Here is a 123,691-nt window from a genome sequence, read left to right as displayed (position 1 = left end):
TCATGCTATTCTTGAGCGTAAATGCAACTAACTAATAAAGATATTCAGAAATTCATGTTATGCTTTAGATTCGGCATTAAAATACTTTTTTTACTTTTTGGTTATCAGACTTTTGGCCTCTACTGGGAAAAGAAAAGTGATTAATAAAAGTAAAACCATGAGATCACACTTGCGTGTCTGTAACACAACATGCCATTGGACCAATTGTGCTTTTATGCCTCGTTTTTGTTTGTGCCGCATAAGATATTGCATCTATCCTGACTATTACACTACACGTTTGGTACATGTAAACATTGACAGGATTACTTCACAGTGCAGTGGACGTCTATGAGGTTTACAGTGTGGTGCATATTTAATGTCAGGAATGTTCAAATGAACATTATGTTCTGTTTGTGTTCTGTCTGATAAGAATCAGTTCACACGATAGATTATGATGTCTTCAGATAAGATTCGGGTGGGAATTGGGCATTTCAGTATATGGGTGATAATATAATCTTTCCTTCGTTCCAAAAAACAGGACAGAAGATGAACATGATCTGTTAATAATTGCATATATGCAACCAGCAAATGTCCAGACTTCATGCGATTTTAAACAATGACCAAGATTTTCAAACAAACTCTGTTATTGACCATTTTAGTCAGTGAGTCGACATGCCAGATACAACTTTTGTGACAAGGCCTGTTGAGGTCAGGGTGGGTTATAGCTTATCTTCATGGTTTAACTACAGTGAGCAGGTTTGGCCTTGTTTAGCAGGATAAATAAGGAAAAGTCCAGAGGAGGAGGAAAACACGATGACAGAGCATGAGAATGCCGATTCACTCTCCCGTCATCCTGGAGTGGGAAAATACACAGGGAGGGACGTGGAGTTATTTAGCAGGAAGACTGTCTCTCCTGTACACCAGAGTGACCGGCCCTGAGACAATGGAAATGGACAGTTTAGAAAGGGAAGTGTCAGCAACAAACCTCTAAATAAAAGAGAGTTCAGTTAAAAAATACAGGACAGAAAGATTCATTTTACTGTAAGGTACATCCTGGTGTTATTTCTAATTTATTTTTAAATTGTGTATATTTAGATATACATACACACATATAATGTTACACTACATTTTTCATAATGTTTGTTTATATATAGCTTTACTATTTTACTATTTATAAATTAAGATATTGTATACTTTATGTTTAAACATTGAAACTTATTATTACGAACAACAAACTGAACAAAAGTGAGATGGGTAGAGCATTATGTTAAAAATGATGTCCTAATAAAATATTGATCAGTTAATTTTAAATGCATCATTTTCAAAGGTACATAGACAATAATAATATATTTTTTCATGTCAGGCGGTGGGATGAATTAGCAGATGAATCATGCTGAATATTATAACTGATGCAATATCTGCTGAACATGTCAAGTCTGTTCTAGATTGGCTGTGCGAGTCCTTTTGTCACTAAGTTTTTATAGGTGAGAAAGTGGGTTGTTTAGACCAGGCCAAGATTCTCAAATACATTCATCTGAGTTGAGGTGAGGGGGCGGAGTGCTTTGTTCCCAAAATCTGGTGACCTACATCCTCAATAGGGAAGATTTCACTCTTTTGTTCTAGACATTTTACCCAGAAAGGCCAAAAAATGTACCTTTACATCAAGATGGCAGTCCAATGCATTCAGCAGCTAAACATAAATATTTTTATTACACAGCAGCGCTCCGGAATACTTCAGTATCAGCATAATGCTGTATAATATTACGGTGTCTTCTTAACTGTTTAATTTCCTACTAACCCAAGCAATCGATTCCCTTCAGGGCTACTTTTATGACTCTTAAATGCCTTTCTTTATAAATATATTTAAATATATTTCATGTTCCATTTTTATTGTTTAAATAAAATAAAAGAATTAAATTTGCTTGTCACGTTTTGTCAGGGTTCAGATCACCCATTCTAGCTAGCTATATTAATTCATTTTTTTAAAGAAATGTTTTGTAGAAATGTAAAAACTTCGTAAATATTAAACTCCTTAACATGAAGCGCTATGCCCGGTCTTGCCTTTCCCGGGACGATGTCACGTGCGTTGGTGACAGTCAGTCACAGTCAGGGGCTTCGTTTCATTGGCTGAGAGGGTCCCCCCAAGCCCCGCCCATGGACCGTCCTCTTCTGCGTAACGCCCGATCAGCTGTTAATTTTCCACAACAATAACAAAGGGAGCAGTTGAGTTGAGACCTCGGAGAAGAAACGCAACACAACCGACAACGAAACTCCGAAATAAGGGTCCACCAACTTTTAGTGTCTCCCGAGAAGAATTGTATTTATATATTTTTATACTTCCTACGACAAACACTCTACCTCAAACACTTGAAGTGATCCGTTTTTTTCTTGAAGCCAACCTTCTTCCTGTTTACATCACTTTCTTTGCCGCAGGTGAGTTAAAAGCTCTTTGTTGTTGATCGATTGACACCTCGTTTAATTACGTTATGGAAATGCTCGCAGGCCCAGCGAAACCAAACACACTTTAACAAAAGAATCAACGGAGGTTGTGCAAATAAACTGTGTTTCGAACAAAGGTTTAATGTTTAGAAATATGCTTAAAAATGCCTCCTTCGTGAAATGTGCCGTTTCTGCATATGGCGCTTGTGCATGCATGGCGATCTGATAAGTGTTCGTTGTTTCTGAAATTTGAGCATGTTTGGATTTTACGGATTAAGCTTTGTTCAGCAGTGCCAGTTTAAAGCGTTTGGTTTTACAGTCCGCCCTGTCGGTGGGTGTAGGGTTTCACCACTCATCCGTCCGTCGGCCAGTCTGTGTGTGTACAGGTCTAGAAACCATTATATGACTATACAAATACAGCTTTAATGTATTTCCACACCTGTGCAATTATGTTAATAACCGAATGATGCGTTTTCCCAGCATGCATTACTCCTTGTGATTGTATTATTGATGCATTATTTTATATATACAAATATTAAAATCATTTAATTTATAGTCATTCGGGGTTTATTGGTTTTTATGAAAAGTAGGTTTTATGTTTTCCGTGAAGAAGTATGTGCTTTGTGTCTTTAGTGTGCAATAAAGTATCTTGTTTTGCTGCATTCCATTAAAGGGACAGTGTGTCATTTTTGGGACGATCTATTGGAAGAAATGCAATACAATATACATAACTATGTCTTACACAAGGAAGCGTTATGTTTGTATTACCTGCGCTATTTCTATTAGGGCTGTGCAATTAATCGAAAATTAATCGTAATCATCAATTTGAGCCTTCATCGATTACGAAAACATAATAATCGAGGTAAATGTTAGTGAGTGCAAATGAAGACTTGCTATGGTCTCCTGCCTCTTATATTTTTCGTTTTAGGAAAAAAGCTCATCCAAGAACCCAAGTAATTCTCATGCATCTCGTTTGAATTTCAGTGCAGTCTCAATATATAATCTCGATATAAACTCAAACATTTTATGATCAATTACTTCTTATATCAGATTTATGATGCGATCAATATATATTTAACAGCTGTAAACTCTTTCCCTCTGGGATTATAATGCTGGCATTATCTTTAACACAAAGGACTCCTTAATTGTGCTTATCTGTGAATGTCTGCTTAATCCTTTTTGGGGTTTTGTTTGTGACCCCATAATTTGAGCCCAACCCCCTAAATAGAGAATGCTGTCGTGACAATATGAGCAGGTGGAAGAAAGAATAAATTGGTAGTTTTGTCTTAGTGAAGCATAGAGATGAAAACAGCTTGCAGTTCTTCATTTCACAGCTGTCTGTCTTTGTTGTCACAAACAACAGATAAGTGTACCCTTATGTGTCATGGTGCTGAATGAGGTCAGGTGTATCTGTTCAAAGATCAGTTTCATAGGCATCAGCTTTGGGGGTTGAGAAACACAGACAGTATAGCTGTGATAGCTGAGACATATTAGACTGATTTGTTTTGCCTGATCTGTGGTCCAAAACTAATGTAAAGGTATGATTCTTGATTTAAAACATTTCAAGCCCTGATTTTTTTTCTGTTGGGTCTTTGGGTGTAATTGAATGCATTTTCTTGATGGCTCATTATTAGAAACCCTGCCTTGGTCATCACTGGAAAATAATTTTGTCAAAATGTATAATGTCTATGATGTATAATATCACAAAATTGATTTACTTAACAACACCTTTAATATGTGATATTTTCTCTCTCCTCCTCCAGGGCCTTTGTTTTTGCACAATCACCAAGAGCTATGGCTGCACATCATCAGGTGTTTCTCAACTGAACATTAGTAACTAATGCACTTCAGCGCCTTTACCAAGATCTCAGTGAACGGCTCTTGCAGCTGATGACCAAACAGCCTCTCCCCGGGACGTCATCATGTTCCAGAGGTTCACCAGCGTTTTTTTTGGAGACTCCCTGGAGGGCAGCGGATGTTCTAAAGATCCAGACTTTAATGAAAAGGAGGAGGATGATGAATGGATCCTGGTTGATTATCTAGGTGAGACATCTTTTTCGTACCTGTTTACTTATCGATCAGTAAAATGAAATATGGATTTTGTGTCCAGGGTTGCTCCTCACACAAAAAGCAAAATCTGTATCGCGTAACTGTGAGTAATGAGCAGGTTTATTTCGCATTAAGCTTGAGCTTTTCATTGAACTGATAAGAATTATCGATGACCTTATACATACGATGCATCTTCATCTAAAGGCCTGCATATTGTACATGTGTGAATATTTCAGGTGCAGGTAAATCTGTTTGGCCCAGTTCATCTTTAGGTGATAGACATACACATTTATGGGCGAGAAGGCCTGTCAGACAAAAGTGTTTGCGACGAGGTCTGCTGTAAAAATAGGACAGATTAAATTACCGTAGCATGAGTAGGTCTTGGACAAGCACCAATTACAAACATTAAAAAAATTATAATCAGCTAATTAAAAAAACAATATTGATCAACAACTTTTCTGAATATTTAAAGGCCCAAAGTCCACCTAAATATTCTGGTTATGGCTCTGACTTCATGTATGGGTGGAAGGAATGTTCAGTCATACTGCCCTCTAGTGGCCGCTGAATATGCCACAATTAAATGCTCTGCCCAAAATGTTTGGTAACCTGACAGAAGCCATGGAGTGAACTGTGGAAAAAATATTTGCTCTTTGGGTTCGTCTGTCTAAACACGTGACTCCTTTTCAATAGAACCAGTGGCACATTTTTCTTTTATGCAACGTTTTCTAATCCAATATATCTGTTTCTTCTAAGAATTTTGTGCTTAGATGGTTTCCACATCAAACAGTGACTATTTTAATGACTGATGGTTGTTTTTTAACCCTTCTAATCATCTGCCAACCAAAATCGGTTAGAAATGCAATAGCTCATTTCACCTCTGCAAATCACGTGATTTGTGTCAATTATTTCAATAGATACAAACAGTGAAGGTTTGGTTACATATCGCAGCTGTCCTTTCAAACTCTCGCATGTCCAAATTCAATGTTTATCAGGAAATGAAAAAGAACAGTTTGACATAAAGATTGACTAATAATAATGATTTATGGGGAAAAAAAATGTAAATCACAAAATATGTAGATACAAGGTTTTAGAAGGAAAGCAGTGATATAAAAGTGTAATACCAGTAATTCATCTTGACTTCTTGACCTACATTGATATATCTCATTATCTTTATTCTGTCCCTGTAGCGAAGGCCTGCTCCAGCGCATGCGATGACGATCTAGCGGAGGTGTGCACAGATGATGTTGCTCCTCCCGACACTCCTGTGCGCTGCTCCTCCTGCTCATCTCTGGACTCGGGAGACAATGACGCGGAGGACAACAGCTTTATGCGACTAGAGGCAGCGTGTGGGTTGGAAGAGAGCTGGTTTATTACTCCTCCACCATGCTTCATGGCTGGGGGCAGAGCTCCGGTTCTATTGGAGACCAGTCCGCTGGAGAACCTGCTGATCGAACACCCCAGCATGTCTGTGTACGCCGTCCACAGCCCACGCCAACGGCCCGTTAAGGACGGCACTCGTGAGCAATCGATTTTTAGGTAGAGCAAGGCATATTCTCTTAATAGTATAGTAGACTAAAAATAATCTTAGAGTTTTCATTTATTCTTTAAAAATACAATTATTGTTGAATAGTGATTAAGAGATTTGTTTAACTTTGCAGGCCTGAAGTTCAGCGCAGACCAAATCGCCCCTCTGGCTGCTACGCAGCCGCCCTGGTTGCTGCCCATGCAGGCTTCCTGGAGCAGGCCAAGAACGTTCGCCTGGCCCAACGCATTAGAGACAACGTTGAGCGTCAGCAACTGTCCCGCAACGCCCTCCGTCGGCTCAACCTGCTGCGTGATGGTGGTGGCAGACAGGCTAAAGCCACCGGAGGCATCGTTCACCAGCCAGGACAGAGGCAGTACAACTACTGAAATGGTCCCCTCCGCACTCCCCCCTCCCCTTCACGCTGGGAGAATCAGTCTTTCGCCAGAAGGAATGGAGTCCTTTAGAATCAATGCCATAGGTCACTTTACTTCACGGCAGGTTCCGCTCAACCTAAATGTGTCTATGTGTTGCGTCTGTTCTGAACATCTTTTATGTTCTGTCTGGTGTGTAATGAGGGTTAAATTGTGTTACCGTCACAGGAGCTTCTCTTAGTTGTAAGACTGAACGTGGTGTTTTAGTACAGGCAGCTTGACACGTTGTTTCTGCCTTTCACTATGTCCTCCCGAGCTGCTTTAGAGACACAGTGCGTTACTTTAAAGCCATACTCAGTTCACATAAGTGTTAGCAGCACTTTCTGGTTGGGAAGGAACCTGCTTGTGACTTTCTTCCTTCTTATTTTTTTTTCACTCTATCACTAAAAGCCTTGTTTCTGTAGTAGATTTTAAAATATGTTAAATATATTTAAAAAAAAAAAAACTTCCAAAATATTTTCAAACGAATATAGAATATATTACATATCAGTATGAAGTTGATAAGAGTGTATGTTATCTGCATTGATATGTATGTAAGCAGCAGTTTTCCCTATTTTAGTGACTGATTCGATGTATGACTGTGTAGTGCTAGTTTTCCAACAGGCGAAAAACAAACGGGAAAAAAAATCAAGTGTTGTAATGTTATTTTCCATATTTGCATATCTGCAGCACATGTCTCAGGGTCATCACTGTTCACCTTTGCTAAAATGCAGATTCAAATTGCAGATGGTAAATAGTCTTTGTACATACTGGAGAACCTCTAACTTTGTTTATGTGTATGTCACCTTGTGAAAACATTTGAAATTCACGTAAATCTTTAACAAAAACACGTGTGTCACAATTTGAAGAAACTCGAAATGTTGCTCATCCTATGAGGACTGTGAAAATGAACTCTCTCTCTCTTAAAAGACTGTTAAAATGCCGGAGTGAAACTGTTAAAAATGTATTTTACTCAGTGAAGAGACACTTTGTGTTATATGCATATGTTTTATCTGACTAGTAAGAAGTTGTATTTGAATGAAATATTTAAAGTAGCAACAAACTTAAAAAAAAGTTGTATGTTATGTTTGTCTTTATTCTTAATTTCTGGTGACGCTGCCAAGGTAAATGTTTTCCCTAAAGGAATGAAATTCAGTAACGCGGACATTCAGAAGAAAGCATATAACATGCGTGTGCAACTCAAGGAAGACATATGACTCAGTTAACACGATCAGTGTGTCATGTGTACCTGTGTATGGGAGGTATGAGGACATTCAAAGACTTCAGGGTTACTAACCCTCTTCTCTTTTTCTGCTTCTGTATTCTGTGTTGGCTAGTACATCCTGACATGTACTCTGTGGATGAAGGGAATGAAAGGGATTTAACGTTCTATTCATTTTCCATGGGTAATACAAGACAGGCCCTCTTTCCCTATGTCAGTAGGTGCCTGATGTTTGGTATTCATAACAGGGATTTATTTTGCCTTGAATTGCATTTGGGGATCATGTGCCTTCCAGGTGAACAGTATGACAATGCATCCGTGAAGAACTTGAAATTTGTCCAAAGGGACACAAACAAATGTAATTGACTATGCACAGAGGATTATCTCGTCTCTGTGAGCCACTTGCTCTGTCAACTCTTTACACAAAATGTAGCAAAAAGTTTTCTTTGTTTAATGTGTGAAGATTTTTTTTCTGTGGCATTGCTATGTTTTAGAATGTGCTTCGGTTGATTTTAAGTTTACTGGAATAATACAGCACTTTGCCAAAAGTGTAAGGTTAGCATTGTCTATTTATCTGTTTCTTGAACTGAAATGTTTTGGATACATCTCACATACAAACTGTTTTATATGCATAGTATAATTTGCAAATAAATTGTCCAATTCATATGTCTTCAAAACCAACTATTTGTCGGTATGTATACTCTCAATAAATGTTTTAATACATGCTCATGTGTTTTTTTTGTTATTAAAAAGCTATGTATTTTGTGGAATGTATAGACTAGCAGGGCCTTATCAAAATATAATAAATATTTCCCTTGAACGAATACCTAATGGCAACTCAATCAAGCTAATCTCGAATGTTCCTATGGGACATGGATATCAGAAGCCTAATAATTATAGCAATATTAATTTTTATCATGTAGACTTTTTATTCCCACCTTGTCCCTCTGTTAAACTGTTAAAATGCTGACAGGTAGTAGGCTAGTTGACATTTTTTGTCCAAGCAAAAATTAAAATGATGGAATACGAAACATCTTTGTGGTGATCTTTAAAATTATGGGGGATATTTTAAATACTTAAAGTAAATTTTAAATTATTTTATGGTAAATCTATAAGAAGTTGAACGTAACATCTATACTCTGGTAACGTTTTAGCAGACAATCCCGGATGTGACGTAATCCAGCATACAAAGAAAGCAGACTAGTTTGCAAATGACTGAACTTGCTTTACTTTCACGTCACGTTCACAGTTTTACTTTAAATCATTCAAATACATCTCTCTTGGATGGACGGTGCCTGCTGTTATCATGCTTCGTTCGTATTTTTTTTAATACTTAGAATTAAATGTATTTTAGCCGTATTGTATTTTTATGTTCAAACGGTTTTAGAAACACTAATAAACGTTCGCATGTTTATGTATTAAACACAAATTAATCGAACAAACTGTGACATTGTCTCTTTCGTCTTGTTTTGGCGCTGTCAGAATTGGGTCTCTCCTCTCTCGTGGGTTTGTTTACAAGACCACGTTGTTTCTCTTCATATAACGCTGATTGGCCAGGCACCACCAAAGCTCCGCCCACTAAAGGCTGTCAAACTAGCAACTGTATCCGAAGAGTCAAAAATCTCCTTTTAAATACAACAAATGTAAAATCTAACATAGAAGCATAACCGCGTGTGTTGCATAAGGTCCTCAAGCCCCGGATTTGTTTAACCGGGAAATCAGGAAAGCGCTCTTTTTTAAATATTTAAAACAAAGGTCGACGCGGCAATCAGCCGGTCTGAAACCCTAACACTTTCCTTCAAGTTTGGTGGAAGCCATTACGATAGTCGTTTCGAAATCCATGCGGCTGAATGTAGACAATCTACACACAGAGCCCTTGTATTGTTTTGAGTCTAAAAGCTCAGTGTAATATCAAAGTTTGGGGTCATTTTTAAGGCTGAAAGAGGCGCGACGCATGCGCAGTGGCCGCAGGCGGCTGGACTTTATATAGCTTGGCGCCAGCTATTCATTCATTCGCACTCAACACTGCGGTAAGGACACGTTCTTCTCACTTTACCAAACTTTAATTTTAAGATATTCGTTTCAATTGATGCATACTTTTGTCACCAACTTGTTTAATCGATATGTTGTTGTGGTCTCGTGTTGCTTTTCGGCTTGAAAAGCAACTGTTGCCATTTTAGCCAGCCAGCTACGACTAAGGAAGACACCCTTAAAACCTCTTAAAACGGCTTTTTCGAAATCTTTAATGGCATGAAAACCACATTTAATATTTCTTGTATGTGGGAAAAGTCTAATATTGTATGTCATTTTGACCGTAACGGCTGAGATGTGGCTGAAAACTAGCCAGTTTTGCTAGGCGCCAGATTAGATCTTTGTATGTAGGTTACGCGGACGTCTCCCGGCAAACTATGAGAAATGAAGACAATAAGCGATTCTGAGAAAAGTGTTGTTGGATTGATACACTTAAGCAATGTCTCCCAAGCCGTATTTTTGCCAAGCTGGTGTTAAATGAGCTTTTTACGTGTTTAAATGTGGGGGTTTTGTGGGGGCAGCTGTAGTCTCCCGCTTCATGTAAATTGGCGCGGACTGTCCTTTCATGTACCTACAGAACTGGATCGTGTATTTCTGGTTTTACTAAAATAACACTGGATAATTCTACACGTCAGTACAATTAGCATTTACGTTAATGCCTCTAGATTTGTCATTATAAGCATTTGTTTTATTATCTGATGTGTAGATTTATTTCTGGTCATACACTTCCCCCAGCTAAAGTTAGATGGATCCAAGCATAAGCCTTTAGCTTTATTGCAAGCGTTTCTCAAGTATTGTGTTTATATCAATGCATTTTTTTCTTAATAATGCTTTTGTTTGATAGCATACGTTGTAGTCTATTCACATTTGTTTATCCTAAATATAAACGATCTGCAATGTACCTTTAACCATACGTGCTTCTTCTTTACAGGCGAAAAGATCCAAGAATTGTTTAGAAAATGTCAAAACGCAGGTAAGAATCTAGAAAGAGAAACTCTATGTTTATTATGCGATCGCCTTAAAGCAAGATTATATATTCATTATTTGTTTCTGTAACTTAGTGGTCGTAACACATTACAAGAAAGTAATCAAAACAAACCAGAACAGAACAACAAAGTTCAACGGAAAAGAAAGGGCGAGGTGAGTCATCATTTTACTCAAATAAAACCGTAAAATATTTACAACAGTTTGCGCTATTGATATTTAACCTCGAATCCTAATTTTCAACAGTGCAATAAAAGAATCCCTACAGCCAAGAAACAGCATTATGAAATCCAGGTGAGTTGATGTGTGTATGCCACGTAAAGATCAATTTTCGGTCAGTATTACAGAGCCAGGTTGTTTATTGTGTTTTTAAAGTAGTTAAGTTTATTTTTAGCAGTAGTGTGTTTGTTAGCAGTAGTTCGGGCATGCGCAGTAATTGTGTCAGCGGGTTAATCAGAGCGCGCGGCGCGCCACGAACCTCCCGCGTTTATGGCCTTTATCCATCAGCCCGCGAAAACCTCTTAGTCTTCGCTTAATTGACTGGAAAATAGTAGACTGTGTTTTGTCTGTGAACATTACCTTTCATTTTATTGACTGTTTCATGCCCAATTCACCATAAATATGCATAAAATATGTATTTAATGTGTAGTCTGTCATAGCTGCACATGAGTCTCTATTAGTGACCATTGTGTACACTATGAATAAGATACTATAATATATATAAATACCGATAGAACATTGAGTGAAGTTGACAAAGAATCGTAAAAAAACGTACTGTATGTTGTACGATATTTGTATTTGCATAGGTTACACCTGGTGCGATGCGACATGACAAAATACATTAGAAACGCATTAGAAGCCATTGACATTTGAAAGCAGGTTGTCATGTAAATTTCCTTCTTTTAAAATCGAATTAAACTGAAATGTTACTTATCGGACCAAAGCCACGTAGACCGAATATTTTGGATTTTAACCTGCAAGTTGAAGGATGTTACTCCAACAAAATACAGTAAAAGATGTAGGCGTTATATTAGACAGCAACCTGTCATTTCGAAATGTCACAAAAACAGCCTTTTTCCACCTTAGAAATGTTGCCAAATGAAATATTCTGTGTTTGGCTGACACAGACAATCTTATTCATGCATTTGTGGAACAATGCACATTGTGAAAAGCGCTACATAACTAAAATTGAATTGAATGTCACATCACGCCTGCCGTGTTCGGTGGCGACACAATGTTAGACTCTTAGTGATGTTTTTGTTACATTTTTCTTTCATGAGTTATCCTTTAGTAACAGAATTTTTCCTTTTTCTAGGACCGGTGTTCTGACGGTGACATTAGCCCCAGTGTCTTAATCGAAACGCCTCAGAAGGAGCTTCAAGAGACCAATAATCCTTCTGGTTTTAAACGCTTCCAGTTCAAAAACCTCTTTGTTAAACCGTCTCCACTGCCAAACCTCAGGTAGGAACTGATGACGTCACATGCAATGTTAGTAATGTGTAGATTGTAGGAATTCTGCGTTATTCCCATAAAATGCTTTTGCCAACATCTTTCAATGGTAATTCGTATTTGACCTTTTTTTAATGGCTCACGTATGGTTTATCCTGACAGCTGGGCCAGTTCAGATGATGTGTGGATAAAGATGCTGAACAAGGAGCTGAAGTATGTACACGACAAGGGCTTCATCCAGCAACATCCATCCCTGCAGCCCAAAATGAGGTCCATTCTTCTGGATTGGCTCATAGAGGTTAGTGTGCCATAATTTGCTTTTCTTTTATGATGATATACTTCATAAACCATCAACATTGTCTATACACAGCTGATTTTATGGTGTGTAAATCTGCTTTGCTCAGGTCAGTGAGGTTTACACGCTCCACCGGGAGACGTTTTACTTGGCTCAGGACATTTTTGATCGCTACATGCTGACTCAGAATGACATTGGCAAGGATCAGCTGCAGCTCATTGGCATAACGTCACTCTTCATCGCATCTAAGATGGAGGTAGTTAAAGTCTTCGTTTTGACTTTAGATCTGCTATAAAAATCCAAGCCTAATAAAGTAAAAGTTTGTAAATGACAAGACCAGTGCACTATGCATAAAATTGAACTGGAAAAGTTTACAATGCATGTTTGTATCTCATAAATGTTTTTCTTATTCAGGAAATTTATCCTCCAAAGCTTCAAGAGTTTGCTTATGTGACTGACGGGGCGTGCAATGAGGAGGAGATCCTGGCAAAAGAGCTTGTGATGTTGAAGGCATTAAAATGGGAGCTCTGTCCAGAGACGGTCATCTCGTGGTTGAAGCTATACACTCAAGTTTACTCTCTACAGGATGACGCCAATTTCCTTGTTCCTCAGTTCTCTCAGGAAACTTTCATTCAGATCACACAGGTGAATCTTCTTTAGATGGTTTTTAATAGGATTTGTTAGCTCTTAACGTTTTCTAACTGTTGAATTTTTTCATCAGTTGTTGGATCTTTGCATTTTGGATATTAATTGTTTGGAGTACCAGTATGGAGTTTTAGCTGCTGCAGCGTTTTGTCACTTTACCTCATTTGAAACTGTCTATAAGGTGTCAGGTAAGTGATCTGAGGTGTATTTTACACTTTATTCTTTGCATCTGTATGATCTTTAAAGAATCAAACCTGATAAATAACTTAATTTCTCACCAGGGTTGACATGGGAAAGTATATCAAGCTGCGTTCGGTGGATGAATCCATTTGTGCGGACGGCACGCGAGTGGCCCGGACCGCAGTTGAAGGACTTCAAGAAGGTGACGACAGAGGACCGTCATAATATACAGACCCATGTGGACTACCTGTCCATGCTGGTGAGTATTCTGTCATGTGTTCATCAACTCCACAGTAGCCTTATATAAAGACAAAAAAAGTGTAATGCCCTTTTTATTGGCTTTGCAGAGTGACGCACATGACCGGCAACAGGACAGTTTGGATCGAATGTCTCCATTGGCTATAGGGGGATTATTGACCCCACCTAAAAGCACAGAAAAGCCTCCTAATGTGTGATCGGTATGATGAAAACATATTTGAGCCTGTCCTGATTTAAATACTGTTTCCTCACAAAGACCTCCTAGTCCATGACACCCAGAGAGACTAACAGCTGTGTGCGGTACCTCAATTCATTCCACAGCAGGGTGTTGTACAGTTGTTTTTGGGAGGTGTGTGTGAAAAAGTGACAAACGACTGAGAAGCTGTCACAGACTTTCCAGACCTGTAAACTTCAGCTTAAAGGGAGAGTCCTTTGACATGGTTTCTCAAAGCAGTATTTGAAGTACTGAAAGTGCCTGCCATCAAAGAATGGATAGTAATCCATGTATTGTAGAATAAGGAAAGCGCAACGTTCTTACACTTAAAAACGTGCATTGGGCCACGTTGCCAGTTAAAGGGTTGTCTACACAAATGCTGCTCCTTCATACAACAAATGTTACAGTTTATGTTTTGTTTAATATGATTTAATTGTATTATGAATGTGTTGTGAAACTGTTCTGAATCTGCTTTGCCAATAACTTGGTGCTTAGTCAAACATGCTTGCTTGACATACAGGGTTTTCCTGTACAACCGAGTCGGTTATGGCAAATGTTTGGTTTTTTAAAACATTGTTTGTCATTCCCATGCAACTTTGTTTTCATAGAAATTCCTGAAAGACTTGACTGTTTTCACCCCCTCGGAAGTTTAACCAAACTAAACATTTTCAATTAAATATGCCTATTTATTTTTACTATTGGTAGCTTTTTAGACTGTAATATTTGAATTGCAATTTCTAAATTCCTCAATGCCAAAGGCATATTTAAGAATTTGAGGTGCTTATTTATGAATTTAATGCTGTATGTTTTTTGTGTAGCATAGCTTGATTTGTTTTTTTTTTACTTTTGGATTTAAGAGCCAGTGTTTGTAAACTACACTGAACACATAAGAACACTGTAAAATAATGAATTGTACATAAGATGTATATGCTTATAAATAGCAACGTCATAAGTGTTGTAATGTGAAAATATTAAAAAGCAAAATTAGAATTTTTCTTTGGCAGTTAACATGTTCAAACTTGTGTTCACCGATAATGAGTATTTTTTTTCTAGGCTGTCAAAACCATTTTATGAAGCCTGGTTCCACAGCAGACACTGTTTAAATCTAATCCAGGACTGTACCTTAGTTGAATTTAGATATTTATATTGCTTTTACAAAAATGCATTGGATGAAAACATTAATGGTTTGCATCTCGAAACCAAACAATGGCATAGACATATTTTTAGACATTTCTGGGCAAATTCTATTCAGTTAAGACCGGTCACACATTCATTTTAGTCTGGGACTAGCCTTAAGCCTTGTCTGTAAAATCGGCCAAATGTCATGGCATTAGTTGATAAAATAACCTCAAATAAGTATCTTCTCACATACAGTGTCCCGAGTATGTACTGTACCGACAGATTTTCACCCACTATAATGGTAGGCCATTTTAGGCCACATGAGCCATGCAAGTAGTCTATGAAGGGGAGGAGGTGAGCTGTGCCTTTTGGTCTAGTGATAGGAACAGCACTTAGACTAAAGCGCAATAAATCACATCTTTGAGCATGAATTGCAAAATGGACTAATGATATCGTTGAGGTGTCGGTCTAACAACTAAAACTGCCAGAAAGAGCAAGTGGAGTTGTTTCTCTGCAAACCTCCATGTAAACTACAAACTTTGTTTATTATACAATGTGTGGATTATATTTGATTGAAAGCTGCTTCCATTCTAAGAATTTGCTGAAGCTACTGAGCTGGATGTTTTAACAAAAAGCATGTTCTGCCCATATTGATGAGTAATAAAGTTTTCTTTATTAAGTTATTCAAAGAGGCTGTCTATATATTAATGCAACGGCCAGCCTCTCTGCATGGAGGTGTCTGCCAGACATGCGACTGGTACATGGACCATAGACTCTCATTACAATGCCCCCGCTGTGCGAGTTATTGTTGAGCAATTCTGGGAACGATTGCCCCTCTTTAGCACCTCCTCACCCTGAACTCACAACCCCCCTGCAAGAACCCCCCAAACAAAAAGAGCACTCCAGACTCAACTACCTTTATGCGTGCCTTTAGTTTTAATGATTGTCCTAAATACTGACGCATTGTGATGGCTTGGACAACTTTGAACAGACAAATATATGCCCCACAAGTTTTTTTTCTGAATGAATCAAAGAAATTAGTTCACAATCGGTCAATTCTGTTGTATACTGAACAGCAAATACATTTCTTGTCTACACGGAATATATCAAACATCTTTTCTTCTTAAGATATCTTTTTACATCACATTGATTCTATGGAGCCTTTAACAGAACTTAATTCTGTTGTGGAATCACAACCCTCACTAAGAAATTAAATTTATTTAGACATAAGAAAAATTAAGCCACGGATAGCAGAAATTCTGTAAAGCCACCTGGCATTTGCCATTCAGCAACATTATCTCTGCACTTGATGCAGAACACTGAGCACACTTTTATAATCTCCCAACTATAAACCAGCTGCTTGTAATAATGACTAAATTCATCTGATTGGTACAGACTAGAGGAAGAGGCGTGGTTAAAATAACCACTCAATAATTGACAATTTCCAACAATTAAGATCTTAAATGAATGAGAACGCACAGAACTGTAATCCACCACTGGGTGGCAGTAAAAGAACGAAAAAAGAATTCTCTACTTTTCAGAAAGTCTCATGGCCATGTGTGTTTTTATATTGGCAAATCGTTTCTAATAGTTAAAAAAAACACTCACAATGGCTCAAGGAAAACATTTAATTTATTACCATTCATATACAAAAAGGAATATCAGATGTTAGGTCCCTATAAAAGTATTATGTACATAATTTACATGACGTCAATACAATAAGCAGCACAAAACGGTGATGGGTGAAGGGAAAATGTTGCTCTTGTTTACAAACCGAATGAACTGACCTTCCCCGATGCGCTCAGATCAGTGTCTGGAAAATGCAGTGGCAATGTGTGAGCCTGACCCCAATTTATTTCTCTGTAGGTGCCGCAACTTACACGAACATACGTTTGACATGAATTGTGTATGCAATTGACAGAGAGGTTTACCTTGAAAACACAAGAGAAACCTCTTAGGACTCTTATAAAATATGTTCTGCAGATCGGCAGACTCATTTTCTTAATTTCACAACGATAAAAATAGAACTATACAGATCTTTTGTAAGCATATTGCAATTTTAAAATATCTATAAGCATTTTTGTGATTGTTTTGCGCTGCCGACTTTTTCGACTTTAAAAACACAGTGGGTTCTTAACACGGCTATTTTGACTTTACACGATACATTCATCCGGCGTTTCCCATGACACTGACAACAATGTCACCGTGTTTCAGCACACCAGGATCAGGAATGGTATACACACTATGTCCTTCACATTAAAACAAGAAAGGAAAGAAAAACGCCTATGCAATGAATATTCATGACAGAATTGCATTTATACCAGAGTAAAACAATTCAATGCCACTAGAAGGTGATATAACTTATGCTCACCTTGCATGAGCGGATCTTTGATATATTGGCACATCATTCACCTATGAAATCTTTCGGTGTCTTCTTAGCCCTCTTTTTGCAAAATTATGCTTCAGAGCTAAAATTCAGAAGTGGGTATTTATCAGCTGGGTCCATTACGACCGGTGTGTTTTTGTGTAGATTTACAAAATGTTATGTCCCGATCAGTACACAGAATAATGCTGCGTTCCTTTCAGATGTCGGATGTGAAATATTCACATTCAACATCTATGGCTTACATTAGCAACGAAATGGTGAAAACAAACATCATACCAGCAATAAAGAAAAACTGGTACGCCAGCATTGGGTTTAAAGGTTTAAGACTACCAACTTTGTTTTACACATCTTTCTATGCAAACATTTATAAAACTTGTTTTGTTATATTAATTTATGTTTTCATTCGTAAGTTTTTGTCTTGGATTGTTTTTGTTTTATTGGATTGAAAGTGATTGCTTATCATTATCTTTGTCTAACTCCATTGGTTTGGATGGAAGCTTTACATTTCTCGAATGGAGTGCAGCATTACTCACGTCCTTCTGCAATATGTTGGTGACATGAACGCGTACCATGTTCTTCATGGTGACAGGACACGTGGTGGCTCGCTGGCTTTGTTCCGTATCATCTCAGAGCAAAAATAAATATGAGTACATTGAAAAGTTCTCTCAGACAGCCATCAATAAATAAAGCAAATCCGTTCTCCCACTTCAGTTGGTCTATAAAGCTTTGTGAATGCACCCCAAATAATCAGAAACCGGCCACATATCTGCAGATTTCAATTTGCTCCCTTTAAACAAATATACGCAAAACTAACTCTTGGATTGAAGGGTTGGGTTATTGATGCTGTTCATCGATCTGGTTTGTAGAAAGACTCTGGCTTAGGCATGGCATCGTATCCATATAGGGTATGCCCAGTTCCGGCCTGCGGTAAAGCTTGCTCAGCCCTGCAAACTTTGATCCCCAGTGCTGTAGGGAATCATAGCTAAAGTCCTCTTCAGAGATGGCTGATCCCAGAGAGCTGAGGCTTCCTGCTGTGGAGCCCGTTCCCTCGATGCAGTACACGTTGTAGGTGTCCATGGGGAAGGACGTGCTGTCGTTGTCGGCCTCCCAGATGATGCGTGACACGTAGCTCTTGAAGTCCATGGAGCAGTGGGCGGGGCAGTTGGCACTGTGGTGGTGGGGAAGGGCGGCTCCGTTGCCGATGTTCCCGCAGGGGTGGACCTCCTCCTGGGAGCCCTGAGAGGACTTGATGAGAGGTGCAGTGGTGCAGGAGGACGACTGAGAGAGACTGGAGCAAAGCGGCCTCTTCAGCTCTGTGATGTCATAGGCGTTCTAGTGGCACAAAATAAAAAGAGTTTTACATTTTTGCAAGGCTTCTATTTGCGCGTTATGTTTTTCAATGCTCTGTTAATGCTAAGGAATCTGAATTGTGTTTTATATCAATTGGTAGAGCATTGGATTAGCAGCAAAGTATTCAATGGTGCCACCTAGAGGGACATGCCGGAAACATGTTCCCGCTGATGGAAGTCATTCCCCTGACCTGAGTGTTGGTGAAAGGAAATCAATGTCTCCCCTTGGCCTTGTGTGTTAATGGAATACCTGGTCCTGCTCTCCTCCTCCTTCCTCGTTGTAGTTGAGGATGTTCTCCCGGATGTCCTCCCAGCTCTCGTGCTCTGCCGGGATGTGGTACACTCCTCGCTTGCGAAACTTATTCCGACTGCCCTTCTGATTCCATACGGTCACTGCCACGAGCACACCTGGGTGTGAAATAAATGAGAGACAGATAGGGAGCTTGTGAATGTTTGTATTATTTGATCACTTTTATCTTATTATAAGTTTTATTGTGCTGTACTGACGCTTTGTTATTATTGAATGGACTAACCAAAATGATTTAATACCTAAATTTCATTTTATCATGAGGATGCTTATGTACAGACAGGCCATGCAAAACGTCAAAATGCATAATTCGGATCTCTGCGCTTTCATCCGTTTCTCCCATCATCTCCTGGACTCCGTCTGCTTATGGATGGCACGAAGCCTTTCTTTAAGTAAAGGAAGATCAATCCTAAAATAACCCACGTGTCTGCTGCCAAATTTCTCAGAAGGCATCTCTCCTCCACCGCAAGCCCAACCAATCCCATTATCTGGCAGCACTTTTCTCTCTCTCGCCTCGCTCGATGAGTGATTCTCTCCTGCATGCGCTAATGCCTTAAAAAGGATTTGTGTGTCTGCCTGTGATGTCACTGACGGAGTGTCAGAACCAGCAGAGACCTGGAGGGCACTGGCAGTCTGTCATGGCATTGTTACCTGTCAGCAGCGCACACGCAGACTCACCTGACCTACCTCCTTATTCTCACCTCCTTCTGTCTCAGTGTCTGTACATGCATGTGCTTTCTTTCATGAACACATGTACGCAATAAATACCGAAAAAAACGAGCAGGCACATGCTGATTGCCAGGATGGAGCTCGGACTGAGCGCGGCGATCCGGAGAGATTTGACCTGACCGATCTCACACCACTGACCCCTGAAACCCTCAGGACAGCGGCACTGGTAGCTCTTGGTGGTGTGGGCCAGACAGGTGCCACCGTTACGGCATGTGGTGGGGCCGCAGGGGGAAGGGGCACAATGCAAAAGTCCTGTGACCTCATCCATCACAGCAACCTGATTGGCTGGGCACCTGAGAAGAGTTAAAAGAAGATTCCAGTCCACATTAGCCTTCTCTTAAGAAGGTGTACTTCAATCAAAATCACAGTATAGACTGTGTGAGAGTGTTCTGACCTGCATTCATGTTTTCTCCACAGATCCACACAGTATAGCGGGCTCAGGCAGGGTTTGGGACTGCAGGCATCAGAGTGACAGCCGGGCAAGACCCCACGCCGCTCAAGTACCGTACTGAACTCTGTGCCCTGACCATCCAGCAGTAGGGAGTGACCGTTTAGTCGCACGTCCCGCATACAGCCTGCAGGGTAAAAGACATAATAATCTTAATAATCATAAGTCATCTTTGCCCTTTCACATAGTGTTTTTGTGGAGCTTTTATTTTCTATCACCAATGATTCATTTATTCTGCTTACAAAAGTGTTATAATCATTATTATTGAGATAAATTGAGGGGTATTAAACTTCCTTGACATACTATCAATCCACATTCATCCAAGCTATCAATCCACAACATCCAGGCTAGGTACATTTGTTTAATTCCACATTTTATTTTTGAAAAGTGTTTCTTTAGGTGTAAATTTTGACAAAAGCTTTGTGTGGTGTTCGGGGCTGCCGTACCAATTTCCAATGTTTCCTAAAACATCCTGCAGCATTTATATATATTAAAGATGTTTTTTACCTTCATAGTATTTCTTACAAGTAACAATTAGCAATTAGTGACAAATATTACCCATATATGCTAATGTAAATGAGTTGCTTATTAGCAACTTATAAAAAGTTGCTTGTAATAGGGATGAGTAAACATCGTCATACATATTTTCTATGGCTGTAAAAACGGAAATAAAAACAACGAATAATGCTGTGGGATCCACCAGACACACGAACAAAAACATAAGTGATAAAAGTTTAAAAGTAGTAACTACTGTCAAATACTAAGCTTTTATCATTCAGACAAAAAAGGGTGACCGAAAGTGACCCCACATCAAAAGGAACAGATAGATTTAAACAAAAGCATGATAAAAGAACAAATTATATATTTGTTAGGAAATAAAGCAGAGAATAGGAACAGGTCACATCAGTAATAGAGAAGAGCCCCACCCTGAAAGTCTCCATGAGCGTTTGGAGTGCCGCTGTTTCCCAAAAACACGCTGGAGGGATGCACCACTATTTCTTTCTTCTGTCCCAGGACTCCCGTGACCTCTCGTGAACCTCCGCCCTGCTCCAGTCGCAGAGTGAAGATGTTGTCATGGCGATGAAGGCTGACTAGGACCCACTGCCCATGGTTCACACGTTGGCCTTTGAGTCTCAAAGAGTGAGCACCGTCTCCAAGATTACAGCGCACGCTGAGGTATCCATCAACTATCTGTGAGACAAAAAGTTTGAAGTACATGAGATTGTGCTTTAGTTTCCAAATCTTACAGTTTTATGTTATGTATGTTTATCACTTACTTCCAGGATAATAAACTCATTGGAGTCGCGGGAGGACATGCTGAGCAGGATGCCTGCAGATAAGCGCGTTCTTAGAAGTAGATGCGCTTGAGTTTTGCGTGGACTTCCACCGCCTCTGAGCTGGTACCGGAGCACACTGTCCTTCTCAAAGGACCACTCAGGAAGAGCTGTAACACAAAACCACTTCAAATGAACCGTTCAAAAATATCACAGTGTTCTCAAAAATGGGGAAGCGCTGTCTCACGTTTGTCACATTTGTGTCCACTGTATCCAGAGTGGCAGTCGCAGCTAAAGGAACCCCATTCCCCCAAGCACTTCCCGTGGACGCCGCATGAGGGCCCTCCAGCGGTCAAACATACGCCGTCTGTTAGCGTACATCCTGGGGTGCTGTTCTCGCTCTCTGCCGGGCTGCTGAGGTCATACACCTGACAGAAAACAGACACACAGAGACACCCGAGTCAGCACTATTTTGAATCTCATTGACCTGTATTGACTCGCTGTCAGAATGCGGCTCGGCTGGATGTCTGCTATGTCCAAACAAAGACAGGGGATTGTAACCCAGTTCTTAAACCTGCACACCCAGTCTGAACCACAGCCATTAGGTTTAAATATACACTTTAAAGGGATAGTTCACCCTAAATGAATATTGTTATATTATTTACTCACCCTCATGTCATTTTAAACCAGCATGACTCTCTTCAGCAGAACAAAAATGATGCTATTTTGAAGAACATAGATAAACAAACAACACCTCCCCACAAAACCACTGAGACATTTCTCAAAATATCTTCTTTTGGCTTCCACAGAAAAATAGTCATGCAAGCTTTGAACAACATGAGGGTGAATAAATGACAGAATTTGTATTTTGGGTGAATGATCCTTTCACTAGATTTACCTGACTGTCCACGACCAGGTTTCTTACGCATCCAACAAAGCCCTTGTAAGGGGGGTGTGACCGACGGAATGGGTGGGTCTCTTTAACCCCGCCCAGCTGGAGAGGTTGGTTGACATCCAAAAACCTGCAGAGGAGATGCACATATGTGGTCACACCACATCCTCACTGCTATATACTTCAAGTCATCAGAATACATTATTTCAAGGATGCTGATATACTGGTGACTTTAAACTAGCTTAACCAATCATAAACTAGCCTTACCAGCATGAAAACCCAGATTTTTTATATAGAAATATCAAGATAAAATATCAGTTTCATGTCCTTTACCTCTCGCTGCCTGGAGTCTCTCCTGAGGCCTTGCACACCGATTGATCCATCTCTAACATCTCCACTCCCAGACCTTCCACCTCGCTCATCGCAGCACCAGAGCAGTGATCCAGAATCATCTGTACGGTCTGCACATAAACACACGCACACACCAATGATTTTACTTCAGGGCAGTGTGTTACATCACATACAAGGGCATGCGCGGTCAACTTTTATAATGGAATATTTTGGACCCAAATCCCGCAAGGCAACGAAGATCACAATCTGCTTAACCCTCAGAGGTATGTTATGATCTTGACTGTCTGAAAGCTTCATATCTCGTGAAATTGAGAACATTATGAAGACAAACTAAAATTCAGCTGGGATTGGCCACAGCCCGGCATCTCATCCTGTTTGTCTGACCTCCGAGACCTTTTATCATTCCTCTCTGTTTATTATCTGAGTTTCGCCGTACCTTGCCGTCACTGATGATGTCGAGATGATGCCAGCGCCGGTCAGCGGCGGAGGATCTTGCGGGCAGCTGCAACGTGAGCGTCCCTGAACCATGATTCACACTCAGCAAGGGAACTCCATTTTTCAGCTCTGATTAAAGAGACAGAAGAGAAGAAGACACGGAGTATTGATGTGGGTGTCAACGGATGTAATAACAGTGGATTACTATAATGTATCTAATTTCATATCTTTAAAATTCCATGTTTTTATATTTTTGCATTTCCAGATCATCCAAAGAAATGTACAGTGTATTCAAGTATGTGTGTTCACAGCTAATTGAAGCCACAACCTTTGCGTTGCTAATGCTATGCTCTACTAATTGATCTACTGTATACACATGTGTGTTTCATTACAATAATTTTCATATTTTCCTCCCAAAATTTTATTCTAATTAATTTCTAGTACTTTATTTGTCGAGTAGGTTTTAACTTTAAAATAGGTTCCAGGAATGAGTATACAGTATGCTGATCTGATTACATGCCTGTGAGTGACTTATTTTATTACATTTTATTACTATATCTGTTAACTTTAAATGAATAACAGGTTCCAGGAATAAAGTCAATTTGGTGATTTGCTCATTTGTTTTTACATGCTAATCTGATCTATATTCCTGTTAAAGTAGTTAAAACTACTTGCACTATTACTTCACTTATCATTTTCTTTCTTACTAATATTAATAGCAATTTTACATTGTTGCAAAGTAGCTTTGCAAAAAAAACAGTTTAGGGCAAATAGTAAACACATTAGATTTATTTCTCATTTATTTAAATTGTATATTTTTTTATAAATTATATAAAATAATTGAATAATTATTCCATGTTATTGATTCAGAAATGACATACTAAACCAATTAAACGTTTTCAAGGTGCAGCATATGGTCACATAGACTAAGTGGAATAAGAAACTAATGCTGTTTTATGCCCCCTCTAGATCGTTTTTGACCCAGACAGCAAGAAATGCTTATTCGTAATCAATCCGTGGTCAGTTTCAAATTGCTGTCACTGCAGTGGAGGGTTTTGGCCCCAGTTCAATAAAAACACCACCCAAACTGATGATGCAAGCTTATGCAAGGCCGCAAGGGGGTTGTTTCCTGAAATCATACCACCAGTTGCATAATACAGCATAGGGCAGGTGGAAAATTTGACCTTCAATGTTGACCTGGGGTCGAGATCAATGCTGACCCAAACCCCACACTCAACAATGCTGACCACATTCATTTAAATATCTATCATTAATGGCTCTCTTTAGACTGCACTTGTGCAGTTAAGAGATTAAAGTCGCTCAATAGTAGCGAAAATCTTAAACAAATAATGAAAATTATGTCATTTTTCCTTGTGTCATGTTAATTCCACATGAGCACAAAAGCTGAACGTCTTAAGAATATCAGAAGGCTGTTTGCTGTCAAATATCGTCTTGCGAAATATACCCAGTGCGATGAAGTCCTCTCTTTCTCCTGGCTGAGATGTTCCCATTGGTCCATTGTAGAACAGCAGGCCATTGGCCGCTTCTGTGATGAACTCCAGAGAAATATGGCTCTGAAAGCAAGGCTTTATGGGAGGAAACCAAGCATAACCATTGCCTAAGAAACTATGTTTGGTTTGCTGACATTCCGGTCCATCAAACATGGGGGGACACTTACACCTGCAAAACAGCAAGAGATCCTCCATTACTAAATTACCAACACACAGTGATTATTTTATTATACAGAAAAAATGTGCAGCACACAAATGATCTCTAAACTGTTTTACCTGTAGCCCAGTTCAGTGTCCACACAGGTGCCTCCGTTCAGACAGGGGTTACGCAGGTATGAGGAACACTGCAGGTGGATGCTTTCTCGCCCAAGACAGCCACACTGAGAGTTCGCTTTGGCCGAAACCGAAACAAGAGAGACATTTCCACTGTTTAGTGTTGTAGGGGTGTCACTGAACGTGACCTTGCTGGAACAGCCTCCGGTCTGACTGCAGTCTGTATAGGCGCACTCATCCACCCCCACCTGTAGAATGGTCCCATCCAGAGCCGACTCCAACTAAGAGAAACAGAAGGCTTCTTTTTAATGATTTACTTCATTAATTAAACTTCAATCATTTATTCATTTTGGTTACTTTCAGATGAAGAACTGTTTGTCTGTACTTATATTAATGTTATAAAATTCTATTTAATTTGAATTATTTATTATTTATTTTATTTAATGACTTGCACTACTACATTACTTATTATTATCTTACTAAGTAATATTTAGAACATCTTTGTGTGAAGTATTTTTTAAAGATTGATGATTAAATTATTTTCATTAAATATACGCTTCATTAAATATACTTCAATTGTTTTTGTTACATTTGCTGATTTATTTTTATGTGCTGATCTGTTTTCCTGTCAATTAGAAATTAATAATATTATATTTTAATATTATAAAATGTCATTATTTTATTTTATAATTAAATTGTATTTTTACAATTCAATTAAATGTTATTTTATTTTACTACTTGCACTAACATTTTACTTATCATTATCTTATTAGCTGATATTTATAGCCTTTTTGTGTAAAGTATAATTTTAAATAAATTATTAATCAATTATAAATGAATTATTTAATAAATAAATCATGAGATATAATTATTAAAACTGCGTTTTTATTGTTAGTATCAGAATCATACTCATATTTATATAATCATTTTTGCATTTTCATTTATCACCTGACCAGACACTTATCTAAAAGAACTAAAGCATGAGAACCTACACATGCATTCCATCATTGCAATTTTGCTTCTATGGTTGTGTGTGTAACTCCATGTGTGTTTATGCCAGTTATAAAATGATGGAAGTCCATCTCAAGGGCACCGCTTCACATCACTCAGCGGCGCTCTAAAGTTTTCAAACTGTTCCTGATGTAGCGTACCAACTTGAGCTCTGTGAGACCATCAGCACCACGCTGGGCTGTGAAGAGCCCTCACTCCTACACCTGATTTACAGACTGCTAGATTCTACACAGGGAGTAACATGTTTTTTATTTCCCTCTATCCCGGCCTCCCTGCTCGCCGAGAGCAGCAGCCCACCATCTCATTCCTTATACAGAAATGAAATATTCATTGACTCCAGCACAGCGTGACTATAAATGCAGGTGTGCGATTCATAACCACCATGTCTGTGTCTGTGTGAGTAACAGAGAGAATGTGATACGTGTGAAAGTGCCAGTGTGTGTCTTTGTCACCTTAGCTTTGTGCATGGCCACATAGGCGTGGAGTTTCTCTGGTTTATAGTATGGTGAGCCATGAGCGGCGAACCACACGCTGAGGTGATGCTGTGCCGACTGGCTGCCGTTGGCCACGCTGAAGACATCTACGTTTCCCAGGTCTGTCTGGAGGAGCTCAGATAAGAGGCGTCTGAGACGCATGTATCTGCTCTCCTTATTCCCAGATGTCTGGAAAAACTCATTTGCACTCAGGTCTGTTCAAAACACACAAACAAAGACACACAGTTCATTGTGATTCTGTCCTTCCATCTTTGTTACTTGACTATCCCCGGTGACCAAAGCTGATAAACACTGAAGGGGCGTTAATGTGTAAAAGTGGGCGTTTCATATAGCATGTTAATGTCAGAAACATGAGAACATACATTTTTAGACTACAGAGGAAGTTCTTAAGCATATGGTGTGTTTGTATAGTACATGAAAGTATTTAATGATAATGATCAACGATTCATTGATTTAAAGCATTAAATATTTATACATTTTACATTTACATTTAGTCATTTAGCAGACGCTTTTATCCAAAGCGACTTACAGATGAGGAAACATTGGAAGCAATACAAATAAATGACAAATATGGAGGAGGTCTATTTTAAAGAGACAGTTCGTCTTATATTTTTTATTCAAAATCTCTATGACTTTCTTTTGCTTTTAAATTTGAAAGAAAATTAAATTATTTTTAAGAACGTTGGGAACCAAACAACATTGGCACCCATAGACTTCCATTGTATAGACAAAAACCACCTAGACATTTCTCAAAATATCTTATTTTGTGTCTTAAAGAGGCTTTAAACAAAAATGAATGGCAGAAATTTTATTTTTGACTGGACTGTTTCTTTAAGAACTGAAAGGGAAGATACTCACTGGCCAGTCTTACAGAGCCAGCGCTCCGAAGCACTTCCTCATCCAGCTCCATCACCGTGACCTCAGCTGAGGAGGTGACATCAGGCCAGCTCTTATCTGCCACCCTCACCTGCAGGCTGTAGAATCCAGCTGGTGTGCCCTCTCTGATGCTCAACTGACCCGTGTTCTGGTTCACACTAAACTGCCTGTGTGGATAAACAAAATAAGACAAATACTAAATCATAAGGCAACTTGTCTACGGATTCTGATCTCTACTTAACAACTAAAAACTGAACAAATGTCAAAAGCATTTGGAAGAACATCAACTACTTCAAACTAGAGAGAAAACAATGAGTCAGAGAGTCATTTCCAGGTTTGTTCCTAGATCATCACACATGAGATGGCATCAGCGTCGTGTGCAGTACTGATGCGGCAAAATGACTCTGCTGTATTATTAATGGCTGTGTATATATCAGCAATAGCACTTATGTCAACTCCTGTCTGTGACTCTTAATGTGATGACCATGACAGGGACACTACTGCTGCTCCGTATACGAGACATCCCAGACACAGCAATGCATCACCAGTCTCTCTCTCTCTCTAGGTCACAGTTGTGATTAAATCTAAACACTAATGGTGCTAATTCCCCTTTTTTTTGCATGTTTAACATTTTGAAAAGAAAACAAAAGATCTAAGTGCGGCTGAAACAGGTGTGTTTGGCGCAAAATTAAATTGTCAATCGAGTTTACCTTTAACACCAACACCGCTGTATGACTCTTTGAAAAGGCGTTTGTACCGATGCTATATTTAGCATGTAGAAAACCTCAGATGTTGAGCACCAAGGTCACTTAACTCACATTAGCCGTTGCTCAAATTAAATTCTATCATGTTCACATAACAGGAAAAGAGTTCCACCTCACCGGTGACCTTCAGCTCTTCTGCCAAATGAGGTATTTAACCGTCAAGTAAGCGAATGATAAAGGGCTTGGATTGAAGCCACGCTCTCGGTGCCAAGAGATGTGTCAGGGTAGCTAGAATCAAACTGCTAATGTATTAATGTGTTAATTATCCAAATAAATGGGAGCCAATCCTTCGCAACGCATTTCGGGCCACAGCTTTCGGAACTTAATGTTGCAGTGTGAGCGAACACATTTGTTGTATTAGCATAAGTATTAGCATTTGAGTATTAGCCCAACTCTTCTCTAGTTTTGGGGTTCACCCGTGAACTTCAAACAGTCCTTTATCAGATAAACAACTATAATGTTATCAGAAGAAATATTTTTGTACCAATATCTACACTTAAAAAGAGCTTTATGGTTCACAGCTGAAAATATTTTCAACTTAATACATAAAAAAGTGTCCAAAAAGGTGCCCAATGCATACTATGAAATCTCAGAAGAGGCACTACATTTAAGTATGGCACTACATTAAGTACTAATATACTATTTTAATTAGTACTATTTGCTTTTGCGCCAATTCTGTCTTCATTTACTCAAATCTGTATAAACTGCCAGATCAAATCTGCCACCATTGACTACCATAATAGGGAATGTATTTGTTCTGTTGAACACAAAAGAAGATATTTTGAAGAATGTGGGAAGGCAGAAAGTTCTGGGGCACTTTTGACTACTATTGTAATTTTTTTCTACTATGATTGTCAATGGTGGCCAAGAACTGTTTGGTTAACTGTTAATATAAGTAAGAAACTCTCATTATTGCTATAGGAATGATACTGACTAATTGTTGTAACAAACAGATACAATTTCATCACATCACTTGTAGGTTGGTCAGTCATCAAAATCTGATTTAAAAACCAAATCGGATCTGCCTACGCGAAGAAAGCCTTACATGCCCTCCATTAGAGAGAACCTGTAGCCAACATCATTTTCTCATCTCACTTCAGAGTGAATTTTGAATCCCCTGTTTGATGAAGTATTAAAAAGCGGGTGACAGGAAAGCTGTCGGCGCACTAATATGCCGCGCTCCGTGCAGCCTCGTTCTTCATCTTCGCTCACTTTTATTCTTTTTTCTTTGCTTGTAAGAGTGAGTTGACACAGTAGAGTTTGAATCAAACTTCAATAGAACATCAAAGCACCTGAGGGGTTTGCCTTCGAACTTGTACGTCTTTTCGCTCCAATCATCAAGGTCAGGGGATTGAACCTGTCCGAGCACCGTGGTGGGCAGCGTACCTGGGGAAAATACATAATGAGGTTAGAGAACAGCGACCGCCATCCAGTCTGAGCAATACCTAGGGCGATGAATGTGTGCGTGTGGGGGTGGAAGAGACGTATCTTTAAAGAGATAAACAAAACAGCAGAGCATCTCATTGGCACATATGGTCCCGCTTAAACAGAGCAGTGGGGGGGGAGATGCACCATTGCCAGTTCTCCATAAGGCAAAATGAAATGCTGTAATCCTGTTAGTCATGAAATCAACATCTTTTAAAATGGCTCCTGTTTATATGCCCCTTAAACCTGGATTTACGTAAATTGTTTGCGTTGTGCCATGTTTACGCTATGTGACAAATCAAATTCCTATTACAAGGTTAATACAGTTTCAGCAGAGAAAAGAGGAAAACGCTACAAAATATATCAAGTTCCAAAAGTTTTAACATTTCGGGCTGACAGATTAAATTAAATATATTTTCTGGATATGTGTTACTGTGAAATCATGGATTTTGTTATTTAAAATATTCTTCAAAAGCTTAGGGTCATTTACTCATTTATTCATTTGCTGAAAATGTAACTTAAGAATTCGCTGCTGAAACTGTATTAACCTTGTAATAGGAATTTATCACATAGCGTAAACATGGCACAACGCAAACAATGTACGTAAAGCCAGGTTTAAGGGGCATATAAACAGGAGCTTTTTTCGATTCTGGACTCTGGACGGCCATAATGTTTTGTCATTAAAAGAAATTAATATGTTGGCACAAATTAATTTTCTCCATTTAAGTTATTTCAAACCTTCTGACATATGATTACAAATATAAAGTTTTATTTGATCTTAATGAATGTATTATTTAAATTTTTTTGACAAAGTAAATAGCATAGACATACCTTGTACTCTGTACACTATAAACTCGCTGTGTCCTGCTGCATGAGGATGGTCATTCTTATCTCCGATTATAACCGTGAGTGTACTTGTGGAACTCATTGGTGGAGAGCCACTGTCAATCATCAGGATGGGAAGAAGATACTGTTTCTGCTTCTCCCTGTCAAAGGTGCGAAGAGCAGTAATCTTGGCACTACCATTTCGCAGGTCAGTCAAATTAAAATTAGTAACGTCAGAGGTAAGCATCAATAGACGGATAGAAAAAGGCCCTCCGTTAGATGAGGTGTCTTTATCAATGGCATTAAGCAGAACCGAAGTGTCATTCATGTGAACGATCTGTGGTGCTGCAGTGTTCTCCCACACAATGGGCCGATAGGGAGCTTCGAACTCTGGTCCATTGTCATTTACGTCCTGCACAGTTACCAGCACAATGGCAGAGCCAGTCAGAGCAGGGCTGCCCATGTCTGTAGCCAGAACCATGATTCTGTGTTGGGACACCTTCTCTCGGTCCAAAAAGTCTGCAACTACGATCCAACCACCCTTATCCACCAAGAACTGATGGAAGGGGTCGGATTCTGGGGCGATGCTGTAGGTGAACCTCCCATTTTGGCCAGAGTCCATATCCATGGCGGTCACCTGTGCCACAATGGTGCCAATGGGAACATCTTCGAACATGGATCCGGCCTCGTAGAACTGTGGGAAGAAGACTGGTGCATGGTCATTAGAGTCTTCCACTTGGATGATGCAGAAAGCCAGGCTAAAAAAGTCAGCGTCTTCTACTTTCACTGTCAGATTGAAGTTGCGTTCATGCGGTTTTTCAAAGTCTATCTTCTTCTTTAGCCTCACCACGCCACGTCGGTTCGCCTTGTCTGTTTCTATAAAGAACTTACGATCTTCATCGCCCCCAATGATGCTGAAAGTCATTGCCGAATTTTCACCCTCATCGCCATCTGTTGCAGCCACTACCACTACCTCGCTGTTGATGTCCAAGTTTTCCGGCATAGACGCCATGTAGACCTTCTGGGTGAACACTGGAGGATGGTCATTGACATCAGAAATCACAATGGTGGCTGTTCCCGTCCCCGAAAGACCTCCCCCATCCCGAGCTTCCACAACAACAAGATATCGGTCCACCACTTCCCTGTCCAAAGAGCGCAGGACTGTATAAATAGTCCCTGTGGCTGGATTGATGGAAAAAAGGTTTAGGTTGATCTCGTTGCGCACATTTTGTACAATTCTGTAGGTGAGGATAGCATTCTTGACAACTTTCGGGTCATCTAGGTCGGTTGCCCGCATCTCCATTATGGAAGTGTCAGCTGGGGAGTTCTCAGGCACGTGACCTAAAAAGCAGTTATCGGTGGAACACAGGAAGACAGGTGCATTGTCGTTGATATCCTGCACATCCACTAGTACATCAGCGAACCCGGTTAGACCCGACCCGTTCTCATCTGTAGCCAGGACGAGGAACTGCCAGGCGGAACGAACCTCACGGTCTAAACGGCGTTGGGCGTAGATCCTTCCGTTCAACTCGTCTATGGTGAATTCGCTACCGGCACCCTGTCCATGTAGAGAATACCGCACTGCACTCTGGTCCGCCTCTTGATCTGGATCTGTTGCTGACACCTGAAAGAACGACAGATGGGGCAAAAAAAAGCTTGCATATTTGAACTCAACAAACTCATGGCAGAACATATGAGGCAATTAAAAGTTAATAGTCACAGCAAAGGTATGCAGATACCCTTCTCTTTCCCGGTATGTTTATGCAAAGCCTTTGAAGTCTCAATAGATGCAATATTGAGACACACTAACAGATAATGTAACCATGTGCCAGGGACCTCTGAATAAAGACTGCTTCACCACTCACCTCAAGTACAAAGACTGGAAGATCTGTGAGCTCTTCTGTGACACTGGTTTGGTACTCGGTCTGAGTAAAAATAGGCGCCTCATCGTTCTGGTTGATGACATTCATGACAACCATCGTCTGGTTTTCCCATTTTCCATCCGACGCGACCAGCCGTAACTCATATCTCTGCACTTGCTCGTAGTCCAGCCGCTGGGCGATGAAGATGGTGCCGACCTCTGGCTCCACATCGAAGGCACCCATGGTGTTCCCCGAGGTAATCTGGTAGCGCAGCTTGGCGTTGGCACCTGTTTGGGGGTTTGGGATGTGTTAGCATTCTAGGAAGTGTTAAGCTCGGCTTAGCTGGATCGAAAGAGAATGTCAGCATTAATCTGTGCCCACTTGATGTGGATTACATAAAGGCCAGGAAAGCTCAAACGCACACAGGCACACAGGCACAATACGATTGTACTTAAATATTGGAATCAGCATACATAAACATACAAAATGTCACATGCAGGCTGTTTTGTACATGTCATTTTATAACATGCAGACGATACATACAGTCATCAATACATCATTAAACCAATCCCATTTTCAGCCTTTTCCATAAGCAGTGGCTTTAGAGCAAATGAAAATAATACACAGAGGATCAAATTAAGAAAACACTTTTGGTATGGTGTTGATGTTGACATACTTGAAGCTAATTGTTGACTTCTTAAACAGCCATCACTACGACCCCAACTAAATCTGTCTACCTCTGGTTCACTGTGGGAGGAGATGACATGGCACTAGCTTCTCTCCAGTTCTGTTCACCAGTCTGGATCATATTTTTTCAGACAAACACCATCTGGGCGTGATGTGTGTGGATTTCATTAGAACGTGTCGTGCTCATCCTGGCTATCCGCCACAGTTGTGAAGCGCGATCTGCCGTGATACTCTCTGGGTGAAGACCCGACGATTTCGCCAGAAGCGGCTTTCATAATGACCAGCCGAGCCATATGGCTTACCCTCAAAGCTCCAGCACTGACCCAAACCGAACTCTTGTAGCAGAGTTAATTATTGTTATTTTTCAAACAGTATATATCCATCTTTATACATTAAAAGTATTTTAGGCATGTGGTCCCTCAATTGCATTTGCGGGGCCCGTGCTATCAAAAATGGGGAATGAAAGGCGGCTCCAAAGTCCAGGAGACCTGTGCTCATTCAGCCTGAAGAAAGTTTTGCATGTTTTACATATTTCATCTTTGAAATCAGTCTGGAGTTTAATGAACAGCTCAAAGAGGACACTGCTAATCAGCTTTAGGAAACACTTAACAGGACCATAAAATTCCTCTTCTCCCACAAATCAGCTCCTAATTATTCCTACATCCCATTTTCATCCCCAGCGTATTATGAAATATTGCATTTTAATGGTGATCTCGTTCACTGTGCCTTCTAAAGCAGGGAGGGGACGTAGGGACATCAAGTTCTGATTTGCATTTCATTTCATGACAGTCGTGAGATATTAGCTGTCGCCCGGCTCTGGACGCCCATCCAGCCATGGCAGGTCAAGTCACCCTTCTCACCTCCACGGCGCTTCTACCATCTCATTGTTAATGAGCTATCAGATGCCTGTGCAGCTACATCTCAATGTCCCTGTCTCCTTCACCGCAGTCTGCTTGTTGATACGGCTCCATGCCACATGTAATTTTCTCATGCATATGTAAGGGGTGAAGCCGCTCCTGCCCGTTTGTTTATGTTGACGGAGTTACTGTGCCCTGATGGAAACCAGAGAGAGATCAGGTAGAGGAGCCGTGTCACTGAGACGTGTCACTGAGACGTGTGGAGGTGACAACCCGGAATGTTCTAGAGACAGGACGAGAAATTAGGGGGTAGGTAGGCGAGCGGCAGCCTGGCACATGACATTAGACAGGCAGCTGATTTGTTCAAGCCTGTCGCCCTCAGATTAACAGGAGAAACTCTGTGGATGTTAAAAGACACCTGTAATGTTTTGACCTACACAAAAAGCTGTTTTTCAATTAGATTAAATGGTTCAGCCTAAAATGAAAAAAAGTTGTCATTTCAAACCTGTATGACTTTCTTTTCGTTTGCAGAACACAAAAGAAGATATTTTGAATAATGCTGGTAACCGAACAACGCCGGTACCCATTGACTTGCATTGGTTTTGTGTCCATACAATAGAAGTAAATGGGTACCGCCATTGTTTGGTTACTGACAATCTTCTTTTTGTTCTGTAGTATGAAGTCATACAGGTTTGAAAAAATGAGTGAATAATGATGACAGAATTTTTGGGTTAACAATCATTCCCGCTTCTCACATAATTGTCTTGAGAAATGAATCAGGAGAAATAAGGGCTTTGTCATCAAAATCTTCCTCAATTAAATGATCTAAGTTAGGCTACCTTAGCTATATAAATCTATACTCTTACTGTCAACAGTTGTCTCCTCTCTGTCTAATATAATTTTGACAGAATTTTAGGACGAACATTGAGAAACCACTGACACATAAAGGAAACACAACTTTTATGCAAAACTGATATGTGAGCAGTCTTCCTCTAGGGAATGTTCCAACAGCCATTCTAGACTAACGAAACCAACTTGTAGAAGTTACTCAGTAGACCGGAAATATGCTATTTTAACTGCCAACTGAGTTCCACTAATAGCTGTTCGTGCATTGAGGAAAGAACTGAGACTGTCTGAAGGATATACTGTTCTCTAAATACATAAATAAAACATTTAGTAAACAGCCAACTATAATTTAATAGGTCGAACACGTCATAGGATTTAAATAGAGTACACAGTCAGCAATGCTCGTACACATGTTAATGGACATCTTACATTAGAGGGACAAAACATAACCGGCTGACTTCTGTAAGATGAGGTAATCGCATAAGTTAAATAATTTTTCTTTGGCAGATCTTTTTCATGCTGAATTTCTAATTTAACTAAACATCAGTTTAACTTAGAGCTTACATATGTAGGAAAACTAGTTCTTTTAAATAAGTGTTTTTAATGCTTTGTTTTTTGTCTCTACAGATTGTGTCAGACAGTTCAGAATAGGCACAGTTAAATGCTTGTGTTATTTCCTTTCTCATTGAATCACAGCCCCCAGTAATGCGCCTGAGAGTTTTGTAACTACAACACGCTGCTTTATCGTTTTAGTTTTATGTTCAAAAGGCCAGAGTTGCATATTACTATCCACTTAAAATCCCCAATCGTTATTCGTCTGGGACCTCATATCTCACACATCACGATGCAAAATCTTTAACACGAGGGTTTATCGCTATCATTAAAGAGAGCCTGCTACTTATTTAATAATTTTCTATAAGACAACAAAGAGCAAACAAATCAAAGAGGTAAACATCAAATAAGCGACTGAAACAGTTACTCCCACATTCACCGCAGAGATTTGCTAACAAGCTCCACACAAAAAGACGTGAATTTTCCACCATGATAGATTTCACAATTTCTTTTTTCAGGTCCTCCAACTCCATATCTGTCAAAAATATCAGTGGGCTGTCAAAAGAAAGTTGAGGTACAAACAAAACAGAACAAAAGCCACCAACGAAGCTGAGTGACGGGGCTACCAGAATAAGATTGTCTGGGTGTGATGTGAATTACCTTCGTCCTCATCGTTGGCTGTAACGGTGATGACCACAAAGCCCACTTCCTTGTCTTCCTCCACGCTGATCTCGTACACGGGTTGAGAGAACGCTGGAGCATTGTCGTTCACATCGGTGACGAAAATCCTCACGTAGGCCGTGTCTGTGTGTTGACATGAAAGAATATGATATTCTGTGCCATAAATGACTTCTGTATGAAAAATAGCTAATTCTGCTATGATAAACAAGAATCAATTTAAATTAAATAATTTAATATTCAATTCAAATCATGATTTAATTCAAATTCAAATGAAAAATAATTTATGTTTTATTTGTATTTGGAATATGCTTTTATTCAAATTTATAATGCTAAACCTTTTTTAGCATGCATTTCGCATCAAATTTACATAAAATGTCATGCATAATTTTAATATCTGTAAAGGAAAACAATTACTAAACAAACAACTGTTACATTTTGTTAAAACGATGCCATTCATGCAAAGTCATTTAGGACACTATTTTCATTATAATGCAGTATATGTGCAGTCTTCAAAAACTGATTTGCTCAGAAATTATGATGTATGAAATCATTATTGCAAAACTGTCATAAACAACCTAATGACTGTTTAATACTCTGGCCTCATAATTTTATATGTGGCCTACATTACACAATCCTCTGGGATGCCATAAATTGTTCATTATGAGTGACTTATTGAAGGCTTAATGAATAGAGCTAATCTCTGAGGCTGATTCGCCTGCTGTGATAGGTGGAGGGGAAAACAGCTGGATCAAGGGGTTAAGGAGACCTGGATGATAGATCATTCACCTGTGTTAGGCTGGCCCTGCTGACTGGGTCGGGCCGACTCTGAGCTGTCCTGAGACTGGACTTCAATCAAGTAGGAACTTTTCTGCTCACGGTCGAAGGTTGCCCGGGTGTGGATGATGCCCGTGTAGGAATTAATGCTGAAGAACTGCGAGTCGCCACTTTGGTCTTTTAGGATGATGTAGTTAATCTGTGTAGGAAAACAATTTTGAGACATTTTAACATGATTTCTATCTAAATTCTAAAAACAGCTTAGACTTGCAAACATTTTATTGTTTAGTGCTTTAGTTAAAGGTAGTTCAACCAAAATGTAAAATGTTGCCTTCATTTACTCATCCTCTTTCCTGCTTCCGCAGAACACGAAAGAAGATATTTTGAAAAATGTTGTTAACATGACCCCATTCACTTGCATTGGTTTGGTGTTAATACAATGTAAGTCAACGGGGTGTTCAGAACAACTGTTCAGTTACCAACTTTCTTCAAAATATCTTCTTTTGTGTTCTGCGGAAGAAAGAAAGTCATAAAGGTTTGAAAGAGGGTGAGTAAATGATGAAAGAAGATTTCAATTTCGGGTGAACTATCACTTAAGGTATGCCAGAACGCAACAGGAACATTTTGTCGGTCAATTAGCATAGCCTTTCTGATGAAGCTGGAATATTTCGGAGTCTGGTAAGGACACCGGTTAGCATCCCATCTGAAAACACAACCAATGGTGTTTAACAGCTATGTTATACTATAGTGATGGTACCCATGCTCACCATGCCATGAAGACCGGAGTCCAAGTCTGTGGCCGAGACCTGTGCCACTGATGTGCCGATCTCGGCCCCCTCGGGCACCGTTGCCTCGTATGTGGACGACATGAAGAAAGGAACGTTGTCATTCACATCTAAACACAGCGGAGGATGAATGTGGACACACATGTTGGATTAGATGCAAACATCAGGGACTGTTTAAATGTCACTGGATTAAATAAGACAATATGAAACCCGATGGCATTCGCAAACACAATATGTTTGCCTTTATATGATAATTAGTCACCCTTTATGTTTGTCACTAAGTTTTGTGAATATCTAACCAAAAAAAGTACGGGAGAGTGCTTCATTTAAAAATCATTTAAAAAAGTGCAGTGTTTTTTCCAATTTAAACATCCGAGGTTTTGGAAGGACAGCAACGATATGCTAGTTTCAAGATGTTTTCCCCCTCGTGTTCATTTTTAAGAGTGCACATTTAATGCACAGATTTACTTGTTGCCCTGGATTTGTCTTTACTTAAATCAGTATATTGATTATTTGCACGTTTAGATCAGTAAATGTATTTGTTGCAGGTTTACTGATCTGTTATTCACTACTCTTAGAGACCCTCTAACTAGATGTTTCATGGGCTTTTGTATCCCTTTTCTATCTCTATTTTCCCTTTAATTAAAGCTAATGTGGTCTCAAGTGTCATTCCTCGCCGCCAAAGCTCTTCAACGTTCCCATTACACATTTTACACACACACACACACACACACACACACACACACACACACACACACACAAACACACACACACACACACACACACACACACACACACGCACGCACACATGCACGCACACGTCATACACTCATCAGCGCTTTAAATTTCCACTTGCGCTCGGTGACAGCAGAGAGAGTTGTTGTGTACAAATGCACAGCACAGGTTAAATGAGCTATGAAGAAAGGAAAAACATTAGTGTCAGCGCCTCCGACACAATCAGTGAATCAGATCAGACACTGCTGTTCCTCACCAACCGAGCTGCTATGAAATGCTGATTATTAAACTGCTCCAAATGTGTTTACCTCTGAGGCCAGAAAGGGGAAGTGGTTGTGCCATATTTTTTACATCATAATTTCTATATATTTTTGGTCTCTTTTCTTTCTTGCTTATACCAACACCCATGGCATTGCATGTTTTTCATACATGCAATTGGTTTTCAGTTGGTTAATCCATAGTAATTCACAGAATATGATGATGTGTCTCACCTGTGATGTTGACATAAACAGTTGTAAAGGATGCAAGGGGTACCGCTGCCACATTCTGAACGCGAACTCGTAGCGTAAAGAAACGCGTGGTCTCGTAATCCAGATTCTCTGCCACCAGGATGGAGGCAGAACCATCTCTCCTGTTCGGTTTGATGTAAAAGCGCACAGGCATATTGGTCTCAGGAACCTGACCCTCCTCTAGGTTGTAAGTCACCCTTGGGTCACCAAGAGGAGAGGTTGCCTTTATTGTCTGTTTGGGAAAAAGAAAAGCTTGGTGAAGATTGTTTCATGTTTTACAACTCCAACTTAAATTCAGCTTAAATATAGTATATTTATTTACATTATTACCAATATATACATTTCCCATTATGCAAACATACACCATGTACTGAAACATTCTCGACACGAAGCAGGAAACTAAATTCAAATATTTTTTACAGCATGTGATACAAATCAGAGTCAAACAGAATTTGAGAAAAGGCGCAATGGGCGGGGCCTAATTAGTAAAAAGCTGTTTTTATATAACCAGGGGTTGGAGAGAAAGGGTTAAATAAAGTATTTTTTAGTTTTAAAAACAATGTTTTTCACCAAAAAACTAAAACTAACATTCAGCCTGTAGTAATGTGAATTAACATTCTATAATTTAAAGTTAGTTTTCTAACCTCAGTTAAAATCTTCAGGTAATGGATGTGTCTTTGGGTTTTTTGTGTTTGTGTGTTGGGGTAATTGGGTAAAACTGCTTGAATGTGCTAAAATAGTTCATAAGCTTTTTTATCCCCTCAAGAAGCATTCCGAGACATGTATTAGATTAAAGCGTGAGCAGCTCTTTACAAACTATTATTTGTGTTATAGGCCATTTGAAATCGGTGAAACCTACAGTGGTTAGAGCATGGCATTAGCAATGCCAAGGTCATGTGTTTGATCCCAGGGGATTGCACATAGTCAGAAACAAATGTATAGTACAATGCAATGTATGTCGCTTTGGATAAAAGCGTTTGCCAAATGCAAAAATGTAATGCTGACTCCAGGGTTTGAATACATTAGACACGGTTCATCTTAATCCAATTCCTATTGAACTGGTATTGACACATATCGAGCAACTTTCCTGATTTGCTTTCCACTGGATAACATTTATTTCTTATTCAATTACACACCTGAAGAACACACAAACTGAAGGGAAAAAACAGGAAACCTGAACTGTCTGCACAAAGACTCAGGCCATGATGAGGGTGTAGACTCTATGGTAGGTTGTTGGTTAAACCCTGTGTGGAACAAGCTGTTATGGTTCCTATGCTGTGAAAGCAAAGGCAAGCTAACCTGGAACTCTACTGCCACATCCTGAAAGACAACATTCATTTGGTGTTCGGCCAACAACATTTGACTTGGATACAGGACATCAGCCGATTTGGGCTTGGAAAATCCAATATTACAGCTGGAACTTGTCTGTGAAGTCAAAGCCTTTTAACGCCTTTTAATCCAAAACACCATCAACCAAATGACATTGTAAAGCAAACAAAACATTCCACTGACAATACAGCCAATGGCAGCAAGGCCAAAGCAGTCAATAGTGACTGTCAAAGAACAAGTCCTAAACCATGTATGGTAGTCCAGTAGAGTACAGCACACATAAAACGTCAAAGATAAAAAAGCTAAATAAAGTGGATGGAAAAAGATAGAGAGAAAGAAAGACACCAAAGAAAGGCACCAAATGAGGGAGAGAAAACATGGGCCCAGTCAGCCATTATGAGAGCATTCCCGTCCACTGCAACACGGAAAACATGCACCTTAAAAGCTCTGTGGCTTTGCTTCATGCTTTTATGGAATGAAATGGAGTGGTCCTTTCCTCAATCACCTCAGTCACCTCAGTTGCCACAGTCACTTTGACAGCTCTCCACTAACTCCCTTGATGTATATTTACGCTTACTGCATCGGGTGCAGATCTCAGCATACAGTATGTTTATGCAACACCATGGGAAATCAGTCATTTAAGTCACCTTTCATTAAAAGTAGGCAAATTTAACAGCTGGAAATGACCAATAAGCAACACCTACAGTAGGAGTTATAGAAATACATAATGCATGGTTACCAAAGTGTAAAATTGGCATTTGTGCCAATAATGCATAATGTACTCACTTTAAAGAACATTAAAACTCAAGTCAAAACTAAGAAAAAGGATATATTTGTGTCCTCACTAGGGCTGTCATGATATCAGATTTTCAATACACAAATATAGTTATTTACTGAAAAGTTAAATTTAAATTGTTTTGGGGCAATTGTACTGACAGGTAGGCTCACCTTACTTGCGAATACATTTGGGCGGTCTTAGTCAAATCATACCATGAACTGACGTAGATTTGTGGGGGTGTGGTTACACGAGACGTTTCAGGCAGGTCTGGGTGAGCATTCGCTTTTAGTAGAATGCATTTTTACGTGTCTAATACATGCATAGGCAACTTATAACACACCAAAGACACAGGAAAAAAGGTATCCGCGCCATATGACCCCTTTAAAACCATACAGTTTGTGAAAATCAACTATTCATAGTTCACAAGGTTACCCTATAGAACAAAATCCAATAAGGCGTCGAGAAATACAAATTTGACCAACTTGTGCATCGCAACCCGTTTAATCTTCCCCCGAGTGTTTATTAGCGTGTGTCTCTCAGGCTTGAAGAGAATGGCGTTCTCATTATCCACACACGCGAACAAGACCCTTTAAATTACATCCTGAAGGTTGCAATTACTGCTTTTGAAAATGTGTTAATTTGCATTCCTTGAGATAATACCACAATGAGCTGCCTGATATTTCAATTTTTAATTAGGTAGACAGAAAGACAGATAGACAGATAGATGAAGAAGAAAAGCGTAGGGAGGGGGTGGCGGCGAGCAATAAGGAATGAGCGAGCGATGAATAGGAGCACTCGACGCACAACAAGGCTACTCAGTGTTGCTAATGAATGCATTATACTGTTTAACAAGCCTAATTTGTATTTAGAGTTCTGAGGATGATTTAGCACGACGGCTCCCAATGCACAGAAAGCATTTGAACCGCCGCTTATTCCACATCGGGGAGTTCATACTGTACTTTGAGGAAGTGGTGGGAGTTTTGAAGAGAAAGATAGATCGACTGTAATTGTTGTGAAGCGCTTTGTTTTCCAAGTCATATTAGCAGGAACATCCGCGTTAGGGTTTGAGTGCCGGTGTGGGCGTCAGAGGGGGGAAGACAAAGAAAGGAAGAGAACGAAAGAAGACGTGAGTTTACTTGGTTAGCTGCGAGGTGCGCTCTGTTAACAAAGACAGTGCTTGAGATGCATTCGGAAACCCCATGACTACATTTACATCCATTCCTTTCGTCTAAAGTATGCATGGCAGATGGGGCAAAAAAGCGGTTGAAAATGTCTGGAGTGGTTAAAAATGAAAAGTCTCACTGGAGGATCCAGTTGGAGAGGGGGTAAAAAGCCCAGAGGAACAACACTTATCTTGTTTTCTGAGTGAGGAGACATTGAAGGTGACCTCCAGGTACATCCTCCATTAGCAGAGCTATAAGAGTGGGCAGGGACTCAGATCCGCTCTGACACTCTGCCCCCAGGACCGCCATGCCGGTGAACTCAGTTCTTACACACACACGGCTTTAAACTGAACAGCTGAGACTGAAATTCAAAAATAAAGCTTGTCTAATTCATTCTCTGATGAAATTCCAGGCTGGACCTGGAAAACACGATTGGGGTAGTTTGGTGCTATCTCCTTGTTTGTGGACCAGCATAGTTAACATTTATGGGTTCTTCTTTGGGGGTCTTTCTGAAGTTAGACACCCAAGACTGTCTTTTCTGAGGAAACCGGCATGCCAACATAACTCTAAACATGTCAGGTTATTTTCAACTCAGCGTTGGGAGTTAAATTAAACCAGAATTTTTTATATTTGACCCAACAATGGGGTGAAACAACCCATGGGTTATTTTACAACTCAATGGCTGGGTTTGTCCTAGTGCTTGGGTTGGAAATAACCCAGGATTTTTTAGAGTGATTCCATGGTCAGTATCAGAAACAAAAACGTAACATATGCCATACTAATTTTAAGCTGGCTAGTTCTTCACACAAACACTAAAACTGAACTAATATAAAACACCAAACTTGAACAGCTAGGCAACAGTTATAAACCAGGCCATAATCTCATCCCATGTTCTAACAGAGGCACGCAAGAGGCTATTGAAAACGGAGAAAAATTTGAGAACAATTTGAAAAAATTAGTTGCAATTTAACCCATAGCTTTGATGTTGCAAGCAATGTGATTTGACTCATTTCGCTACAGGAAACCATACAAAAAGATTGTTAAAAAGGCAGCTTGTGAAATCTGTGCTTTTCAAAAACAGGGCAATCCTCCATTTTAGGATGATAAGATGGGTAATGGCACTCCCAGCAAAATGAGCACAGCCTGAGGTGCCATGAAATTAGCAATAATTAGAAATCAGCTCATTATACAGCAATGGCGTCAGAAATAAATAAGCTGATCAGAGATGCCTTGCGGAGGCTCTTATTTGGTGGCTGTCATAAAAACATGCTGCAATGCGGTCAGGTTGGAAATTGCTACTGAAAGACAAGAAAGGGAAAATGTCTTGAAACTACACAAGAGAACTGAAAGACTCAGAAAGGTCATTCTGTAAAGACAATAAGTTGAAATGTACCAGCGCGACAAAAGAAAATGTAAAAAAAGAATGTTTGCTCATGTTATAGTAAAACATTGAACTCAGTTCCAAGGAAATGGCTTCCAATCTGAATAAATATACAACTGAAAAAATCTTTACCATGAATAGCGCTTTTGAAAAAAGCAAAATGTAAACCACTATAAGCTCTGAAGAATCCAAGTCCAGTGTTATATATGCAATAACTTCGGAGTCAAGCTAGCTGTAAATACGAATGTAGTGCAGGTAAGAGAAAAAGCAACATTAACGTTATTAATGTAAGTGAGGAAGTTGGGGGTTAAGCATCTTTAATATAAATAATTGAGTAAAGTGAGTCCTGGTGGAGGCAAGTTGAGTCAAGAGATAAAAACATCCGTATTAAAACATGTAATGTAAGGCTTGTGGAGCAGTACATTAGGACCGGGTTCAATTTCTTTGACAGGAATGCTAACAGAAGCTCCCGGAGGAGAAGATTCTGTCTGGAGATAAATGCTATTACAGCATAAAAAAATCCTGGTCAGTTATAAACCATTTTAGCTCTTTTTCCTGTTTAAATCTTTAATACGTGCAACTAAGGGTTCAAGCAGATTGTAGATTCCAAAACAGTGACCTGCTTTTCTGTTACTACCTTTTATAAAACTGAATCAGCACACAAATCAATCTGTTAATGGTCATTCACAGACACCACACAAACACATGGGACAATTGAAAAAATTGCTTTATAAATTTCTTGTGTTTTTGAAGAATGTAGGAAAGCAACCAGTTCTGGGGCACTACTGACTTACACTGTAATTTGTCCTACTATAGTAGTCAGTATAGTGGCCAAGAACTGCATTCTTCCAAATATCTTTCTCTGTGTTTAGTTTATCAGGACAAAGAAATGTATACAGAGTTGGAACAACTCGAGGGTGAGTTAATATTTTTTCTTACTGTCCATTAAATTTATCTTCTATACTCTTCACTGCTGAATAAAGACGTTGCAAAGCTTTCTGGGATCTCCCTATTAACAAATGACGCCATCGATTTTTTATAAAACAGCATAATGTTTTTTCTTTTCCTTTCAGAGCCAACTTCATGTCATAAATGTGCCTACAATGCCTTAAAATGTTGTCTAGGTAGGCAGCACAGTAGTCAGCTTATAACTACAAGTGTGTTTATCTATTTCCCACCAAGTACAGTGTAAACCCTTCCGCCTTTTTGCACAGGTTAACAAAATAACTAGCGAAGCATTCCTCGCATTTAAAACCACGTCGAAAAAAACAACCCTCACAAGCCATCTGGGAAAGCATGAATTTATAGATCAAACATTCCACCTAAGCCTATTTTACATCCCGTGGCAAGGTGAAGAGAAGGCCTGCCACAGTTTGAGCCACTAATACAGACGTGAAAATTCGTACAGATTGCAGAATAGCTGGCAGCAGCCGTAGAAAGCCGCTGATGTCAGGGAAACGCAGCGACTCCGGCAGAACTCCTCCTGGCCGCTTTACCAATAAATTTGCTGTATGCGATGAAAACGGGCTCAGAGGGCCGTCCTTTTTGCCCCTTTTGAATGAATTAGAAGAGAACGTTCAGACAAGCAGTCTGCTCGAGTTTGCTGGACAGATGAGGTTGTTTGTGGATGCTGATCTGTGTGGGTACAAGGTACCAGACGAATGTAAAATGTGACAGCGAATGAAACAAGCCGAGATGGAAAACAAGACAAAGGCTGAATAAGATGTGACAAGCACCAACGATAAGAAACCTTAAAAAGGGTTACCTCTGTTTATCAAAAGCACTACCAAAGCAAACCACAGTGAAGGTTTTTATGTAGAACAACCATGGAGGTAAATACAAAAATATATATCAATATTTTTCTGAAATGTATGATTCCTAAATATCTCACCACTATCTTGGTGTCCCGCGGCGTGTTCTCTGGGATCGTGACCCAATATTCGGCTTGTTCCCACTGCGGGGGCTGGTTGTGCACGTTGGTGATGATGACAGTGAGGTCCACAGAGCTGCTCCGATTGCCTCCGTCTGTAGCGATGATCTGCTGGCTGATCCGTGACGTCTGTCAGAACAACAGATATGTGATATAATCCAGCCCAGGGGCCTTTAATACATTATCATATCAGCACACACTGAGATAATACAGGTTGTCATTTTTGTGACAAATCAGAGATAAGACACACCCCTGAGATTTCCACTTAAAGAACCGCTATTCATTATTCATTGGACATTTGGCGTCCACTTTACCACATAGAGAAGCTAAGACGGCCCTTTTGCATTGCATGTGTAGGTCTATGTTGTTTTAAAACAATTGTCAATGATTTCTATTTCTGTTTTTGAACCACTTACTGTAGTTCTCATTTTAAGACCTCTCGAAAATACTTTTACTGCATTCATTCAGATGACTCCTGTTCACTTAATGATGGAAAAGCACTGCTATGATTGAGTCAGCACTAAAACTTTTCCCTCCTGGCTTAAAATGTTTAGCTTTTTCAGGTCAGACAGAGGAGAGAGAGAGAGAGAGTGGCAGAGAGAAACCGACAGCGGGTGAGAGAAGGCAGCAATAGGTAACAGCAGGGGTCCAGTTTAAGTTGTCTATTTGAAGACAGGTGAGTTTAGCGTGGGTGACATTTTCTGGTTTTCTAGAAGTGATCCACTCTGGCACATGTCAAGGAGGTTGACTGGAGTGGCTAATGAAAACGAGGGTTGGACCGGGCCGGATCCACAAACATCTTAATGACCTACTCGGGAGAGAATTATTCTGAGAGACAAATGTGGCTCTGTTCCTGCGAAAAATTAAAAGGACTGCTGCTAAATGCATCCTAATTCATGACTGCTGAGAGCGATGAAAACATGTTAAAAGCCTGTACTGGATTTGAAGTCTGCATTAATAAACCCCTGCCTGGTGCTTTACCTGAAGTCTGTCCTATTTAATGGATGTATAAACAAGAGTGCACCAAATTTGAGTGGCTCAAATAGAAGGTTTCTAATGTCAAATCAACCCCCAACCTGCTCGAGACTTATAAATCCAGCACAGAAATGACACAGACAGCCACTCGTGGGCAGAAAAAGTAAAGGCGGTGGCATTTCAGGCCAAACCAAACAATGCACAAAGACACGCCTACACATAAACATTGACCTGAAGTTAAAAATAAAGATGGTACTGCAGGAGATCAAAACAAAACAAAAAAGAAGCATAGAAAACCCCCCATAAGATTTTAATTGTATCCATCGAAAATAAAACTTCCTTTCATATGAAATTAGAATGTGGTATCTTCAGGTGTCAGGTTGGTAAATACAGTATATATACTATAAACACTGTGTTGTCAAAGGTCTTTTAACACTTTTTATTGGTTAAATATTTGCAAAACCCAGAAAAATGTTAATAAATAGGAATGATTCATGAAAAAATAATATCACAAATGAATAATGAAAAAAATATAATGAGTTATCTGGATTCCGCCTGACAGAGATGATATATTACATTATGTATACAATGAATTGGTATTCTGCACTGAAAAACAATGAACTCTTTATTAAGCATTTTTTGCCTCGTTTTCTAGGTAAATATAAAAAAGATACATTTACTTGACAAGGAAATTCCTATCTTATTTTAGTAATGAAAATAATAATTTCTCATTTCCAGTACGTTTACATATAAAACAAACTAAAAATCTGCCAATGGGGTAGGAAAATTATCTTGAATTTATCTTTTTAAGTACCTAATTCAAGACTTAAATATGTTCTTATATGTTCTTTCATAAAACTTGATTTTAAAAATGTTTACATTTTTCTTATCAAAACATGCCAAAATTGATTAGTAAGAAATTCATTTTTTTAGCAGAGTGGTCCTTACCAGGTTTATTATGCACAACTATGCAACTTTATTTAAAAACTATATAAAGCTGTTATGTCAAATCTTAAAAGGTAAAAGTGCAAAAGTGGGTTTATGGTCATTTCTACCTGTGAGATGGGATGGTTCACATAGATCCATCCCGTGCTTGGGTTGATGTGAAAGTAAGCTGGGTTCTGTCCTGAGAGAGAGTAGGTGATTGCCGCATTGGTCCCCTGATCATCATCGTGAGCGGCCGCCCTCAGGAAGCTGGTGCCCACCGGCGTGTCCTCTCGCAGAAAGTCTGGCATAGAAAGGGTTAACACGATAACGTGGGCATCAACAAACACAAATAACAAGAAATGCCTGATGCTATTAAAATCTACATGCAATGAAAGAGCAACGATGCGCATCCCAGAAACGCTTCAATCTCTCTGTTTAATTCTTAATGAGCTTTCTCGGTAGCGCATTTAAACGATGAAAAGAAATCCAGACATTAAACTTATTGAACTCACATTTGCGAATGTCATAAACAAACATGAAGCTTTCAACAGATTTCACACTGTTGCAGCGAGTTTTCCAAGACTGCACACGATTCTAAAATGATTAGCGATGCGTTTATAGAATCGCATTAATGCTCACCTTGCTCAGACTGTTGTGCATTTTTAATATTGAGGTTTAATGTGTATTGACTATGCTCAGGAATCATGGACTTTGGAATCTGTTTAGCTTGCAAAATCCTTACAGCTCCTAAGTGCAATGTAAAGGTCCATGTATAAATGTTTAAAGAGTACTTCTAAAACCAGAGCTGGGATCTTGTCATGAACTCCTATCACTGTTATAAATGTACTAATAAACACAAGAACATATCCTAAATCTACAATGGTGCAAGGCAACTAGAGGATGTAACAATGGTAAAAAAGTGACGTAGAATTCTCTCTCTCATCCATATTCTACATAAACAGGCTAAAATAGGCTGCAGCTTCAGGAATTACATCAGAAGAGAACACCGTGTTTAGGTTCGGATAATAAATACAACTACAAATAAATTAAACCCCAATGAAACAAAAATGAAAGGTTTGTGGTTTTTACTTCATGTGTTAGCTTAAAACTTCTGAGATAATGAGACGAAAAAACGGATGACTCATCTTGCACTACAAAGATCTGTGTCCAATCAAATGCTCTCTAGAATAAGATGCCCCTCCCACTCATACCACCTGCAGTTGACTTCCAAGTAGCTGAAACATTTAGCAATATCAGTTTGATGGGGTCAAGAGTTACAAAGAGTGTTTCTTACATTGATAGCGGCTGTTTTCAAACTTTGGGTCATTGTCGTTTTGGTCAGCGATGAGGACGGTAATCTGGCAAATGCCAATGAGGGGTTCCTGAGCTTGATCTGTGGCGGTGACTGACAGAGAATACTCTCTTTGTCTCTCGCGATCAAAACTTACCACTGCACTGATCACACCTGCACAACACATACAATTCGATCCTTCATTTAAATGCAACTGATTTATTGAATTAATAAAGAAATTTAAATGAAACTCATTATAAAAAAGGAAACTCAATTATAATTTTTTTTTAAAACAAAGTTTGTTATGCTTGAATTTCATGAATGAGGTACATTGAAAAGTGTGAAAAACATTTTGATTTGCATCAGTTCAGTGTATTGAAGAGGAACTAATGAGGAAGTTAGTGTGGACCTGTGTCGGGGTTGATTGTGAACCCTGGTGAGGAGCCGTCTCTCTGCATGATCCCATACTTGACCTCCCCGTTGACCCCGGTGTCGGCGTCGTGTGCCTGCACACGCAGAACGAAAGTGCCCGGGGGCTGATTCTCCAGAACCAATGCATTCATGCTGTAGTCATGGCACTGTTAAAAAACCGAGAGAGAGAGAGAGAGAGAGAGAGAGAGAGAGCAAGACATGAAAAACAGAACAAAAGCTGTATTTATGACAAAGTGTTTATAAATTCCTCTTTTAAGGTCCCTCCGCTCTATTATAGGAGCACATGGGCTCATAATAAGACTTCCACCTCTCTTTTCCTCAGCCGTCCCTCTCTCATCTTCCTCTCATTACATAGCAGGCATCAGGCGGCCCGTCCTGGTGAGCGCTGCCCACGAGGGAGCCAAATGTCAACTTAAGGCGATTAATCAAGTGACTAGATCGATACCAGGGCTAAAAGCTGGAATTAGCCCCCTTCCCTGCGTCTGAAGAGAATTCTCACCTCTCAGTGTGCTTCGACACACACAAACACACACATATTTGCTCTTCTGAGAGGCTTACAGAGGATTTCTCAGTTTAGCAAGGGAAAAGACTAGAAAAGACAGTCTATTGCTGTAATCCGTGGTGCAATTAGCAGTGTCAACAAGCAGAAAGAGGGTTTGAAATCCATCAAATATTAAAGGGGCAAAGGGGCCATTAAAGAGCATTATTAGACAAACGTCACAAACATGCCAAAACATAGCTGTTAAAGGGATAGTTCACCTACAAAATGAATATTTTGCCTTCATTTTTTCACCCTTTCATAGTTCAAAACCTCTATAGGAGTCATACTTCAGTTGAACACAAAAGAAGACATTATGAGAAATGTCACAGTGGTTCTGTGTTCATACAATGCAAATCACTGGGGTTCAATGTTTTTAGTTATCAACATTCCATCGTTTGTGTTCTCCAGAAGAAATAAAGTCGTATGGTTGGAATGATGACAGCATTTACATTATTTGGTGAACTATCCCTTTAAAAAAAAAGTAAATTAAATCAAGCCTATTCGAAGACCATTTACATTATTGTTATGTATCATGTATCTCATTATTATAAAATAAAAATAAAAATCATAATTTATTTGTTGGTTGTATTTACATGAAATGGTTGTTATTTAACCCTTGTGTCTGGTCTGCGGGACCCATTTTTAATGTTTACTCAAAATTAGCTCACACATTAATATATATTCAAGATTAACATGTTTTTTAACCAACATCTTATATTTTTCTTTTTAGTAAATCTTTTACTTTTTCATAAAATTGGTTTACTAAATGACAAATAATAACCATACAGTATGTTGTCTGTTAGTTGTAAATATGATAAAGTAACGTCTGTAAAGATTTTAAAATAATTTTGTTGTATTGATTTAAAAAGAATGATAAGGATATGCTGAATAAGAAAAGCATGAGTAACACTAACCAAAATATACAGAATACACAACAAATGCATTACTGCCTTGGAAGCTCTATAACCATTGCTATACTAAAAAACTAGAAAGTCTGGACTCATTTAAAAAAGGGAATTTAAAAGGAATAGGATGTCACAATGCCAAACATCTCACAGCCTTGATATCAGGCAAATTATACAGTAGTTCTGATCTGATTCCTCTGATTGACGCTTTAAAATATGACCTTAACCTGTTTTCATGATTCATCCCATCAGGTCTCTACATGCAGATCTGATGCTCAAACGGATGGTAATGTCTGACTTTTGGTCAGATGGTCAGGCAAACACAGAGAGTGTGGGGAAGGAGCAGGGCCAGATGTTGCCCCTGGGGCTCACTTAGCGCTTCTATTTCATATGCATCCCTGATGCACGTGAGTAATTGAAATATTCATGGGCAGCAGCAGAGGATGTGGCGACGGCAGCAGAAGAAGAGCCCTGTGGTGTCGGTTCTGCCTCCTACACTCTCACAGAGCCCAGCGGCCTGCACGGAGAACTTCTTCCTCTGGAGACCTCTGAGAGCCTTTAGATCTCCTGCTGGCAGCTGTCTGATTCTCTCTCTCTCTCAGCTCGCACTTCTGTTTCACTCCATCTCTTCAGCGCTGTGTTTCATTTGCTCATGTTATTTCATTACGGTAGGTCTTCAACTTTCTCATTTCGCAGCATATGAGCTCTTATCCATCATTCTTTACTTTTCTTCTCCTCAGACTCTTTAAACACTGCCATTAGTGAGGTGTTCAAAGTGTCACCAGCATTAAGAGCCCGAGGCATTTCACGCAAGGCAGATTTAATGACTGCATCTGTATTCCATGCTCATATCTACATCTGCAAACCGGGATCCACACTTTTGGTTAAGTTTCTTTTGGCTGTCCACTGATTTGGTGTGTTCAGAGACTCTCAGAATAGGGCAAATCTCTCTTTGTAAAACCATTCCAATGGCCTCTAATGGTGTGAATTTTAATTTCTTAAAATGTTTTTTGGAAGAAACATCCTGGACAAAGTTGAAACCTTAACTCAAACAAAAAACTATACATATCTTCAGTAAGAACAAAATTGGGCACTTGTTAAGAGGTGGCTAATTTGTATGAATCCGTATGATGAAAATTGTTTTGTTACATTCACATCTTACAAATTCATACAAATAAACCACAATATTTTAAAATGTTTGCCGAGCAATACAATCCCTCTTAGAATCACGTAAGACTCACGTCATCAAACACTGGCTTGTTATTGTTGATGTCATTGATGCCAACGATGATCTGGGCGGAGCTGCTGAGAGGAAGTGGCCCACCAGCTGCGTTGTCATCAGTTGCCGTGACGTTGAGTACGTACTGAGGTCCGCGAAGTTTAGGTGGAGGGCTGCGACGCAGTTTGATTATCCCTGTCAAAGATTTGAACAATAGATCATTGGACTACTTAAAGTCAATGTAAATCCTGTTCATCAACACTTTTCCAATAAGGTTGTGTTAGCAAATGTATATGCTAACAATAAGTAATAATGAATACTACTTCTACATCATTTATTAAACTTAGTTCATGATAATTTGGGCATTTTTTTAAAAACAAAATTTGTTAATGTACCATGAACTTGATTTATGAATAATAATAATGACCTAACAAAGATTAATACATGTTACAAAACGATATTGCTCATTGTCAATTCACATTAGTTAATTTATTTACTTGCGTTAACAAATAAAACCTTATCATAAAGGGTTACCGGTTGTTTTTCTTCTCTCAGACAACACAAAAAATACAATAAAAGCATTCATATATAAAAAGAATGCATTTGTTCTGTGCATTATCTCAGTGCAATGGACTTCTAGCGGTTGTACATTCACTAAAGAACTGTTAGGGGTGGTTATGACTAAACAAAATACTGCCACATCTTTGAAGTGACAACTCCGCACAGCACTATAAACGCTGAAGCCATGAGCCATCTCTTTCCGCTGGCCTGTAATGGGTTGGGTGGTGGAAGAGTCGTGCGGAGGGGCTGATAAGAAAAGAGAGGGTTAGCACGCTGCTGTTTTTTAGCTCTCAGGCAAAAATGTGCTGGTAAACAAACTAAACGCTGCGGACAAATGTAACCTGAGACTAAAAGCACACAAGCAGGCTTGAAAACACAAACATAAAATACACACACACGTGCACACACAAAATCCCGAGCCAACAAAATCCAGCCTGGTCCATGTTACCACAGCAACCCATTTTCGAATCTCAGTCCTTAAAGTTTGAAACATGAGTGTTCTTACGATTTATTCGCTGTAACTCACCCTTCTGGTTGTCCAGATCAAAGTTACTGTCTTCATTACCGCCCGTGATGGCATACGTAACGCCGTCTCCATCAGGGTCTTTGGCATGAACGATAGCTACCAGTGTCTCCGGGCCGGCATCCTCCGAAAGAAAGGTTTTATAGCTGAAGAAAGAGGACGAGAGAGAGACAGATAAGACACAACATTTTCTTCCTGTGCACATCCTCTGAAGTGTATCCCACAGCACACACTAACATCCACAGAATCCATGTACCGGGAATATTCAGAGAAAATCCCTTCATAAACACAACAGTTCCTTTACAGTATGTATTCCTTTAAACTTCTACCAAGAGAGATGGAGATGTTACATTAATGCATTAGCAGCTACAGATTTTTTTTTACTGTGTGTGAATTTATAGATATACATTATACACACAATTCAGAAGTTGTACTGTCAGTCTTGTCTTTCTTCTGAATGTCCATCTTTCCTTCTTGCTATGTTCAATAAATGGCAGAGTCGCACAACGTCTGACTCTTGTTTCTGTTCTCCAGAAATCCCATTGTGACTCTTACAACTGTAGTGTGTAAAACTCACGTCTGTACATGCTTTGGCACTTAGAGACTGCTGAAGAAGAATATAAAGAACAAAAACTACCACCAAAAGAAGAGTGAAATAGTGAAATATGGGAGGATGTATCCTGTCGGTCTCAAAATGACCCCAGACCCTGAAGATATTCACCATCTTTTTACATGGCTATTAAATAAATAAATGGACATACAAAATGTATAATATTTAAGTTGAAATTTTTATGTAAACAGAAAAAGCCCCTATCAAGGGTAAAACTAAAAGGCATTTGAGCATCTGACCACAGAATTTAGCAAGTGACCAACCACAACCAAGAATTTTAGAAAGTCATGTTAAAAGCAATGTGAAAAACTGTACTGTATATGAAAATAATCGTACATAGTCTGCGAGAATACAGGGGCTTCATCGTTCATGTTGGCCATGCGGATGCGGATGGATGCTGTGCCAGTGCGAGGGGGCATTCCCTTGTCTACAGCCACCACTACACACTCGTACATGTGGTTGGGTCTCTCGTAATCCAGCCTCTGACTTGGGCTCACCACTCCATGAGATGAGATGTCAAAGTCAACGCTCTGGATGAAGTAGGAAAGTTCAGCATTCAGGCCTGTATCACAGTCTCTCGCCAGAACTAGATGGAGAGAGACGGGGAGAGAAAAAAGGCGACAAATAACTGTTAACCATCAGGTCGTATTGGGGAACTGCTAGCAATAACACAGCGGTAAATTGCTGCAACGACAACCTTGGCGGAGATTTGCTTTGGGTCAGACACTGAAAACTAATTTTGGATTTTCATCATGTGTATATCTCTGACAGTTGTGTTCTCATTAGACCTGGAACATTCCAGTATTGAAAACACTCTATAATCTCACTGTAACCAAACAAAAGTGTAATATATCTATCATTATTTTAGAAATTATTCAACTATACACTTTAAAAATGCTGGGTTACGAGCCAATAGCCTGGTGGGCCTCCGGCAACCCAAGGTTTAATCCCAGTTCAAGGTCCTTGGCTGAAACTGCACTCCTCTCTCCAGCCTATACCTTCCTGTCAAGATCTCTCTACTGTCTCTACTACAAATTAAAAGCATAAAGCCCCAAAATATAACAAAATATAACAAAATATAAAAAAAATGCTGGTCAAAAAGGACGAACCCAACCCACTGAGATATAAATGAACTTATGTTGTCGTTTCAACCCAACATGCTCAAATGTAGACATTTTCTGTGCTAATTTTATCCAAACACTTGGTCTCATCAATGGTATGTTGAAAAATAACCAATATACATTTTTAGAGTGTCCTATAGAAATGTATGCTAAGGCAAAATATAGTTAACAGTAATACAAATTTGAGGTTATCTTGTTCCTGCTAAAAAAATGTTTTACAAGATATAAAATTTGTGCTCAGTTAGGGAACACTTATGGTGAAAGCATCTTGTTTAGTTGTTGCAGTCATCAACGGTAAGTGTTTTTTTAAATTAGGTACGCTGTTGCATTAATAGAGCCAATATTAATTAAAACTATGTAGCAGAGGCCAACTCTATATTTGATCAATTTAAGTGCCCATCTGCTGGTGGTACGGCGTAAAGCTGCTGTTGACTGGAGCAGATCAAAAGTAGAAGTGGAGGAAGGCTTTGCTGTCATTAGGCCCTGGGCCAAAGTCAGGGTCCTGTATCATAATACTGCAGGCAAGCTGTCATCACACCCAGCCAGCCAGCACACTCATTTACCACAAGCACGTGACGGCCCTCTCATCTCCAAGGCAAATAGCTCGTACCCACAGATTGAGAAACGTAGAGCAGAATTCCTTTTTTCTCGCTCCGCTTTGACTTGTTGCGACTGTGGGAGGCGAGCAGGTAAGGGTGGGTGTCAGTGCCTTGCACATGTTAAAACAAGCACAAGGCCCGAATTCAAACAGAAAGTTCATTAAAAATACAAGCCTAATACACCGTCCCTTAGGGCTACCTATTACCATATTTAATGCATGCGGACGAGAGACCGCAGCTAAATTAAACATACCAGTTAGGCGCTTGGGAGACAGAAAGGGAAGCCTGTAGGTAGGCGGGCTAAGGTCGGACAAGCTTTAAGTGCGCTGCTTCGTCACACGCTAAATCCTCTCCAAGAACTTTCCCATGCGATAATTGGAGCGCGGTCTGCGTTTCTTTCAAGGCTAGGGCATATTAAAAGTCGGCAGCCAATTTACAGTCTAATCCCGTTTTAAGGTAAACAACAATAATAATCTTCTCTCCCTTCTGCTCGGCTCCGTGCAGCCGACGATTGCTCCGTATTTATGTTCTTTTTTCCACTTGCAACAGAACGCATTTGATAAGCAAATAACAGCCCCAGCTGGTGTTTGTGCGAACCTGCTGCTTTTCCATGTTGAGATTGAGAGAAAGAGAGAGAGAGTGAGAGAGAAAGAAGACACAAACAGCCACAAACAAAAAAAGAAAGTTGTTATGTGTCGCACGCTAAAAACAGAAGAGCCAACTGGAATCAGAGGCAGAAACTGTTCTGTTTGCATACGGCAAAAAAACGAAACAGACGCGAATGAAAACAGCACGTAATATGTAAACACAATTGAACTGCATAAAGGGAGTGGGCGTTCTAAATTTGTGCATCTGCCTCACAAAGCGTGCGTTCTGACAGAGCTTATTCACTTCTGTTTCCTTTGCTGCACTTATTTCGTATGTATTCTAGTCGAAGGCTTGTGTGCAACGAAGGCCAAATTAAGGACGGTTAATCACTGAAATGTTATGGAGAAGACGAGGAGTTCTGCGAAACGGTGGGCAGAGCTAGGGCATCACAGGGCTTCAAATTAGGCACTGATGAGAGCCGACCGAGAAGAATTTTCCAGGCTCTGAGCACAGAGCTAATTAGCTCGTTTCAATACTGAGATAAGTACAAGGCTGTGAGAGGAATAGTTCACATAAAAACAGAACATTCATTATTTGAAACACTATCATTTGGAAAAGAAACAAATGTATTCTGATCATTTAGAAAAGGAATGTGCCTTGCACATTTTTAGAACCCTCATGCTAAGTATGAGCAACACTAATATGCATGCCTGCCTCACCAGGTACCACCAATTAGTCCTAATGAATATTTATTCAAATAACTAATGCATTACACAACGTCTCATTTGTGTTTTCTTTAAAAGGCCTCTAAAAAACCTTCAATTACAGCAATGAGATCGCAGTTGGTGCCGGCTGTGGGAGATAAACAGATCCCATCCCATTAACGATAGAGTTTAGGAGGTTGGCCACGCCTCTTCCTATCTGTGCTGTCTGCCTCTGTCAGACGAGATTATCTGTAGAACATGCAGGAGGTCATAACCCACCCAACTCTCCACGGTGGAGATCCCACATCTACTGCAGGGTCACAACCTCCTACCTGCAGCTACAGAGCCCACACACTCACTGTATGTTGGATTGATGGTCTCTTTAAGGAGAAGGGCTTGGCAATGGGTGTCATGATGAAGAGATGAGAGGGAGAAAAAGAGAGAGAGACGGGGGCATAAAAGCTCCTCTGCCTGGGAGCCACTGAGCTGGCTTTGATTACAACCCATTTACCACCCAGAAAGCACTGCCATAATGAATTATTTCATAATTACAGGACTGAGATGAAGAGGCGCTCGCCCCCGCAGAGCAACCAGCAACAGCACCTGCCTCAAGAGCAGGACCGCTGGAGGAAAAACACAGACAGACAGGGAGAGTGAGTGAGACTGACACCGAAATAGACTGCGAGCAACAGACAGACAGACAGACATACTTTTTAAAGGAAGAGAGAGACTAAGGTTAAACATACAGACACAGAGAAAGCGAGACAGACGCTAAGATAGACTGATAGAGAGAGAAAGAGACACAGGTGGACTCACAGGTAGAAAGACAGAGAATGAGTGAGACAGACTGATAAAGAGAGAAAGAGACAGAGGTGGACAGACAGGTAGAAAGACAGAGAATGAGACGGACACAGAGAAGCAGATAAAGACACAGAAATGGAGAAAGACAGACAGAACAATTAGAAAATAGAACAAAAGACAGAACTGGATACAGACAGACAGATGGACAGCTAGACTAAAAAGAGAGACATGGATATACACGAACAGACAGAATAATTAAAAAATAAAGCAAAATATATGAATGGATAGAGACAGACAGACAGCTAGACTAAAAAAGAGAGCAAAAGACAGAAATGGATATGGACGGACAGACAGCTAGACTAAAAAAGAGAGCAAAAGACAGAAAAGCATACGGACGGACAGACAGAAAGCTAGACTAAAAAAGAGAGCAAAAGACAGAAATGGATACAGTTTGACAGACAGAGAAAGAATGATAAAAAAGAGTGAGAGACAGAGGTGGATACAGACAGACAGACAGAGACTAACAGAGAATGAGAGACAGTTTTGGATACAGAGAGTGACAGTGAGAAAGATTCATAAGAGAACAGGAGACAGGTGGGCAGAGGTGGAGAAACAGAGAAACACAGAGACAGTGAGGCAGATACATAGACAAACTGATAACAAAAGCAAAAGACAAATGGGGAGGCAGACAAACAGAGAATGATAAAGAAAGCGAGAAAACGAGAGGTGTATACAGACAGTCATCAGAAACAGAGAGATCAGAGACAGGGGGAGAGACAGATAGACTGACCATGAAAGAGTATTTAAAGTAGTTTTTCTGTAATGGTCTGTTATATGTCATTGATGTTACTGTAAATCCATAAATTGTTTCTGAGACACATGGACTCACTCACCTTGTAGCAGTGATGTACCAGGAGGTGTGGTCTCAGGGACATTGTCTCGACTGTAAATGGAGTGCATAAACTCTGGCGTGCAGTCATTTTCATCTGTGATGTGTACCACCACCTGCAAAAACACGTGGATGGAGGGAGAGAGGCCGATGTTACAACATGGACAAGCATTGGCATTTTAACTAGTAACGTGGCAATGCTGATCAAACTGAATGCAAATGGATCAACCACCTCACAGCACACACGCACGCACACAAACCACAGTCAGACTCAACAAAAGCTCTGATGATAGCTTATGTCCTCTGTGCAGCGATTTTTGAGCATTCAGACAAAATACTGGCACAGGATTTGACTTTGACCGAACAGAGAGAGGAAGTGTGTTTTCAGTGGGGACGTTAGTCATGGTGAGGGTTGAATCCCACGGCACGGCTTATCTCAGAGGAACAGCAGTGCCAAAAGCCTGGAAAAGTTTCTTCTTACACAAAACATACATAGATGACCATACAAGTCTGAAGCCTGTGTGTCTTTGTGGCTTACTCTCTTCTCAGGATCAGTTCGCTGAATGGAAACTTGAATGTTTGCTTTATAATGCTGAAGGTTGAATATGGCGGTAATGAGTTTCTGCTGCTGGAGGAGCATTAATGCTAACAGTAATAGCAACAGGGATCTAACAGAGACGGAGAGTTTCATCTGTATTAAATCATTTCCTCATGCTAAGACAGCAGATGTTTACTCCTCTGTTCTTGTCTAGCAGTTTGTCTCTTCTAGTTTTAGCTTATTTTGTCTCTTCTTTTTCTCTCGTATAGTCTCGTTTTGTGTTGTCTTACCATTTCTCTCTCAGTCACCGCTATTGTCTGATATTTTCTTTTCTCTCTTACAGTCTCATCTTACAGTACAATTTGTTTCTCATTTATACTGTATGAGTCTCATGTCATCCTGCCCAAAACAGTCCTTTTTAATCTTTATCTTTCTTCTCTCGTCTTACTTTTAATTTAGCCTCTCTTTTTATATTTTTCTCCCATTCTCCCTCGTCTCATCTTTTCATCTCTTATCAGTCTTAATTGATCTTGTCTCACATTTTCTTAACTCATTCTCTTCTAGAGTCATTTGATCTTGTTTCACCTTTTCTCAACTCTTTCTCTCCTTTATCTTTCTTCTAGACTTATTTTGGTTTATTTGTCTCCCCGTTTCTCTTCTGTTTCTCTATTCTAGTCCCATCCTCCATTGCGTCATATTTTCATCTCTTTTCAGTCTCATCTTATCTTGTTTCATTTCTTGTTGTTCCCCTCTTTTTCTCTATTTTAGTCTCATTTTATCTTTTCTCATCTTTGCTCATCTCTTGCGTTCCTCTAGTGTCATTCTGTCTTATCTTATCTTGTGTCATCTTATCTAGTCTCATTTCTTGTCGCTTTCTTCTTTCTCTCCTTTAGTCTCATTTCTCTTGTGTGTCTTTGTTTTGGTCTTGCCTGATATTTTAAATCTATTCAAGTCTTTTCTAGTCTCACTTTTTTTCTTGCTTTCTCTTTTCTAGTCTCAATTTATCTTGTTCTCTCTTCTGTTCTTACCTTGTCTCTCCTCTTTATATCTATACTAGTCTTATTTCATCTAGTCTTAAATAGTCATTTTTAATCTTGCCCTTTCCTCTCCTCTCCTCTAGCCTCATCCTCCCTTGTCTCATCTTTTCTCTCTTCTATTTCCATTCTATATCTTCTAGTCTTTTCTCATTTTAGTCTAATTTATCCTGCCTTAAATAGTCTTGTCTAATCCTGTCTCATCGTGTCACATCACTTCTCATCTTGTATCAACAACCCTGTCTCATTTCATCTCTTCTCCATCTCTTCTCATCTGTTTTTGTCTCTCTGCAGTCATCTCCACAGATGGTGTAATTGTTTGGCAGGGGCCAGTGACTCAAACATATCCGATGTGTGTGTTTGTGTGTGAATGTGTGACGGCTGCTGGCAGAGGCACAGCTACACATCATTGTTTCACAGCCAAGTCCATCAAGGGGACTACATTAATGCGGAGGATCTTCTGCCAAACAAAGAAGATCAACACTGAACAACAACAATGTCAGCGACACACAAACACCCAGCTGACTGCATTTACACCACTAATAGCAGCAACATGATGGATAAAAATATATCACAACTCAGTCAGCTGTTTTTCCTTTGTTGCATCACTGTAACATACAGTACATGCAAACTGTGTTTTTTTATGATCTCAGCACCACATACACTCTCATTAAAGATTTTCTGCTGATATCTGAATGTTATGTGTGCCTCTGACCAAATGTCCTCACAAAGTAAGTAATACCAGCAATTCCTTTATTAAAAAAAAGCTTATACTATTAATAAAAAAATTATTTGTGTAAAAATGCAGAGAGTTTTCTGTGATGGTTAGGTTTATGTGTAGGGTATAGAATATACAGTTTGTAAAGTATAAAAATCATTATGTCTATGGAAAGTCCCCATAAAAGCCAACATGTGTTTGTATGTGTACCTCTGCCATGTTGCTTAGCCCCGTGTCTGGTTCAGAGGCTCTGACTTGTAGGTGGTGTAGATGTTGCCCGCCCTCATAGTCCACGCTGCGAGTCAAGCTGAGGGCGCCACTTTCCTGGTTTATGCTGAACAGGTTGCCTGGATTCACCAGCAGCATATAGGACAGGGTTTTTCTCTGGAATGAGATAGCCTGGACCAATGCCACCCTATAGACACCACACACATGTACGCACAGGACAAGCTTTAATTCATGCAATACTGCATGTATTGCAAAGAAATGTTTCCCGCGTCAAGGCAGCTTTTCTAAAACGTATCCAGCTAATTATTCTGTCTTATAAAACAACTTGTTCTGGTCATATTTTAAGTGGTCACATGTATGCTTTGAGGACAAATGTTTCAAAGGATTTTTCAAAGCACCAAAATAAACAAATGTTACTGCGTGTGCACGCTTTTGTGGCACAAACTTCACTTCTGGTACACATTGGCAAAGAATAGAATCCCTGAAGCTTATTTCTGATAACTTGGCTTAAAGAAAGAAAAATCACAAAGGAGATCGATTTTATATATTAATAGTTTTTCTAAGATAAGAAGTTTAAATGAGGTTAAATAAAGGAGAGGGCAAAATATTTTCTCCTGAGCATCACATAAGAAACATTCACATAAGACATATTATTTGCGTACTTGAGTTGCTGTCTACATAGAGCATCACAAGTGTAAACCTTCTAAGGTTTCAGTTCAGAAGGCAGCCAAGCTTGGAAATCATATCTGTTATATACCTTAATGTAGCCATGTCATTTCTATGTCATCATACATTTCATAACAGTATTTCTCTCCCCTGTCTTATCATGATTAGTGGTCCTCTGTTCACTCAGACTACTCTACTCTGTTTTGTGCCAAAGCCGGGGGGGGGGGGGGGATAGGTTCAGACTCTTCTCTTCATGTTTATCCAGAAGTTTCTTTTAATAAATATTTGAATATGAACACGCTTTCAAATTCAGAGCCTTGGGACAAAATGATGCATCTGTGCCCCCCTTCTATGCCACAACCCCCTCCATATCCCCCTGCCCCTCACCACCCCCAACGCAACCTCCACTGATCCTCCAGGGCAAATTGTTTTATGCAACAGATGACACATAAATCTTCAGTGTTGGCCATGTTTACACAAGGGCTAATGAGCAGCAAATTTTGAATCTCGTCGCTCGTGAACATGCTTGCTGACATGTACTGTAACTTTTGGTACTTACGCTTGGCCCACCCCAGTGCCTTCTGGGACGTAGACCGTGTAGGTGGTGTTGGTAAACTGAGGGGGCCGGAAGCCGGCCAGTATGAAGACAGAGGCGTGCGGTCCCTTCCTGCCCTGAAAATCCACGGCCTGGAGGGTCAACGTGTACTCCTTACTAGGGGTCAGTGGTCGGCCTGTGGTCCTCACTTCTCCTGTGATTCGGTCAACCTCAAATGAATCCTCCCCACCTGTCACAAAAAAATTAAGATAATGTGATGAAGATTTTTGGCATGTCATTTTGGAGAAACTTTAGCGACGTGGCACTTTGTTATCACAACAAATAAAAAGAGCAAACGTTGTAAAGTTCGGCTAAAAGTGCAACGACATTACAAAGTCACAAAAGCCTCGGAGTGTTTTTAAACACATTAGGGGTGAGGAACCCTTCTGCCATCTGTGTGCGCGTGGGCAATAAACTCCCCTCCGTTGCTCCTTCAGGACAACATTGGGACAAGAACTCATTTTAACCGCTGTCCCCCTGAGCATGTCGATATTTGGGAGCCGAGGAAGAAGAGGTGGATGAAGATCACAGCTGCTGAGGCGGAGCTGATCTCCCAGCTGTACTCGCTCTGCCTCACTTTCTCGCAGCTGCTGGAACGCTCATGTGCTTTCAACAGAGCTTCTGATCCATTCTGTCCTTACCTGCCAAAGATCCACCCACTTGGAAAGGAAGGGATTGTCTCAGGGTGACAGGTATAACCACCAATCACAGTTCTTTTATTTGAACTCAACTTTTAAATCACTGTCTCGCAAAAAACTTAACAATCTTTCATAGATTTGATGTTATGAGTCTCGCAAACTGGCACAGGGTAATACCTGCTCAGGAACAAAACTAAAGTTCACCTAAAAACATTTTCAATTCAGAAATTCAGTCATCATGTATTCACACTCTTGTTATATAAAATCTGTATAACTCTTTAGTCTGTAGAACACAAACAATATTTTGAGAAATGTCTCCATACAATAGAAATCAATGGAGGCCTTTAAAGATTAGGTAACATACGCAGTTTCTGACAATCTCTTATTAATCTTGAGTGCCTATACAATAGTATTGCATACTTCGTATCTTCGAAAAGTATTTAGTTTGATCAAATTTACAAAAGACAGATACAGCTGTACGATTATTTCCATAAAAAGACGAGCTCCTGCAAGCATGCAGGGGCGTAACTACAGCACGAGCACACAATAATACATCATCGCATTATGCCTGCATAACTGTTGATTCACTATAAGTTTGTGTTTACATAATGCACATACACGCCGATTGCCAACAAAACACAGACATATGACTTAATTTGACTTACTGCATGCATTTCCGGCATCTTTTAGCGTTGGGACTGCTCCATTTATCAGTTTCAAAAGATCTCCAAATCCAGCGTTACAGTATATATACACCGTATATATAACATTCATCACTGAAATTCAGTGAGCAAACAAACACAGCTAAACTTGCCCCAGCCGAGTGAAGCGACATTGATTGGCGCGGAGGATTGAAACGTGGGTGTGCTCTTTCGCTCGCTGGATGACACCTGGGCGTGTTTTTCCAGGAGAATTGTCCAATAAGGGACTAAGAACCCTTGTTACGAAACAGGAATCAATATCTTTAAGAAAAAATCTCCAAATCTGTACGAACACAGGTAGAGTGAATCGAGCACAGAAATACTACGTCATACCTTCAACTTTTTTTTTTATTTGACCATGTTTAGCATGAGAAGCCAGCACGTTTAATAGTGTGAAGAAGTCAGAATGCATGAAATAGCATGTTTGCTTTAAGGCCCTTTCATACCACGCATGAAACTATAAAGCAAACTATACAATGAAGACTGAATTCTACATCCACATCAACGAATTACAATATAATGCATATTTTTAGCTCATGCACTGCAGTTTCACATTTTGAATATGCAAGCCCATACTTTTATCTTTTATCGAACATCAAAACATTTTCTTATAGTAACTGCAAAAATGTAATTCCTCTGTTTTATCACAACAACATGAAAAAACTTTATCTTTATAGATATCGTCCTTAGGGTCCTTAAAAACCACATAGTCCATGATAGATCTGTTTAGAAAATTTCTGAGATATTGCAAGAATAATAATATTGCCATCTTAAAAACAACAATGACACCACTGTCCTGTTTGTAAACTGAACTGCAATTTGTCTGCTTTATTATGTTATTTGTGGTACAGTATATAGAGTATATTTTAGTATTATTTAGTTTTTACTGCATCGACCAGGACCTAAATCTCTGATTTGTGCTTTATTATTATGCTGCCATGCTTCTAATTACAGATCTAGTATAGCTGACAATAAATTACACTCAAAAGAAGGGCAGACCAAAAAAGTGTGACTGATAAACACTACTCCAGATAGTGGCACATACTGCTGAAGTTTATAAACGTCTCATCGTAATATCACCGGAGATGGCATATTTATAGCAGAGTCTAAATCCTTATGGACCAGTGAAGTAATTTTGTAATGTCACAACATATCAAATGATGAATGACTTACCATTATGAGATGTTATGATGTTTCTGAAGATATCCTGGAGGTACAATAAAAGCTTAGCAATACACCTGTTCTAACCATCTCTTCGCACACACACACACACATTTACACAGATCACTCATACAGTAAAACCGATCAAAGCCGAATGATTAAAGCCCTTTTGGTCTGTTTGCTTCTAACTAATTTGATGTGTGACTCCCGGAGTCCTCTTGAGCGTAAAGCATATTTAAAATTTCTTTAACCTTTGTAGTGTCTGTGCACTTAATGAAATCGCTTCAACGGTTAGTGAATAACTATGAAAACAGCAAGAATCAGATTAGCAGTTTAGTGTTGTATGCAATTTCCATTATAATTTTAAACAATTGCCTGTGGCACAGACTTCAGTGCTAATCATTTTATTGCATTGGCAAAATAAAGGCGCGTGTACATCGTCCATTATGATCTTGTATGCATAAAAACTATTCCAAAGTTCTCTCAAGGGATATCAAATATCAAAAGTATTACAGCATACTGCTCTCAATATGTGCTTTAACTACTCAAGGGTTCAACTTGTGTTAAAATGTGTTAAAGTTGCTTTCTTATTACTACCATCCTTTTGCAAGACCTTGAGAAATCATTTTATAGTGGGCACTTTTTTGTCAAAAGCTGGTCTCTATCCTAAACAATGTAGTCTCAGCCTCAGATCATGCACACGGACCGTTGGCTAAATGTCTGATGCATAAAGCAAACTTTTCTGAAAACACTTCAGGACATTCAAAGTCGTCTGATCGAACGAAACGTGATTGGTTGCTTTGCCTGTCAGGCATATGGCCTATTGGGCGGGCCTTGGCCAAAGAAAGCGGCGAAAAGTTCCAGACCTTCAATTCAGTATGAAGGTCTGGCTACGCGAGACTATAAACAATGTGACACGTCAACTTTATTGATCATGAAATGAATGTTTGCGTGTTAGAGACAAGTCTAATTCCTGTACCGTCTAAACTAGGGCAGAGTTTTAACCGGCGGCCTGAAAGCATTGACAGTTTTCCAATGACATGATTGGCAGGAAGTTGCAGTATGACAGATGCTAAAAGGCTCTGCCCATTATACCCACCATCAACCAATAGAAAGTGAGCTGATCCCATCGAACCGTCGCCACTTCGGGCCACAAGCTTGTAAACCACAGAGCTGGGACCAGTGTCTGGACCGACAGCTGCGAGGTAGGGGTAGGGGAACATGGCCCACTGCAGATTTGAGAGGTTGGGAGGCATCAGAGTCAGTCTGCACAGGTACCATTCTTCACCTACAGAGGGAGAGAAAAGACAAAATATGTTGTGTTCATCTTCTCATAGACATTTGTGTTCTGAAACAGACAAACATAAAACTAAGAACAGTAGGTTTTTTCCTAATAATAAACTACTCTTCTGAATGACATTTATAATACTGTTAAAATCTCAGAAAACAAATAAAAACACATCTACCATGTGTACCATAGTGTTGTGCATACAGTATCTCAACACCAGCCAAAAGAGCTGGAGCAATACAGGAAGCCTTCAGCCACCCTGAGTTCAGTGGCGCCCCTCGTCTTCTGACTGTCATTCAGCCCGAGGACGCTAAACTACAATAGATAAATGACATTTCCGCTGAGCACGTCATCTCTGACGCTCCCCGTAGGTCCTGAGGAAGTCTGCTGTCAGATAGATGATCAGCTCCCTCAGACGGCCTCTGAACATCAGACGCAGAAAGAAAGGCCTTAACATAACAGAAATATCTTATTTTGGGGTGGAGGGTTGCGGATTGTTTTTTTTAAATCGCTGTTTGTTTGTCTCCAGACCCGGATAGTTGTTTTGACATCTCACGCAACAGTGAGACAAGAGCGAGCATGAGAAGAAACTTCACTTCTAAGCAGCCCGTCAAGAGGGAGCGGAGTACCGCTACCCTAACTTCCTGCCTTTTCATAGCCACGCTTTGGAGGATGTCAAGAGAGACTGATCCAGAGAGAAGCAAGGAAAAGACAAAAGAAGTGAGATAGCAAAAGAGATAGGGTTGGGGCATCAGTGAAAGTCTTGCGTTTTAGTTTCTACGTCTTTATGTCTCTGGAAGCGATAAAGAGAGCATGTCGAGCTTTGTTTCCGATTAAAAGTAATGCAGACTGTCAATAGGCAAAACCGTGTGGCTTTTCTCCCTGACCACACAATCCCCAGTGCAAATAAACCAACAGACCAACAAAAACCCCTCAGATGATGGCACATGTTAAAGTAAACTCAAAGTGACATAGTCTATGCAAATCCAAGCAAATTCTGTCAAAGTTGGTGTTGGTGTGACCAAATTCTGTGGTTGTCAGCTGGCCGCTGTGTGATTCTCTGACATTTGATGGTAATTCAGATAAATGATCAGTGGGCTACATGACTGAACCGAACATGATGTATGCTAAACACATGAATAAATGTATTTAGATGAGAGGACAAAGGCTTTAGCGGTGCTTACTAAACAGAATGGATATGTCTCACTGAATTACTTATGCAAGAAAAGATTATGTTGCTCTTAAAGTTTAAAGAAACAATTCTGGTAATGACAATGAACGTAAAAATTAAAACCATGATTATCTATAACATTCGGATTTTACACATTACACATAATATTGTAAATAGTCACTGCTTAAAGTTTTCCTTTAAACTTTCTACCTGCCTTATAATTTGAGTTAAAAGAGACAGTTCAGCCAAAACTCAAAATTCTGTCATCATTTACTCACCCTTTGGATTGTTCCAAGCCTTTATTAATATCTTTGTTCTGTTGAACACAAAGGGAGATATTTGGAATAATGTATACAGTCATATACAGGGTTTTTTGAGGGGGGTTATCCCTTTAGATGTAAACAATAATGCTCCAATGAACTGCAAATGTAATTATATTTACAGGAAATGTAAACTATGTTAAAATAGTGTAGTTTACTGTAGACCATTGTACTGGGCTCAAACGTACAGGGATTTTTGTTGCATGTGAAGCTGTAGCCGTGTTAAGATTTTTAGCCAAAAAAGGATTGACAGACAAGTCAAAAGGTCTGTGACTTCCTGTGGCGTGCTAGGGCAGATTGACACCTCAACCCACTTCAGTACTGTTTGTGAACTATATGGGGTTTCCCATATTTCTGTGCCTCTATACATCCACAGTCTCCACACGGACACACAGACCTCAGAAGTGACCTCACGTGAAGCTCTGCGTGCAGACCACCACTGGAGTGCCCTGAAAACCCAACAGATGTGGATCGAACCCCAGCAGCTAACACCCACACCTCAGAGGCTAATGGCTCACAGACTCAGTCAACAAACCTCCAGCCGGGACAGGGCAGTTCAAGGAACGCCTGAGGAATCCTGGTGAGGCTTCCAACAAAGGCTTCTCTACCCCACTCCTTCAAAACAGCTGTCACAGTATCGACACATCCTGAATAAAGATAAACATTCTTCAGATGGAAAGAATGAGAGAGAACTGGCTTTCAACAATAATGGAAACAACAAGGCCTTTTTGGATTGGAGGAATGAGGCATTGCTATACTTTCCAATGACTGGGCTTTTAAACAATATAGATACTCTTTCTCTTTATGTGAAAAAAACCCATAATGAAATCTTCACTCATCGATCTTTTGGCCTTTGCAGTTTGCGAATAAAGCTGAAAAAATTTGGTCCAGATGGCGGTATAGCAAAGCTTTGGATATAAAATTCTCTGTGTATAAATAGCTAGTGAATTTCATCTAAGTCCAGCCAATGCTCTGTACTCATTTGAATAAGGATTTCATGGATTGTTATGTTAAACATAAAGAAAAAAGAGGAAAAGAGGCAGAAATGGTGCTTGCAGTGTTTGTGTTGTTTTCCCCAAATTTGTTGCAATTTTGCGATTGGATACAACAAAAGCCTTGCAGACTGAAGAAAATTATATTCCACTCAAGGGGACTTTAATAGCCGTCAGCCGCATTGAACATGTGGAGCTTCTTCTTTTGTTAACATGTTTGTCTGAGGCATTGGAAAACGGGAAAAATAAACGCAAAGTGAAGAATCAATACTAAATCACCATCAACACACCAACGGCACAAAGAACTACGCATTCTAAACACACAATATTAAAACTTTATAAATGTAAAAAAATATGTGTCTTTCCAGTGATCCACTACATCTGGACAAAACCAATGACCCTAAGAGGAGGCCAACCACACATCTTCCATCACTTCCAGCGGCATCTCCCCAAAGCTCCCCCCCAGGTACTTCTCAACAGGACCTTCTAACCAGATGATCTGGAATTTCACACAAACACGCATTGTGAGCGTTGTGAAAAGTGAATGACAATGTAGGGTGAGTTGTCATGTTGACTGGGATGGTGCAGGTGTCTCCATGAGTCAAGTTTTCGCTTGGTAGGGAACGGTCAAGTCTCTGTGACATCCAAACAGCACGAAATTGCCACGTCTTTGCTGGTCCTGCAGTTTTGGCATCGCAGACTAAAAAGAGAGCTCTTTTCATGCTCAATTAAACACTCAGCGATGGATATCTCATTGTTGCTCTGATGACACGCTTTTCCAGGGGTGTAATTAAGTTTTCAAATCAGGGCCTTTGTCTTTCTCTCTTTCTCAATCAACCTCGCTTTTGAACTGCACATTGAAATTTCTCAACATGTTTTAAAATAACTCCTAGATATAGCAAATAAAACATTCTTTTAAACATTCTTTTGTGTTCCGGTTACTTTCTTATTCTTTCACAGCGTAGAAAATTGAATGTATTTCTCAGAATCTGTTTACAGTGGAGATTCACCGATATATTGGCCAATAATCGGTCTCAGTTGATAAGAGAGATTTTCCCTCTATCGGCCGATAGTTTAAAAACAGCAGATGATCAGGGCCGATAAATCCTGTCAATCAAGAGGACAGGAAAATGCAATGAATTTGTGCATGAATGAATAACACGAATAACATTCAGAAAGAAATATCAATTTAATCTTCAGAATCTGTATTGGCGGATATCACTCTGAATAATCGGCTATCGGTATCGGTGGAGATATTTAGTAGTTAGTATGTGCATCTCTTGTTCAAAGTAGTATACAGTACAATACTAAAACCTAAAGAAATGCACTTCCTGATAATTCGCTCTTATAGGTGTTGGTGACAGAGACAGAGATGAAGGTGAGTGACATGGATCAACTGAACAGACTAGCTCACTAAACCTGACACACACAAACATACACACAAAGAGATACAGAATGGCTGTTAATGTAGGTGCATACTAATCTGTAGGCAGTGACAGAGGGCAGTGTGTAAAACAGATAGGGCATTATGGAAGTATTCTGTGTGGGGGTGTATCAGCCGTGTCAAAGCAAAACGAATGCTAATTAATAATCTCACATTGTAGCCCAATCTTAAAGTCATAACATACAGACTGAAAACTCTATACCTAAATGTAATCCACGATCACACTTATTTATTACCCTAGTAAAAAAACTCCTGAAATGTCCTCACTAGTTAACTTTTAATGTTTCACTATATTACTCAAATATTTGTATTTGACCCACAGAGCTGTAGGCAAAACACACAGATCTGGCTGGCATCTTCAAAACACAGATGCCAATTTGATTTTCAAGCCTATTTATAAATAGGCTGTGACCCATAGTGCCAAAAGCAACACTCAAGCCCTTAAAAGTGGTTTACGCTGTGTTTTTAATGATCACTCCTCCGCTCTCGTTTAGACACAGTTGTTCGAAAAAAAAGATGCAGTTAACACACACACATTTCTGGTTTAGTATCTCCGTGGGGACAGTTAATAGTCGTGATGATTTTTATTCTGTAAAAACTGTATATTCTATCCCCTAAACCTTAAGATCCTAGAAAATCTTTTGCATTTTTAGATTTAAATTTTAGATTTAAAGCGATTTATACGCTTTTTTGACCATGGGGACCTAAATTTCGGTGCCCATGGTGACAAGAGTCCCCACGTGTTGGTGTGCATTCAGGTTTAGGTCCCCATTGCGATAAACAAGGCCACATACACACACACTTACACACATCATGCACATTCACAAAGTTTCCTGCAGGTTAATTAAGCCCATTTTTCACTGCTGATGAGAGCATGCAGAGAGAGAGAGAGAGAGAGAGAGAGAGAGAGAGAGAGGGAGAGAGGGAGAGAGAGAGAGAGAGAGAGATGGGGAACCTAAAACATATAATTATGTTTCCTCTGTTCTGTTGATTTCAAACCAACATCTGTGTGGGATGTTCTTGCACACACACACAGTCCTTGTCTCCTGCAAACAAATGCAACTGCTCTCTTCTCTTCGATGCTATATCAAAGCGTGGCATGTTGTATATTTCATACACTGTCATCTAAAATACAAGCAATACTACACCTGGGAAAAAAGAAAACAGACTTTCAAAACGAGAGCGCAGTAGAGCTGTTACACAGAGGACAGAAACCACTCAGATAAATACAACAACACAGCTAAGAGATAGATCCTCCATCTTAGTGATGTGTTTTCTCTCTCGCGCTTCGCTTCTCTCTCTCTCTCTCTCTCTCTCTCTCTCTCTCTCTCTTCTCCTCTTGCTGTTTATTTCCTTTTCATTTCAGCGGCAGAGCTCTGATTGAAAGTCCTGAGGCTGTTTGTGGACACACTGTGAAATACAGCAGAAGCGGCCGTGCACGGACACACAACATTACGCTAAGCCACAAACACACAGAAGAACACATAGACGCTGCCCTACAATCGATTGTCCTTTCTGTGGAACATTAGGTTGTAAAACCCTTTTTAGTTATAATTACATCCAATGTTTTTAAGTCTGGCTGGAGCAAATCCAGCTAAAACCAGTTTGATGTCAACGTGAAATTAAAATTGATTTCACTTTCCTTATTCACATGCCTGGTCATCAATTAATCTGTGCACGCTTTCTAACCCAAAACTGTATGTTATAATAGTCTTTCTTAAAATGCTAATATTTACTTCTGTCTATCAAAAGAAATTCTGATGATGTCATAAAGGTTTCAACCACTAGACTTGAGAAGCATGTTCAACCAACTGAAGGTATGTTTGTGTATTTATATATACATATACACGTAGCCTATCCATATACTATATAAACACATACACAAATGTATTAAATATATAGAGGTATGTTTGTGTATTTATATATACATATACACCGCACCTATCCATATATTATATGAACACAAACATTAATCTTGAAATCAATGAATCGCAATTTATCGATTTGTCATATATATGTATATGTATTTACACACCCGCACCATACGCACACACATGCACATACACACACACACACTATCTATCATACATGTAATGTCTATGACTTTCGTTTTTCTAAAATCTGATATAGGGCCATATATGAACAAAAACTTATGGCCAATATGCAATTCTAAAATCTCTAAATTCTCTACAACTTGCTTTGCAACAATGCAAAATTGTGAGCCAAATTTACATCGGTTAATCTGATATGACCTGGTTTATCCATCGTAGTACTGAACTGCAGAAGATTAGAGTTCATATAGCTCGGAAATTTTAGAATTGAAAGGTTGTCTGACCTTAGCAAAAAAATATATATATGAAAGACAGAAAAAAGGCTTTGAAACTGTCACATAAATCAAGGTCTCTCTGCCCACTGGTGGGTGAATCAGACCCACTACTCAGCACAACACAGTAACTCAATTAGAGGCTCTGTGTGTGTGTGCGTGTGCGTGTGTGTGTGTGTGAGGCTCGGGCTGCTGAGTCCTAAGGTGAGATAATGGCCGTGATCAGCACCATCTCAGCCCTCTCAAAGGAAGGCTGCCAATGACACTTTCAAAAAACTCTCTCTTTCACTCTCCTGGATGGAGTGAAGCTGTTACTGTATATCAAAGGGCGTCTCATTAGCTCTGATCTGCTTCAACTCAGAGCTGGAGTCATTAAAGGGCGAGAGAATGGCTCAGTGTTTCCTTTTCTCTTGTCACCTTCCACCACACCGTGGTATAAACGGGCAGTGAAAATCTAAAACTTGTGATACAAGTTCATATCATTTTTGGTGAGGTAACAGTTCAGTACCACTGTACAAATAATTATGACTACATCAACATTTAGGCATTTGGCATACGCTTTTATCCAAAGCGACTTACATTGCATTATCCTATACATTTTACATAGGTATCTGCAATCCCCTGGGATCGAACCCACAGCCTTGCGTTGTTGACGCAATGCTCTTACCAATGACTAAGCAAACCAAAAATTTTATGTAAATCCACACAGCATTTTCATGTGTATTTAAAGAGTTTGAGTAGATTTGGCCAGATATTATTTTAAAAGGTCTCATTTTCTGATTTTATTTGTCTCAAAGTGTCTTTCCCACACATTGCCGTTACAGCTTGGATGGAAATCTGAGGAGCTCCGTGGATCTGTGAGACCCCTGATCCAGGATCCATCTTTCCACTCTGCCTCATACTGTGAGGAATTAAATCGATCGGATGGGTTGTGAGGTGGACAAACTCCAAGCAGATCTTTCCCTTTGAAGCCGCCACCGAAACTCAGAAACTCAATTACCTTGGTGGAATCCAACAGGCTTTGTTGAAGAGCGGACCATGGGAAACGAAATTGATGTCAGAAGTACGTCAGGATCCATACCACCTCTGAAATCCCCACGCTTTTCTGTCTCAATACAACTAACATTTCAGCGTTATTCTGTTCTAGGTGCTCTTTCGGTTACTTCAATAGAATGGACTGCACTGTTTAGCTGTGACCATGTGGGAAAAGTCACACAAAATGAGTCAATCTGTTCAGTACAAAGGCAGACTGTGCCCTGTTACTGCTGGGGTTAAGCAAGCCAAACGTCTTTCTCTATCTTTTTGACAATGCAAGATAAGCTCTACATGATTCCTGAAAAAGGCTATCCCATAGTAAGGTCTCATAGAACATGATTGACGTCATATTAAAGGGATTGTTCAACCCCCCAAAAAATGTCGGTCATCATTTATTCACCTTCATATCTTTCAAAACCTGTATGGAACACAAAATATTTTGAGAAATGTTTCCATGTCTCCTGTGTGCATAAAATGAAAGTCAATGGGCTCGAATGTTGTTTGATTACTATCGTTCTTCAAAATATCTTCTTTTGTGTTCTGCAGAAGAAAGTTAGGTTTAGAATGAGATGAAAGAATTGATATTTTGGGGTAAACTATCCCTTTTCTGTATCATATTTGTACTCTCACGGAACTGATATGTCAAAATAAGCTCATTCCTGCATGCCTATAGTCTGTCTTATTTTGATTATTTCTTTCTTCTAACATTCAAGACAAAACGGAGACTAAATTTTAAACTGAAGTGACTCTTGCTTTATTCGTCTTATCTGTATCTGTTTTAATTTCTTCTCAAAACATGTAAAGCACTTTACATAAAACATGACCCCATATAAATCAATGTGTTCAGGGAGCTTCATTCTTTTTTCGTAATGTGAGACAGTTGTGGAGAAGGGAACAGCTCGACTTAAACAATAAACGTCAAAGATAAAGTGAGAGAGAGGACAAGAAAAAACAGATCACAGTGAGCTTAATATTCCAAACCGCCGTCTAAAACTACCTCACAGAAAGACATATGAAAAACAGAGACAGAGATTTGACGTTATCGTATAGTAGTCCCCATTTTTCACATCACGCCCTTAGGATACAGTCTCAATTATTCAACAGTCCTCACATTTACAATAACGGGTCCCTGTATGAAGAATATTTTCGATGTGGTTTTCATCATCAAGCTAACGTCTTCGATCCACATTTCATAAGCTCTGAGGAAATAGACCAATCTGAGACATGGAAACTGTCATTTCAATTATGAATATCTGAGAACCTTTGTTCGGCATTAAAAAATAAAACTCTGAAATATTGATGTGGGGGCTCATATCGTATTTATGTTTTATGCCAGGAAATTTCTTTTAAAAAGACACAATCAAAGGTGCTAAGTTGCAGTGTGTATAAGTGGTTTCAAAATGTAGATATTAGATCGACAAAGACAGCAGAACTGCTTAAAATAACATCTATCTGCTGTGTTTTGGACCATTTGGATTATTGGCCAGCTGCAGGTTGACATACAGTCTGCATGAGAGTTTGACTCTTTCTTCTGTGGAAAACGAAAGAAGATATTTTGATGGCGCCAATGTTGTTTGGATACCAACATTCTTCGAAATATCTTCCTTTGTGTTAAGCAGAAGAAAGTCATGCAGGTCTAAAATGACATTAGAGTAAATAATGACAGAACTTAATTTCATTTGGTGAACAATCCCTTTAAAAAAAAGTCCTCAATAATAATGTAAAGGGTCAAGAGAACGTTGTTGCTATTGCACCCTGTTGCAAGTAATGCTCCTCCATTGAGTTACTGGAAAATCATGAGCAGACTGACCGTTTCTTAGTCTCTGTCCCCATCCAAACATCTCTGTCTGTCTCTCCATCTGTCAGTCCATCGTTCACCGCATTGACAGGAGTCTTATCCAGGCAGAGCTTCATAAACTTACAGCTGCGCCTTCGTCCGTTAGTTTCAGACTAAAGCTCATTAACGGCTCCACGTTCTGCCGTGTTTAACACAGGCCGTACACAAAGCGTCCTGCGCAAACACATGCAAATGCATGTTAAGTCATGCAAATGAGGAGCATAATTGCTGTTCTTTGTCAAAATGTGCATCTCTAAACTCAGCCTCTCCACAGACAACAGGAGAAGAGAGAGAGCGTGAGAGAAAGAGATTTGGTTTTCGTTATTCATTAGTGTATCATATGTCAGGCTAGATTTATGATGCTCCGAAAGGATAATAACAAACAAACTGGATCTCTCTGCCACTTACGCGTAATGTACAACGACAATAAAAGCACAACGTGCAGGGCATATGACTTGCATCAATACATCATTTCATTTTGAATCAAGCAATAAAGACAGATAATTACCTCAAGTTCTTCATTCTTCCCAGAAACCAAAATAAGGGCTTTAAGCTCCGCTCATTTCCTCAAGTCTAAATGTGCTTGTGTTCATTGTAAACCTCTTTTGAGAAGGAATGAAAAAGTGGGGTGTTGGAACAGGTCGAGGTACGCTGGTCTGCGTGAGTCGAACCCTGAAACGCTTCTAGCCATTCATTCGGCCCCTGGAGTCTCCGCGGGGGACCGCTGAGCTCCACCGCCAAGATTCCCGTGTCCCATTCAGGTGAAATGCCCCCTCCACCGCCACATTTTCCACTCAAGTGGTTCTGTGAAGAAGAGCTGGATGGGACCCGGGCAGACCCGCTGGGCTGGCCCACAAAAACCAGACACACATGGGCACATGAATGCCAATGTTTTCAAACATGAGGAGATGAAGAGAAATCAGAACCGCCTGTGTTTGGGGGACATGAAAGACGAGGTGCTTACAGCTGTGGCGCAAATTAGGTTCAGGGTCACCCCTTCCTCTCAGGCCATCTCACTGGGAGACTACCCACAGTACCTCTTGACAAAACACACACACAAAAACACACAACACGGCTCAGTGCGCAGTTGAATCCGCACCCTGGCGGAGCAAAGATATGGCTCGCCGATCAAAGCGGAAGATTTGTTCCTTTGTTTGTATAAATGGCCACCAAAATCGTCTATGTAAAAAACGCTAAGCTGTTTGTGGGTTTAGGGAGGGCTAGTGATTTCAAAAAGACTGAATGGGAAATATTTACGAAGGAAAACCAAACAATGACTGTGAGAATCTGTAAATCTGTCCTAATCTTTCTCGGCTTGTGTCCTGCCAGGAGAAAATAACTATGAATGCAAAATTTTTACGTTTGTCTTATTCCTTCCCTGTCGTGTCACACTCTCTCTCTCTCATCGAGTACGAACAGTTAGACTTCAAGGTAGGAGTCTATGGAGACAGAAAAGGATTAGATGCTGGTGTTGGGTTCTCACCCTGGGATCTAACGGGAGATTAAGGAAGCCTCCACCGATAGTCTATCTACCCCGCCAGCTCTTCTCCGCTCCCCATGCCTCCTCTCCGCTGTTTCCCTGTTTCTTCTTTTTTAACATTCCGCTCAGATATCTGACAGAGCTTTATGAAATTCAAGTTGTGGTGAGGCTCCAATCGAAAGCCAGAGTCTCCCTCGCTTGTTTAAAGGATCTCACTGCTGGAAGGTAGCTTGATAAGAGCCATCCACTCACACCAACTCTCCAATCGAATTTCCAGTGATAAAGTTGTTTACCTCACTACTCTGCTCGCTTTTACTCTCACGTTCCGACTGAAGCTGTCTAGCCTGTGAAATTCTGAGGTGCTACAGGGAAACCGGTTGTGATTGAAAGCAAAGGCTTTAGAAAGTTGTCTGGATTGTCTAAAACGATAAAGATGGTGCTGAAAATCCCCCCGAAGAGAATGGATGTATTACAGCGGTCATATGGAATTCAGTAGAGGAGAGAAGCAAAGACCTGTGATTTCTGTGGAAAAACAAGTAGACAGCTCACATCCACACAGCATCATTGTTGCTGAGTGAAGTACAAAAAAGTCTTTCCATTCTGTCAGATGCAGTCTCCTTCACTGACCGTTTCAAACCTGCCCGTCTCTTGATAAGAGTCAACATGAAATCATAATGAAATGTTTTTAATATTGCCAGTTTCATCGGAGGCAAGTGCCTTGTCCAAAGTTAATTAGGTCTGTGTTATATAACAATTAATTTTATAATAAATGTATATGAATATTTATTGTATATGAATTGAATAAAATTTAATTAAAACTACTCAACAGTTATAGATTCTTTGCGGTGATCCACCGGAAGTTAAGTCAGGGCTACATAACGTTTACACATTGAGTCCCTTTACATTTAATGAGCCATATTGTTTCTGTGGTAGCACTAAACGCTAAAACTGCTCTACAGAGCGCATTTCGTAAACACATTATAAAAACGTGACGACATCTTTATTCTGTGTCAGCCACCGTAGTGCTTCGAAAGGGAAGGGGTGGAGTGAGCCATTGGTTGCAATTCGCAACCTCACATGCCTTTAAATTTCATACACTGGACCGTTAAACACCTAAGTATGACAAATATGCCAGTAAATAAGCATCTTATTTGCAATTAAACCTTTAGAATCAATGCATTAACACCTAGAGTCATTATCACGGCGTGACAGGAACATAAACGTGGGTGAGGAGTCCATTACAGTGTGTAATCTATCCAGAACCTGCTGCTATGTCGTGAGATCGATCTCATCCAGCTCATGAATATGACTCACACACGTACACAAAACCTACATACACGATTAGCACAGATTACAAAAATTACTCATGACCATATGAGTCACATTTCTGAAACATCTCAAACAGGCTCGCTGATTTCACTTCAACAGTTGACTTGAAATATAGGGAAATATGGATACAAAGAGAAAATATATAATTTTTCAATGTTTAATATGACAGCTGGGTACTTTCAGTAAACTTGGAATGTTTGGAAATAGCTTTTGTGGAAATGCACATTGACAAATTATTCAGCATTCAACAGCTTCTGAATCATATTGAATTTTTAAAGCAACGTTGTGTGTTGATTCAGCGTTAAGGACAAATTTTCTGCGTTTTATCCAGGCCAGGCTTATTGTACCTATTTGCAATGAGCCGGTGCTGCTTTTACAAGTATCAACTGATTGATAAACAAATATTCAACACACTAAACTCATATCTCTCACAGTCTTGTTTTTATTCACATCACATTCAATTTGTAATCTAGACCATAGTTTCCACTATGTTGCAAGCTAATCAAGTGCAGGTGGTAGATCCTTTTCCTATCTAGCAAATTAACTTTGGAACAGTCTTCCACGCACTGTCCGGGAGGCAGTTTAACACTTCCAATAACAACTGATGTATTTGTTGCATCAAAGAGTGCGGAACAGTACTCTACTCTCAGCCAGTCTTGTCTCATTGTTCCAAGGTTAACAGAGCGGGCAGGTTCATGCCCAGACCTGACAAAAGCTGAGATTAATAAAGAAGGACGTGGAGACTCCAAATATCAGCTGCTATTAGATAATTAATGGTAATCAAAAATCTAAAAATCTTTTATTTTGCACTGTCGAGCTTGTGCAGAGGCTGCAGCTTTTGCCAGAACTGGAATCCCCTGGTTAGGCCTGGTTTCTCTCAGAGTTTTTTTTTCCTCCAATGGAGTTTTGTGTTCCTCGCCACCATTTGCATACTGTTTTGCACTGTTTGCCTGGCCGGGGGAGCTGCTAGAATTCTAAAGTTTGATTTAATTAACACTGGATATAGGAATTTATAGTCTGTTTATTATTTGACCATTGTTACAAGCCTGATTCTACGTCATAGAGATGCACCAATTATTTCTAATCTCCAACGATACTGCTTTATTTAAAGTTATTTAAAATAATATCTGCTGATACCGTTTCTAAAGAGTCCATTAATATTCTTTAACTTTCCGCGTGTTTTTATTTCATATAATTACTATTAATATTGAACATCAAACTGGTGATGTTTCTTAAAAAAAATTCTAGATGTAGCACAAATGCATTGCATTTCCTTATCGTCTTTTGATTGGCAGAATATATTGGATCGGTCGATAATGTGAAAAACTGCTTTTGTAACTGATACCGATTATCTTCCGATATATAAGTGCATCTCTACTAAATTTGTTTGCTTAAACAAAATAGAACAGCTAAAGTCAATGAAACTTCATGTATTTGCTTATTGTTATAATAATGAACGCATTAGGCCTTCAACTTTTGCAGGAGAAAAACTTCATTTAACAAGGGGAGCGAGAGAGCAGCGTGTTATTTATCTTCATTCTACAGAGAGCTGGATTAGTTAGGATTGATGTGCGTTTGCCTTCGGGAGTACTGGCAGCACAACAAGCTTTGAATAATAGCGAAAACCAGCAGTGAGAGCGAGTGATTCACCAGTCCGTGTGTCGAGGATGTAATGTTTCTTTGCTAACTGAAGGGAAAGCTTCCACTTCAGCCTGGGGTCCGGGTCTGGCCTGAGGAGCATTTCAGAAGCACCCACTGGGCTTGCATCAGCCACTTTCGCCCCGCGGACCGGCTCTGATGAGCTAACTCTGCTCGGCGCTCTCTCTTCCTCTCGCTGCTTATTTATCACACAATATGGTGATTGGCAAGTGTGCTCTGCACCGTCTGCCTTTGTTTCCTTTCATTAAACACACTCAGTCTGCTTTTTCAGTGGTTGGTGGGTTCAGTAATGAATACGGCAAGTGTTTCTCTGCCGTGATTGCAGGAGGGATCAATAGCGCTTCGAAAATGTAAAGCAGAGAGAGAAAAAGAGAGAGAATGCAAACACCTCAAATATACATCATTCGATTTATCAAAGCAAATACACATAGCATTTCTATCATTGATATTTACGCTTTTAGGATAACAAATCCGGTCCTTCAAAGTTTATATTTTAAAACGCCTCTAAGGTTTATTTCTCTATAACTGAATGGTTATGAGTGCTTATAGGTTTATCGTTCACATTATGTAGTGTTAAGTATTAACAATTCAGCATTTCCTTGTCATTTATTCTTTACATATACTGCTGTTCAATAGTTTGGGATCACTTGAGTGAAAGTTTCTCTTGACCTTCCAGATCTTGTCCCGAAGGCATATGGCTAAATCTCTAAAATCAGTTTTGTAGACCAAATATATAACCGTGCCAACATATTCGTTCTTTATATAACAAAATAGACTTTGATGACTTTGACAAATACGAGACCAGCATAGATGGGTAATTCAATACTCTTTAAATCTCAGTGAGACCTCATGCTAACATCATTCTCATAGCTATATTTGTGTTAGTCCATGGTTTTGATAAATTTACTATGACTTTAAAATAAAAAAAAATGTGAAAGTGTGTAGGTGACCCTAAACAGCTTAAAGGAAGTATGACAGTAATGGTTCCCCAATATATTTCACAGAATACCATTATACCACCATGAGACATGGTCTATAAAACATAGAATTAACTTTTCTCTGTTTAGACTGCTAACATGTCTTTTCTTATCATTTTTCTGCTTAGGCGATGACTAGAATTGCTTTTGTTTCCTCTAATGCAGCTATCTGTCTCATTCGCTGATCCACCAATTAAGGCGAAGACCCTCTGATCCGGCTATTACCGCATGAAACAATTAGTCAGCGCCCAGAAACAATTCAGGTGAGGATTGAACTTGCCTGCACAGCTACAAAGTAGAAACAAGGTCTTTAATTCTTTTAATTAAACTGAGGGCAAAACCTTTTTCGTGTTCCTGTTATCGATATTGACTCGAAACACCATCAGCATATTCTGCCACTGACGCTGAGATTTCATAGGCTACAGATAATGACCAAGAGGAAGAAGAAACTAGTACTAGAGATGGTGAGAGAAAAAAACAGATCGGGAGTTAAAGTGACCTGCTGCTCTCCAGTTCAGCTGATAGTTCAAGGGGCAGAAAGAGACAGAGGGTAGTTACGGTGTATTGGCGTCATTCTTCTGCCCTCATGGCTTGGGTTTGCCCCTGAGCAGGACAGGAGAAGAAAGGTGAAGGGTTTATGCTGCTCCTGTCAGTCTGAGGAGCCTGCTCAGACAGAGCGGACGTCTCATCCCCCAGTCATGGATGTTAACCCTCAGCTTCACGCCTGTTTCTCACCTAAAGAATGAGTGACAACTAGGGGCGAATGGCTGTCTGCGTCTCTTCCGAGAACCTCAATGATGCTTGAGATAAAGACAGGAGAATGGAGGGAAACTATAATGGGATGCTGTTCAGTTATAACATAATAAAGTTATAGTTCACACAAAAATAAACATTCTGTCATCATTTATTCACCCTTATGTCGTTTCAAACCTGTTTGAATTTCTTTCTTTCGCAGAACACAAGATATTTGAAAGAACCCATTTACTTGCATTGGTTTTGTGTCCATATAATATAAGTGAATGGATGACGGTGCTGTTAGGTTACCAAGTTTTTTCCAAATATCTTCTTTTGTGTTCTGCTGAAGAAAGTCGTTTACAATGATACGAGTGCGAGTAAATGATAAGTCAATTTGAGTTTTTGGGTGAACTATCACTTTAATAGTTAAATACAAGCTGGGAAAAAATCCAATGGACAAATGGTAGTAAAATTAATCAAATATTATGAAAAAGAATAATCCTAATGATTTCCAGAAAAATACAACAGTCCATAGAGCCAGAAGTGCCCATGGAAACCGTAAAAAGGCAGAGTCTGTTTGGCAATCTTTAAACCAGATGAATCAAGGCACACAAACAGAAATAAATCAGCTTCATCTGCTCATTTTAATAATTTATCAAAAGTGCAGAAAAGCCCTGTTTTTTAATGACCTTACATGTTACGGGCACACATGTAATCCGTAAAGGCAAACACTTACGTTGCCATCTGCTGATGCTCCAGACCAGCTGCGTGGCACACTGACGGGTAAGATATTTTCAAAGCAGATCCCAGAGGTGCCAACCTCACCCAGGCAAACCGGATTATATAGATGTGATTGGATTTGCTCTCATCCTGTTGAAGCACCATCAACGCACCCCTTAAAGGAACCCCAGATTAAATTCATCTCTACTCAAATTAGACAATGTTTTCATCTAATGCCTTCCTGCTTGTTCGATTTTTCCTGCTAGAATATATTAAAATGATTATCTCACTACGTGCCTTCTCTGTTTGTTTACTGATGTTCCGCCGCTCGATATTATTTGGTTTCACACGCATCAATGTCTGAAACAGACAAGAATAGATTAGAATCGTCTGTCCTGATTTCATTCAATAGTTTCACTCGCAGATGGCTTTTTTCTTTAGCTGAGCGTTGCTGAGAAGATCAATTTAACAGTCACTTGGAGAAATATTTTATCTAATTTAAAGCAGAATGAAGGACCATGCCTGTCTATGCTTATTGATGTAAGCATAAAGTAAGAGGTAAGGCTAAAAGTTGCTTGCGCATGTTACTTTTGTAATATGTATTGAATATATATATATTTTTATATTTATTACATATTTAATATTTAGGCTTTTTGAATATAAAATGTATTCATTCAATATTTATTAAGTTTGATATAAAATGTTATTAAATAAAATCTCTAAAAGTCCCACCCCTAAATGATTAAAAAAAAACATGATTGATCACTTTCCAAATCAATCAGGCATTTTTTCTAAGTGGGCTGTTCTTGACAAGTTGAAGTTGCAAAATGCATCAGACTTTAAAGGAGCAACATGGGGGGTTTTAGCGCCATCTGGGAGTAAAGTTGTGAATTCCAACCAACAGCTATCTCTACTTGTCCTCCTCCCTTTCGGAGCACTTCTGTGGGCGACACAGGAGTAAGATGTCATCACGTTTTAGCTTCTTTGCCAAAGGAGATCACGTATTTTCAAAATTGTAGAGCAGATTGTCCACATGGCGAATTCCATCTAAGGGGACCCGTGGTGTATGTAGATAGAAATAGCTCATTCTAACGAAATAAAAACATAACGCTTCATTGTGTAAGGTCTTTAAGCACCTCTGAAGACGTAGTAATGTACGGTATATTATATTGCATTTATGTCACTAAATCCTCCAAAAAATGACACACTGCACCTTTAAGCTGCAGTCTGGTTAAACAACACTACACACTCCATCAGAGAAAGTCAAGCGTTAAAGAGAAGGGGGGCAAAAAAGAGAGAATACTAGGACGGTTGCCCATAATGAGACATGGCCGTTAACCTGATTACTATTATCAGCAATAAGACTAATTATTTCCTCTATCTCTTAAACATACTAAGTTAATCCTGTTACAAGGACTGGTATCTCAGGCCTGTGTTTAATTGGCACTGGAAGAAGGTTGGGGTGGGGGTGTCTTACCAAACAGCATCTGTAATTATTTGGGACAGCATTTGTTTATTTGCCCCCCCACCCTAGAGCAGACAGCGGAAGAGCGTAAGCTGCTTTCCTCCCTAATTTTCTGTATTAAATCAATTAAACATGCAATCATTAATCCCAGCGTTTCAATGACACATGCTGCCGTGGATAACAGGGGTTGCTGACTTTTGCTAGGCATGTTTGTAGAGGAGAGAGACAACAGTTTTTGTTTGTTTTTGCTGCTTTTCATAACAGTACACTCTTAAAAAGGGGGATTGAAAGGTTCTTTACAGCGCTAAAAAATGTTGCGTTGGATCACACATGGACAAACCCAACTGTTGAGTTAACTCTGAAAATGTGTATATTTGACCCAACACTGGGTTGCCATAAATGAACATTTTGTAGATTCTGCATGCCATGTTCTTAAACCATTTGGGAATTCTTCCAATAGGAAGATTTTCTTACTTTCATTTAACCTAAAAGATCAAATTAAAGGAAAACATTAAGCCAAAATGGTTCTTCTATGGCATTGCTAAGCAAATTTATTTTCAAAGTGCATAGAAGTGTACCAGGGAATTGACATTAAATAATAAAACTGATTTGGGACACTAAAATACAGTTCAGGCGCACTTTTGACTACCATTGTAATTTTCCTTCTATTATAGTCAATGGGGGGAAAATATGTCTGGTTACAAGCATTCTTCCAAAAATCTTTCTCTATGTTCATCAGAACAAATACATTTATACAGATTTGGAATAACTCGAGGGTGAGTACATGATGACAGAATTTTTATTTTTGGGTGAAGTATCCCTTGAATTGCTCATGTCATTGATATAAGTGCCAACGATGCCCAACAATGCTGTCTTGATGGATAGCTCATTACGTTTTGGAACAGAACCAGAAAGAGCTCGTCAGGCTTGTTTGTTTATCCAAATCGCTGTAGCGATGAACCTCCTTTGGTTTTCTCATGGGATCAGTCCACTGACCACACTCACTACTGTGCAAGAACTCTAAACCAAACATCCAACACCACAGCACACCTGGCTTTAACTTCCTGACACACACACATTTTGTCTTCACCCCCAGGGCACGGCCCTAGTCCTGATCTCTCTTTGTTCGTTGACCGCTCTCAGATAACAAACACTGATTTAAATGGACTTTGAAAATTAGACCGATGCTCTCTAATAAAGTTCACATGGTTGTTAAAGTCCCCCAGTGGGACGCAGGCGGCAACTGTCTGCCTACGAATGATGTGAGTTTAAGAGGATTGGATCAGGCACACGTCTTGGACTTTGCCTTTGACTCTGTGATCTTAAAGCAGAAGCCCAGCTGTATATCTGTACGCATGAGCTTAAGAGAGAGGTTAATGCTATCCAACGGTGCACCTTCCGACGCATCTGTTTCGATTTTATTTCACGTCTGTTGCAAGTTTGGGGGATTTCTGATTGACTGCTGTCCTAAATCTGTCCGTTGAAGATAGATGGATGATCTTCCTTTAAAATAAGAATCTAAAAACATAAGCAATGTCTTCCTCTTTTTAAGGCGGAATGCTGGAGGGTTTCTGTTTCTCTGTTCATATTGAAGTTTCAGTTTAAGTAAACCTTTGTAAAAAATACTGTCCGCTTGCCAGATTGGGGAAATTGGGTTGTACTTCAACTTTATGCACTTAAAAAATAAACAGAATGCACTGCGACAAGAAAACGGAAAATGTAAAAAAAATTCACCGGACAGCTTGATATATTGTGCGAAACTCTCCACAGTTTTCATCAATAAAACCTTAATATTTATGTTAATATATATAAACATTTAAATAGAGCAAGAAATATATACAATTCTTGATTAATATAGTTATGTTATTAAGAAAACATTATAACATATATATATAAATATATACAAATGTATTTAGTAATTTATTTTAAATAAATACATTATTTTAATCAATTTATTATTTTAATAATTTTAAATAATGTTAATATTATCTTTTTAGATCTACCGGGCTCTAGGTTAATGGTTAGGATATCAAATTATAAAATAAACAGAGTAAAAAACAGTCCCCATAAAAAAGAACTAAAAACGTGTCCTCTGTGTGTAAATAGGCTTGTGTAAAAAAATGTTGGTGTGCTTGCATTGTCACAACAACAAATATTTTAAATCTGAGAATCAGATTGGGTAGACAGGAGGCACATAATAGCCAGAGGACATCTGACCTCTAACACTCTCTGTCTCTCTGTTTCTTTTCTGCCCTAACTCTAGTGTGTGCACAGGCCCTGCAGTGCATCATAGGAGATGGCATGAACAGCACGGAAGCCAATAGTCTGTTAGGCCTTAATGATTGTGTATGTGTAAAAAAGAGAGCTGCAAGTGTGACCGTGGTATTCTGCAAGCTCTGCCTCGGTGTGTGCAGTCTCTCCAAGCAGCACAGCGACCACGCCAGCTGGCTTCAAGTTCAGAGCGTGTGGAAGACTCCAGACGCCTCTATAGTGAGAGATAAGCCACAGCTCCAGGGAAAGAAGGAGAGAAGGGGCCCTCCATCACCCCCATAAAACACACACACCAACACATACTTCAAAAATGCATTGAGTTACTCATGCCCTCAGACAATAACTGTGCCAAACACACCAGCCTAACATGAACTGTGCTTTCTTGCCCTTAGCGACTGAGCTAAACACACACACACTAGTTGTAAACTGGGGCAAGGGTCTGGAAGTAGGGAAGGACAGTCATTTGAGCCCCATGTGAAAAATGAATCACTGTAAGACGAATGGTCATAAATGTGGGCTTGTCTCTCTGAACAGAGCATTTTGCTTGATCAAAGCCTCTTCCGGTGTCCTGTCCACTGATTAGACGGACGACACATAGATCAGATGTGCCCCACACATTCCCATGCAGTGAAGAGAACAGTGCCCATCCACACTTACACCCACGTGGGTTCCAAAAGTATTTTTTACATTCATTTACACAAGAAAAGAAAAAATCTTCAATAAAAAAGTTACAAGATGTAACCCATACCATCCACCTACAAGATGAATCACATTGCATGAATATTGCAAACTTTGATATGAAGTAAAAAAGTATTTGAAAACCTGCTAAAAAGATTGTGTATTTAAAGTTGGTTGAGATAGAGTTTGACTCGATTACGTCAATCGCAATGATCTTCACTGCTCGGCACATTTGTGTGGCTTTCAAAGCATCAAGGAAAAGTTGATTCTTGTTTCTTAATGAAATTACCTTTGCGTCTATATGCGACAATATTTATGAAAAGTAAATAATAGGTTACTTAAATGTATCTTTATGTGGGTTGTCATTGTTATGATCGTGGCGGAGAACCCAAGTGCAGGCAGACACGGGGATGAAGGGGTTAACACAGACTTTAATAACAAAACAAACACCCAACGATGGGGTAAACACTAACAAAACTAAGATACAAAATTGAAAACAAAGACTTCCCGCAAGGGGGGCAAAAATAAAGTAAGAATAATTAAACAAGGAACTTGCCAAACTGCATACCGTGACCAAGAACGTGACCAAGAACGTGACCAAGAACGTGACCAAGAACGTGACCAAGAACGTGACCAAGAACGTGACCAAGAACGTGACCAAGAACGTGACCAAGAACGTGACCAAGAACGTGACCAAGAACGTGACCAAGAACGTGACCAAGAACGTGACCAAGAACGTGACCAAGAACGTGACCAAGAACGTGACCAAGAACGTGACCAAGAACGTGACCAAGAACGTGACCAAGAACGTGACCAAGAACGTGACCAAGAACGTGACCAAGAACGTGACCAAGAACGTGACCAAGAACGTGACCAAGAACGTGACCAAGAACGTGACCAAGAACGTGACCAAGAACGTGACCAAGAACGTGACCAAGAACGTGACCAAGAACGTGACCAAGAACGTGACAGGAAACAAGTACAATGAACAAGCACAAGACAATAGACAAGAGGGCATTAAATAGGGAGACTAACAAAGGAGATAACAATGGGCAGGTGTGGGTAATGAGACACAGGAGGAAAGCAATACTAGGAACGAGAGGGGCGGGGCCAATGACGAGACTGGAGAGAACACATATTATGTCCTGATTGACAATAATATGTTTCTCTCCACATAAAACACGTGGGTCTGTCATGATTCTGCCCCAGACCAGAAAACCAAGACAAGATTAGGCAGAATCATGACAGTCATATGACATCAAATGACGTGGGATGTCAAATGACAATTTCCCACGAAATCATAACTGACAGCTAAACTTATAAATCAGTATTATAAGATGACCTTTATAAATCAGGGCAAGAAAGAAAAGCTATGAACACTGGTTTTATGATGTTTGTTTGTTTTTACCAATTTTTGTATTGATTGCCGCTTTATGCTGAAATGATACTAACTTCAACAGAAAGATACACTGATGTGCTGTCTGTACGCACATTTAACATCTGTTTTATACAAGTCTATTCTCTATGGAAAGTTGTTTTAACCCAACTATTCCTGCTGACACACACACAAAACCTTTACTACTTCTTTGGAAAACTATTTGGAGCATCACAGATTTCCACAATGAATGAATTTAAGGGTAACTGCAAATAACAAACATACATACTGTGACTTTCCTTCCACACTTCATTCAGTCTTCACACACAATTATACCAACAAACCCAATGGCTCACTCAAAACCAGCTCACCTGAACACTCAGAAGTAACCATACGCAACTGTCATGACATGAGCTGACCCATTTAATCTGCCTTTCAACACAACAAAGAACAAAATATAAATGTATGTTTTCTGAAGAAAATGTGAGGGGCGACTAGCTGTGCAACATTGGCCACCACCATGCTAGTGTGTTAACTAGTGAAATGAGCTCACCCACATGTCTCTATAATATTATACTCCCCAGATACCCCAGCTTGGGGTTCTTCTTCAAATTAAAGTCTTCAGGAGTTTTAGGTGATCTGATGATGCACCAGACAAACATTGTTAGACTGATCTCTTTAAAAAGTAACTTTGCCTTAGCAAGCATCACTAACAACAGTATATCACTCACATATTCACTTTAAATCAAGAATCTGTCCCATTCAAACTGAAAAACAGAGCAGGATTTAGATTACTCTTCACTCCTGATCTCATTTATTTTGGCTTCCAGCTACAATGGTTTCACAGCAGATTCATCATCAGCTTATGGTATCAATTCTGTGGAGAAACAGCTTCCATTTAACCACACTGTTCTGATGACAGCTTCAAACCTAGGTTGGTTTAGCTCCTTGAACAAAGCCTGTGTATGTTTTAACCTGGCTACCAGCAACTGCAGTGTGTATGGTGCTTCTGTTTACTCGGCCCTGGAAATGGACTTCTCTGAATACCGCTCTCACGTTCCTATGATGCGTGTTCTTGGTGCTAGCATTCCGGAGCAGATTGCCAGGGTTGCTGAACAATTCGGCCGAGAAATTTGATCTCATAAGAAAGAAAAATCACATATGAGATCTCATGAATATCCTTCTAGACAACAATGACACATTGAATATTGGAATATGGAAACTTTTATTAAATAAAAATCATGTCATCATTTACTCACCCTCTTTTCATCTCAAACCTGTATGGTTTCTTGCTTCCGCAGAAAACAAGAAATGATATTTAAAAAAATGTTTGTCACAGCAGAACGGATTGAATGTCGAATGCGTCTCGATGTTTTAAAAGGAAATTGTGCAATGTTCCAAACCGTGCTCAAAATTCTGATATTATTAAGTATTTCAATATTAACTCAATCAATTCTGTAAAAATGTATCTAACAGATTATTTTAGAATAAATGAAAAAATATTATTATTTTTTATGCTACATACTCTTATTACCAATGGTCTCATTTGTATCTATTTTTAGAGAAACATCGGGGACAAGTTTATATATATAAAAAATATTTCTTTCACATTTGACTATATATGCGACTAGTTAGTTATTTACAGTAAAGCATGCATATGAGCCATAAGTCATAATATAAGAACTGAATTATCATACACACAAATCTATAGAAACGTTGGGAATTGTGTAAACCTGAGCTTAGTATACCAGCCATACTGCAAGGATAAAAAAACTACAGATTCTTATATTTCTTAGTTCTTTGTTCTCCTAGTTTTACAGCTGCATCCATATTTTAAGAGACGGGGTATGCACCAACATTAATAAGTAAGGAGATTGCCACTTGGCACTAGATGTCTGTTTACAGCCAACATTTGGGTGTCCTTGTACCTTTGGAACACTTGTTCGGGACAAGAGTTTCTTTCTTTATCCGTTTCAATCTCCGTCCTCTCTATATTTACTGAACGCTGACATGCTCAACGGTTATATCCAGGGCAGCGTGGCTGTCGCAGCGCCTCAGCACAACCCAGGTGATTACATTTCCGCTTCTAGAATCAGCGAGACATAAATGCGTTAACCCCAACGCTGTGTTACAGCACGATGGCCCCCTCGAGGGACGGCAGGTCATGCGAAAGGAGGGCAACACGGTTACCGATCACCTGACAACCCAGCTCGGAACTCACGCGGAGCACAACGCACCTTGCCCTGTCTCACCCTTGGGGGTTTTTATGTCTACCTGTCGGCGAAGATTTGGGCCTGAAGCTTGCCAGCTCAGACCCAGTTTCATCGACTACCGTCGCCCCCCGGGGGATCATGGCCAGGCGTGGACCACAACATCACACATAACACCAGATAAAGGCCACTGCCTAACCAGAACAGGAAGTGGCTTTCAGAATCATGACTTTTGTAAGCTTTTGAAATTGCCATGATCCACATTATGCGCAAACCGTATAAAGCAGTCCTGGAAAAACAGGAGGTGAATTTGCTTGTGAAGCACAGACCTGCGGGAAACAGCTGACAGAGGGAAAATACACAATTTAAATCTTTGAGAGGAAAAGAACGCACAGGACGAACAGGATGCAACCGAATGTCAGAGTGAAATATGACATCAATTAGCACAACTCGGCGCGTACTAGAAGGCGAAATGGCAAACTCAAAAAAAAAAAGAATGGCTTAGAAGCAGGACAATTATGATAAATGCCGTGTTCTTTAAAGTGCTGACGACATCAATGGTATGAAGGCAAGGAAGCTTGTGGCAACTCCTGAAATCCAGGCCTTTAAATACAACAACCCTGCTCCGTTCGTGACGGGACACAATGACAGTGGATTCGTAGCTCTGAGCCCCGCGGAGGATGGGAGTAATTCACACATTCTCAGGCTGCATGTAAAGTGCTTTGCTTTACAAGCAGTCGGGTGACCCTGTCGACCCCTAGCTTGGGTGCTGATACAGACCCTCTTTGAAGAACAACCGTCTCTCCTTTTTCATTATCCTCCCTGTTTCAGGGGCAGTCAAGTGCGGTGTGGCATGTAAAACAACAAGCGAGAAAAGCAGGATGGAATGAGAGCGGCTGGCAACGAGGTGTAATTTAATGAAGCCGGGAGAGAATGTTTACCTGCTCGGCCGGAATGTCTTTTCACTGTTTATAATTACAGATAAAATAAAATGCCTGGAATAAGGAATTTCTTTTACTTCTGGGTTATTTTGATAAGTATTAAAAAGAGAACGAGATAAAGATAATGGAGATGGAGTTGGGGATGGGGTTCGAGTGACATGAGTGATTGAATGTGAAAGTAAATAAATGGAGATCAGGGGTTTAAGAATTAACACTAGACACATTTCTTTCGGTTGCTTTACTGCACAGGGAAAATCGTCATTATTTTCAACTAACAATATGTACAATTGTGTACTTTTGTGTGTGTGTGAATATGAATCCTGTGGGCATAGAGTATACTGTAACGCGATCAGCGTATCCAGCAGCAAGAGAGGCTCTGTATTTGGTCAAAGCGTGTCTCTTTGTCATCAAGGAAGTGCAACCACCCAACACACATGCTCAGGCAGGCGACTGTGGCCAGCGGGGATATACCTTACACACAAAGACACACATACAGTCAACATAAAAACTCACGGCGGTGCAACTACTCATCCTCTCGGAGTTGCTCATATTTCTCAAACAAATTTTGTTTTCTTTCCTCCTTATAAAAAACACAGGTTTACATCAGTTCAAATCAGCCTCAGTTGCCTAGTGTGCTGCCTACTTCAATAGTGTCAAAAAGTAAATGGCAACATGGTGGATTCCATTTAAGCGGCGTATGTAGATAGAAATAGTTTATTCTAAAGGTAATAAAAATAACATTTTATTATGTAAGGTCTAGTGAAAGTTTTGGGAAAGGACTCCCTAGTCAAGTGGCGGTTCTACACTGACTTGCACCCCGGGCGAGACCACCTTCGAGCGTCCCAGAGTTTTTTTTTTACTGGTCGTGCCGGTTCGCCCATGCCTACAACCGCTACTGCCCTAGTCTACCAGACTCTGGATAGACTCCATACAGCCCAGATGAAGACAGCTGGATTCCCGGGCTGAGACCCAGGGAGAGCTAAAGCCTCATCCTCTCCCCGTCACAGGACTGGAGAGACCAGATGGACTTCAGCGAGAGAAATCAGCCCTTCATCTCCTTTGGACGCAACTCTGTCGTAAATAGTGCCTCATGGGAAGGCCAACCCGACAGTTCGTCCAAACCCTCCCTGAGTATCTTCAGAAAACAGAGGACAGACTTTTTCTAGGAAGCTTCACATAAAAATTACCACCAATTCACCAATTGCTTGTTCACAATTTCAAAGGTGTGAGATTTTTATCCATTTTAGGAGTAAAAGTAATCAGTTCTGTTCTGCCTTACATACGGTATTTAGACCACTTCGCATAATGTTAGCACTGGCCCAGAAGCACTTCCGGTTTAATTTTTATTTATTTAATATTAGGGATGTAAGGGTGGCCATGACAACCGCACCATGGTGATGGAAAAGTGCCGTGGTGGTGGTGAACTGCCACCGGCGGTATAGTGCATAGTACACACTGTGACAAATAAAAGTGAAATAAAAATTATATTTAGAGCCTTTAGCTGTGGATGGTTTTACATTAATACGTTTCCATTTGCGTATGTGTGCGCGGCATGATTGGCAAAATGCAGTTAAATCTGCAAGTTCTGCAGTGGTTCTTGTTGTGAAATGAACTGTTACATAAAATCAAAACTGTGTATGATATGACCCGCTTGTTGGTGTCGGAGTGCGCGTGAGTTGCCGCAGGTGCGGAGAAACATCTAACGTTATTCATTTGCGCTTTGCACATCTTCTGAACGCCGAGGTAGGTTAAACAGTATGTTTCACATGAGATAGTTTAGGTCTGTTAGAGAAAATACGCGACTGACTTAGGTTGTATCTGCAACAAATCCTTTTTTATTTACATTTACTCATTTAGCAGACGCTTTTATCCAAAGCGACTTACAAAGAGAAATATTTCATATGTCACTTTCTGATATAAGTTTTCATTATGAATGATGTTAATTTAAATGTTTATATGATGTAGTGTACCATTTCACTGACGGATGTGCGCATTAAACACGGACATATGTTTCATCCTCATTTATTTCATATATCATATTTCAAAATGTATTTAAAATTTTCTTCCAATTTTTGGTTGCTACTTGCAAATATAAAAATATAAATTCTATTTTTATGTTATTTATATATTAGTTACATAATACTGTATAAACCTGTATTTCCCAACCACCGTAGATAATTTGTACATAACCACCGTCACAGCCCTATTTAATATTATTGGGGTTTTTTGTCGTGCATATAGCTCCTTTGAATCCTTGTATCTGAATCTCAATATTTTGTGAATTATATTTTATAAACAGTTTCAATTTTTTTTTTTTTAAATCCTGAAATTTGGACATCCAGGGTTTCGGAAGGACAGCCATGATATATAATAACATGTTAAACATATTCGTTTAACATTTTGATGTTGGATTGTTAAACGTTCTGCTGGTTGTATTTTGTTCAAAAAAATGAAACAGGAAGTTCTTCTCGACTAGCGTTGGACCAGCATTGTTCACGTGCTCCATAGGCATTGAGTTACAAAGACCCATGCTTAAACTGACCTGTGTCATATCCTGTGCTCTACACTTTCCAATAAAAATGTAATATTCAAATAAAAAGTTGGACATCAGTTACAGTGGGAGCCATTGTGGAACCAGTACTGAAATTGAGAGATTAACCTGAAGTAACGAGAAACAGACGGTTACAGAAATACCCTAAAGTGGATATCATGAGGTCGTACAAACTTCTCATTCCCAAAAATATTCTTCCTAAACCAAACCGCTGCTGAACAGTAGCATTTCTGATGTTGGTCTAACACAGGCACACAAACACGCATGCAGGTGGTGTTCCAGTTACAAACAATCTACATCGTGTGCTATGGGAAATGGGGACTTCTTTTCTCCAAACAAAAGGAGAAATATATGAGTTGGGTAGAGCGCACACCACACAACAAGGCCCTGCACACATGCCGTACAACATTGTCCAGCACCTTCCCACACATACACTTCCTGTTTAGCCATCTGGGACTGACAGACTGGAGAAAACTTTTATTCTGTCACATTTGACTTTATATTTCACACCCTGCACCCAGAATAGGCCAAGACACATTTTCCTTGTATTTGTCTAGTGTTCATTTCCAACCCTGTGTGCACATTGCAACTGTTTATTCAAGCTCAACTGAACAAATCTGTCCCATTCTCAAACATGTCGACACCTAAGCACCTCACTGCCCCTGAGGATATCCATTTATTATCAAAACAGCCTGAGAATAAAGAGATGTAATGGGAAAACCTGAGTGGAGAAAAAACAATATTACCGTGTTTTGAGTGGGGAGATCTGTGACGCCCTCTCACCCGATGTGAGAAGCTGAACACGGGGGGATTTCAATTTCTCAGTTCAAGAGTTCATCCTTGTAAAATTCAGGCTTGGGAACCTCCATCTCGTGCTACAGTGATCACAGTCACAAAGTTCTTCCGAAACTTAATCCTTACCGAACGGTGAGGACCTGAAGATCAGCTAGGGTTGAGAAGACACATCACACGTCATCTGACCTAAATTTATGACAAAGGTTAGAATGAGGGACTCAAGCTATGACAAAACGGCTTTGAGTCATGGGGAAAATGACAAATAAAATGCTGTCTGAGACATTTTAAGATCACACAGTCTTTTATGCGATTCCTCAGAGGCCAGGTGTGGATTTCTGTGGATTCTCCAAAAATGTGTCTCTCTCTCTCACTCTCTCTCTGTTTCTTAGTCAGGACTATCTCGGCAGAAACACACCAAGCAGAAAACATCAAAGGAGTTCCTCACATTCGCTAGGAGCAAAACTTCAAAGGTTGGACTTGTTACTCTTTGCAAATATGTGTGTTCAGCTAAAGCTCGGCCAAAATAACAGCCCCAAATACACGGTGGCAATTTCATACTCAATTCAGGCACCATACCAACCTGAGAATTCACTTCTGTGAAGTAATTAAAGGAAAGTGTTTGGATGCTGGGAGAGTCTCCTTTGAGTTGCATCTGCATTGAAATGCACCTTGAGAAACTTTGAGTTTCTGCATCTACATGTGGCACATTTGTGCCGTATTTAAGCCTCTTTTACACCTGGTATTAAAATCCGTCAGCGACAATCCAGTCACAGGTGCATAGATTTCAATACAGGTTTGAAAAGAGTTACCCAAAGATAGGAATCATAATTTACTTAGCCTTGAGTTGTTCCAAATCTGTATACATTTCTTTGTTATGATGGACACAGAGAAAGATATTTGGAAGAATGCTTATAACCAAACTGTTCTTGGCACCATAGACAGCCATAGTAGGAAATATAACAATTGTAGTCAAAAGGGCACCAGAGCTGTTTCATTCTACAAAATATTTTATTTTGTGTGATTTTTTTATTGGGGGGGGGCTATTCCTCTAACGTGTCTCCTGTCTTATGATCAGATCACTCAATGACAAAAAAACATGTGTAAACAATCCCAGAAAGACCGCATTCTGTAACAAGAATTCTGTACTGTTTTGTAAAAATGCAACTTTTTTTGAAAAATATTTACATCACTGCCATTCATCAGACCAGTGTGACGGCTTTTATCATCATCATGATGTGGTATGATGTGTTTTCTGAGTGGAAAAGTGTAACAGATATTTCTGACTTCAGCACGCCATCACTTCTTTGTTCTTTTTCTCTCCCCCCGATGCCAGAAAAAACAACACAAATGTGTGATGCACAGCACAATTTACACATCCACATCAGTGCACACAGCAGGGGCAAACACAGGCACGCTGCTTAAACAGGGCAGCGCTTTTAACCCCTCGGGGTGTTCGTGTGTTTTTGCGGAGTGTGTCATGGGTGGAAGGAGTCTGGGGTACACATACACAATTACACAGATGCGCATCATGTCACATACAAACATTACATTTACACAGGATGTGTTTGTGTGTGATGATTTGGGGGAGGTTTTTTTACTGAGAGCTGTGTTGGGCTTTGCCTAATTACTAGAACACACACTTTATTCACACAACGCTCCACCGACGACACATCGCACAACATTTTTAGCTCCGTCCTCACCTTCCTAAAATACTCATACATTGCATTCTCAAACTATCCACACCTCTGAACAGCAGCTGATGTGCTAAACCTCAGAGAATATAGATGAGACAATGACCGAATTCTTGGTGAGCTGTCCCTTTAAATCAATATCTACAATCCGATTTCAAATGACTAAATGCTTTAATTTTCCATTACCGTGTCACTTTCAAGAGCTACAGATATGTTTTAGATTTCTCCTCCAGGAAGAATGACTCATTGCATCTCTGACACCTATTGGCACACTCCCCTCCAGTACCATACAGTACCTGACAGAGCCCCTCACCTTCCTGTCTTCATGACATTTCCCTCAATGGAAAAGTTTATGTAGGATGCATAAAGCAGAAGATAAACCAGCGAGTTTTGTAATATCAGATTGTTCTTCCAAGTAAAAGAGCACACAAGTGTCCTTTTTGAGTTTAAGATATCAAGTGTTTTTTCAACCCCCCTTAAATTCTTCTCGAAGCTGAGCATCAGTCAACACTCCAAACACACCAATACAACATGCATGCAACATTTAAAATATTTATCTAATAAAAAATTTGAATAAAAAGTGAAGATGTCCAACATTTGGACCCTACTGTATACGCATTATTTTCTTACTCTTTTCTGAGGTAGGACTTTATCTCTTGTGATCTTGTGTCATCCTTTCCCTTAATGTAACCTATTGTACAATCAACACATGGAACCAATGGCCTCACCCTCACAAAGAGTGGACAGTTCAAAGTGAACTTCAGTAAATCTCAGGTGAAGACAGACCCCTTTGTTAGTAAAACTTCACACAGTCTGCTCATTAAAGAAACCTTCTGTTTAACTGAGTTTCTTCTGCGTGTTCATAAATCAACAACCACTCCACAAGCTGCAGCTGAAGCCTTAATACCCTGTGTGGTGAGCAGGCGTCTTAAATAGCCTGCAAGACTCAAACAAAACAGACCCCTGTAGTTACCGCCATTAATCTTTGAAATCACATCTGTTCACTGCAAAATCGGTGCATACGGGATCTTCTGGCATAAAGAGACCGAATCGAAACTGAGGGACATTGGCTTTGGGTATTTTTTGGTAGCCGGGAAGCTACACAGCAGTAAGCTGGGAAAGGTTGTTTAAGATCATAAATAGTACATGAGAGGAACATTTTAAATAATTAATTAGATCCGCTAAGGTGCAGGATTATAAAATGATGTAACAAGAGCATCAAAAAGACAAATTAAGTGGCCCAAACCAGCAGGACGACATGATGGAATAATGAACAGCCTTACAGTATGTTGCACGGCATTTGCCTGTAGATCAGGAAATGCCTCATGGACATGATGCCCTGGTTTCTGGAGAAGCATTTGTGTGTGTTTTTTCCAGCACTAGTGAAGAATGTCGTTTGGACTCGGCTTTGAATCTGATATGGCTCAGGGCAACACAATACAGCTTTCATGTTTCCAATCACATCCGACTAAGCAATCTGGCTCTGCGGGACGTTCTGGAGAATGGGTGCACATAAAATGTCAGCATGCTGACCAGGCAGGCATAATGTTCTTGTTAGGGCCGCTCTTTCTGTCAGATCTGGGCAGATTTCATGAGGTGATGGGAGCAGGAAGCTGTTGTTAGCACTATTTCAGAGACATGATCGGAGAAACATCTGTTTTGTTCCAATGTGGCAATATTACGTTTTACGCTGCGTGATTTAGTAAAAGAGCATAAAAGCACAAAACTACACTCAGGAAATGAAAATACGATCGGCTAAATCGGATCAAGGACTTCACAGACACACAGAGAGAGAACAAGGGCAGACAGTCGCTAGACTGAAGTAGAAAACAAAAAAATAAGAAGAAACAAGGATGTGAAGAGAAGAAAAGGGTGCTTTTGCCTTTAAAGAAATTGCTCACACAAAAACTAACATTTTGTTATGATTCACACACCCTCATGTTGTTTTATCTTGAACCTGTAAAATGCATTTTCTTCCAAGGAACAGAATATTCTCCTAAATGTTCTCTGAACTCGTTGCTGTACAACAAAGTAATCAGAAGCTTTAAAAAAGCAATAAAAAACAATACAGCTGTGCTTTTGTTGCCATATCATAGCTTACAATATGATGGCAAGTTGGAATATGCAAAGGTACCTAAGAGATTTGAGGTAAATTGCATGGTTACAAAAAGAAATCGCAATATAGAGCAAGTCATACAGATTATGTTTTTCTAAACATCTTCTTTTGGGTTTCACTGAAGAAAGTCATGCTGGACGACTCAAATTAGCTATTTGTTAAACCAAAGTCACAAAATAATTTTCAGTGCGAACGCCCATTTTTAACAGACGGTTTGGTTTACTAGAGAGGCGGAAAACAAAGAGCATCCTTAAATATCAAATGTCACATGACCTCCATCACACTGAATATCATTTTTTTTGCAGTTCAAGCTTTGGTCCAACGTAGTCATTAGAAAAAGAGGTGTTTTTTTAAAAGATGACTATGGGGTTAACTGCCCTCATGTTGTTAAATGATAGGAACGTCAGAGATCATTACCCAAACCTGTCTTCTAACGCAGTGAAGATGGTTTCAGCTTCCAACAACACTGACCTGCTGGACCTCAGAGAATGAAGTAAAGAAACAGTAAAGTACTGTACTCTCACAAGACTTTATCATGATGACTACTCTCTTCTCTCTTAACCAGGTAAATCTACTTCTCACTGTCCTATAATGACATTCACTTGCCAAAAACACACTAGTAACTATAATAAGACTGTATATTATCAATAAATCACATTTAAATGTTTCCCCATGTACAGCAACTCAATATCACAAAACTGAATAAACGTATTCTGAGAGATATATTCCACAAGTCATTCCCAGGGGGCAGCCTTACAAGGTATTTGTTTATTTTGTGAGACCACTTTAGCCCGAAGTCTCCGGCAACCTCCAATCAAAGCGAAATCCAAAACGAACCACATTTGTTTGTTGATTTTCTGGCGCGCACAAACATGAAAAATCTTAGCGTGTTTGCTTAATTGATTTCTGCAGCTGTTAAATCTTTAAATGAGTGGCTCTTTTCTCTCGGTTTATTTGCGTTCTTTGAAGTTGGCATTTCAAAAAGGGGAGCTGCACAGCAATATGCAAATGATCATTTAGGATGGTGCCATGGCCCCATATGAAATCGACAGCAACACTGGAGAGGTTTTCAACTCAGTGCTTACATAATATTGATTTCCCATCACAGTTCTGAAGCTGGGGAACACATGTTGATGTGTTCCCCGCCGCTGTCTGGCTCGCTCCTCATCAAAGCCATCTTTTCTCCTCTGACAGCCGTACCGCTATCTCCCACTATTTTTATCCACCAGGCCAGGGACAGCTCAGGAAATACCCCCACAGCGCACAGCTGGTGTTGGGCTCCACAGAGCACAGGTGTGCCTCCAGTTGTGGTCCAGGTGCTCATTCACAACATTCTGTGTATTTGGGTCACTGTACTGGGACTAAAAGTAAGACAGGGATACAGATTGTGATGGTGCCACCAGCGTTCAAGAGCAAATACAAACTTGCAATTAGGTGTGTTTCTGCCTAACAATGTACACCAGTGCGTTCTTCTTATCCGTGTTTACACTTGCAATGTCATAGGACAGTTGCCAATATTCAGCAGATGGAGACAAACTCTGGAAGAAGAGAGAGATGTTTGCATCAAGGAGTTCACATAATTATCGAATGCCAGAGCTTTGAAAAGAGCTCAATTCCTCAAAAGGAAGAGAATAGAGGAAGAAAACATGCTGATGTCACAAACTAAATTGAAATGCTTGGTGCTCAAATGGGTCAGAAACAAGTGTCAAACAATGGTTATATGCATTTCGACCTGATCAACTTTAGCATGTGGAATAACGGAGATCCCACCCCTTGACTTTTCTTCTACATTGGGGGATTCCCCAACTTTTTTGGTGAGCTGAATCCTTTAACCTAAATTACAAACGCCAGTGTTGGGAAATCCTACTTTAATTTCCATTAAAAAAAATCATTCGCCAAGCTGCACTGTGTCAGGTGGACAATAACAGAGGAAGCTCTCGCTCTTAAATTTCCGAGGGCTATTACACAACGATGAGCATTGTGCGATTCTTTCCAGTGGCTGGACTTTCCACACAAAAGGGAACACTTCGTCCTCATTGATCTCTTAATGGAACCGTGTTCAGCTAGATTGAAAGACGAATCAAAACCTCTCATTGGTCGAATGGTATGTTTTATCTCTTTGTTTGTTTCCAGGCTGACTGATATGAAATGGCGGGAGGCCGAAACGGCGATCGGCAGCTTTGATAAATAAATTTGCCACTGAATTCCCGCAGCGGAAGGTTTAAATTGAATGCGTTTCAAGAGCAATTTCCTTTTGCCGTGAAAGTGTGGGATTTCCGAAAAGGGGGGTGACGGCGTGCTTCGGCAAGAATTAAAATAAATCTAAGTCAGCGTGACCAATTTAACAATTAAGATAAAAAACAGGGGCTGAATTGGAATCCGTGTGCAGCAGAAGCTTGGTGCAGTTTACGCTTTCTGATGACCTTGTCCTAATGAATCATTAAAAATGTCATGGCTCTGGGCCACTCTGCATATCCTGTCAATAAACTATTATAGAGAACAGCCGGACTGAAGTTCAATTAACCAAGAGGACAGGATCTGGACAGAGAGATCAAAACAGACAAATACTTAGCTGGGAAAGCAAGTGAAAGGGAGAGATATGAATTGTTCTTCTTGTGAACTTCAAACTGTATGTCACAAAATATATACAGAAATGAATGGACATCATGTGAAATTATGAAATTTCGACATAATTACGTGAAACATGAGATGATTATAAAACTAAATGTAGGGTTGCATTTGAATCCTTTGGGATTTGAATTGGGCGAATTTTTGTGGTCTATATTAAAAAAACAGTTGGCTTAAAGGTATAGTTCACCCAAAAATGTCGTCATTTACTCACCCTCTTGTCATTTCGAAACTAAATGACTATACAAAATATATGAAAAGGTACCGCCGTTGTTCGTAACACTCTTCAAAATAATATAATAATCTTCTTTTGTGTTCTGCATAAGTAAGAAAGTCATACAGGTTAGAAATACATGATCAAATTATTTTAATTGAACTATCCCTTTAGTAAAATTTTATTGGTAAAGTTTGCAAGTGGACTTCATATTAAAACCTTGCTTTAAATAAACAGCTTAAAATAAAAGTAACACTGAAAGTGTCCTCCAGTAGCAGACTTAAAAACCGACAGTCTTGACTTTATCACCTGTGGTCTCATGTACCAATATCCATATAAACATATCGTATGCACGCCAAGAACACAAACACCAGCCCGCTATGGCCATCAGTAACACTAATTCAAACTGACCCAGACAATTCTCCAGGGCTCCATTTACAACCAAAAAAGATAATTCTGTAAAGCTTTGGCTTCCTCACAACACTACATCCCGCAGCACTCTCTGAACTTTTACGAACCCCCAAACTCACACACACTCACTTGCAAAAGCATGTATTGAAAGGCACAATTAAAACCACTTTGTCTCAAACACCTCACATGCAGAGACACACACATACACTGTGTGATGTTCAGAATAACTCAGAGCAGGGTGAAATCTCCTGTGCACATTGCTATAATGGTCCTTTCTAACGTGCGTAAGCAAGGATCATGGTCAAGTCCTCAGGCTACCCAGCACAGATGGGAAAGGACTAATTGTACGAACCGAACGAACGGGTAAGAAACGGGTGGTATGCGATGCCCCCGAGCCTTTGCATTTCTTCTGCTGTCTGAATATGACATTTAAGGGCAAGGAACACAAGAAGAATGGCTAAAGTGACTTAAAGTAAATTATAATCTAATGACAGGTCATTGTTTATGTATTATATATTTCATTTAGTACAAAAGGACATCTGGCAGGGAAGGAAAGTGCAGGCCATTGTTTGCTTGTGGATTTATTGTCAGTGCAGACGTAATGAAGAGGTAATTAATGGGCCACTAGCGGAAAACAAACCTCCTCAAACTGACAGCATGCATAAGTGAGCATCTCTTCAGATGACTAATGAGTGACATGTCTAATAACCTGCCAAGGGCTGCCATCATAACTGTCTGGAACATTCCTGTTTCATATTCTAAAGCTTCAACATACGACACTCCGTTACCATTTGTCATTCCGATACAATTTTTGTTAAAATTAACCCAATTTAGAAAAGCAGGGCTGGTGAAACAATATCACAGTAGAATAGGACCGTGACCTTTAATGGAGACAATCTTCTGGAGGAACTTGGGGTTAACTGGATTGGAAGTTCCTGTTAACATATCTGTGTACTGTGCATATTCATTTTGTATTTATAAACACATACATGTATATATATATATATATATATATATATATATATATATATATATATATAAAGGAAATATTTACCTGTATTTATTTCTATTTACCAATAATCGAAATTATATATAAATGCTTATTGATTTATTTTCTTAAATATACTGTATGCATGTTCTGTTTGTGTATGTGTTTATAAATACAAAGTTAATATGCACATTAACAGACGTATATCATAAGCTTACTGTTGTGAATCAGGTTTAGAACATTTCTTTTTTATGCACTTAATGACTGATGTTTGTTATGGATTGCAGCTTTAAGCTGTCAACGTGTATACAGTCAAGTCAATTTAATGCAAATGTAATACTGTAGACGGTTTCATCTGACTGACGCACCTGACTTGACATACAGTCAGCCTGACTTGCTAGAAATATAACAATTTATATTCTAATTAATTTATACATATACAATATACACATTTAAGCAATTAATACTAGTAGATAACTACCTGACAAATAACACAGACTAAAAATAAAAATAATTATATTCTAGCATGCCTTAAAACATTAATGTGTAACAAAGAGTTCACCAGTTACCAGCACCTGGCCCAAGACTCTCCACCTGTCCTTCGTTGTCAGTGAGCACAAGGTCTGCATACTGTACCCTCTCTAGTATCCTAATAGGAGCTGACAGGCATCTCCCTGACCTGGGCATGCACACAGCCCATGATAGGCTAAGGTGTAGTTGTACAGGCAGTCGTCTGAACATAAAGTGCATGTGGGATGTAAAAGGGCAAGCAGCACCTAATTACACCCACAAAACACACGTCAGCAGGGAGAAGAAGGGCAACCCAAGCTGAAGGGAAGGCACTAAACCGCACCGCCTCCAAGCGGTGACCTCCTACCTGCTGCAGTATGCTGTTGAACTCTAGGTCTCGAAGTCGAACATAACTGAGTCCAACAACGGGTACAAACTCTAGGACCCCGAGCGGCATCCAGGAACACGCAGAGCAGTGCAGACCCCAAACAACAAGCAAAAGAACTCCCACCAGGGATGCAGACACTCCGTCCGTGGCATCCACACAATAAACAGCACCAGGCAGGCCCAGCAGGTTCAGGTAGGCATGATGAAACACCACAACAAGCAACATACTGAAGCGGGGCACACCACCTCTGCCGATTGAATTGTCCAGTTAAAGTCAGATTAAAGTTGAAGTTCATGTATAAGTGTGTAAGACGTATAACCAACAGTTTAAACAAGACAAAACAAACCAACAGCCGGTATGAGGCGGCAGCCAAATGCGCACAGCGTACTCATACCAGAAATGGAAAAGATGTGTGTACATGTGTAGAATGTAATATGCAAAACGATGTCTTTAGAGGTGTATATACATATGGGCATTACCTTTCAAGAGAAGTAACGTTTCTTCCTTGTAAGACTACATTTACATTTATTCATTTGGCAGACACTTTTATCCAAAGCGACTTACAAGTAGTTTTTTACAGTGACACATTACTGCAGAGCAATCGGGGGGTAAGGTGCCCTGCTCAAGGGCACTTCAGTCATGACCTGCTGGCACTGAGATTTGAACCTGCAACCTTCTGATCACAAGCCTCAACGCTCGGCCACTGTCGTGCTTCGAAAGGTAGGGGTTAGTGGAGGACTGAGAGATTGGTTGCAATTCTCAAAGTCACCGGTAGTGGCCCCCCACTGCGGCTTTAAGTGCAAAGATGGTAGTTAATTTTTGTGGATGGTATTTACAAAACCCCTTATGTAGTTTAAATTATTTCTTCCTTGTGTTTTAGGATTAAAACAAGGTTTAATTAAAACATTTTAATTAAACATTTTGAATCTACTGTGTATAACAACTTTGTTAAATCAACCAGCTCATGTAACTGAAAAAGGAGATTCATAAATATTGAGTCATAAAATATTTTTGGAGCTGCATGACACATTTCTCTCATTAACATACAAAAACATACTATGGATTCAAAGGGCACTGCAAGTGAATAACCGCTGCCCTCATTTAAAAGATCAATGGTTGCTCTTGTTTTGGTTTAAATCCAACAATTAACCCTCGCTTCCTTTCTTGGCCCATTGCTGCTCCACACAAGTTCCTGAGGATTACTTTAGAAGCACAGATTTCTACATTTTATTCTTTGTGGGGATTTTTTAAACTTGGGTGCATGGAATCCTTAAGATCTATGTGTACGGCAGGCAAGCCATTATAAGTGTTTTTACCAAGCCAAAGAAGGCACCACGGAAATGGACTTTATGAGGATTAGAAAGCTGCCCCACGGTCGTGAATATGTGCGTTGCATAGTAATGCTAATGCTAATTGTGCAGGACAAACTGTTAAGCCTCTCTGCTCAATGAATGGCTTCCTGATTAAATGGCAAGTGACACTGGAGTGAGTCAAGCGTGCTGGTGTCTCTCATCCACCACTGCTGTTGTACAAATGTGACAAGCCAATAATATAACAGACATGCTGCTGGCATCCCACAACAAAACGCAACGCCATAAACACATAGCTCAACAAGGTGCTAGCAATGGCAACGTTGTGGGTTTGATGCCCGTGGAATGTCTGGACGATTAAAGTTAAATAAAAAAGCACTTTGTGGATTTTACAGGGGTAGTTCACCCCAAAATATTTTACCTGTACTTTCTTATGCCAAATACCAAAAAATGTATTTCGAAAATTGTTGGTCACCAAACAGTTATGGACCCCATTGACTTATGGACACAAACCCACTGAGACATTTCTAAATATATCTTCTTTTGTGTTTCTAAAGGGTCTTAAGAGGTTTTGAACGGCATGCGGATGAATATATAATGGAAGAGTTTTTATTTTTGGGTGAACTATTCCTTTAAGAAAAACTGCAAATGAACAAATCTGGCACAAAGAAAAAAGTTTAACGTGTTCAAAAAAATATCACTGGGTCTATATATGTCCAACTATGCAATTATGACCTGAGAGATGCTACGTTATGAGTCAGATACCAAACACTACAGGGAGTAGTAGTATGACTGCACTATTAGCAAAGACGGGACGTTCTTATTCAAATTTAAAGGTAAACAGGTCAAAACAAACATCACCATTCAAAAAGCACTCAAACTAACTTTGCTAGCATGAGGCTAAACAATGGATTAAAAAATAATTGTCTCCCAGCGTTGGCTTGACTTCACCATACAAGTGTTGGGAGTGCGAGAGTAAACAAAGCTCTTCTGCTACCGACAGGACGATGTTCCTATTGTGCTGAATTCTATCAGAATTGTTAAGAGGACACTCCAGTGTATTTTAAAGAGTCACAAATAATAGAGAGGCAGAATCGAATGGAAGGGTGTGTTCTGGGTTTTGTTGACCAGACTTGTGTTAGGCAGACGCAGCAGATTCTTAAGTGTGAGACAGGTTTTTGTTTCATTAAAAAGGCAACATCTGTCCAGTTCACTCAAGCATAGTAACAAGCTCTCGTCCCAAGTTCAATTATCCTAATTCTGCAATCAGGAGATGTAAGATCATTGGATCAGACAACACATTCCTCATAGATTTCCATGGGAATCCCAATGCACACTCTTTCAAAGGAAAGAGAGGAAAGCCAGACAATTTCAGTAAACATGTCAATGGAATATTCATTTGATCTCTGTATTCACTTTGTTATACAATCACTGAGATGACCTCAATCAGAATTGCAAACAACCTCCTTGCATTTGGGTGATGGACTGGACCCTCACTTGCAAAAACAAACATTTGCTTCCCCCAATGTAAACTCCACATCCTGCCCCGGTGCAGATATCTGAGACCGCATGTGACTTCCAGGTGAAAAAATACCCTAATTACCCCAAACAAACAGCAGAAAGAAGATTTGCTTTGAGAGCTCTGATTAGCGAAATCAGGCCTGCATGACCTAAGCCACTTTACCCAAACTCTCAGCCATAATTAGAAGACTTTCTCAATAACATTTACGTTCACTTAAACCCAGTTACTTGATGATACCAGGTGACCTCATTCCAGTATAGCCAACATGTCGTAACGTATTCATTTCCAAATAATTTACCATGGTTATCCGGTAAAGCACTGTACATTACCTCACTGGTTATTGTATTACAGTGAGAGACAACCAACTGGCTTTATTTGGGAATAATCAAAACTTAACTGATGCTAACTGTCACATGTGCTAACATCCAGCCATCCATTCTTCAAACTCGGTTGTTTTCTATATGCCAATATTGGTAACAAAATCATCAAACTGCTGAATACAAACGTTTCACAATTACAAAAAACAAAACTATACAACAAAGTTGGAACAATAGCCTCACTTGGCAAACAAAAGTTACAGAATATGAAAAAATGTAATTGTTTACTATTGCAATGTACATACAAACAATGAAAGTAATTCACTTGATAATTGTAAAATACAATAGACAGTATCATCGGACGCGCTAGCCTGACCCCCAGTTAACTTCCGGTTAGTGTTTAGCTAGTGTCTAATAACCTACCTATTTTTGTTAATATAAATTTCCATGATTATTTTACTGTATAATAATTATATTGAATTAAAGATTTGTTTAATTTGGTTGTGTGTTCATTTTATTAAATAAACAATTTGTTGAATGGGTCCTAGTTTTGACGCATTTAACAAACAGTATGGTAAAATGACATCTATCGGTTGAGCTTGGTATCGGAGCCTAAATTAAAAATATTGGTGAGACAAGTTTAGCCAAGTAGCGGTTCTTCTCGGTTTCTTTTGATTGTACCAGAAGTTAAATTGGGGTAACAAAAGTGCGCATGCGCAGTAACGTATGGTTATGTTGTTAATATGAAACCATCTATAAACACATAATAGTGACAAAACCCAGTTTTTCATGGCTTTTGATATGGAGTTGTATTGAATGTATTATATGCTTAATTGTATGGAAAATTGTGTTAGACCATAAAACATTTAGCATTTACAGTTCACAAATTCTCTTCTTTCTTGATTTGTTCTCGAAGTGGTGTGCGTTGTATGAAGCACAGGATTCATCAGAATATCGAGGAACAGAGAGGAACTGTATAGCCTGTTATTCTGTAAGATCGGGGGCTGATATATGTCAAAATGTGTGTTTTTTAAAAGTAACCCTTTTAATACTAAATCTGGTGACTTTAGTTTACGACCAGCGTACAGATAGGAGGTTGCATTAGGTGTTAACATTTATTTGCAACAATCTGAAGGCAGGCTGCAACGTTCCATTCACATTCATTTCATGCGTAAACGCGTAAAAAAGTTAATTTGTATAAAAAAAGCACTTTTATAATGAGATGTGAAGCAAAAGGCTGCATGTGTTACCTCTCATGTTGTGGATTTTGACCATGACCTCGCCTTTTGTCACCAAACGGTGCGCTAGGTACACGCGCCCCGACTCTCTCTCCATCTGAACCGGCGAGTTTCCCTCCGAAAGCACCTCGAACCACCTTTTCTCGAACCTCTGCTCCGGTACCGTAAAGATCAAGTCTCCGACTCTCACCTTCTCAGACACTGTAACGGTGTATGACAGTTCTTCGGAGACGGCTCTTGGCTTCCTACCTTGGGTATGCGCATCTTTCATTTCGTTTTTTACGTTTAGTTGTACTGAGCTGTCGTTCTTAGGGACTGTGTAAATGATAATCGTCAGGTTCTCATTCGCGTTATAGCAACCCGACAGGCGCGCGCTCACTGTATAGCTCGATTCAAACTGCCCGTCAAAACTTTTGGTGTTTTTTAAAACGAATCCAGTGTTGTCCAGATATTCAAGCGTAAAATCCGTCGAGAACTTCCCTGTTAAAGTTGGTTTTAGTTCTGGTAAGTTTGAATCTTGGCATTTGTCTCCAAATGGTAATCCAGTGACCAACGTTCCGGCCGGAGCGTTTTCCTCGATTTGTCCATATAAAATAGTGGAATTCACGATCTCAACAGAAATGAAAAAAAGAGTCATTACAAGAAATGCATAATTTGATCGGCCAAATCTCGTGTCCCGTAACTGTGCCCTCATCATTCCATGAATTCGGTCACTGTATTATTTGTCCTTATAAAGTTTGATCACTTGATGCACCAGTATTATAGAAGCCAAAGCCAGCCTTAAAATAAAAACATGAGCTGAAATGAATAGCCTATCTGTTAAAAAGATTCACAGATTCCACAAAGAAACAATAAAGTTCTCAATGTTAGATTCAGTTCAGTACGGCTCCGCGATCGGCATCGTTCAACCGTACTCTCACTCATTCCCTCATCCACGGATACACAGCATCAGGCTCCATGTGGTACCCAAGACCCCGCCTATGAGGGTTCAGCCAATCAAAAAGATGAGGAGGTTTGACCGGGTGTTAATGCCCGCCTACGTAGTCCAAATACCAGTGCTTTCAGAAGCGAAGACACAAGACATCTTGTTGAGTATACAAACTGTCACAACTCTTTTGGACTCGTTTCTGAATGTATACAGAAACCTTCAAAAAATTATACAGTTCCTATCATTTATCACAATATTGTTTGGTCTCAAGTCCATGATTGGTCTCAAATCCATGAATTAAAAAAAAAAAATGTCTTGTGTCAAAATACTTTTTTTGGCTGTGAATCTGTACAATATACTTTTGAAAGACTTGTTCAACTTTAGATGTCCGTAAACTGCACTCTTCTGGCTCAAGGTCTTGTTTAGAGGAACCTTTCAGTTTAGAAATTCACTAGAAGTGACTTGAGGAGTTAACGCTTGAGATATAATGATGCAAATTCCCAAGACTGATGCAAAGCACTTATCATTTATTCAACCATGCCTTCTCATACCTCCCCCGTCCACCCAGATTTCAAAATTCATGAATGTTCACATTAATTCCTGCTAAACACCACCTTTGAAAACCAAGTCCATGCTGGGTTGAGCCCCACGCTGCATTAAATCCAAAGTACTTTACAGACAAACTAAAAGACAGAAAATCTGAATTTGTGTTTCCTCCCACAAAGATCTCCTTATTACCTTAGCAATAAATAGAGAACATGCAAAAGGTGAGACGTTTTATATGAGGCACCATTTACATGGTCTCGAACTGTGCCCTGATATGTCTGCCATTAAAGGTTAAATAATAGTAATATGAAAAACATCTCTTATGAAATCCTAATCTATACATGTCAAAAATGAAAATTCTGTCATCATTTACAAACCCTCTTGTAATTTCAAACCTACATGATGCAGCAACCAAAAAATACATTTAACGAATATGGTTAACTGGCACCAATTCACTTGCATTGGTTTTGATCACAATAGAAGTGAATGGGTGCCACTGCTGTTCGGTTACCAACTTTCTTCAAAATAGCTTCTTTTTTGTTTTGTGGAAGAAAAACATACAGATTTGAAATGACAAGAAGGTCAGTAAATGATGACAGAATTGAAATTTTGGGATGAAATATCCCTTTAAAGTCGGCATGAAACGGAAGATTGTCTTTTTTTCCATATCTTGACATAGCCAAGTGAAAGGACTTCTGAAATGAGATATAAATGTAGGGCGAGACTTGATTTCATCCACCGACAACTGATTTGATCATCAAAAGGTGATAGAGTTGAACGCCAGTTTGGAATCTTCTGTCAGTCATTGCGGCTCCGCCCTCGTGCCATTCCTTCTGACCAGAAGTGAAAAGAGGTCATTTGGATAGGTTTTTTAATAAAAATAGGTTCAAATGAGTTTTATAAAATATTGATGTGCACTGGTCAATCATATAATAAATATAAAATAAAAACATTTAGAATGATAATTTTTAATTTCATGCTGACTTTAACATATCACTTTCAAGAGGGTGCATTTGCCTCTGTAAAGATCCGGACAATATGTTTTATTTTGAGCTATAAAATGTTCTCCTGGGAATGGACAAGCACTTAAAGGTAAAAATCTAAACAAATCAGCCTGTGACATCAAACAGCCTGTGACAGATATTGTTACAGTGCCGAGCTGGAGAAAAGCCAGGCAGTTTTCTATCCTGTATGTTAATAAATGCACGATTGCACACTCCTAAAAATAATTGTTTTCTTATTAAACCACATTTCATTTTTTTCACCCCTTTTCATTTGATAATTAGGATTAGAGGAAATTACCATTATGGAAATGCATGATGGGTGCATGCTGCTCACGCATTGTCTGTATTGTCAAGGTGAGGACTTGAAGACCATGGCCTTGAATCCAGTCTTGTTCTCTTGACACGTAACAATGTTTTTCAAATCCAACCGCTTTTCAAATGGAAATGAACAGATATGAGTTCCATTATGGACTCTTGGTGGTGGGGTTTCATTACTGTGTATTTTTCCATCAGGCTCTGCGTGCATCTGTAACCATACTGTGTACTTTTAGGGTAGGTGGGGATCTGGGCAGGTCTGAGAGTCTGTAAGTGGGCACCAAGAAAATTGTTCTCATTCGGAGGTCATTCTCAGTTAATCGCTGCTTTGTGGGGATATGAAATTGTCGAGTCTATTGTTTACCAAAAGGAACACTGTTGTGTTAATGTCCCTTGCCAGAACGTCCTTGTGTAATTATTTGGGTTTGTGCACGTGTTCATATTGTGCTCAGATGTGCACCAAACCTTTATCGTGATGAATGAACATGCTGCCAAGACGAGGAGAGATCCACACATGGGAATATTTATCTGTTTTCCCATCTGGAGCTTCACCATGTCAAAACTTGACCGTAATCATTCCCACATTACAAAATACAAGATATGATCTGCAACACCCAACTTGTCATTATACAGAAATATATAAATGTGCGATCAGAATTAACCGATCAGAATAAAGTCCAAAGAACCGTGTCATAATTAAACTTATGAGCGTGACATTACGTTATGGCCAACACAACCTACAGTAAACCTTACTTCCTTCTTTGGAATTTGTTCGCTTCATTTGGAAAGAAATAAGTAGCGTAACCCTCGCTGAAAGACGTGCGCATGCTTTAAATGGATTAAAGAAATCACCTGCACATTTCTCTAAAGTCAAATAGACTTGTTTAAGCATGAAAGCCCCCGCAGCAGCCCACCTCCTCCTCACTTCTCTTGAGAAGCGTAACACAAATTACAGCAATTTACCCCAAGAGGCAGTGTGTGTGTGTGACAGCAGAATGGGTTTCGAGTTGACGGTGTCGAATGTCGTGTCACAGTCACTCGCGCCAGTCTTTCATCATATTTTGGCATGCCTCTCTGTGGAAAAAGTGACAGGAATAAAGAAAGACCGCAATCTCGCAAACCTTGAGTTTCTCCGTCAAAGGTCACCCGAACTGACAGGAATTCTCTCTCTCGCCATCATTGCCTTATTTTCCTCTCATTTCGAACTGTACTCGCTCGCTCGCTCACTCTCTCTTTGCTTTGCTTTTCTTCCTTTGCTCTCACCTGCTTCTCTCTTTAATCTAACTGACAGTCAAATGAATGCCAGGTGGATTTCTCTTCCTCCGCCCCCCTCGCATCACAGACAGAGAAAGAATTATTCAACAGTCGGAGGAGCCCCGCTCGTCCATCTCCTCTGTGTGTGCGAAGAATCGCTCTCTGTTCTCCTGTCGGTTGTATCAGATGGCTGACTGGCTCCTCATATGCTCACTGACAGACAGGCAGGCGTGTGGGACGGTCCCTCGGCCGTCCTTGCAACCCCAGAGATAACATCTTAAATCAGAGCTTGCAGAGCTGCTTCTCGCTGTCACACTGTCCTCCTACCAGCACTTCTCTGTCATTTCTGGATGCATCTCCTGCTTTTCTTCCCAGGGCTTTGTGCATCATTATTGCATATGTGTTGTTCTCTGCTTTGCGGTCGTGAGCTCATTACAATGTTCTATATTTTAAACCTCCCCTCCCTGAAATTACCTTTCAAAATACTTCCCGGTGGAAAGTTGTGTTTCTCAGCATCAAGTCATTTGAAACCTTTAGTGGAACACAAAAAGACAAATGTTGAAAAATTGACACTGCTTTTCAATCAGTACAGTGAAAATGAATGGGGGTAAAGGCTCTTGGTGGTGACATTCTGCATCGTATGTCCCTTTGGTTTCAACATACGAAAGAAACAAGTGACACAGGTTTGGAGCAACATGAGAGATAGTAAATGATAAAAAATATATATAGTTGTAACAACCGTATCATGAACCGTTTGTGGTAAAAAGCACTTTTCTCCTTTTACGGCCATACAGCAGTAAACAAATATCTACAAAAATCTATAACAATTGTGGCTCTTAAGGCAAAATGTTAAAAAGATGCTGAATTGTTTATGAATGATACATGATAACGCTGATCATGGTTTTTAACATCATTGTCAATAATGGCATACTGTGACACCCCTAATCTCACTGTACATGTTTTAACCAGTAAATGCATTCTCTGGAGCGTAATGGTGTAGCGCAATGTTTCAAATCAACAAAGGTCTGAAAATGACAGGTAGATATGTTTGTAAGAAAGCTAACATTGAGCAGAGAAAACTAAGCAGAGTAAAGGCACGAGGGAGATTGACGCCGTTTTTCTTGGGTGACCTATGCAATTGCTAGAAGAGAGACAGCTCATCAATCTTGTGTGGTTGAACATTATTCTCGTCCTGTCCTACAGCATGTGTCCTTACCTCTCAGCATTTCTCATCAGATTTACACAGCAGCCCTCCGCCTGTGACAGCAGCATTCCTTTTACCACAATCAGCATCATAAGGGACACAACACCATTCTCACACTTCTGTGTAAAGATGAAATCTGACAAACCTAATACTACTAAAATTTATTAAAAGGTGTCTTTTGGAACCATTCAGGTAAAAACGGTTCTTCTGTGGCATTGTGAAGCACCTTTATTTTTAAGCTCATTTACTTTTTGTTAAAAATGCTGTACACATACTAAAATAATTTATGCCTTAGTTTATTAAAACGGCATTAACACTAACTGAGAACTTCGATAAGCCTCCTGAACTAAGAGCAATAACATTTTCCACCAGCAGTGGCCAGCAGAGGTCGCTTTCATGAGTGCAGCCTGAACATGCCACCTGTACCAAGCATGCATCCCCATCGCACTGGCCGCCAGTCACGTTAATCACTCAATCAGCCCTCCGGCAGCTTTGCCATCAACGCCCTGCCTCGTGCCACACACATGCAGCTCTCCCCTGAACCCGAACCACCCACCTCCAAACCATTTCTCCCCAGTGTCTCCTCCATTTAGAATGACAGCGATCTCCCCCCGGTCCCTGTGATTGCAATCAATGAAAGCGCATTCTAATTCTGCCCTCTCCCTTTAGAAGCCCCCTTGAAACTAGTTAATGCCTAAGCGTTTGTGACAGGGTGTATCATCTGAGACAAATGATCATCTGCTGTACCTGTAGCTTGGCACGCAAGCTGTTTTTCCCAGAAACTGACATCAAATCTCTGCTTAATTCTCACTTGAAAACTTTCTCTAGAAAAAGACAAGTGTTCCTAAATCTACAGCTGTAAAAACAGGTAGCATCTAAGAAAGCAACCTAAAAATTAAGAAACCTTTGAAGTGGGCAACTGAATGAATAAAAATAAAACCTCTCTTCTCTCAACATGTTGTGGTCTAGCTTTTGTTGAATCTTTGTATTTAACACCTATCATACTATTGCTCTTTTATGACATATCGCTTACTCTTTGTAAGTCGCTTTAGATAAAAGCTTCTGCCAAATGACTAAATGTAAATGTAAATGATTGATTGAAACGCTTATGAACTTTCTACGCTTTAAGTGAACATTGCATTCCTGTCTATGGGTGGTCTAAACTTAATTTGTGAACAAAGGTTGTGGAGCAACTTTGGTGAGAAACGAATGAAGTTTCATTCTTTTCATTCTAATCTATTAAAAATGTTAAAATAGGGATATTTATTCTCATCATTTTAGATTAATTTAATTTAGATTTTTCTTTTGCCTGAAGGATAAATCTGCTCAAACATTGGCTAGATTAGTTATTTGGGTAGGCAGCATAATTTGTTTGACTATGGCTAAAGTGTGCCTAATATGTCTTAACATGCTGTCCAGGTAGGCAGCTCAATACATTTTTGAACAGAGCCTATAAACGCAAAGATTGATGAAAACCCTGATGCGAGTCTTTGTGTGCAGCTGACTAAGATTTACCGGTGATTTTATGACCTGAGGCAGAAATGATGTCATGGCTAATAAATGAAACCGAAGTGTCTTCAGTTGAAACGGGGAAGTTCTTGTATATATCCTACAAGAATGGAGCTCTGCTAAAGGAAAACAGTTAACGTTTTCTCCTATCTACAGAGCCACCACTTTGTACAACAAATATTTACAATAAAATTGGTTAGGGTGCAACAACGTTTGTCAGAAATCGCTTATTTTATATTGAAAACCATTTATTTCTTTGCAAGTTCAATTTCAAATGTACAACACGGATACAACTTGGTGCTATCCTTGATAATGTTAGTTAATGCCAATACAATGTTAGCTAATGCATTAACTAATGTTAACAAATACCAGCTTACTGTAAAGGGTTCCCATAAAACTTTGTGATTATATGTTTAAAAAAGTGCAGTTGTGTATGGTTTGGTGTCTGCAGTGTGCATGTAGTCTCACAAACAAACCATCTCTGTGCATCCCAACATCCCCTCAATACACCCAACACTCTCACATCGTTGCCGCGACATCCACAAACACGCTTTTGTGTGACTCATTCCTATTGCACGTCTCCTGCAGACACGTGCTCTCTGCCCCTTTTTTTCAGGGTGCTGTTGTCTCGTGTTTACATCTGCAACAAAAACGGAGCACCTGACTGTTCTCAAACATGATCAAAGAGAAACCTGCACACGCTACACGTTTTATCTTTTGGGTTCTGTACTTTGTGATCCTATGCGTCTCTGCTCGTGAGACGTGAGTCCACATCTTCCCTTGATTGTGATATTGTTTGTAAGGTAAACAAAACCGCTACAAGATTTAATAGGGCCAAAAATGTATCAGACGGAACTGCAATAAAAACACATGTATGCAGGAACACCGATAACAAGGTGTAACCTTGTAAGAAATGTATGGGCACAAAAGAACAAATGCAGGCTAACACACAGAGTTTTAATATGTTGTTATAGTGGTGATGAACAAAGTGGGCTTTGTTGTAAAGCATATTAGATCAGAAGAAGATGAGTCAATAGTCAAAAAACCCTACAGTACCATTGAGTTAGAGGTGAAGATAAATTATCCCAAAATAAAAAATCTGTCATTATTTTCCCTTATGTTATTTGAACCTGTGGAACACAAAACAAGATATTTCAAGAAATGTCTTGGTTTTGGTGGTCCTATGATGCAAGTCAATGTGGCCAATGTTGTTTGGTTAGCAACGTTCCTCAAAAAAAAATGTATGTGTGTGTGTTCTACAGAAGAAAGAAAATAATACAGGTTGAAATGGCATGAGGGTGAGTAAATGAGGACAGAATTTTAGTTTTTGGGTGAATTGTCCCTTTAAGACCCAGAGCAGCCCAGATCCACAGGATCCGGTCTCAGCCAGCCAATCATGAACTTGGCCCACCCTTGCAACCAGAACCCCCCAACTCATGGAGCTGTCTGAATATCTGATTAGAAAGGTTCCTGATTGCCGCGATAGACTGACCTTTCTATAAAAAAGACCAACATCTGTTAACCAGTCAACCCCAGACAAACAAACAAAAAAAGATTGCAAAAAGCGACATTCTTACAGCCTTGAGAAAAGTCCAGTAAGTTTTCCAGATAAGTTTTCAAGCTCTTCTGCCACAGCGTGCTCACTGGTGCTTTATTAAGCCCAAGAGGATGCGAAAATGGTTCAGATTCATGAGACCACCTGGCTTAAGTAGCATTAAAGTTGACGTCGCTCCCTGTTTGTCAGTCAGAGTCCAGATGAGGGAGTCCGGGAATAATCCAGTAAATCACCTCTAGCCTGTGGCCAGCTCGCGGAATAAATCCATCTAAATGCATGCCATCGGAAAGTAAACAAACAATAACTGTTCTCCTCCTTCTCCTCGCTTCCCTGCACCGAGAAGCCGACTTCATCTGACTCCTGGCACCTGGCAACCCACTTGACTGACGGTTCCACTGAGTTCCATTAAAGCCAATGATATTGAATGGCTGTGGACCGCGAGAGTGTTAGTGGAAAAAAATGGTAATGAAGGACATAGACATTAAAGCTCAGTGCTGGCGTCTCTCACTCATTCGGTGTAATTATTTCCAAGGCCTGCCATTATTTGGCCCTAAGGTAAAGACAGTCCTTTGGAGGTGGAAGGCTAATCAGACGGTGTTTGTGGCTGTCAGCGTGTACCTGAAACAGACAGACAAGCACTGTGCTGGTGCTCAAGGAGAACACATGGCCTTCACTGGGCCTGATTGCTCTCAGATTGCCATGTGACAGTTTGGACAGAGGGTTGGGGGGGCCCTAATGTGAAACATCAGTTGACATTCAGGGCCGGGCCCCCATGCATACACACACACAGGCGCAAACAGTTCATTTCAAGTGGAGATGTCTATGACAGGCCTTAAGCTTGTTAGTCCAAAGTTACATTGTTGCCATGGTGTGCCTGTTGGTCTTATGGCCTCCAGCGGAAGCCTCTGGCCTACTCATTAGATTGAGGAGAAGGAAAACAAGAAGAAGAAGAAGAAGGAGATGAGCATAGATGAACAGATGATATGAGATGAACAGTAAGAGCAAAGCAGAGATGAGAATGAGATGAATAGGTGAGACAAAAAAAGACGAGGCGAAGAGACGAGAAAGTAAAAAAGAAAAAGAGAAATGTTGAAGTAACAGATAAAATGTGGCCACTGCCTATTCATTTAATCCGTTGCCTAGACTAAACCCCGTAAAAATTATGCAGCAATTTGATGCACTCAATGCCCCTTTCATGACCTTTGAAGATTTATAAGAGAGAAAATTGTGTTGAGAATCCAGCCAGTTGGTGCAGTGAAGCATGTCTCACCACTAAGAGTCCAGTGATAGCAGACTCAGGTCAGTCATCTCAAGAAACACAGCTGGTAGTGTTTAAATGCGGATGAGTCCAAGTGGTTGACTCAGTCTCCGTCCAGTCGGCAGTTAGCATGATGATGGGGTAATAATACATCTCAAATGTACCAATAAGTGTCCGGTGTGAAAATAGCTTATCGTTGATATTATGTCCTCCATCTGAATTTATGGAGAACACTCGACATACCCAAACAAATCTCTGAATGTTTAATCATGCATTAAATTCTTGTGTGAAAAGCAAGACGCCTAGCCATTAAAAGGACCATTCACCCACAAATGAAAATTCTGTCATCATTCACTCACCCGTATGGCAGTCCAAGATCATGTGACTTTCTTTCTTCTGTGGAACACAGGGGAATAAATTCTCATATCGACTCAACTTTTATTTTATATAGTGCTTTTGGCAATTTAATTGTTACAAAGCAGCTGTACATTAAAACATGTTAATTATAAGCAATAAATCAAATGTATTAAATTGAAAACGTATCAAGAGCAAAGTGTGTGTCTCACAAGACACACAAAATATACTGTGCGAATAACACTCACATGAGGCAGAAGGACATGCGCGCGCACGCGAATTTCAGTTTCTTACACAACATGCATCATATGGACCACTTTGATACAGTACAATACAGTATTTTGATATTTTGATACAATAGAGTATTTTGATAAAAACAAAATTGGCAAAGCTTGAAACTTCCAGAGTAACTGCAAACAAAAAGACTTACTAGCACCATAAATGCCAATAGAATTGCACAGAATTGCATCTTTTATAAATTTTCACCTATTTAACTCAAGTATCGAATCAGGTTGGAACTGGATCTGAACGAAGGGGCCAAAATGGCATCAGGGGCCCACGACAGGAAATCGGAATGCATTTGCGCTTCATAAGCAAAAGGTACGTGCAGTGAGAAGCGACAATAGTGGCTGTGTAATCCCTTTATGAAAAGCAAATTGAAGTTCATGCTTGAATACAGCTCGCAAAATGGGACGAATTCAAAACATCATGTGCGGATGGCGAACACAGTGGGGAGGGGAAAGCAATTTTATGAGACTTAAGTCACAGCGCTGTCGATGATCGTTCATCTGGGGAGACGTCCGCAGCAGGCGTTCCTTTTTTAAGCTAGTCATTAAGTCTGACACCTAGAGACACGGAGTGGAAGAAAAGCATTTCGGAATTATCAATTTATAAAAGAGACCATCCGGCAGTGGCGGCCGGCCAATAGAGGGCGCTAGGGCGCCGCCCCCCTTAAGCCACAAAAAAAAAAATTAAAACAATTAAAACAAAAATAGTAATAATAATGAGAAAAACATCAGTATGTCAATATTTGTGTGTTTTAAATATGGAATGCACCCAGTAATACATGTAAAATATGATACAAAATCATATTTGCAACCTTTCCTCTGCCTGTCTGACCGCTTCATCAGCTCTGGGGCGATAGAGAAAGCGCCCCAAGGAGGCGGGTCTATGTAGCAGTTAAGCCAATTGCTAATTTAAGATATGAATGTATGACATAAAATTTAGCCAATCAGCGTTCTTAAATAGAATCCAAGAAGGGCGATCATTTTATCGCCCCAAGCCCTGATAAAATAAGGACTGGGCTCTAGGGGCGCCATTTTTACTAAACGACAATGGCGATCGCGGACGTTACTCCTCCAAGACCCAACCCTAACTCGGTGAAATCTCTCCTCCAAGATCCGTTTGAGAGGAGGACTTTGTCGGAGAAAGTTCGGGTGAAAGAGCTGGGCCCAGATCAACCTGACCTCTCAATCAAACAGCAGGCTAGCGAAAAAGGGAAGCAGTATATGCGCGGCTTCTCCCGTAGCTTCACACACACACACACACGTTTCTTTGTATATAGTTGACCTTAGCATAAAAATCATTCAGTTATATATGGTACTCTAAAAAATGTTAATAGTGTGTTTGCTAATATTACTGTATATATGTTTTGTATCAATTAATTGTTGCAGTTCTGGAGCACATTAACAATTAGTTACATTTAGTTTGATCATAAAATACTTAATGCTATTCTTCCAAAGGTTTGAGTTCAGCCACTTGATATCCATTTCTATATTATACATCCTTTATACAGTGTAAGAATTCCTATAAACTTTATAATAATTTAATGTTATTGTCCACTTTCCACTCTGTTCTGACAGCATGCATATTGTGTTGCCTATTTACTACCAATGGCACCAACAGCCTTTCCAAAAGATGTTACTTATATGTAGAAATAGTCAATTGTTTACAAGTTCAGTTTAAATGCAAATAAAAGGCTTGTGTTTGTGCATCATGATGTTTATGTTTTTGTGTACGAATGCCTCAACTTTTTAATATTGGCATTAAATAATTACTGACTATTTCACTGAGCACTGCTGTCCTGCAGTTTGTGTTAAATTTTATTGCGATGGTTACGGAAACAAAAAAGTATGGCACAGCCCCACCGAGAATATTTTTCACCAGCCGCCACTGCCATCCGGGCCTTTTTTACATGCTTAATCACTTGTTCACTTAATAAGATGACTTTCTGTCTTCTGTGGAAACAAAAGAAGACTTTTTTGAAGAAGTTGGTTAACCAAACAGCACTGGACCTCATAGACTTCCATTGTATGGATGCAAAACCTGGAATGAAGGAATTTTTTCGAGTGCGCTATCCCACACAGAAAACAATGAATAACATCTGGTGAGTGGTCAGTCTCCTTCTCGGTCTCAATCACTGCCAGGCCGGAGTCTCTATAAATCCCCCTTTTAATAACTCCCATTACACATATATGTTAAATGTTTCGAACGCCATGTTTGACAGCGTCATAAGATTGTGTTTATGCAGGTTGTATAACTTCCAGACACACGATATGTCTTCAGAGGTCAGCTTGTTTCTAAGGTAAACATGCCACCGTGTGTGTAAGGACCCAGGGTCCGACCTGTCAGATCTGTCTATCAATAAACTCTCCTCATCAAAACACATAAAAGCTTCCACTCAGTCAAAATTGGGCTGAAATTGGACAAAAATGAGCCATCATTTTGAAAATGACAGCTCTGAATGGAGCATGACTGCAATGGGTGGGGCGTAGACAGCAACGGTCAGAGTCTCAGTTGAGTATAATGGGAAATTCGTCTTTGACGGTTAAAGACAAAAGGCTCCTGTAACACCTCCGCCTTTACAAACCCACACAGAAGACAGAATGATATGAGAAACCACTGTTAACCTTTAACCAGTTGAAGCAGAAAGCATATGTGCTCTGGGCTGATGGGTAATGACTTACAGAACAGTCTCTGGGGGACTTCACAGTCCAGCCTGTGGAGGTAGTGACAGTCAACCAACGGTTCTCTGACAATTGCACAGCATATGGAGGCTTTTAAACCATTGGGGAGATCAATGGTGTCACAGATTGCATCCCAATCATAACACGACAACAGGTTTGACCTCTTCAACTCTTCAACTGACCTGCTCAAATAGGACAGTTTTGTCATCATCATATTTTCTATCATCTGAAGCTTGAGCTGGCGATAAACCCTTTAAGTATATAAGTATTTTTTATTAAAAAAAAATTTTTTTGCAGTAAGCATACTAATATCAATGTACCAGTAGTTTACTTGTAAGTGTATTTTTTTTAAATGAAACTATACTACAAGTAAAAGAGTATACTGATAGTTTACTAGTACATTTTTGGTTTATGAACGTACCCTTGAAAGTAGACTCTTAGTAAACTAGTCATTTTTATTTTCAAACTAGTGTACTTGTAAGTTTCTAGTACACTTTGAAGTTATTGTAATACTTTTAGTTTACTATTTAAAGATAGATTTATTTAATAGGGTACTCAATCAAAAGAGTAAACACAACTACTATACTTAGAATACTTAATATACTATATACATTTTTTGGGTGAAACTTTTTTTCTTTCATTCATACTCCACAGTGAAGCAACACAAACGACACAACCTGTGATCTGATGAGGACAGACAGACAACCGTACAAACAAGAAATAAACAGAGACAGACAGAACCTACTGATCAAAATGCTATATGACAATACACTCTAGTGTTCTTGTCTTGATATGATGCATAAGCCCGGCTCCTCAAAGACCTAAATCCACGATGCAAAGTGGCAGGTCATTGCTATCAAGGTGACACCAGCCTTCACAGTCTCTCCTGTGATGGGACGAACAGACACGAGAGAAGCTCAGGGCCACTTTCTTTAAGCTCCATTAAGCTCAGTGGCAAATCATAGCCTAATACCTGTTGTCACAGTGGATTCACTGGAGTGAAAATGCTTTTCCAGGCCACAGGGTGAGACACACGTTCACGCACACGCAGCACCTCGCTCATGATGTTTTTCACTTACTTAAATTTACAAGCAGGCAATAACATGTGATGGCTGTGCAATTTTACTAAGTAAACCAACCACCTCTGCGGTTTCGAGATGTAATGCCACAGTTCCTGTAAAGCAATGCCAAGGTCAAAGGGTTTAAGTCCTAGGACACACATACCTTGATTAGAAGTTGCCTTAGTGTAAAAGCATCTGAGAAATACATAAATACGAAAAAATAACACACAGAGCAAGTTCTGCAAAATTATTAAAAGACAGACTGTATATCTACTTAAAATGTTGCCTGATTGAGGATTTGTGGGACAACGCAACCTAAAACATTCAAAGCATTATGGTGCAGAATTTCATTTTATGAATGTTATCCTATGTGTATGCACCCATAGTAAAAGTACATTTCTCCTGGTGCAGATGCAATTCAATTTAAAACAACATGCTATCAGAAAGCCATCTCTCTTTCCTCTGTGTGTGTTCTATACAGCCACAAAGCAACAAACTCGAAAACACAAAAGCTATGAGGCAGCAAAATAATGCCATTCTCCCTGTAGCAATCTTGGTGAATGGCTGAAAGCATTCAACATCTTGCCAATCTATTCCATCTCAGCTTTACAATGCCACCTCATTCTCCGAGCTCCATTTCAGACCACTGTTTCCAAGCAACCGGACACAAAACCACCTCCCTCGTGATTTGAGAGATGCCACGGGCACTGGGACGTGCTTCTTATCTCGCACTACATCGATACCAGATTTCGGAGCGATTTCCACAAATGAGCACATTTAACAACGCAAAAGTTAAGAAAGCATGAGCTCCGAAAGAACGATGAATATCAACATGAGCTTGGCTTAATATTTGATGTGCAGTCTCGCTCAGCTGGTGTGCCCCGGCAGAGAGAAAAGGGGAGGGAAAAACAAATGCATATGCCACCAAAGTCAAGAGCTTGGCGTGAATCTGCCACATTCATCTGCCAATTGACATCGTCATGTTAGAGCTGGAGAGGAGCAGAGACCTGACAAGACCTCTGCTTGAGAGAGATACACATCCAGCTCACCAGATCTTTGAAATCTTTGAAAACTCATCATCAGACCCCAGCAACGTATGTGGACCCCTAAAGATGCTCTACAGCAAGCAAAAGGAAACCGTATGAACACTTGCAAAGACACTTCCAAACACACGGGCCCCATCATTATTCTGAAAGCAATTTCATTCTCACTGAAGAATTATGAGGAATGAATTGGCAATTTAATCTGGTGTATTTCCATAAAACATGTACTCAATACAGTGGAACAAGATAAACAAAAAAACGAACAGGGGCTGATAATGGGGAGCCGGCTAATAACCATTAGCTTGTTTTTTAATGGGCCTTACGGAGAGATACTCAATATGAGAGGAAAAGAGAAGAAAAAGCACCATTAATGAACATATGCTTTATGGGACCTTTGTCTCTTCTTCAGATATAAACATTCCCATGTGTTTTCGCTCTAACCTCACAGACGCTTACTTTGTGTGAGCATGCTGTCATGTGGCCTGAGAGGTGGTTTTTAATGATCGAACGCAAGATTGGACCAATTTAACCTACTTAACTCAAGCACATCAGAGCACATCCTAACCTGACCCAAAGGAACAATGAAGAACATTTCTGACCATGCACCACAAAACCAGTCAGAAGTAGCATGGGTATATTTGTAGCAATAGCCAACAAAACATTGTATCGGTCAAAATTATAGATTTTTCTTTTATGGCAAAAATCGGAAACAAAAATGGTCGAAAACAAGCTTAAACATTTTGTGCTTTAAAATTCCAAAAACACAATTCTCTTATTGCTGGAATTGCCAAATGTGCTCATGAGAAAGGTGTTTCCACATACCATTGGGCCACATTGTGTTTCATTTTGAGACGTCTGTCTTCGGTTGCAGACTGTAGTAGTCAAGTCAAGTCAAGTCAAGTCAAGTCAAGTCAAGTCAAGTCAAGTCATATACTTGTAGTATAGTAGTATACTTGCAGAGCATCATCAAGTTCACTCCTTAAATTACAAAAAATTATCCTTAAAAAAATGCGGTTATGGCTTTGTCTTTGAAAATCTGGAATGCATGAGACTTCAGCAAAAAGAAATTATTGTTCTTTTGGTTTAGCAGACACATTTGGGGTATCCAAGAAATCCCATCGGGGCAGTTTTATAGCAAACACCTCTGTACTTTAGAAAGAGCAAGAGAGGAAGGTATCAGGCTGGATAAAATTAAACTCTAAAGCTTACATTATGCTTATTGATTTCCTTTCATCTTCTTTTCGACAAGAAGATTCTGATCTTTGGTTTAATTTTTCCTTTCACTCCTTTTATGTTTTATTAAGTGATGTGGGTCTGCGAGGAGACAGCTTGTGTCATTGTTTGTTTTGAGTCTGTTTGGGGCAGTACTGGGAGCATCTTATGAATAATTATTTTTAATCAATACTTTCCCTTCCTTCATATTCTATGATTGATTCATTTTTAATGCATTTGGAAGTTCTAAGCAAAAAATATAAAAAAAAAACATAGCAATCCCCTACATCTTGAAATGGACTTAAATCCATCAATAAAAAAGAAATTGTTCATTAACGGAAAATGACGCGTGAAGAAATAAGCTCTGGCACAAAACCTAGTGAGCTGACTACTTAGCTATAAGGTATAAAGGCTAAATTATACAAAAACGGCTATTCAACAGTAGCCTTCAAAATGTAGATTACAGTAAACACATTGAGAAACATTGATACAAAATACATCCATCTTGTTCATGTTTACAAAAAAATAATGGATTAGAAAAAACTGTGCAGCAGAACACAAGAAAGTGCC

General features: G+C 39.7%; 3 protein-coding genes across 3 annotated transcripts; 2 read left to right on the top strand and 1 right to left on the bottom strand.

The window, feature by feature from the left end:
- Window positions 1–2,173: 2,173 nt before the first annotated feature.
- tp53inp1 (tumor protein p53 inducible nuclear protein 1) lies at window positions 2,174–8,349 on the top strand. Its single transcript, XM_079469192.1, has 4 exons — window positions 2,174–2,412; window positions 4,182–4,461; window positions 5,655–6,003; window positions 6,126–8,349. The coding sequence occupies exons 2-4, from the start codon at window positions 4,341–4,343 to the stop codon at window positions 6,376–6,378; spliced, it is 723 nt and encodes a 240-aa protein (XP_079325318.1). The 5' UTR covers window positions 2,174–2,412; window positions 4,182–4,340; the 3' UTR covers window positions 6,379–8,349.
- Window positions 8,350–9,591: 1,242 nt separating this feature from the next.
- On the top strand, window positions 9,592–14,668 carry ccne2 (cyclin E2). The gene is made up of 11 exons (XM_079468928.1): window positions 9,592–9,654; window positions 10,587–10,628; window positions 10,717–10,795; window positions 10,886–10,933; window positions 11,955–12,100; window positions 12,251–12,386; window positions 12,493–12,639; window positions 12,798–13,028; window positions 13,105–13,216; window positions 13,310–13,467; window positions 13,556–14,668. Exons 2-11 carry the CDS (start codon window positions 10,615–10,617, stop codon window positions 13,661–13,663), a joined length of 1,179 nt encoding a protein of 392 aa, XP_079325054.1. The 5' UTR covers window positions 9,592–9,654; window positions 10,587–10,614; the 3' UTR covers window positions 13,664–14,668.
- Window positions 14,669–16,414: 1,746 nt separating this feature from the next.
- LOC306901384 (neural-cadherin) lies at window positions 16,415–107,840 on the bottom strand. The gene is made up of 33 exons (XM_079469072.1): window positions 106,925–107,840; window positions 65,083–65,271; window positions 61,448–61,673; window positions 60,205–60,409; window positions 57,709–57,820; window positions 53,339–53,588; window positions 52,396–52,538; window positions 51,331–51,503; window positions 48,621–48,789; window positions 48,215–48,385; window positions 47,049–47,221; window positions 44,980–45,147; window positions 38,420–38,669; window positions 37,176–37,303; window positions 36,421–36,607; window positions 35,614–35,757; window positions 32,015–32,298; window positions 30,156–31,773; window positions 29,192–29,285; window positions 27,118–27,302; window positions 26,218–26,453; window positions 24,758–25,035; window positions 24,436–24,650; window positions 22,972–23,099; window positions 22,518–22,645; window positions 22,191–22,314; window positions 21,540–21,720; window positions 21,296–21,462; window positions 20,945–21,209; window positions 19,965–20,145; window positions 19,610–19,863; window positions 18,785–18,942; window positions 16,415–18,517 (listed from the first exon to the last, which is right to left on the bottom strand). The coding sequence occupies exons 1-33, from the start codon at window positions 107,607–107,609 to the stop codon at window positions 18,020–18,022; spliced, it is 8,367 nt and encodes a 2,788-aa protein (XP_079325198.1). The 5' UTR covers window positions 107,610–107,840; the 3' UTR covers window positions 16,415–18,019.
- Window positions 107,841–123,691: the final 15,851 nt, after the last annotated feature.

This window comes from Barbatula barbatula (assembly GCF_947034865.1).
Source record: "Barbatula barbatula genome assembly, chromosome: 12".
NCBI lineage: Eukaryota > Metazoa > Chordata > Actinopteri > Cypriniformes > Nemacheilidae > Barbatula > Barbatula barbatula.
Note: the sequence above shows the minus strand (reverse complement) of the source record. Positions and strands in the feature narration are given on the sequence as shown.

Bases quoted from the DNA above. Each gene is read 5' to 3' on its own strand.
- tp53inp1 (XM_079469192.1), top strand. From the start codon at position 4,341: ATGTTCCAGAGGTTCACCAGCGTTTTTTTTGGAGACTCCCTGGAGGGC. The intron at 4,462-5,654 runs GTGAGACATCTT...CTGTCCCTGTAG, and splicing joins GATCCTGGTTGATTATCTAG to CGAAGGCCTGCTCCAGCGCA. The intron at 6,004-6,125 runs GTAGAGCAAGGC...TTAACTTTGCAG, and splicing joins CGTGAGCAATCGATTTTTAG to GCCTGAAGTTCAGCGCAGAC.
- ccne2 (XM_079468928.1), top strand. The intron at 10,796-10,885 runs GTGAGTCATCAT...AATTTTCAACAG, and splicing joins AACGGAAAAGAAAGGGCGAG to TGCAATAAAAGAATCCCTAC. The intron at 13,468-13,555 runs GTGAGTATTCTG...TTGGCTTTGCAG, and splicing joins TGGACTACCTGTCCATGCTG to AGTGACGCACATGACCGGCA.
- LOC306901384 (XM_079469072.1), bottom strand. From the start codon at position 107,609: ATGATGAGGGCACAGTTACGGGACACGAGATTTGGCCGATCAAATTAT. The intron at 48,790-51,330 runs GTGAGTCTTACG...GTTTTTTAACAG, and splicing joins ACAAGCCAGTGTTTGATGAC to TGCCATGACTACAGCATGAA. The intron at 21,463-21,539 runs GTGAGACAGCGC...TTTGTGTTACAG, and splicing joins TGGACACAAATGTGACAAAC to CTCTTCCTGAGTGGTCCTTT.